Here is a 127,712-nt window from a genome sequence, read left to right as displayed (position 1 = left end):
TTTTTATATTATGTGTCTTGCCTAAGCTGCTGCTGCTGCTGCTAAGTCACTTCAGTCGTGTCTGACTCTGTGCGACCCCATAGACAGCAGTCCAACAGGCTCCCCCATCCCTGGGATTCTCCAGGCAAGAACACTGGAGTGGGTTGCCATTTCCCTCTCCAATGCATGAAAGTGAAAAGTGAAAGTGAAGTTGCTCAGTCATGTTTGACTCTTAGCGACTCCGTGGACTGCAACCCACCAGGCTCCTCCATCCATGAGATTTTCCAGGCAAGAGTACTGGAGTCGGGTGCCATTGAAATTAACCCAAATTCAGGGGCTTAAAACGACTTTTTTTTTTTTTTTTGAACTTTTGGTCATGCTGCATGGCTTGCAGGGTCTTAGTTCCCCTACCAGGGATCAAACCCATACCCTCAGCAGTGAAAGTGTAGAGTCCTAACCACTGAACTGCCAGGGAATTCCCAACAATAACCATTTATTATCACTCACAGTTTCTGTGGGTCAGAAGTTTGGAAGCAGGTTGACCAAATGGTTCTGGTTTGGGGGCTTTCATGAAAATGCAGTCACATGCTGACCAGGGCTGTGGTTGTCTGAAGGTGTGACTGGGACTGGAAGATCTACTTCTACCATGGCTCACTCACAAGGCTAGAAAGTTAGTCCTGGCTGTTGGTAAGAAGTCTCAGTTCCTCTCAATCTGGGCCTCTCCGAAGGGTTGATTGAGTGCTTTGGACATGTGACTGGCTTTCCCCAGAACAAGAGGTCCAAAATAGGAGCTAGGATAATACCTCTTATCCTAGACTTAGATGTAAAGGACTGTCATTTCAATCTATGCTGTTGATCATACAGAGAAGCCCTGATCCAGTGTGGGAGCAAAGGACACATGAGCGTGATCCTTACAAGTTGAGGATCATTGGCAGCCATCTTGGAGAATGGCCACCACCATGTCTAATGTCTAAGACAATGTCTAATTCACGCCCCAAACTGAATTCATGATCTACCAGCCATTCTCTAAATCTGCTCCTCCTTCCTTTTCCCCACCTCAGGCCAAGCACCTTGGTTTTATCCTTGACTTCTCTTTGTGTTTCACACCAACAGTTATTCTGTCAGTAAAACTCCTTGACTCTACCTTTAAGATACATCCAGAATTTAACTTCTTACTATCTCTTTCAGTGCTAGTCTGGTCCAAACCAACATCATCTCTCACTTGGATTATTCCTTCCTAACTGGTTTCCCTTCCTTCACTTGTGTCCGCTCCAGTCTGATAACCATGAGGAAGCCATAGCCATAATCATAGCTAGTGTTTAAAAATAAAACACTAAATCTTATAATTTGATTCCTCTGTTTAAAACCTTCAGTGTCTTGCAGTCTCACTCAGAATAAAAATTCAAAGTTCTTACCATGACCAACAAATGATCTGGCTTCTTACTACCCCTTTAATCTCTTCAACCATTATTTCCTTTTTGGTTCATCCCATTGCTTTCCTCCTTTCCTCAAACTGTCAGACCACTGCTTTCAGATCACTGCTCAGTCCTTTTAACTGCCCCATCACTCTCTTGCCCCTCACTTTGCTTTATTTCTTTATAGAATGTATCCGGCTATATGATATAGTTGTTTACTTGCCACCATTCTCCTGATGCTAAAACAGATCTCCAGGACAATGCATATTTTCTTCACTGAACCAAGGCCTATTACAGCGCTTTGCCTACAATAGGTTGTCAATCAATATTTCTTGGAAGAAAGTAAGGCCAAATCCAGGAACCAAAAGAGGCTAATATATGCAAAGTTGGTTGGCAGAGTACCTAGCACACAAGGAGTATGAGTTATTATTACTTGCTGTGTCCAAATCCCAAAGGGCTTCTTCAACCCAAGGAAGAGAGGGCAGTTGTCTTCCAATATCAGAGAGATAACCAGAGGGAATTAGAGTCTGATCAGTCTACTGTTGCTATTTCCTGCTTGAAAAAATAAAGTCACTATTATTGCAGTAATGCTTCCCATATTTTTCCTGGATGTTTTTCTAATCTGCAAGGAAGGATGGCAGACTGAGGCCCCTATGAAACTCTTGGAGAATAGCACGTGAACTAATTCTGGTCCACACATCCAGAGATGCCACTTTCAACCTTTCCTCCCTGTTGACATGGCTCTCTCCATGTGAAGCAACTTTTTAAAAAATTGAGATAATTGTAGTATCATAAGCAGTTGTAAGAAATAATGCAGAGAGAACTTTTGCACACTTGTCCTAATTGCCCTCGATGGTAACATTTGCAAAACTATGGTATATCATAATCAGGATATTGATATTGACACATTTTATATGTAATCATTTGTGCACATCTGTGTGTGTGTGTGTGCAAAATTCTTTACAGCATTATCATACCTGTAGTTCCCTGTACCCATCCTGGCAGTCAAGATACAGAGCAGTTCCAGCTCCACAAGGATCCCTCATGTTGCCTTTTTAAAACCACACTCATGGGACTCCCTTGGTGGCCCAGTGGCTAAGATGCTACACTCCCAATGCAGGGGACCTCGGATCAATCCCTGGTTGGGGAACTAGATCCCACATGCTGCAACTAAGACCCAGCACAGCCAAATAAATAAATAAAATTAAATATTAAAAAAATATTAAAATCACACCCATGGGGCTAATCTGGTAGTTCAATGGTTAAGAATCTGTCTACCAATGCAGGGGATATGGGTTTGATCCCTGGTTGGGGAATTTAGATCCCATACGTCACAGGCAACTAAGCCAGTGCCCCACAACTACTGAGCCTGCACACCCTAGAGCTTGTGTTCTGCAACAAGAGAAGCCATGGCAGTGGGAAGCCCACAGACCTCAGCTAGAGAGTTGCCTCCGCTCTCAGCCCGGATGCAGCAATGACAACCCAGTGCAGCCAAAAATTAATTCATTAATCTAAAAACTCATAGCCACTTTTCCTTCACACCCCCATCTCTGTCCTCTGTTATATAAATGGAACCACACAATATGTAACCTCTGGGGATTGGTTACATATTGTACTGCATTTTTTTCCTCATTCAGCATAATTCATCCAAATTGTCGCATGTATTAACAGTTCCTTCCTTGCTGGAGGGAAGCGTGGAGTCCCATTCCATGGTATGTTATATCATAGAGTTTAACCATTCACCTGTTTAAGGTCACCTGAACTGATTCTTGTTTGGGGCTATTATAAATAAAGCTGCTCTAAACATTTGAGTACAGGTTTTTCAGCGTAAACAGAAGTTTCCATTTCTCTGGGATAAATGCCCAGAAGTGTAATTGTTGGGTCATATGGCAGTTGCATGTTTAGTTTTTAGAGAAAATACCAAAGTGTTTTTCTAGGTAGCCATACCATTTTACATTATATCAGCAAAGTATGAATGATCCGGTTTCTCTGCATCCTTATTGGCATTCAGCATTGCCAGGTTTTTTTATATATATATATATATTAGCCAATCTTACAGGTATTTAGAGAGAAGCAACTTTCTAAAAAAAAAAAACAAAACAAAACCTTTTAACATAGTTCTCTTAGGAAAACAATCTACATTTCCATTACCAAGAGGCTATTCTGATTGACTGGCAATTTGGCTGCCCATTCACCTGGACTTTGTATAAGGAAGATTCGAAAGACTTTTATTAAAGCAACTTTTCTCTGAGCCAGATGGGCCGCTGCAGGGGACCTAAACTTAGGAGAGACTGACATTTTGATGGGTGTGCTGTTCAATTAGCTGATTATTTACAAATATACTGACATGAGAGGGTCTGTTAGTAAGCATGAGCTTCCTACTTTGAAATTCCACCAAAGTTTAATTTAACGGTTAGCGGCATGTAAAGGAAGTCTATTATCATTGTAAATGTCACAGAGAAAATTCAAAGATGACCCTCCACTTCTCTTATTGCCATCTGGGACATTCTCATAGGTTGGAGAATAAGGACCAATCCCCCTTCCCCAGCCTTCCTGCCCCAAAGTAGGCACAACACAGTCTGATTTTGCAAAGCCTGTCTATCCCTGACAACGCTTGTGCGAAATCACCCACTGACAGCTCTTCCTGGTAGAGAAAGAACACACAGTTGCCCTCAAGCCTAGGAAGAGAACTTGGTTAGAATAAGCATGTCCTTTCTTCTTGTAGTCACTCCCTTTTCAACGTCCCATGTTAATAATCTCTTTTTTCCTTTGATTTCTTGCTTTCTCCTCTGTGCAAATAAACTGAGAGAAAAGTCAATATTTGTTAAGTATTCATGTTAACATCCACCTTAACTAAGGAAAGAACATTTATTTGAAATCAGTTTCACTCTGTATTATCCAAGAGCAGTGCCTAAGATATGGTAATGGGTTCAATATGTATTTGCTGAATGAACCTCATATTTCAGTGTTTGCCAGTGAGGTGATTAAGTGAAGGTTACAGGTGTGGGCTTTGGAGTCTAACACACATGGTCAAGGCTGGGCCTCTTCACTCCAGCTTCATGACCTTTCTGGGATGCAATTTTCTTGACTATGAATATTGTTTACTATACAGAGGTACTCTGAGCCAGATAGGCAACAATACACTGAGATATTTAGCATGGGGCCAGCATAGGGTAAGTATTCAACAACCTTGGGTTTGGTTATTATTTCCAATGCCTGAATATCAGACCACCAGAATCTGAGCTCCCAAAAGGCAGTGAATGGATGCTGCTGCTGCTGCTGCTAAGTCACTTCAGTCCTGTCTGACTCTGTGCGACCCCATAGACGGCAGCCCACCAGGCTCTGCCGTCCCTGGGATTCTCCAGGCAAGAACACTGGAGTGAGTTGTCATTTCCTTCTCCAATGCACGAAAGTGAAAAGTGAAAGTGAAGTCGCTCAGTCGTGTCCGACTCTTCACAACCCCATGGACTGCAGCCTACCAGGCTCCTCCATCCATGGGATTTTCCAGGTAAGAGTACTGGAGTGGCTTGCCATTGCCTTCTCCAGTGAATGGATATAACTCTTCAAACTTATGTTTCTGCCCCAGCCCAGCACACAGAATCTGGTACCTTGCACAGCGCTTAATATAGGTTATGTTGAAATAGTACATATGTGTATGCACTGTCTTCAGGGTAGCCCAATAACTGAATGACTGAAATCAGTACCTCATTCATTCATGGACTTCAGATGAGTCAGTTCTATGCATACAACAAATAAAGTACAAGGAAAATTCTGGACCATGGCTACAGACCAAATCTGAACCAACTATCTAGGAAATGGAGTGAGCGAGGCTTGAGAGTAGGATTCATCGTATTGTATTCCACTTCTGGAAAAGCGACTCTTCCATAGGTGCCACTTTCTCAAGGTATGGTTTGGAGTTTCACATCTACATTCAAATACTGAGCTTATATATACCCATCGATGCTATCCTACTCAGTTTAGAGAAGTAATGACATCATAACTTGAAAAAATAGGGAAAAGGAAAAAACTATCCATGGTCCGCAAACCCAAATATGACTATCGTAATCATGTCTGTTTTACTCCCTGTAATAGTCTTGATTAAATGATGCCCTCGGCCACCAGAAAGCCAGTATCTCGGCACCCTCACCTCTGAAGTAAGGCTTGAAAATTTGTTCTATAAATATTACATTTGAAAAGTACTTTGAAATTCTGGCAGCAGAGTGATTTATTGTGAAAAAGGCATTTCCTATTCCATATCAATCATGCTATCAAGTTCTTGCCTAGCTGCAGGCCTAAGCAAATCACTTTTACATTTCTCTTTTTAAAATATCTATCATTTGTGGGTAGTACTTCATCTCTGCAGGGGAAAGAAGTGAAGGGAAAATGAGGATAAGGATAAAGCAAGAAGAGGAGGAGAGAGAGAAGAAAAGGCAACAGCTGAATGTGTCAAAGCTCTGGGCTTGCTGTTAGAAGATCCAGATGTTACTTCGTCTCTGTGGACTTGACTCAGCTGCAGAGCTGGGGAGGAGATAACAGTGAAGGAAGTTCACTAGGTAATTTCTAAGTGTGTTTCGCTTTTACTTTTACCTATTATTTCGCTATGTAAGGGGTCCGGGCTTCCCAGGTGCATGTGTGCGTGCTTCACTTGTGTCTGACTGTTTGCAATCCCATGGACTGTAGCCTGCCAGGGGATTTCCCAGGCAAAAATACTGAAATTTTGTGTGATTGTGATTTTCATCCTGTCTGCCCTCTGACAGATAAGGATAAAAACATCTACTTCTGCTTTATTGACTATGCCAAAGCCCTTGACTATGTGGATCACCACAAACTGGAAAATTCTTAAAAAGAGATGGGAATACCAGACCACCTTACCTGCCTCCTGAGAAATCTGTATGCAGGCAACAGTTAGAACTGGACATGGAACAACAGACTGGTTCCAAATTGGGAAAGGAGTACCTCAAGGCTGTATATTGTCATCCTGCTTATGTAATTTACATGCAGCGTACAACATGAGAAATGCAGGGCTGGATGAAGCACAAGCTGGAATCAAGACTGCCGGAAGAAGTATCAATAACCTCAGATATACAGATGACATCACCCTTATGGCAGAAAGCGAAGAACTAAAGAGCCTTTTGATGAAAGTCAAAGAGGAGAGTGAAAAAGTTGGCTTAAAACTCAACATTCAGAAAACTAAGATCATGGCATCCGGTCCCATCACTTCATGGCAAATAGATGGGGAAACAGTGAGAGATTTTATTTTTGTGGGCTCCAAAATCACTGCAGATGGTGACTGCAGCCATGAAATTAAAAGACACTTGCACCTTAGGAAAAAAGCTGTGACCAACATAGACAGCATATTAAAAAGCAGAGACATTACTTTGCCAACAAAGGTCTGTCTAGTCAAAGCTGTGGTTTTTCCAGAAGTCATGTATGGATGTGAGAATTGGACTATAAAGAAACCTGAGCACCAAAGAACTGAGGCTTTTGAACTGTGGTGTTAGAAAAGAGTCTTGAGAGTCCCTTGGACTGCGTGGAGATCCAACCAGTCTATCCTAAAGAAAGTCAGTCCTGAATATTCACTGGCAGGACTGATGATGAAGCTGAAACTCCGTTACTTTGGCCACCTGATGCGAAGAACTGACTCACTAGAAAAGACCCTGACGCTGGGAATGATTGAACGCAAGAGAAAGGGACCATAGAAGATGAGATGGTTGGATGGTATCACCTACTAGATGGACATGAGTTTGAGTAAGCTCCGGGAGTTGGTGATGGACAGGGAAGCCTGGCGTGCTGCCGACTATGGGGTGGCAAAGAGTCGGACACAACTGAGCGACTGAACTGAACTGAACTGAACTGAGCCTTTTACAGAAAAAATTTGCCTACACCTGCTACATATATATATATTACAGTCTGCCTGCTTATTTTGGGTTGACCCATCTCTTTTATATGAGGTGTATGCTCATCAGGTATTTTTCATAATGTTATGATTACAATGCATAATCTCATAAACTGTCTGGCTTTCTAGGAGGAAGGACTGTTTTGCTCACCACTGGAATCCCAGTGCCTTACACAGTGCTGGTGTATAGCAGGTGCTCAGTAATCGTTGTTGAATAAACATTCTAACACCCGTGCCAAGCCAGTCATTTCAAAACTCCAAAAGGGAATTTTTCATCTAGTACAAACCAATTTGCCAATTTCAGTGATTTCCATTTTTTAAATATTATTTTTAAAACTTTTTTGCTGACCAATACCTTCCCTGCACAAAATCCCCATCGAACTTTAGAGAAACAATGAAAAGAGAATTTAAAAAAAAATGGAATCCTTTTTCTCCCTTATAGAGAATATACTAAAAATACTGATAAAATTGAAATGGCTTCTGTCTTCTGCAACCGTTGCGCCACGTTTTTAAAATGACGATTATTGGAGTCCAAGGAAGGGTTGCCATAGCATTGTGCATAATTTAAGCACAGCAGCAAAAGATACCAGCATGCGTGCCGAGCAAAAAGAGCGTGTGAGGGAAAAAAAGTAAAATTTTGCGTTCTGTGCACAGTGTCGAACGCGAACGTATTGCACGTTATGTTGCAGATTTACTACAGCTGAGTCATTTCGGGACACTAGTGTGTGTTTCCAGGAAAAAAACGGGAGGAAGGAACCAGGCTGAGGGGCTCACCGGGTTCCCCCAGGCACTCCCAGCAGCAGACACCGGTATTCCGCGGCGGGCGGCGGCGTGGTTATTAAAAAAAAAAAAGTGCCGCGGCCCCTTTAAGAGCCACAGCACCTTCTCTAAGATACCATCTTGCACCAGGAGTTCACGTAAGCTCTCTACCTACCTTGCTAAATCCCTCCTCATTTACTGGGTACGACCGGCGGGCGGGGCGAACGAGCCTTTTCATTGGCTTTGCGCGCAGGCCCTCTCTTTCCTATTGGTTCCAGCGCTCGCCACTCGACGCTATCTCCCCCCTCTCCTGTGCCGACGGGCTAGGTTGAGCGAGGGCTCTTGGGTTAGTTCCTGTTAGGCCCCGGCCGGGGGAGTAGGTTGAAGTCCTCTAAGATGCCCGGTGGGCTGAGGCACCCAGAGCTGTGAAGAAGGCGTGAGGAGGCGGCGGGGGGCGACTCGCGGCAGGCCCGAACAAGAGCGGCGGCCCAGCCCGCCTTCCCTGCACCATGCTCATAGAGGATGTGGATGCCCTCAAGTCCTGGCTGGCCAAGTTACTGGAGCCGATGTGAGTGAGGCAGGCTGGGCCGGGGCTGGCGAACGTGGGCGTTGGGGGCCCGCGGGGGCGTGGGGGGAGGGGAAGCGGCGTGGGGGAGGGCGGAGCGGAGGGGCAGCGGTCGGGAGGTCCCGGCGACGTCTTCTCTGTAGTACTATCACCATTGTGGGGGGGTGGGGGGAGGAGAGCAAGGGACGTAGAGGCGGTGTGGCTCTGGGAACTGGGCGGGGGGGGGGAGGGCGGGGAGGACGGCGAAGGCTTTTGAAATACACATTTTGGGGTGCTCAAAAGGGTAGCGGGAAGTGAGGGAATTTAAAATACTGCTCTTTGAGAACTGAGAGAGTAATCGGGGCTCTTGAGGGATTTTAGAATTTGAATATCGGGATCTTGAAGGGAGTAGCAGGATATCCAAAGGTTTTACAAAGAATATTATTCCGGGACTAAACGATCTAGAAGCGGAGTATTGGGGACCTTTTGGAAGCATGAAGGAAGAAAAGGAGAGTAGGGACATTGAGGGCTTTAGAGCGATTACTGATGAGTTCTAAGGGTTCAAGAATATTGAATTAAAATACGGTAGTGGATAGGGATTTGTGGACACTGAAGTGTTTTGGGAATTATTAGGAATTTGATAAGCCTATTAAGGGATGCTATTATTGAGGAGTTGATAATGCCAAGAGCTGATGATTTTTAAATACCATTAGGGGTTGGGAAAAGTAAGGTTTTGTAAGTTTGGGGGTTGAAAGGACTCCTCGAGTATCTAATATTATTGGAGGACAGGCTGAAAGGGGTATACGGGCAGCACCAAGGGATTTTTAGATGCAGGTATTGAAATAATGAAACGGGTAGTGGAAAGAAAGAGTTTTGTAACTACTGAGGATTGCCGTGTAGGATTATTGGTGAGGGGCTTATTTCTGATATCTGGAGTAGTATGGTGGAAATATATGAACTTTTTGTTGGTTTTGTAACCGTTTTAAAGGGATGAGATGGTGAAGTGTTAATTTGGGACACTGGGGTATAGGTAGTCTCTGAAGGGTATCTCGGTGAGGGAAGAGGAAAAGCTGGAGGGAGGGTGGGAGGAGGTGATAACTAACTCTCTTGGGAAAGAAGGCATGGGAAGGGAAGGAATCATTTGCTGCCCCTTTGTCATTTCTACTTAATACTTTTCCTCCTATTGGAGGTGAGGGCTTTCTGGCTGAAAGAAAAGGAGTAGAAGAAGAGATGAGCAGGCTTTGATTCATTAGATCAGATAATTTTAGTGGAAAAATTGAGTTTTTGCAGAGGTGGAAGTAAAGGGTAATTCGGGGGGTGTGGTGAAGTTGGTTGTTAGGAGACTGCTGCTTCCCTGTTTGTCTCTTTCCTTGTGCTCCTGAGAAATCCTGTTAACTAACTTTTGATGTTTTGCTATTTCTGTTTCTTGGGGTGGGATGGTAACACCTAGGAAGACTCATTTGTAGTCCATTGTGTCAGCCTTGTGAAGATGGTGGGATGGTAAAGTGAGACAGCATTAAGGGAATTTTGATGTCTGAAGTGGTATTTGCTTTCTGAGGATATGTGTATGACTAGAGCACAGGTATGAATGAATGTACACTAAGGGCTTCTGAGTTTTACATTAGTGATGGTCTAAGTAATATGCAAATGACTTCTGGGCACACTTAAAAGTTTTATTGAAGAATATGGGCCTCTTGAGTGTGCATCATACTTTTCCTACATACAGTATCAAGATTGGAGCACAGAGGTGGAAATGGATTGTGATGAAGGTGGGAAATCATGAAGTAGAGTTAGTGAAATTGACCATATATGGAAGAGGCTAAGAATAGAAAAAGGTCTATTAAAATATAGAACAGGAGAACCTTTGTGTTTTTAGTTGGATGGTAGATACTTTTGAAAGTATTAAATGTTGGTAGTACTTCTGAAAGTATTAAATGTGTATTTTATGTCTTCAGAAGAAGGTGACAAGTTTTAATATTTTATAGTTAATTATTTTTTTAAAGCTCCCTAAAATGTTTTGGTCTGGGTAATATTTTTTTATTTTTTTCTTATTGTCAGAATTTAGTTTGGGTGGGAACTTAAGTCTCCCTAGGGTGCTTTCACCAGTTTTTTTGGACTATTTATACTGATTTTATTCATATATATTCTGTAATTTTTATGGGTAAAAGTTATCTTTCAAAATGATTAGTTTCCCCACTTGTTTTGAGTTATATCTTCAACATAAAGGTCACATCATGTCTCTTTTAAAGATTATTTTTGTTACTTTTTTAGTGTTAAGAAAGATCTAAAATCACTGCATAGACTTAATAATATAGATGATCTTCCTAGAACTACAAAATGACAAAATAAACTACAAAATAAATACTTATTTTTAACTCTTATAGGTAATGGATTTGGGTGAAAATGTTAATAATAAGTAGTAAAGGCACGTGGAAATGTCACATATATTCTCATTCTTAGTATGTTGTCATGGGAGAGTATTTTTTGTTTAGACATCCTAAAATGTAAGAAATGATATGCTGAAGTGGGTTGTATTTGTAAGTTTACTTTTTGCATATTCCAGATTCAAGAAAATTTTCATGGGAGATTGGCATGTTGCTACAACACAGCATTTCAGAGCAGTTGTCAGGCTTTCATATAATGTAGTTGCAGTGGATATGTTTTAATCAGACTGTAGTTATGTACATGATTTCCTGTTGCACTTTCTTATTTAGCTTAATTTAAAATTTTCTAAATTTAGGAAATTCCCTGGTGGTCCAGTGGTTAGGACTCTGTGCTTTCACTGTTGTGGACCTGGGTCAGTCTCCATTCTGGTAGCTAAGATCCTGCAAGCCACATGGATGCCCTCCCCCCACTCCAAAAAAAAGTAACTGAATTATAAAAGGTTTTGATTTTTAGGGATTTTTAAGTGTGGTCCACCTTGTCATTAGTGAAATGAAGTCAGGTAACAGAATATTATGAAACCAGTCTAGTTTGTATGCGTTTGTGCCCATAGACAAATTAGAAATCTCATACTGTTAGAGCTTATCTGTTTCCACTCCTTTTGTAGATGTGGGGCATATCTGTTACCTTATTAGAGGAGGGACAGGGGGAGGGAGACTAGAAGAAAGCACTCCTGAACTAGCTGCGAGCCACCTAGTACCATTTTCTTTGGCAGTGCAGTAAAAGGGAGAGAAACCATCTTAGTCCAGGAGTTTATCTCTCTTCCTACTGCTGCATGAACAGACTGAACACAGATCTTGTTTGGGTCCTCATCTTCCTTCAGTTTCAAAATCTTCTAGATATCCTAGTTATAGAGACTATGTAGGGATTATACATGAGTAGGACATGTCATGATTTCTTTTTATTACAAATAACTGCTCACTTGAACTATCTGGACTCCTTAAAGATAAGGTTCTAAGTAAATATAGAGGATAAATCAGCCAGTGGAGAAATTTCTACAAGTTTAGAAAACATTCAAGCAAGCATTTTAAAATAACAAACATGCATTTCTACCAAAAATGTTGTCTTTAATGAGGAATGTTTTAAGGCATTTTTATTATATATATATTGAATTTATATAAGTACATCTAATTCACTGCTGCTTATTAGGTTTATTGTAAAAATTTGTCTTGTGATAATAATTTTGTAATGTATAGAAATACCAAATCACAGCGTTGTACACCAGCAGCTAACATAAGTGTTTTAAGTCAATTTTACTTCAAAAACAAACAAATAAACTCATAGAAAAAGAGATCAGATTTGTGATTACCAGAGGTGGGGTTGTCTTTACCAGAGGAGGAGAGTTGGATGAAGATAGTAAGTAGGTACAAACTTCCAGGTACAAGATATATAGTACTAAGAATGTGAAGCATGATTAATATAGTTAACACTGCTGTGTGTTACATATGAAAGTTGAGATAAAATCCTGACTTCTCATGACAAGGAAAAAATGTGTTTTTTGGTTTTATTTTGTATCTATGTGAAATGAATGTTCACTAAATTTATCATGGTAACATTTCATATATGTAAGTAAAATCATTAATGCTGTACAATTTGGACATACATAGTTCTGTATGTCAATTATATCTCAAACTGAAAGAAAAAAAAAAGCTATGAATAACCAAAAAAAATTGCCTTGATACATGTTTTGAAGAGAGTGATAGGGTTTGTAATACTTTCTCAACAGTTGTATTCATCCGTTTATCTGTCATCTTTTGGTAGAGCATCATTGTGCGATGCAGGGCATTTAGTTTAGATCTATATTTGAGTCACTGACTTTGGAGAGTTTTCTTACCTTTCTGTGTTAAACAATTAATTATATTAACCTTTTACCTATCTTGCAATGATGCAGACTATAAAAAGTATTTTATGTACCAGAATCATTAAATATAAATGAATTTTATGGTTTTTGAAATGTGAAAATATATTAAACTCTTTTTGCAAAAATACTTATTAATACTAGTGTTAAGTCCTTCTGCCGCTTACAGAATAATCAGTCTAGTGCATGACAGATTCTCATTGCAGGCCCTAGACAAGAATTGGTAGAGAAACCCATCAACCTGATGTGCAGTTTCTGTGAGTTTAGGCCATATCAAGGTCTTTGTAAAAAAAAAAAAAAAGCTGTAAAACATTGACTTTGTGTCATTTCTGAGTATGATGGAAAAGACACAATAATGTTCATTGGGATGATTCTGTTGACCCAGTGGTCAGGGGGTGTGTATTTGGGTTGAACTCTAAAGTTTACATGCTGTTTGTACATTTGCAATCCTTACCAAATGAATTTTGACTAGAAATCTCTGCAGTTGCTCAAATGGGAAGAAAAATCACCATGTAGCAGCTTGTTAGATCTCACATCTTGATAAATGAACTGCAAGGATAAAATGAGTATTTTGTAGGTATGTTCTTAAGACTGAAAAGTACTGATAATTTTCTAAAGCATATGTAGTAGATTGAAAGAATTGATGTCCCTCTAAAGTTCTGTGGGACGTGTTTAAGAAGACCACTCACTATTTCATAGAAGACTTACTCTGGCCCAAAGACTTCTTGGCAAGTTTTAGTATACTAAGTTAGGAATGTATTTGTTCTTAATGTTCTTTGATGTGACTCCTAAATATTTCTGACTTCACTCTCCCTGGCCCATTTGCTGTAGGCTAGGAGCCATATATTGCCTTCATAGCCTCGTTTCCTACCAATGTCTTGTTCGTCCTCTCACAGTGTTGTTACTTCATTATTAATCTCTTTGTTTAGCCATTTGATATTTTGTACTATAATTATTATTTTTTCATTTCCTTGTGACTGAGGGGCAAGGTCTGTCTTGCTCAAAGTAATTCCATTACCCAGCAAGAAGGTTGGCATTTCCTTAACATTTAGTAAATGTCTAATCAATGTCCTTCTATGTGTATTTAGGTTGGTCACAATTAGAAAAGTATGATTTTTTTTTTAAAGTAGTCTCATTTTCTGAGTGTGCTTAGCTGGTGGCTACTGTGCCAGGGTATCACAATGGTGTCTGCAACTGAGTAACATCTATTTTTCCCCTCCAGATAAATCTTGGGGTATTTTCTTCCACATCGTCTTCATTCATGAAAGCCCCTAACTAATGATGGGGAATGTGAAAGCTTTCATTTGAAAAGACGTGGAAGTACCAATATTTTTGTTTCCTACACAATAGTAGTAGTGCAGTAGCCACCAGCTAAGCACGTTGAGAAAATCAGATTACTAAAAGTATCTGCAAGGCTGAGTTGATATCTGAGTTGAATTACTAAAAGTATCTGCAAGGCTCAGTGGATGTGTTAATACCTGCAATGGTGATTTCATTAAGAAGAAAAAAGACAGATTTGAGATTTTTACAGATAAGACATTCCTGGGCAATATTTCTATTAACTTCTCGTGATAAAAATTCATTCTAAGCAATTTTTATTCTTTTAAATAAAAATAGATAATGGAAACATGTTTGTAGAACATTATGCAAGATGTGAATTTTAAAGAATCCTCATTTGTAACTTCCATTAAACTTTAGGAAACTTCTTATGGTTCTTTATTTTAACTGAAAGGTGATTACCGATTGAGGCTTAGAATACATTAATTTGTTGTGCAGATAAACATTAGAAAAAATGTATATGCTGTGATAGATTTTACTTGCATGGAATTGAAACTGAGTTTTAGTTCCACAGGTAAGCTGTCTCCCTGGTTTTGAATGGATCACTTGATTTGTCTTTACATATTTACAAATTTAGGCATCTGTAAAATGAATAATAATTGATCATGGTGTTAAGGGGTTTCCCAGGTGGGGCTAGTGATAAAGAACCCATCTGCCAGTGCAAGAGACATAAGAGATGCGGGTTTGATACCTGGGTTGGGAAGATCCTCTGGAGGAAAGCATGGCAACTCACTCCAGTATTCTTGTGTGGAGCATCCCATGGACACAGGAGCTTCAGTTCATAAGATTGCAAAGAAACACAACTGAAGCGACTTAGCACATGCACACACATGCTATTAAGACCTTTTAAAGACTATAGAATAGTACTTTTTGGTGGATATTATTACCTTTCCTAATCTCTTTGTTATAATGGAAGCCCCTTTTTGTCTAGAAACATGTGTTTAACATAGCCATGGCCCCATAATTTTAAAACCTCTTTGCAAGATATACTTTGTCCCTATAGTTAGGCAGAAATGAATTTCCATAGCTTTGGTTATAAATGAGAGCTAAAAGGGATTTTTTTAAATAATTAGTTTGGCTGCACTGGGTCTTAACTGCAGCATATGGGATCTTTGATCTTTCATTGCAGCATGTGAACTCTTAGCTGCAGCATGTGGGATCTAGTTCCCTGAGCAGGGATTGAAACCCAGATCCCCTGCATTAGGAGAGTGGAGTCTTAGCCACTGGACCACCGCAGAAGTCCCAAGAGCGAAAAGATTTTAAATACTCTTTGGGTACTGTTTTTGTGTAAGAGAAGTAGGAAGTGGCCCTGCATTTGTCTTGTAAGCTATCAAGGGTCTTAGTCATGCTCATATTTTTGTGACATACTTCTGAAAGTCTTTTTGGTCTACTATTAATATTGGTATCATGTCCGTGTCAGTGAAAGTCTCTAAGTCATGTCCGACTCTGCAACCGCATGGACTATATAGTCCATGGAATTCTCCAGGCCAGAATACTGGAGTGGGTAGCCTTTTCCTTGTCCAGGAAAGTTGTTACCATAGCTACTATTACAGTATGGGTACTACCATAGCTACTATAGTAGCTATACTATAATAGTACCTATAATAGTATAGCTACTATAGTAGTAGCTATACTATAATAGTAGCTATAGCGATACTATAATAGTAGCTATAATATTATAGTTACTATAATAGTAGCTATACTATAATAGTATAGTATATACTATAGCTATACTATACTATATATAGTATATAATAGTAACTATACTATAATAGTACCTATAATAGTATAGCTACTATAGTCGTAGCTATACTATAATAGTAGCTATAATATTATAGCAGTTATAATAGTAGCTACTATAATAGTAGCTATAATAGTAGCTACTATTATAGTAGCTATTATAGCTACTATTGGTATCATAGCTACTATAATATTTTAATTGTCAGTTTTAAGAGTATATGGTAAGTGGTGATGAAAGAATAAATAAGAGCAATCATAAAGGTACAAAAAAAATCACAGCAAAAAACTTCCTAATGTATTTGTTTCACCATTCAATTGATGTGACTCATTATTTCAGACTGGTGATTTCCTTCATTCTTAGTGCACTTTATGGATACATAGTCAGTTCAGTTCAGTAGCTCAGTTGTGTCCGACTTTTTGCGACCCCATGAATCGCAGCACGCCAGGCCTCCCTACCAACTCCCAGAGTTCACTCAGATTCACATCCATCGAGTCAGTGATGCCATCCAGCCATCTCATCCTCAGTCATCCCCTTCTCCTCCTGCCCCCAATCCCTCCCAGCATCAGACTCTTTTCCAATGAGTCAACTCTTCGCATGAGGTGGCCAACGTACTGGAGTTTCAGCTTTAGCATCATTCCTTCCAAAGAAATCCCAGGGCTGATCTCCTTCAGAATGGACTGGTTGGATCTCCTTGCAGTCCAAGGGACTCTCAAGAGTCTTCTCCAACACCACAGTTCAAAAGCATCAATTCTTTGGCGCTCAGCCTTCTTCACAGTCCAACTCTCACAATCGTACATGACCACAGGAAAAACCATAGCCTTGACTAGACGGACGGACCTTTGTTGGCAAAGTAATTTCTCTGCTTTTGAATATGCTGTCTAGGTTGGTCATAACTTTCCTTCCAAGGAGTATGCGTCTTTTAATTTCATGGCTGCAGTCACCATCTGCAGTGATTTTGGAGCCCAGAAAAATAAAGGCTGACACTGTTTCCACTGTTTCCCCATCTATTTCCCATGAAGTGATGGGACCGGATGCCATGATCTTCGTTTTCTGAATGTTGAGCTTTAAGCTAACTTTTTCACTCTCCACTTTCACTTTCATCAAGAGGCTTTTTAGTTCCTCTTCACTTTCTGCCATAAGGGTGGTGTCATCTGCATATCTGAGGTTATTGATATTTCTCCCGGCAATCTTGATTCCAGCTTGTGTTTCTTCCAGTCCAGCGTTTCTCATGATGTACTCTGCATAGAAGTTAAATAAGCAGGGTGACAATATACAGCCTTGACGTACTCCTTTTCCTAATTGGATCCAGTCTGTTGTTCCATGTCCAGTTCTAACTGTTGCTTCCTGACCTGCGTACAGATTTCTCAAGAGGCAGGTCAGGTGGTCTGGTATTCCCATCTCTTGAAGAATTTTCCACAGTTTATTGTAATCCACACAGTCAAAGGCTTTGGCATAGTCAATAAAGCAGAAATAGATGTTTTTCTGGAACTCTCTTGATTTTTCCATGATCCAGCGGATGTTGGTGATTTGATCTCTGGTTCCTTTGCCTTTTCTAAAACCAGCTTGAACATCTGGAAGTTCATGGTTCACGTATTGCTGAAGCCTGGCTTGGAGAATTTTGAGCATTACTTTACTAGCGTGTGAGATGAGTGCAATTGTGCGGTAGTTTGAGCATTCTTTGGCATTGCCTTTCTTTGGGATTGGAATGAAAACTGACCTTTTGCAGTCCTGTGGCCACTGTTGAGTTTTCCAAATTTGCTGGCATATAGAGTGCAGCACTTTCACAGCATCATCTTTCAGGATTTGAAATAGCTCAACTGGAATTCCATCACCTCCACTAGCTTTGTTCGTAGTGATGCTTTCTAACACCCACTTGACTTCACATTCCAGGATGTCTGGCTCTAGGTCAGTGATCACACCATCGTGATTATCTTGGTTGTGAAGATCTTTTTTGTACAGTTCTTCTGTGTATTCTTGCTACCTCTTCTTAATATCTTCTGCTTCTGTTAGGTCCATACCATTCCTTTCCTTTATCGAGCCCATCTTTGCATGAAATGTTCCCTTGGCATCTCTGATTTTCTTGAAGAGATCTCTAGTCTTTCCCATTCTGTTGTTTTCCTCTGTTTCTTTGCATTGATCGCTAAGGAAGGCTTTCTTATCTCTTCTTGCTATTCTTTGGAACTCTGCATTCAGATGCTTATATCTTGCCTTTTCTCCTGTGCTTTTCACTTCTCTTCTTTTCACAGCTATTTGTAAGGCCTCCCCAGACAGCCATTTTGCATTTTTGCATTTCTTTTCCATGGGGATGGTCTTGATCCCTGTCTCCTGTACAATGTCACGAACCTCATTCCATAGTTCATCAGGCACTCTATCAATCAGATCTAGGCCCTTAAATCTATTTCTCACTTCCACTGTATAATCGTAAGGGATTTGATTTAGGTCATACCTGAATGGTGTAGTGGTTTTCCCTACTTTCTTCAATTTCAGTCTGAATTTGGCAGTAAGTAGTTCATGATCTGAGCCACAGTCAGCTCCTGGTTTGTTTTTGCTGACTGTATAGAGCTTCTCCATCTTTGGCTGCAAAGAATATAATCAGTCTGATTTTGGTGTTGACCATCTGGTGATGTCCATGTGTAGAGTCTTCTCTTGTGTTGTTGGAAGAGGGTGTTTGCTATGACCAGTGCATTTTCTTGGCAAAACTCTATTAGTCTTTGCCCTGCTTCATTCCATATTCCAAGGCCAAATTTGCCTGTTACTCCAGGTGTTTCTTGACTTCCTACTTTTGCATTCCAGTCCCCTATAATGAAAAGGACATCTTTTTTGGGTGTTAGTTTTAAAAGGTCTTGTAGGTCTTCATAGAACCGTTCAACTTCAGCTTCTTCAGCGTTACTGGTTGGGGCATAGACTTGGATTACTGTGATATTGAATGGTTTGCCTTGGAAACGAACAGAGATCATTCTGTCGTTTTTGAGATTGCATAGGAGCTGTTAAATTTAAATGGTCCCATTCCTTTGGCTGTAAAACATGCTTTTTGTATTTGGTGCAGAATTCTAACTATCATTTATTAACAATCACTTGTTCACTCACATTAAACAAATATTTAGAATCTATAATCTTTTCTTGATGTCTACTCTTACTTTCTTGTAACTATTCATCTTGAGTTTTATCAGTGTTACATCAAAATTATTTCATCAGAAACAACCTAATTCTGCATTTGTTTTTTAGAGTCTGAATACTAACTATATGTAGAAGATACTGGATTTGTTTAACTCACCTCATTTTCCAGTAATCTGAGTTTTGCCTGTTTCTCACTGGAAACCTCATATTCTTACCCAGTGTTATACCTGTTAGGTCCTGAGACTCCTTGAAGGTTCCCATAAGATCAGGGAAAATAACATTGCTTCTTTTCTGTTATTCTTAGTTATTTAAATAAAAAAATCCTTTCTCTCTGTGTTTAGACTATAAGTGGAGATGCTATATGTCCATTTTAGAATTTAGCAGTTGGATTTATTAAGGTAATCTGTTCATAATTCTCCAAAATACAATCGTTTTATTTAAGGATCCCAGCTTTCTTTTAATTAATACATAACTCATCATCTGTGTACTTAGACTCCTAGTGCACTCTGACATTTGCCCATCATTTTTTTTTTAATTAGTTTTGAGTTCTGTAAAATGGATAGAATTGAAATTTGCTCTCAGAATTTGGTGCATAAATGTTTTAAAAGTATACACTAGAAAGGAAGTAGGGGTGTTGGTGGTGTTTTTTACTTACTAATCTCATACGTTATTGGAAATGTAATTGATACCTTGAGCTGAAACTTTTTTAACTTTCTGATTTATAGTAGAGGCCCAAGGATCATAGAATAAGATTAGTGTTTTATAGGGATATAATCATTTTCTTGCATAATGATTTTACTTCCTGTCATTCTGAGTTTTTTCATTTTATCTTCACAACAGTGCTGTGAAGCCACAAAGGATATATGATACTTAAATGTACATTTATGGGGAAAATAGAATATAAATATATAAGTGTGTGTATGTATATTTTTTATAAGAAGAAAACTTTCTATTACTTGTAATATATATAAAATGTTAAGTCTGGCGGATTGTTGTACATTAGGAGTTGGCAACTCAAGGATCTTGTGCTGCCCTGGCATAAGAGATAACTTAGAATGTCAAAGTCAGGTTACTAACTGACTAGAAAAAAAAGTGACGTAAATAAAGGTTATCTCTGCTGCCCTTTCACCACTTCTCTTATCCTTCCTGTTCTAACTCCCCAATCTTTTCTTTCTTCCTAATAGCTGCTGAAGTGTTTGCCAATAAAATTTAAGGTGACATGCTTTTTGTGTTCTTACTTTTTGTCTTAAAATGATCCTTAAGATACTCACTGAGAAGATTAGAGGTAGAAATTGCCATTTTTAGATATTGGTGCTTGGCATTACAGAGAATGGAAAAGCTGTCCCATCACTTCCCCTGCTTCTTCATTGATCATTCAGAACAGAGAGTTCCTGAGCAGATCTACAGTGCTTCTACAGCCTGGGAGTCAAGCTGCACCTTAAGAGTCCATTGCCATCCTTTCCCTATTACCATTGAGAGCAAATAAATGTAGATTCAGTCCAAAGTTCTGAGTATAATTGGAACATTAAAAATAGGAGGCACATTATTTTATAAAAATAAGCAGGAAAAGAAAAACTTAACTGTAATATATATATAAACATGCTCTTTGTTAACGATAGTTGCCTGTGTTTGCAGTCATTTTTTAAAATAAAGTTTTTTATTGAAGCCTTCCAAAATAGGGGTGGTTTCGTTAATGACATCAGTATTTGAAAAAAATGTTTAAAAATACTTGTTTTCTCTTTGTCTAACTAGATGTGATGCTGACCCTTCAGCCTTAGCCAACTATGTTGTAGCACTGGTCAAGAAGGACAAACCTGAGAAAGAATTGAAAGCCTTTTGTGCTGATCAACTTGACGTATTTTTACAAAAAGGTAAATATTATAGGCCTTCAACCAAGTATTTAAATAGAGATTTTAAATTTAAAACTTCCTGATAAAATCTTAAAGATAAAGCTTGAAAGGAAAGAAATTGGTCAGAGTGCTTTAAATACTTGAACATACCTATTCATGCTTAATTATTTATTGTGTATTCGGCAAAACTTTTTTCCCTTTCCTACTCTGCTCCTCTCCGATATTGAGGCAGTTGTAATTCAAGTACTTTTTAAGTGAATGAATCCTTGGAGCTTGTGGTAGAGCCTAGTTAATGGTTAAAGAGTAACAATTTTAAAAATAATGAAGCTACTTATTCTTACTGTTTATTAAGACAATAAAGGTAACTGTTTTTCTCCTTCTTGACTGGGGCTTCTTGATATGCAAGAAGAAATGGGCATGCTCCTCTTCTCTGTATGTCTTTAACTTCTCATCTTCTTAGCAAAATCTTGTTCCTAGTTTGCGGAGCTTCCTGGGGGTCTCCCTGCTGCTTCTCTGACCTCATTTCCTACCACTCCCTGTCATTTGTTCCATTCTAGCCACATGAACCACCTTGCTGTTTTGTTCAGCATGGCAAACATGTTCCCAAATGAGGGCTTTTGAACACTGTTTTACCCTTGCTTGAAACACAATTTCTCATGGTTTCTGGCCTCTTCTCAAATGTCATCTTCTCAGAGTGGTTTCCCCTGAACATCCTACATACAGTATAGGTCACTCTCTCCTCTTCCCATTTTTGCTTTATTATTTTTTCATGGCATTTGTTACTCCCTGTCATGTTATATGTTAATCTGCCTGTTTATCTGTGTGTGTCTGTCTCCACCTCCCGTTTGTCTTTTCCTTTGTTAAAATTGGAGACTCGAAACCTACAGACTTGACATATAGAAGATACTCAATAAATATTGTTGAATGGACAAACAGGAATGTGGGTATTTTATATTTACTAGTTGAGATAGTTGTTAGTAATGAGAAAGGATCCTTTAGCTCAAGTATCTTCTGAAAAAGAAAAGATAGTCATATGGCTTCTCAGTCTGAAACAGGATTACATATTTTTTGTCCATTTTTAAGACTTTTTATACAAAATTAATATAGAATTATTTCAGTACAGATGAGTATTTTCTAAATATATTAATAAATATTGCTTAGTTTTAACTAAAGATACTCATGATATGTGTATCTTTTAAATTACAAAAGTAATACATGTTTTAAAAAGTGCTTTAGAAATACAGAGGCATGTAAAAACAGTCTTCTGATCATAAAGTCTTTCGAATGGTCTGATTAATTTGTCTTAAAGTTATGTGTAAGAAGAGCTTACCATTTTATAATCATGGAAATGCTTACTGCACAAATTAATAACCTAAAAAGTTTATGAAAAGATGCTTTTCTGAAGAAAAAATTTGACATTTTAGAAATAGTTACTTGTATAAAATGTCTAACAGTTGCTGTGTAAGCAGAATCTGTATTATACTTTTAATATCCTCTTTAGCTCTTCCTGAGGGGTAGGACCCTTGGAAGTGACTTAAATTTGGTTTAAATAACATAATATAAATATCTTGACATTTAATTTTTAATAACTTCCTCTGGTTCTCTCCATTAAAGAGTCTGAAAAAGTTACAAAATAGAGCAGCCTTTTTCATGTTTTACTTAAAACACAAAATGATATTTTCATACCACTCTCATGTCAAAATTTATTTTTCAACTAATTTAAAAATAAATATTTGAGTACGCAATTTAGTTAATCTAACAATATAAAGGTATATCATGAAAGTCTCTCTCACCTCATCTGATCCCTTCCCACCCCTAGTACATTACCTTGTCATTTTTGTGTCCTTTCAGAGTTTTCTTTAATGCAAATATATATGGATACAATATTTAATTTTATATCTTGGAGTGTTGATATTATCAGTACTTATTCTTTTTATAGCCGCTGTGTGTTATTGTTTGATTGTCATATGATTTAGTCTCTTATTCATGGAAATTTGGGTTGTAGCCAATCTTTTACATACGCAAACAGGCAATCTTGCATATAAATCATTTTGTACATGTGCAAGTATCTTTAAAGGGTTTTAAACCCCAGAAATGGTTTCTCCCCCATAAGGGTGAGACTCATTTTTAGTTCCACCAGCTTTGAATGAGATGTCCCACTTTCCTCAATTTTACCAATAGAGTGTGTTGTCAAACGTTTGGTTACCTACTAGTCATTCCTCATTTCCCTTTGTGTAACACTTACATATTATATTTTCTCCTTAGAAACTTCAGGTTTTGTGGATAAGCTATTTGAAAGTCTCTATACTAAGAACTACCTTCCTCCTTTGGAACCAGTTAAGCCTGAGCCAAAACCACCAGTCCAAGAAAAAGAAGAAATTAAAGAAGAGGTGATGTAAAGTTTTCTTTTGCTTGCAGGGACTTCTTAGCTCTTATTACCAGTATCATCCTCAGTTGGTAGTTGACCTCTGTAAAAGTTATTCTCTTTTAATTGGACATAGAGAACAGAGTGATGGGTTGCACAGGGGGAGAGGACTGGGGAAGGGGTGGAGTGGGAGTTTGAGATTAGCAGATGTAAACTTTTATATACAGAATGGATAAACAACATAGTCCTACTGTACAGCACAGGGAACTCTTTTCAATATCCTGTGATAATAAACCATAATGGAAAAGAATATAAAGTGTGTGTGTGTGTGTGTGTATGTAAATGAATCACTTTGCTGTACAGCAGTAATTAGCACAACATTGTAAATCAATTACACATCAGTTAAAAAAAAAGAATGGGCTCCCAGTATGTTTTTTCAGGTAATGGAAATACGAAGAAACTTTTCTTCTATATTGAATAATGTATAATTTTTGGTTTAAGTTATAGGTTAGGGAATTCTGGTGGTCCTTGTTAGTATAGTGGTGAGTATCCCCACCTGTCATGGGGGGCCTGGGGTTTATTTCCCTAATGGGAAGGCAACATGCCCTTGGGCTTCCCTGATGGCTCAGATAGTAAAGAATCTGCCTGCAATGTAGGAGACCCAGGTTTGATCTCTGGGTTGGAAAGATTCCCTTGAGAAGAGAATGGCAACCCACTCCAATATGCTTACCTGGAGAATTCCATGGATAGAGGAGCCTGGTGTGTTAAAGTCCATGGGGTCGCAAAGAGTCGGTCAGGACTGAGCGACTAATGCTTTCACTTTAGGGCTTCTCCAATGGCTCAGTGGGTAAAAAACCTGCCTACAATGCAGGAAACATGGAAGAAGATGCAGGTTCGATCCCTGGGTTGGGAAGAATCCCCTGGAGAAGGAAATTGCACCCCACTCCAGTATTCTTGCCTGGAAAATCCCATGGATAGAGGAGCCTGGTGGGCTCCAGACCAGGCTACAGTCCATGGGGTCGCAAAGAGTTGGACATGACTGAGCAGCTAAGCATGCAGCATGCAGCACTTAAGACTCTGTGCTTTCATTGCTGAGGGCATTGGTTTAATCCCTGGTCAGCGGAATTTTTTTTTAAAAGGTATAGGTTACATCTTTGTATAATAAGTTAAAATTTTTGCAACATGTGTCCTTTTTTAGAGTCACTGTAGGTCAGTGGATTCAAAGTGTCTGTTTGAAAGATAGCTCCTTTGAGTGAGGAAAATTACATTATCTTGAGTTTTGAAAGACCAGTTAAAGAAAAAAAACCAAATTGTTACACTATTTCATTTTGTATCTTTGCAGTGAATCCTAATTTTGAAAATTATGGAAAATGGATTTCAGCTTCTATGTATACTACCCCGAATGTCTGGCATTTTTTCCATTTTCTTAGCTTTTATATATAACTTAATTGTTATTACTGACAAATAATAGCTTGTAGAATAGTGTGTAAATATAATAGTTTATAGTAATTGTTAGATAACATTGAAGGGAGGAAGTTGTCTTTTTTGTACCTTCAGCCACTTGCCATCCTCATAAATATTTAGTAGGTATCTCTAAAAGGTTATATTTTTAAAGCCTCCAAATATTCTTGTATATAAAAGTAACAAAAACTCCTTAATATCAGATACCCAGTGTTTAAATTGCTTATTGTTCATAAATGTCCATTTTTGTCCCCATTTGTTTGAGTCAAGATCTAAATAATCAAGTTGGCTGAAGTGTCATTTTTTTTTTTAATTCCTTCTACATATTCCCTCTCACTTCCCTCACCCCAAGGTTACTGCTACTCTTATTTCTAATATAGTGTGAAGAAGTGAAGTCGCTCAGGCGTGTCTGACTCTTTGCGACCCCATGGACTGTAGCCCACCAGGCTCCTTGGTCCATGGGATTTTCCAGGCATGAATACTGGAGTGGGTTGCCATTTCCTTCTCTAGGGGATCTTCCCGATTTAGGGATCGAACCCAGGTCTCCTGCATTGTAGGCAGACACTTTGCTGTCTGAGCTACCAGGGATACAGTGTATTCTTGGTTTTTTCAGTTTATGTAATAAGAATCATACAGACTTTTTTAAAAATCTGTACAAATCAAGCATTTTATTTATATAGCAAGAAAGCACTCATTTATTCTCAACTTAAATATACTTGAGATTAAAAATCATGTTTGACAGTGTACTGCAGGATGCTGAATAAGACTTCACTCATTGCTTTGGATTTCTTGATCTTTGTATATTTTCCATACCCATGGGAATAATTAATTTAACTTTCTTAACATACTGGATTCTCCCTGGATGTAAAAGTCTTACATTCTTTTGTCTAACTTCCTTAGCTTATTTTTACATGAGATTCATTCGTATTGTGCATGCCCTTTTGACTTTTTTAAACAGCTTATTGGTATGTAATTCACCAACTTTACAATTCATCTATGTAAAATATACAAATGTGATAATTTTCATTGTATCCAGAATTGTATAACCATCTCCATAATCCATTTTACAACATTTTCAGCATCTAAAAAAGAAACTTCATGCTCATTAAGCCATTACTTCCAGGTCTTCCAGTCCTAGTCCCCACCCCAGGCAATATACTAAACTATTTTCAGTCTCATTAAATTTGCTTATTCTGGACATTTCATATAAATGGAAGTACGTGGTATGTAATCTTCTGTGGCTGGCTTCTTCTGCTTAGCATAACACTTAAAAGGTTCCTCCACATTGTAACATGTATCAGGACCTTTTTTATTTTTCATGGCTGGATAATATTCCATTTTATGAATATATCACATTTTCTTTATCCAGTCATCAGTTGATGGATATTTGTATTAATAGGCAAATAGTTAATACTTTTTATCTATCATAAATAATACTGCTATGAACATTCATGCACAGGTTTTTGTTTGGCTTTGTGTTTTTATTATTTTGGGTCCTTTAACTTTGAAAGAATAGGTTTTCCCATTAGAAAAACTAATTAGTAGTTTAGAAAATTACTTCCCTAAAATTAGGAACATTCAAAGAGGAAATTAATAGAAGTCCATTAAAAAAAACTTTAGAGAATATACAAAAGCAAAAAGAAGGATAAAGTTCTCCAAGTTGATATCTTTTAAGTCTCTTTATATCTTTTAACCCCCCGCTTCCTACTTACCGATATAACTCTCTTCTTTTCATCACCCCCTTTTTTCCCTTAAATTTTATTTTGTTGAAGAAACTGAGTCAGTTTCTTCATGACTGAAGAAACTCAGTCATTTGCTGAGCAAGTCATTTTTGCTCAGCAAAAAACTGAGTCATTTGTTCCAGACACTGGAGTTTTTGACTCTGGATTTTGCTGATTGCATCCTCTGTATTTCCTGTGAATTGGTAGAGAAAATGATTTTTAAATATAGTTTAATAATTGTAGAATGTTTTTGTCGGCAACATATGGTGGTCATATTGTGGCTGCCATTTTATGTTGCCTGGATTTTACTAAATTGTTATCTTCTGTTCCATTCACTCATTTCCTGATTTGTGTATTTTTAAACAAGCCTCTCATTAGATGGGCATTTGTTTAGCTCTTCCAAATGTCTTCATTTGTCTTAATTTCCCTCTAGTAAAGGCCATATATTTATTTTTTTACTTATTTATTTTTGGCTGTGCTGGGTCTCCGTTGATCATGTAAGCTTTGTCCAGTTGCAGGGGCTACTCTCTAGTTGTGGTATGTGGGTGTCTCATTGAGATGGCTTTTCTTGTTGTGGAACACAGGCTCTAGGTACCTGGGCTCAGTGGTTGTAGTGCATGGGCTTAGTTGCCCTGAGGCATGTGCGATCTTCCCAGACTAGAGACTGAACCCATGTCCCCTGCATTGGCAGGTGGATTCTTTACTACTGGACCACCAGGGACGTCCCATGTATGTGTTTTGAGATTAACTTGTGTTTAAAAACTTTTAATAGAATCACTAGTTCTGTATTTCTGGTCAATCTTGACTTTAAGTTTTAAAAGAAGCCTTAACATTTCCAATAATTCTGATAACCATTTTTCCATAATTCACATGAAATACTTAGTTTTATAGCAGTGGTTAACTTAACCATTTGTTCCTTAAACTTTGTGAAATAAATCTAAAGTTCTCCTCAAATGAATTATATTGTGACTATATTTTATAATTAGGAAAACACACAAACCATTTTACTATATGATACTTAGAAGTAGAGATTTGTTATTTTTACTGTTATATTTTAAAGAATGAATTTGTTTTCCTCCTACACTGCTATTAGGGTGATATTTAAAATTTAACATATTGCTGTTAAAGTAATTTCAACATCTTTTTTTACTTCTTCCTGTTGACCAACTTTGGGGGATGTGATTTGATTTTAGTATTTAAGTATATTTATGCCCTCTCTTGTGGCCAGAAAGATTTATCAGGTGGATGTATTTTATAATTGATGGAAGAACTGTTCTTGTTTCTAATGAATATTTTCTTGTAGGTATTTCAGGAGCCAGCAGAGGAAGAACGAGATGGCAGAAAAAAGAAATACCCTAGTCCCCAGAAGACTCGTTCAGAATCTAGTGAACGAAGGTTTGTGTTTATCTTTAATTAGGAAAACATTGATAACTCACTTTTCAGTTACCTTATAAGGACATTAGCAGGATTTTTGACATATGCTCTACTCCTCTCATTGTAAAATGATTAAAGAAGTAATTTTTTTTTCCATTCCCTGTGTTTTTTGTCTTTGTCATACTTTCTCTTCCTTTTATAAACAATAATCATTATGTGCTTTCCCCAGGAGCTCAGAGATGGGAGCAGTCTCCTTAGAGAATATTAATGAAATGTTCCATTTGGTTAGGGGTGCTCAGTATTAAAATTGTCCATAGCATTTTATATTACAAGTAGTGTAGTTTATATGTTGATTCATCAGCCTACCATCAAAAAATTAGTTTTTGTTTAGGAACTCTTTGTTTTGAACTTTTGTCTTTTCTAGTTTTAAACATGTTTTTCCTTTTACCCCTCCCCATGCTTTGGATTCACCTCTTTTTTTCATTTCTCCCCACCCAGTATACTTGAAGGGAATGTTTTTTCTTTTTATGTAATGGATTAGAGGAATTACGCAGTGGTTTTACGGCTCTCTGGAAAAGCTTAGAAGTTATGAATTTTGATGATTCACAGAGGATAATTCATATTCCAGATTTGTTTTCTGTCCTGGTTTCTGTAGTGTACCTATGGCTTTCATATCTGTATATTACAGGACACGGGAGAAGAAAAGAGAAGATGGCAAGTGGAGAGACTACGACCGGTACTATGAACGGAATGAACTGTACCGTGAGAAGTATGACTGGAGAAGAGGCAGGAGTAAGAGCCGGAGTAAGAGCCGAGGCCTGAGTCGAAGTCGGAGTCGAAGCCGGGGGCGCAGCAAAGACCGGGATCCAAATAGGAGTGTTGGTGAGTCCAAGTGGCTTCCCCCTAAAACTCCATAGTTGCTTGTCTTCTTGTATCACAGGGGTGTCAGAATCACTTTGATGAAAACATTGAAGGCAACAGGAGAAGGAGGCGGCAGAGGATGAAATGGTTAGATAGCATCACTGACTCGATGGATATGAATCTAAGCAAACTGTGGGATATAGTGAAGGACAGGCAAGCCTGGCGTGCTGCAGTCAGTCCGTGGGATCGCAAAGAGTCAGACATGACTTAGGGACTGAACACCAACAAGCAACCTTTAATACGTCTGAGCAATGTAAAATCTGGAATTGTGTCACAAAAACTTGATTTTTGTTACAAAGTCAGGGCTGTATTCTCAGGGTGGAGTCAAAGGAGTTTGTCTAAAAAGAAGCCATTTGTTCATGTATCATAGGACATGTCTAAATTTAAGTCATTTTGTATAATTGAAACATGTGTCCTTTAACCAACAAAACTATTACTGGTGGGAGAGGGTTGTCTCTTTCCGTACCCACACCCCCACCCCCTGCCTGAAAATAATTGATTTGCTTTAAGGTTGGCTGGAGTATTTAAAAAGAAAAAAATTGTGGTAGATCAGTTTGAAAGTCAATTCTTAGCATTCTTACTAAGTCAGTAGAGAAACTGATCTTTCTTCATTATGTATTGATGTTGATATATCAACATTGTTGTTATAAAAGATGATTTTATACAAGTTACTTGGTCAAGATCCATCACATTGTTGATGTTCCTGGTTTTAGACTATAGTAATAATGAGAGCACTTTAAAATATGGACAGCTCAGTAAATTTACTTCAGTATTCTCATCTTGCCTTTTCTGTGAGAAAATAAATACAGTTTAACAACATAGAAGTCTGGTCTTATTTGTTTCTTGTCTTTATTTTGTCTCCAAAGCAGAACATAGAGAAAGATCAAAGTTTAAGAGTGAAAGGAATGACTTGGAGAGCTCCTATGTGCCTGTGTCTGCACCAGCTCCGAACTCTTCTGAGCAGTATTCCTCGGGGGCACAGTCTATTCCCAGCACTGTTACTGTGATCGCACCTGCGCACCACTCTGAAAACACAACGGAGAGTTGGTCTAATTACTATAATAATCATAGCTCTTCCAATTCTTTTGGTCGAAACCCACCACCAAAGAGGCGATGCAGAGATTATGATGGTAAAAATTCTCTTTTATATTGTACCCCAGAGTACTAGTAAAGTAAATGTTGCTAGTAGTACATACCATTTCATTACAGTCTGGATGTTATTAAAAGGGATGAGTGAGGAGGAGAATCTCTTTGGCATATGCTTCTTTACTTGTTGGATGTAATAGTTTGGCTCTTGTTAACACAGTGTTCAGATTTGACCCTTTAATTTATGTTTTGTTTTCCTCTTTACTTCTGACACTGTAATTAAACTGCAGAATTTGGTAGACACTAGGAATGGTCATTTTTTTGTGTGCTGTTTGACCCTGGGGATTTGTTAATCATGTATAACCTACTTACAGTTTTAACTTGCTAACTTTCCATTTGAATGAATGTTCGGTGTTAATGAAATCGGTGTTAATGCGTGCGTTTATTTTAGATTTTTATTATGGGAATATTTTAAATATTTACAAAAATTCACAAGGTAATATAATTAATCCTAGTGTATCTGTGACATCATATCAACAGTTGTCAACTCATAGGCAGTCTTGTTTTCATGTATACTTTCACAGCTCCCAGGCTATTTATAGCAAATGACTAGACATAATAACATTTTCCTTTAAATATAGAATGTATATATTTTTGCTTTTTATTTAAGTAGAGAATAGAATCACGTGATTCAGGCATTAACTCACCCTCACCCTGGTCTCTCAGCCCCAAAGATCTTCTCAAAGCCAATTTTATGCTGTCAGTTTCTTGTGTATCTTTCCACTTAATCTATGCATGTGTACATAAAAACATATTCTCCCCCACTCTCTTTTTAACATAAATGTTATTGTACTTTATACTATTTATACTTCATTCATACTATGCATTTTGTTTTTCTTTCACTTAACATTATTTCCTGGCAGTCATCCTATTTAAATATAGTAACTATAAAGAGCTTCTTCAGTATTTTTTTTTTTAATACTTCTTTGTATGCTCTATGTACAAAAATGTGTTTAAACTTACGACACTTTGGGGATGTTTCAGATATTTTGCTGTTACAATTCTGCAGTGAATAACCTGGAACATAATACTCAGTTGAATAATTTAAAGTTTCAACTTATAGCAAAAATGGTTGCTTTAGAATAATATCATGAAAGTAGATAGTTGAAAGTAGGTCATCTAATTCACATTCCTTATCCTCTCTACCTTTGTTAAGTTATTTAAAATATCTGAATTTTTATTATGAAAACTCAATAGCAAATGGGTTAATCTGATAGTGGTTGGTAGCCTGCTTTTGACCTGATTATTTGCTGTCTCAGTAAAGCATAGTGCCACAGTATAGCAAGTAGAGAGTACACCTGTTCCTACCTCAGGAATATGCAATGGTAACAGAATAACACTAAGAAGCCTTTAAATTCCTTGCACAAAAAGCACTCCATAAATCAGATTGGTGGATGTTTCAGGGAATTGTTTGTTTGCTGAACTCTGTGTAGATCATAGTGAAATTTATCTTTGATTCTTACAGAAAGAGGATTCTGTGTACTTGGTGACCTTTGTCAGTTTGATCATGGAAATGATCCCTTGGTTGTTGATGAAGTTGCTCTACCAAGCATGATTCCTTTCCCTCCACCTCCTCCTGGGCTTCCTCCTCCACCACCTCCTGGAATGTTAATGCCTCCAATGCCAGGCCCTGGCCCAGGCCCTGGTCCAGGCCCGGGCCCAGGCCCAGGCCCAGGCCCAGGCCCTGGCCACAGCATGAGACTTCCTGTTCCCCAAGGACATGGCCAGCCTCCACCTTCTGTTGTGCTTCCCATACCACGTAAGTATATGTATAGTTTCTTTAGTGAAGAATATTTAGAGGAATCCATCCCTTTTATGTAACTTGATACTAGATTTTAAGAATTTGAAAAATAAATTATTAATAGAATTTGGAATATATTTCCATAATTAAGATGTTCTTCCCTTTTTTCTACCTAGTGTCATATTGCATTATTTATAGTACCTCCAAGTGTAAATTTTATTAGTAGTGCCCTAACCTATATTGACCTGGAGTCAAAATCTTGCTCGTTGATAGAAAGCCAGCATTTTGAAGAGGTCAGAAAAATAAGACTATGCCAGTAGTTTAGTGAAAGTTCCATCTTTAAAGGGGAGAAGGAAATGGCAACCCACTCCAGTATTCTTGCCTAGAGAATCCTGTGGACAGAGGAGCCAGGAGGGCTGCTGTCCTTAGGGTCACACAGAGTCAGACACAACTGAAGCCACTTAGCAGCAGCATCTTTAAAGTAAATCTCTTAGAGAATATTGAAATACTCTGTAAAACATTTTATTATGGGACTTTTCTTGGTTTTCTTCTTCCAGTTATATTAATCTATATACATACAGCACTGTATAGTTTAAGGTGTACAGCATACTGATTTGATTTGTATACATCATGAAGTGATTATCACGGTAAGTTTAGTGATCATCCATCATCTCATATAGGTATTAAAGAAATAGTAAAAAATTTTAGTTTTCTTATGATGAGAACTCTTAGGATTTACTCTGTTAACAACTTTCATATACAACATTGAGCAGTGTTAATTATATTTATCATGTTGTGCATTATATCCCTAGTACTTATTTATCTTATAATTGGAAGTTTGTGTCTTTTGACTGCCTTCATCCAATTTCTCTTCCCCTTTATGGAAATTTTTGAATACACACAGATGTAGAGTAATAATATACCATGTTTCATCATCTAAATTCAATGGTTAATATTCAGCTGTTTTTGTCTCATTTATTCTTCTTGCCTGCCCCACACAATTTTTTTTACTTTATTTCCCTGAAGTATTTTTCAGATATCAGAACATTTCACCAGTATGTACTTGGGTATGAATCTCTTTACTGATAAAAGACTTCAAAAAAAAAGGGGGTCAATATGCTGTTATCAAATTCACCAAAATTAGGAGAAATGTTTAAAAATGATCATTTCAAAAAAAACAGTTGCTAGTTGAGCTAAAACAGAAATAAGACTGAATTTTTAAAATATAACTGAGAAAATTCTGGAGCAGTCATTTTACGTGTGTCGGTTCAGTTCAGTCGCTCAGTCGTGTCCAACTCTGTGACCCCGTGGACTGCAGTACACCAGGCTTCCCTGTCCATCACCAACTCCGGAGTTTACTCAGACTCATGTCCATCGAGTCCATGATGCCATCCAACCATCTCATCCTCTGTCGTCCCCTTCTCCTCCCTTCTTCAATCTTTCCCAGCATCAGGGTCTTTTCACATGAGTCAGTTCTTCGCATCAGGTGGCCAAAGTATTGGAGTTTCAGCTTCAACATCTGTCCTTCCAATGAACACCCAGGACTGATCTTTAGGATGGACTGGTTGGATCTCCTTGCAGTCCAAGGGACTCTCAAGAGTCTTTTCCAACTCCACAGTTCAAAAGCATCAATTCTTCGGTGCTCAGCTTTCTTTATAGTCCAACTCTCACATCCATACATGACTACTGAAAAAACCATAGCTTTGATTAGACAGACCTTTGTTGGCAAAGTGATGTCTCTGCTTTTTAATATGCTGTCTACGTTGGTCATAACTTTCCTTCCAAGGAGCAAGTGTCTTTTAATTTCATGGCTGCAGTCACCATCTGCAGTGATTTTGGAGCCCAAAAATAGTCTGTCATTGTTTTCACTGTTTCCCCATCTATTTGCCATGAAGTGATTGGACGAGATCCCATGATCTTAGTTTTCTCAATGTTGAGCTTTAAACCAACTTTTTCACTCTCCTCTTTCACTTTCATCAAGAGGCTCTTTAGTTCTTCTTGGCTTTCTGTCATAAGGCTGGTGTCATCTGCATATCTGAGGTTATTGATATTTCTCCCGGCAATCTTGATTCCAGCTTTTGCTTCCTCCAGCCCAGCGTTTCTCATGATGTACTCAGCATATAAGTTAAATAATCAGGGTGACCGTATACAGCCTTGATGTGCTCCTTTTTCTATTTGGAACCAGTCTCTTTTTCCATGTCCAGTTCAAACTGTTGCTTCCTGACCTGCATACAGATTTCTCAGGAGGAGTGTAAGGTGGTCTGGTATTCCCATCTCTTTAAGAATTTCCCACAGTTTGTGGTGATCCACATACTCAAAGGCTTTGGCATAGTCAATAAAGCAGAAATAGATGTTTTTCTGGAACTCTTTTGCTTTTTCGATAATCCAGTGGAAGTTGGCAATTTGATCTCTGGTTCCTCTGCCTTTTCTAAAATCAGCTTGAACATCTGGAAGTTCACGGTTCACGTACTGTTGAAGCTTGGCTTGGAGAATTTTGAGCATTACTTTACTAGCGTATGAGATGAGTGCAATTGTGCGGTAGTTGGAGCTTTCTTTGGCATTGCCTTTCTTTGGGATTGGCATGAAAACTGACCTTTCCCAGTCCTGTGGCCACTGTTGAGTTTTTCAAATTTGCTGGCATGTTGAGTGAGGTACTTTCACAGCATCATCTTTCAGGATTTGAAATAGCTCAACTGGAATTCCATCACCTCCACTAGCTTTGTTTGTAGTGGTGCTTCCTAAGGCCCACTTGACTTCGCATTCCAGCATGTCTGTCTCTAGGTGAGTGATCATACCATCGTGATTATCTGGATCATGAAGATCTTTTTTTTACATGTCTACAGAGGTATAAGAAAAACCTACCTGAAGACGTTTAATGTTTTAAGAGTTGGCAAATTATTTGAAAAAAATGGTTACCATTCAGTTTATTTAAGTGGTACTTTTTCAATTCTTTTTAAAATTTTTAATTTTCAAAATTATTATAGGCTCACTGGAAGTTGCAAAAATAGTCTAACATGATACCATGTACCCATTGCATAGCTTTCCTGCAGTAACATTCTTTGTAGAACACATTTCATTAAAATTGATAAAGGTTTGTATACATTTAACGCATAGATTTGGTCAACAGCAATATGGTTCTTTTAACAGTGGGTTGTGAGTATTTAATATTGTCACATAAATCGTATAATTGTAAAGCTCAGGTTGAGATTTAATTTCTCAGATAAAAAGGCATCTTTGATGTACAGAAATTCTCACAATAAAAGATCCTACGTCATTTGGGGGAACATATCTGTGTAAAAGTGAAATCTAAGAGTGTTGTTTCCCCCTGAACACTTTGCCAAGAAAAATTTCAAGGAAACAAATAACATCTAGCTTCTACAATTAGCACTTTACTATCCCCTAAAGAAGGGAATGGCTACCTACTCCAGTATTCTTGACTGAAGAATTCCATAGACAGAGATGCCTGCTGAGCTACAGTGCATGGGGTCACCAAGAGTCAGACATGACTGAGTGATTCACACTTTCTTTTTCATGTTGTGTCATCATATATCTTTCCATCTCTCCATTTTTAGTTTTAATGCATTTCACAGTACATTCTAGACATAGATACACTCAAACATGTTTATCATTAATTTAAGAGTTTTATAGAACTTTATTATCATCCCAGAAAGTTTGTTCAAATCTCTTGGCCATTTTCTACTCCCAGCCTCCTGATGCAACCAGTTCTGCCCTTTTTCCACCCTAGATTAGTCTATTACAGAACTAAAATGTCATTTAAATTAATAATGCTCTGAGTGCTCAAGCCCGCTCATATCAAATTTCTTTATTCTGTTCTAAACCAAAGTAGGTATTTTATATGTGGATATCCTTATTGTACTTGGTGTAGTGAGTGTTTTTATTACGTAGCAAACATTACTGCTCTAGCTCTCACTTTTTGTTGTCTGTAGGACCACCCATAACACAGTCAAGCTTGATCAACAACCGTGACCAGCCTGGGACAAGTGCAGTGCCCAATCTTGCACCAGTAGGAGCAAGACTACCTCCTCCTTTACCCCAGAACCTCCTTTATACAGTGTCAGAACGTAAGTACACATTTGATTTATTGCCTGGAGAATCCCAGGGACAGGGGAGCTGCCGTCTACGGGGTCGCAAAGAGTCGGACATGACTAAAGCGACTTAGCAGCAGCAGGGCATAGAAAAGCCAGACGTTTTCTCAGAACACTTAAAAAAATACAGTTAATTTCTATTTTAAGGACTATCTATACAAAATTATACTTATGTTTACAGGGCAGTTCACTGTGTGGTTATGTTCTGTAACTGTATTTTAATTTTGTGTGATGATGGCAGAGAAGGACAAGGCCTTCTGTATTGGAGAAGTCTGCTCTGCTATAGTGTAGCAACATTTTTCTGCTAAAGGAATTATATTTTGAAGCTTCTGTTCAAGAATTGTTCTTCTGATTGAATTTCCAAAGCCTAAGACTTACCTCCTAAGAGCATACAAAAGATCACATAAAATACACCTAATTATTTAACTTGTAATGCTGAAACGAGCATAGCATCATTTAAACTATAGTATTTAGTGGTTAGACTGTCTTGTAACATTGATGCTTAATAATATGTTTTTCTTGAATCCTATCTTTTATTTTTCATAGTTTTGGTTACTGTTGTTTTTAGTTTACAGAGGCTTAAAAGAAAAATTTATTTCTTCAGAAACCTAAAAATAAAGTAGTTGGTTGTTAAAACTGTCAGACTGTGAGAATTTCTTTACAGAGCTAGGTAACTTTATAGATAAATTCACCTGTTTTGTAACTGTGTTTATCATAAACATTTCTTCATCTCTTTCATGACCTAGGGAGGCAACTCAAGAAAGTAATTAAGCTTAGATTCAAATTCTGGTTCCATCATTTATGTCACTGTGACCTTAGGCAAGTCGCTTAACCTCTTTGAATCCTAATTTCCTCTTTTGTAAAAAACAGAAATAATGGTAACATTACTCACCTCATTAAGGTTATTTTGGGGAAACATGTTATATGTTAATACATATAAAGCATCTAGAATAGTATCTGGCACCTTAAGCTATACATAAGGAATAGTTATTATAGTTTTGTAGTTATGATTGTCTCCATAAATTTCAGCCTCTCCGAAATCAAAACCTGTTATTTTCCTCTAAGTCTCTATTACCTCCACAATCCCTGTCTTTCTTTGCTAATGTAAATAACACCCACCTAATCACCTAGAATTGAAAACCCTATCATGACTGACTCATTGCTTTGCTTTTTTATTTCTAGTTAATTGAAAAATTCTTCCTCTTTTTCTTAGATGCATCTTTTTTTCTCTCTTCCTGCTATGGTTTCTGCCCTCATCCACACTTGAATCACTTCACGTTTTTGATGATTGCTGCAGTCTTTTTGACTCCAATATATTTTACTCCCACTTTCCCTCCACGTTCCACCATGTAATGCTGCTAAGCTAGTTGCCTGAGAGAACCAACCAGGACAGTCCTATGAGAATTCTTCAGTGCTGCTGTTTCCTCCTGTGTTCCGCTGTGCTTTCTCAGGACAGAAACCATATATGATAGTTAAATAACTAGCCATTTTGTTTTACTTTTAGTGTCTCACAGTCTTCTAATTACTATAGTATCTTGTTATAGTGCTTATTTTACTGCTCTCTTTTTTTAATTATGGGCAATTTCAGACATATATAAAAATAAAGAAGGTAGTATAAGAAACTCCCATGTTCCCATCACTCAGCTTCAACAGTTACCAATCTTGTTTCATCTTTCCCCTTCCTAAATCAGCTCTTAGCATTATTTCTTAGTGCTTTTGGACTTGTAAATATGAAAAATGGTTTATTTATCTGAAAGTCTTTTGCAGATAACACATTTTCATATTGTTAAATTTAGCATTTTGACTCATGATAAAAATTTAATTTTGTTTTTAATTTATAAAAATATGTGGCAATTATGATTTATTTTAATATTGTTAAATTTAATATTGTGATTCCATTTGGATTTTTCCTCCAACATTAGATTTTATTTTCTACTTCAGATAATTATGGGCAAATGTATATCTAATTTTGTGGCACAAAATCCAGCACTTTTTTTTTTTCAGCTTTTTAAAAAAAATTTCTGTTGGAGTATAGTTGATTAACAATGTAGTGTTCGTTTCAGATGTACAGCAAAGTGAATCAGTTACATTTATACATATATTCACTCTTTTTTTAGATCCTTTTCCTGTATAGGTCATTACAGAGAATTGACTAGAGTTCCTTGTGCTATATACTAGTTCCTTACTCGTTATCTATTTTATATATAGTAGTGTGTATATGGCAATTCCAGTCTCCCAGTTTATCCTCCCTGTCCCACACTTCTCTTTTTCCCCCAGATAGTCATAGGTTTGTTTTCTATATCTGTGAGTGTTTGTTTTGTAGATAAGTTCATTTGTACCATTGTTTTAGATTCCACGTATAAGCGATAGCACATGATACTTGTCTTTCTCCATCTCAGTTACTTGACTTAGTATGACAAAAGCTCCCTTTTGGTTTTAATGAAAAAATATTATAAAAAAATTGTAGTTAAAAAAAAATTATTATTAATATTCACAGCATAGAAAATGTGTATAAGTGAAGAACAGCATATCATATGATAGTTGTGAAAATTTAATCAATAGGGACCCAAATAAACATAGAAAAATGAAATCTGGTATTTTAGAGGTAGGAATAGGGTCTGTTCAATGCCTGGTACTGGGAATATGAGTGAGAGATGATTTTTCTCCTAAGAAGCTAAAAATCTAATAGTGGGAAAGAAATATGTCAAAAATTACAAACTCACAAAAAACCAATTACAGTGTATTTTGGTGTTAAAGCAACAGAGTGCCTCAGAAATACATATAACAAAAAAAAAAAAAAAAGAAATACATATAACAAAGGAACTAATTCTGCCCGAAATAAAACCTTCATCTAGTCTAATTATCATTCCGTTTTGAACAGCACAATTGAATGTTAAAAGAAGAAAAAGAATTTCCCCACTGTAAAGCTGTGTAGGGTATATGGGGCTCCTGGCAATGCTATTTAAAACTTAATGGCAGGTATGGTTATAATTTAGAAAAAAATTATGAAATTTGGTTTTTGTTGAATTAAAATGTCACAGATACTCTGAAAAGGATTTAAATAATGAAATGCAGTTGGAAGTGTATGGAAAAACACCTATTAAAAACAACTATTTCCTTTGACATACTTAAGCATTTTTACCCAAATTCAGAGTTGCCAGTTCAGTGTATGGTTTTAGGGTTTGAGGTTTTGTTTTACTTTGTTTTCACAGGACAGAACCATTTTAAAGTATATTCCTTTAAATTTGACTTGTTTCTTTTGCTTCTTTGAAGAAGATGTAATAGAAATATTTTGTACCTGCTAAGCTCCGTGTATTGAGTGTCTGAAAGATTAGTAGTAAAATATAACAGCCTAAAGATTGATTCTTAGGTTGAAGGCAGTTGTCAGTCTAAAGGTGAATTTACATAAATTACTTTTATCTTTCAGAGAATATATATTTCCTATTAGCTGTGTACGATTATTAAAACATCATATTCTTAAACTTGAGATGCCTCATTTAATTCTGTGAAGTACATACCATTTTTCTGTGCACAGTCACAGATTTTGATGTCTAGAAAAGTCAGTCTATGGAGTCGTATATTGTCTAAAATTTCTCTCCCCTCGTGTGTTACTTGGATTTGTTTTGCATTAGTTGTCATATTGCCCATTTCAAATAATGTCTGATGAATATCAAATAAAGGTATTCATCCTAAGAAACACTTAAATGTCATTGGGATGCAGTTAGTAAATAAACTTTCATCCATTCTGTTAAGTATTGAGTTCCTACTATGTGCTAGGCACCATTTAGGCCCTGGAACTTTAAAAGGTATGCCAGGGACCTTGGATTCTAATAGAGAAGACACATAACAAATATGGCCAGTAATTGGAAGGTATAGCTTTCTATTTTCTTCTGATTGAGCTTTCAGTTTAAAACTCATCTTAAGACTTTTTTTTCCCTTGTGAATACGCTTGAAGACAAAGTCAGGAGAATTACAAAGAGTAGCTAAAATTTTAGTTTGAGTAAAGACTATCTTCAAAAGACTAGAGTTAACATTGTGTGTGTGTGTGTGTGTGTGTGTGTGTGTTAGTTGCTCAGTCATATCTGAGTCTAAAGAATGAAAATATTGCTATCAATCAGACATATAAGATACATGAATGACTTACAATAGGAGCATGAACTTAGGCGACTTGCATTGTGAAATTATTCAGTCACTCTACACTGATAAAAACTAAATTGAATCAGAATCTGAAAAAGAATATATGCACACACCTATATTTATGTTTAACTGACTCAAATTGTTGTACATCTGAAATTGGTACAGCAGTGTAAATCAAATATATTCCAATAAAAGTTTGAGAAAAAACTAAAGTGAATGAATCTAAATTGTGACTGGCTTATCTTCACCATCATTATAACCAACTTGATTTTTTTAAACTTTTTATTATGGAAAATTTCAAATATACCTAAGAGAGTAAACACTGTAGTAATCTTCATTACTCAGTTGCTGGTTTCAACATTTATCAATGTATTGATTAACCTTGCTTTATCTGTAACTCACTCCTGACTTGATTATTTAAAAACAAGTTCCAAACATACCATTTCATCTATAAATCTCTGAAAGATAAGGGATAAATACACACACACAATTACTATACTTTATCACAGTCCCAAAATATAACAGGTATTATTGTCAAGTATCTAATCAGTGCTCATATTTCCCAGTTGTATCATAGACATTCCTTTATATCTGGTTCATTTGAAGCTGAATCCAAGCAAGGTTACACATTACATTTAGTTGATGTTTCTTAAGCCTTTGAATCCATAACAATTTCTCCTACCTCTTTTTTCCCCCTTGACACTTACTTGTTGAAGGAGCAGATAATTTGTCCTAAAGAATTTTGCCATAATCTAGACTTGGCGTATCTTGCATCTCCTGGTGACATTTAATGCATTCCTCTATCCCCTGTTTTTTCTGGAAATTGGAGATTTATCTAGATCTAGATTAATAGGGTCACATTTGGAGTTTTTTTCCTCCTTATTTTGCATGAATGTTGTACTGATGGGGTTTTATACTTCCTACTGCAGTATATACCTGGTGTACAATATCAAGTTGTCTCCTTTCTATGTTACAAATATTGATCATTGTGTACAGGTGTTTTCATCCTGATCCACCCTTTCAAAAAATTGCTCTTGGTTGTTTGTGATCCCTGCCCAGTTCTCTTTGCTTCATTGGGGGCTATAAAAGTGTGATACTCTAATTCTATGATTTCTTCTACATTTATTGGCTGACAGTCTACAAAGTAGAACTTGGCAGTGTTCACCATTTGGTTGACCTGAAATGTACTTTTTACAGGAATAACAGGATAAATGCTTCTGTCCTTTAATTTATCAGTTTTCAGAAAATGAGTTTGTTTCCAAGTATCTTCCAGAGGGACCACTGTACTTTTTCTAAGTATCATTATGAACTCATGGATTTCTAATGTTTGGTATATTTCACCCCATTGTGGCCTTTTTTGGTGTTCAGATTGGCTCTTATTTGACCATGGAAAGCCTCTTCATGTTGGCTTCTGCAGGTTGCTTTGTTGTATTTTTTACATGCTTGTGTTTGGTAGCCATCTTGCTTCTGGAGCATTACATGAAGGTGTACCAGACTCATCGTACAAATTTTCTATCCAGACCTAGAATCAACCTTTTATCTAAGGAACTCTTTATTTTTCACATAGTATTTAGAGACCTGAATAGATGTTAAAGAAAATCAGGCCTCATTTGAATAAACAGCCATCTTTCTGAAGTGTAGGAATGCATGTTCTTTGTCATTCATTTTAAAAAGGCATTGTACAAACTAGCCTTTTAGTTTCTCATTTACTTTGAGATAGTTAATTAAATACACACGCTATATGAAATGCTTTATCATAAATTTAAGCTAGTCATATGAACTGAGATTGTACTTCCCATTTTTCTCTTTAGCATATGACTTCATTCTGCAAGGAATTCTCTGCAGTATATCATGCTTCAGCTATTTTCAGATCATTGAGGATATGTTAGATTGCTTTTGCAATGTAATGATTGATCTTTTTTCATGTAAATTTTGAAAAGATTGGTGCTAAGCACCCAATTATGTGGTCCCCTTATACAGTATGATTTGCCACCTTTTCTCCATGTATTGGAAAGTATAGCATATCCATTTCTTCTCTACATTTACTGTGAAATCAAGTGGTTGCTTTTGACTTGTCTTATTAAAGTGTATTAAAAGTCTTCTGGAATTTTACAACTTTATAACGATATTTCATCATATTAAAAAAATCTAAATTTACTTTGTCTTGTGTCACATAGTGAATGTCTGACTTCAGATACAAAATATTGAGTAAATCTTAAAAATAGGTCTCATATGGAGTAGTAAATGAAAAAGATACTATTAAATAACCAACCAAAGAGAGGTTTTGCTCCTTGATACCTTGTCTTTTTTAATCTTGTTCTGTAAAATTTGGCTTCATTGTTTCTGCCATTTTTGCATCTATAAATTCTAAATGTGCTTTCTTTCCAAGAGTGATCTGTAATATCTGAGATACTTTATGTGTACAGAGGCTAGTCTGTTCCTGTGGGATTTTGTCCTCTTGTCTGTCTGTTGTCCACCTACTTACAGGATAGCAGATTTTCACTGTCTTTATGTTTTTCTTTTGAATGTTTCTTATTCTCCATGAGAGTATGCTTGTGGTGGGGTTTTTTTTTTTTTTAATTCCTTTATTACATTTGTTTTTTCTGCTCCCAGATAGGGGAATAGTTTGTGCATACCTGAAATTATATGAATTTGGGAGGAGTGTTTTTATCTTTTTTAAATGGGTATGACAGCTTTCATAACCACATCTCCCTGTATATTAAACTCTACATGAATAATAGCTCAGGGCTCCTTTGTCAATAACTTGATATAGTTGATCAGTTTCTGGTAAGATCAGCATGTAGTTATTCCATTTAAGATGATAAAAAATGGACATTATGCAGTCACACTACCTAATTCTTACTCTTTCTTTATACCTCAGTGCATCCTACCCAGTTGCATGTCTGTTTCTTGAGTTAGAAGGAATATTAATAGCATCTTTCTCAAGTACTATTCCCATTGGTGTACTTTCTCTGTTCTTGGCTCAAGTCTCAGGAAGTAGATCATTACTTAGAGAAGCTTGTGACTCTCAATCCCAGCTGCCCTCCTATTCTTTCCTCTGTAGGACAGCCCATGTACTCTCGTGAACATGGTGCTGCTGCATCTGAGCGACTTCAGTTGGGGACACCGCCTCCTCTGTTGGCAGCTCGTTTGGTGCCACCTCGAAACCTCATGGGATCCTCCATTGGGTACCATACCTCAGTCTCCAGCCCCACCCCTCTGGTCCCAGGTAAGCTTTGCTACAGATGGCCATCCACCTCTGATGTTTTGTACCATAAACTGGCCAACCTAAGAGGTGATCTGGTATCCTGATCTGCTCTCACAGATTCCCATTAAATCTCCCAGGTGGTTTTGTTTTCTGTTTCTGTGTTCCTTTGGTTTATCCCTAGTGCCCCTAGATGATTAGGCCTCCTGTGTGTCTGTCATCTCCGGTGTCCTTTGTATTTACTTTCTGTGCCTCAGTAACTAAGGTCATGCAGTTCCTTGAACTAGTTTTTAATCCAGCAGATAGGAACAGTATCTACTTGAATGTTTTCTAATCAGTTATATGTTACAAGAAAAGCTAGGTTAATTTTTCTCTAAAACAAAACAAAAACATGTGGTTTTTTGCTGATCATGGTATGGAATGACTGTGTATAATGATTTATTGAAAACTCTTCCCTCCTATTGATATTTTTGAAGATATGTGGAGTGCTTTGAGGGTGTCTCATGAGGTTTTTAACATTTTTCACTTTGCCTTTAGATCTCAGTTCATCATAATTAACTAAAGGACCTTCAGTTTTCTTGGGGTTCTGTGTGGTCCCAGGAATTATTAAAACAAGGCTATTTGATTATATAGCTTCTTTAAAACTTTTTGCAGCCTTAATGTAGGAGATTTTTCTGTCAGGAGTACCAAATTGTATTAATCACTGGAAACTTTTTAATCATAATTTGCTGATCTTATACTCTGAATTACAGAACTGATTGGCTAGTAATAAAAATGTAAAAGGTACCTTGTCTTGTAGCTAAAACCTAATATGAGCCACAAAGGAATTTTTCCGTTAAGAAAAAAAAGAGATGCAAGGATTTATAAATGTATTTGAGAGAATCATTGTCTTCATTCCATCTTAACCTTTCTTTGATTCTGTGTAGGATGCAGAGGATGTTTTGGAGATGAACACTTTCAGAATGTTTTTTCAATGCTTATAAAATATTTATTTAGCATTAGAATTTTAAAAATTAAATTTTTAGTAATTTCCCTGGTGGTCCATTGGTTCAGACTACATGCTTCCACTGCAGGAGCTTGGGGTCCATCCCTGGTTTGGAAATTAGGATCCCACATGCTGTGCAGAGAGTGGCCAAAAAAAAAACAATTAAATATTCAGTTGTAGAGAAAATATAGAGAAGATGATAAAAATGTGTTGATGAGGCAGGTGGTAGTAAGATAATGATTACATTTGTAAATATAAAATTTAGCTTATTTAGCTGTTTGAAATACAACATTTAAAATATATTTTACATATGAAATTGACTCTTTTCTCTAGTTTAAAGTGCAAATAGCCAGGGACTTCCCCGGCTGTCCACTGGTTAAGATTTCTGCACTTCTTATGCAGTGGGTATGGGTTTGATCCCAGTTGGGGAACTAAGAGTCCACATGCTGTGTAGTGTGGCCAAAAAAAAATGCAGATAACCAAGGTAATAGATTTATTGTTTCTCTTCTAATTAAAAGAATGCCTAGAAAGTGGTGAGACATGAGTACAGAGGAAACTCAGTCATTGGTGTATGGTGTTTGTATATGTGAACATTTCTGTTAAAAATGTGCAGTGAAGTTTTAATTATGTGATTATTATAGAGGACAAAAATGACATTAGGTAAATGAATCCAGAAGCATCCATAATTCAGAATGGATTTGCATGTCTGTATTTTGTGACTGGATTTACTCTTAATTCAAAGAGAAATACATGTGGGTTGATATAATTTTATTTGTTGAAGAAAATTCATTTTTGTGGTTATTTTATAATAAATTGTTTACTCTTGATTTTTACGTGTTCTGTTTTGTTTTCCCTCAGATACCTATGAACCTGATGGTTATAATCCAGAAGCTCCTAGTATTACCAGTTCTGGTAGATCTCAATATAGACAGTTTTTTTCAAGAACGCAGACACAGCGCCCAAACCTGATTGGCCTAACATCTGGAGATATGGATGCAAATCCAAGAGGTGATACTGCCTTTAACTTTTTGTCATACTAAATGTCATTTGGGCATGGCATTTCTGACCTCACTGAGGTCTAAAAATTCTTTATCTCTGAAGGGTGTTAAGTAATGATCTCTCATAAATGTTTTTGAATATCTATATCCAAATGTTACTTTAAAGCTTTAAGCAGAATATATTTATTTTTAAGTAAAAATAATACTAATGTTGACTAATTGCTCTTTTTGTAGGACTTTAGGCTATTCTAGGCACTGTGCTGGATGTTAGATATAGAAAGAGGACATGATCCCTCTTCCTCCAGGAATAAAATCATTTAATGGCCTACTTTGTATTTTAAGAGCTATGCTTCATACTAATAACACAGAACTTAAAACACTGTCATAAAATTATTCTTTGACTATTGTTAGTGTTCATGATTATAACCGTATGTTAGGACCTTTATAAAGTATAGCCACAAATCTTAAAAGATTAAATGCAAGTATTGCTTTTAATATGGATTAATATCTCCACTCAAAACAAATTTGGTTAAAGAGTTTGATGAGATTCCGGTTTCTTACTTATTATAGTCAGATTTCTGGTATTTAATTTCAATTTGAATGATTGGCCATGGGCCATCCTGATAATATTTTCCAGATTTAATTATCTGGTAGAGATTTTTCTGTTCTTACCTACTTATCCTGATTCTGTTTACTATTCTTTACTTCCATTAATAGTACTATTGCCACTACAGGTTAACTCTACAAGACTAAACCAAATGCTTTTTAATGCATTATTATCTCTCATATTTCTTACCACCAACTCTTAAATGAGGTACTATTAATATTTTTACTCTCTTTTTACAGTTAAAGACACTCAGGCCAACTAAGAGAGGCTAGATTAATTAGCTCATTAATCTAATTCCAAAGAATAGGCTCTTTCTTTCTGTGCTATAAGGCATATATTGTTACCAAATTAGTGGGAGGATCATGGTTTCAGCCCCACAGTTGTTATTCTTTGCTATTAATTTTACTTTTGGTGGAGTTGCTAAAAGTCATGAAGAATACTCAGAATGTAACATGTGTAGTTTTGCGTTGGTATTTGCTTTTTTTGTTCAGCATACCTCTTTCCACTGACAACCTGTTGTAAGGTCAGTGTGTTGATACAGTGTTGGGTTGGCGAAAGTTTGTATGGGATTTTCCATAATATCTTATGGAAAAACCCAAACGAACTTTATGACCAACCCAATATTTTATTAGTCCTAACTATCGTGAATGAAATGTGTTAATTTATAATATTAGCTTTGAATTTTCCTTTCAGCTTTTAAGTTTGAATAATTTTGAAGCTACAAATCAGAAGTGCGATAAGCACCTAGATACTTTGACTTAGATTCACCAGTTGTTAACGTTTTATCAGCTTTGGGCATGAATGCTCACTTGTGTGCACTCCTCTCTCCTTCCTCCCCTCTCCCTTTACATTTTTCTTCTGGAATCACTTGAAAGTAAATTTTGGAGATTAGTCTACATCTGAGAAAAAGACACAGTACTATATAATCACAATATTGCCACATATAAGAAAATCGTAATTTCATAGTAATATCCTATCCATGTGAACCTCTTATTGAATCATATAAGAAGATAAATATTCCACTCTGTTTATGGTCTAATAAATTTGATCACTTACCTAGAGCAGTAATTGTTTAGCTTTCTGTTGTAAAGTAAATAATTTGTAGAGTGGTACTTTGGCATCAGGTTAAGTATCTCATTCTCCAACACTGTTATACTGATTTTTTTTTCCCTTTCCATTTATGATCCTAGCTTGACTCAGTCATTAGAGTGGCTAGGACTTTTTAAACATATATATTGTATCTTTAAAAAAGGAGGAAAGGGAGGCAATTGATAATTTATTCTTACTGTTAAACATTTCTGAAAAGGAAGTGGTAGTATTAGGTACTATTCACAGTGATTTTTAACTTTTGGACTAAATATTTTAATCATTTGAAATTCCCCAAATATAATGCATTGCCAGTAATGTTAATTTTTGTTTTCAACAGCTGCCAACATTGTTATCCAGACTGAACCACCGGTTCCTGTTTCAATTAATAGTAACATAACCCGAGTAGTTCTTGAACCTGATAGCCGGAAAAGAGCTATGAGTGGTTTGGAAGGGCCACTCACAAAGAAACCTTGGTTGGGAAAGTAAGAGAATTTGCTTATTAGTAACATCTAATTGATGTTTTTGGCTTTTTGCTTGCATTAGTAAATTTGTAGAATTAAGAGTTGTCATTAATATTAATTTTCATTCTATGTGTATCAAAGCTAAGGTTCCCAGAGGCATCATTAGTATGTCTTATATATTAAAAAGTCAACAGAATATTGATAACAGATATTAATAATTTCTAGGCCTAGCCCAGTTTTATAATTATTGAGACATCAGTCTTTTTTTGCACCTGTTCTCTTTGTATGTAATAAGGATAATGTGAAAGTTACCTACTAATATCTGAAGGATGTTAAGTGCTTATAGAAGACAGTTGAATAAATATAAACTTATATTCTTTGCTGATTATCTCTTGCCTAGGGCATAATGTAGGAGATTATTAAGATCTATTAATATTCCTTTCAGACAAGGGAATAACAATCAGAGTAAACCAGGATTCTTGAGAAAGAATCAGTATACAAACACCAAATTAGAAGTCAAGAAAATCCCTCAGGAATTGAACAACATTACCAAGCTCAATGAACACTTCAGCAAATTTGGAACTATTGTTAATATCCAGGTAGGTGTGGCTATGTTGGTGACAGAATCCATATATATAATGTATTTTTTTAAGGATTTATTTCTTTTTGGCTGCACTGGGTCTTCATTGCTGTGTGGGGGCTTTCTCTTGCTGCTGTAGGTCTCTTTGTTGCGGTGTGCAGGTTTCTCATTGTGGTGGCTTCTCTTGTTGTGAAGCACAGGCTCTAGGTACATGGGCTTCAATAGTTGTGGCACCTGGGCTTAATAGTTATGGTGCATGGGGTTAGTTGCTCTGTGGCATATGGGATCTTACTGGACCAGGAATCAAACTTGTGTTACCTGCATTGACAGGCAGATTCTTAACCACTAGACCATAATGTATCTTTCGAAACAGCTCACTTTTGCTTAAACAAATCAGTGATTAGTTTGATCATCTCTGCTATGTGTTTTAAATCCCACCATGTATTTGTATGCCCAACTTTACGTTGAAATTGTGCTGAATTTGTCCTCTGAATTCATTTGGTTTCTTTCTGAAACTCTTCCTGAAAGACATTGGGCTGATTATTGTATCTTTGTTCATAGTTTTATGTCTGGACAAATGACTTTTTTTTACCTGCTTTAGTATTCTAACTAGGTAGTGAGATTTTTGGTGGTTTCTAAGATTGTATTTTTGTCTACTGAACTGGCCTTTGTGAAATATTCATTGATTAAGCATGGTTCTAATTGTGAGAATTTTAGATACTAAAATTTAACATCAGGTAAATCATAGCTTTTATATTTTGCTATGTGCTTGCGAATTTTTTGAATTTATCAATTTGGTGGTTGAGTGTTTTGCTGTAATTGAGGGTAATAAATAGAAGATGTGTTTAAATTGGTATTTCAGTCAGTTTACTTAGTGTTGCCATCAAATCAAAATATAGTTTACCTATCTCTAACTACCTTTTTTCTCTTAAATTGTTCTAGGTCATTATTCTGTATGGCATTTAGAAAAAAATAGGTAGCTTAATGTAGATGAGTATATTAGTCTGCTTCGGTTGCTATAATAAATACCATAGCCTGGAACCCAAGATACTGGCCTATATGGATCTTGGCTTGCAGATGGCACCTTCTTGCTGTGTGCTTACGTGTTGGAAGGAGAGGGAGGGTAGGAGACAGAGAGATCTTTTCCTGTAAGTTCACTTGTCCTGTCTGATTAGGGTCCTGTCCCTTCGATATCATTTAACCTTGTTTACCTCCTAAAAGCCCTGTGTCCAGATGCAGTCACACTGGGGTTAGGGCTTCAATGTATGAGTTTAGTGAGGGCATAATTCAGTCCATAGCAGTAGGCCATAATTTATATAAACACTATTCTCTGGGGAAATTTACTTTTTTTTTTTTTTTTAATAGAAACAATGCTATGGTAAGGCTCATTTTGGATAAACTTTTTTTTTTTTTTATGACACATTGCTGAAATTAAGGAAATTTTAAAACTTTTTATTTGAACAGCCAAATTGATACTCCCAAATGCAATTTATGAGGCCTCATCAAAACTATAATACGGATCCATTAAAAATTTTTAGACCAGTTTCATAAGTGAAAAATCGTACTTGAATTTGCTTTGTTTTTTATTCCTACGTAGACTCTAATTTATATACACCATTTGCAATACTTTTGCATTTACCTATCCACTGTCTTTGCTCATTTTTTTAAGTGAAGGCAGTGTAATAATGCTTTTCCAAACCTTTGCTTGTCATATATATTAAAATTACTTTTTCATTTTGTCATTTGTTTTGTTTTTGGCTTGTTTGGACTGACAGTGGTTTAAGATTTTATTTGGTCAAATCTGCTGTTTGTCTTTATGGTCCTGCATTTATAGATGTGTTGTAAAAAGGCTTTCCAGACCTTCAGAGTATACAGATGTTCATTTCTTCTCCCTGGGTTTTTGTGGGTTGTTTTGTTTGTTTATTGTAAAACATTTTCTGTCTCTGGAGTTTATTTGGATGTAAGATATCAGGAAGGAATTCTTATATCTTTTCGCAAGTGGTTATGTAACATCACTAGGATTATTTATTAAATAATCTAGTATTCGTTCATATATAATATTGAAATACATATGTTACCTTATAAGAGATAACTATCTTTATTTACATATACTTCACAATGGATTTCAGCAGGCTGTTTTCTGCTTTTGAATTCTTTATCAGTAATTTATTTGTTTACTTGCCTATAATCACTCATTTCCGTGTTTTGTTGTTGCTATTGTTTTTTCTTACAGGTTGCTTTTAAAGGAGATCCAGAAGCAGCCCTCATCCAATATCTTACTAATGAAGAGGCCAGAAAAGCCATTTCTAGTACTGAAGCAGTTCTAAACAACCGGTTCATTCGAGTCCTGTGGCACAGGGAAAATAATGAGCAACCGGCACTACAGTCTCCAACACAGCTACTCCTGCAGCAACAACAGACACTGAGTCATCTGTCACAGCAGCACCATCACCTGCCACAGCACCTTCACCAGCAGCAGGTGCTGGTGGCCCAGTCTCCTCCCTCATCAGTACATGGAGGGATTCAGAAGGTAATCTGGGGTTCACAGGGAATTAAAGGTCCTTTAGGCCTATCCTCTAGATCATTGTTTCTCAATTTGTTGTCTTTGGTCTTCTACATCAGAGCCAGCCAGTTTGGTTTGTAGGCCAGCAGCATCTGATCTCCTAGGAGCTTATTAGACATGTAATTTTGGGCTTCACCTCAACTTACTGCATGGGTAGGGCTCAGTAATCTGTTTTAATAGGCTGTCCATATGATTTTTAGGTACCTTGAAGTTTGAGAAGCACTGTGCTAGAATCACGTACCTGGGTGCACATTTTTGGGTCTTACCTTCTCAGATCTACAGAGTCAGTCTCTAGATACAAGGCCCATAAATCTTCATGTTTAAGAAATACCTTCTTTTCAACACTCAGTTACGATAACCATCCACCACTGAACAACCCTGAATCTAGAACAACTTCTTTGTTTTGTGTTAGAATCAATCACTCATACCCACCCTCTTGTCCTATTTTTTCTCATATAGAAATATTCTGTTTCTTTGAAAACTGAAATGGGAGCCCAGGAGACTGGGATTTTGTCTATTTTATTTGTTCTATCCCTGGTGCCTAAAACAAGGCCTGGCACATAGTGCTCTAAACATATTTGAATGAATAGATGAACGAAGGAAAGAGCAAATCACCCTGCAGTAGAACTATTCAGACATTGATGATATTGATAATCTCCTAGGCATTCTTTTGTTTAAATTAAATATACTCAGATAGAATAAGAAGCATGTTCCTTAACAGGACCTAGTATTAACTCCATTCACTATCCTGTTTATTTGCAGTTAAGTTTTCGTTTCTTTTGTCTCTGTCCCATTTCATGTTAGGTCCTGAAGGTAAAGGCTTTCCCTAGGTGTTGGCTAAATGGTGTATAAAAGTAATACAGTCACCTCTGTGATCCATTAGACCCCGTGCTGTTAATGCAGCCTGAGATTGATAGGGTGGTCCTGTCACAGTTACTCCTATTAAACTGTCAAAACCCATAAGTCTTTCAGCATTACATAATTGAAGGGATCATTGAAAAATTGCTAATTTTATTTGTGAGTACATACACATATATTTGCATTATGTTGTGATATATTTCAGACATCCAAAAGAGTATGGATAATAACAGTCATTTGTATGTCTCCCTCTTCACTTAAAAAAAAACCTTATAAATAATAGAAGCACTCTACCTTCACATTCCCGTGTCTTCCTCCCCAGGGTAATCAGTCCTAAATTTGTATCATTCCTAGGCATTTAAAAAACTTCTGCCACAAATGTATTTATTTTGTATATGCAGATGATGAGCAAACCGCAGACATCAGGGGCATATGTTCTTAATAAGGTTCCTGTGAAACATCGTCTTGGACATGCCAGTGGTAACCAGAGTGATGCAGCACACTTGTTGAATCAGTCAGGTGGTGCTGGAGATGACTGCCAGGTATATATTTCTGTGAACCTTTAAATATATTCAGAATTGGAGTTGTTCAGTGACACAAAGAAATTAACAAATTGTTTATCACCCAGATTTGTAATGTCTTCGTTCCTCAATCAAGATAGTTGTGACATCTAATTTTAAATTTGGCTGGTCAACTTCCCTAAATTTCAGTGATTCAGCCAGAAATTTGCTAGTTAAAATTTCTTTCCCTATTCAAAGCTAAGTGGGAATTTGAGAATTTTAGCCATTTATTAATAGATGTCTTTATTAATCCATTTCTTTAATCATTTGTCATGTTTAATTAACATCATGAAGGGGATTCAGTCATAATCAATTGAAAAGTCAAATTTTGAAATACGTTTTTAACTAGTTTCCTTTGCTTTTGAAAATATATCTATATGGCTACTCTCTAGAATGGTGATTGTTTTTTCCCAAGAGAGCTAGGAAAACTAAAAAAGAACAAGTGGGGATAGCTTTCCTAGATATTAAAAACACTGTGAAGTCTGTACAACCCAAACAATTTGATACTGGCACATGAGAGAGCACTAAAACAAAATCTGAGACTGAGATTTATATACTTAAGAATAGGGATATATAACCTCCAATTAAAATAAATAAATTTATATTTAAAAAAAAGAATAGGGATATATTATATGCTAACACATTATCTGAGATCAGCGGGGAATGTATGGGCTTTTGGTGAATGGTATTAGGATGACTGGATAGCCTGATTGGAAAAAAAAATTAGATCCATTTTTAAAATTACCTAATAAACCAGGGTAATTTCTACAAGGATCTGAAATTTATATGCTGACAGAGATGCTAAATGGTACAACCCCCTTGAAATTTGGCATTGTCTATGTATTATGCTGTAAAATTATGTATGCATTTACTCTAAACCAGTAATCCTCCTCTAAGAATCTATGCCAAAGATGTACTTGTCAAACTATGGAAAGACGTACGAGCAAGACTAGGAAACATAGACTCTTTTCAATAGTGAGAGACTGCAAACAGTCCAAATATCAATCAGTAGGCAATAGGTTACTAAAAATGTAGTACATCCACCCAAACGCATATGTGTACTTTGCAGAGGAATGAGGAGTATCTTTATATATACCATGAGGTGATTATCAGGATACATTAAGTAAAAGAAATAAAATGGAACAAAAAATGTAGTCAGCCATTGTTAGAAAGTAGGGGCAGTGAACACATATAAGTATTTGTTTATAATAGAAAAAAGAACAAAAAGTAATCCATGTAATTTAAATCTTGGTGGTTACGGCAAGGATAGAGGAAACTAGACAACTTTAAAAACCTCCAGAACATCTCTCAATTCTGTCCACTAAAAAGGTCTGGAAACAATAACCCAGCCTGATGGTAATGACCCTGACACTCCTGTCCCCAGCATTGAAAGGAACCAGGGATCCTTGAAGAAATGTTTGTTCCCAAATCTGGGGCTGACAGTGTTCCAGATGAGCCCTAGAATATTTTGTCAAACCAGAAAGCAAAGAATTTGTCAAAGATCACTAGCATCCTTTTAGAGAGTGAAAAAGTGTCATTAAGACTCTAGAACTCTTTACCAATTTAAAGGAAATTCAGAGGTCAGAGGAACATGTTAAAGGATACCATAGAATCCTGTGGTGAATACAATAGGATGAGTGACCTGGTCTCTTCAACAAGTGATTTACAATGATATGGAGGGACTTCCCTGGTGGTCTAGTGGCTAAGACGTCACACTTCCAGTGCAGGGGGCCCGGGTTTGATCAAAGGTCAAGGAACTAGATTCCACGTGCTGCAACTAAGACCCAGTGGAGCCAAATAAATGTTTTTCTTTATTAAGCAAAAATATGGAGAGGGAAACAGAATTAGAGGAGACTTTAAAGAAATATAACCAATTATACTATATGGACTTTGAGTTCAGTTCAGTTCAGTTCAGTTGCTCAGTCGTGTCTGACACTTGGCGACCCCATGAACCACAGCACGCCAGGCTTCCCTGTCCATCGCCAACTCCCGGAGTTCACTCAGACTCATGTCCATCAAGTCGGTGATGCCATCCAACCATCTCATCCTCTGTTGTCCCCTTCTCCTCCTGGACTTTGCTAAGTCACTTCAGTCGTGTCCGACTCTGTGTGACCCCGTAGACGGCAGCCCACCAGGCTTCCCCGTCCCTGGGATTCTCCAGGCAAGAACACTGGAGTGGGTTGCCATTTCCTTCTCCAATGCATGAAAGTGAAAAGTGAAAGTGAAGTCACTCAGTCATATCCGACTCCAGCGACCCCATGGACTGCAGCCTACACCGTCCATGGGATTCTCCAGGCAAAAGTACTGGAGTGGGGTGGGGGTGCTATTGCCTTCTCCGTCCTGGACTTTAGTACCTCCTAATTCAAATATGGGAAAATGTTTTGAAAATTATAATGTAATCTTGAGTTGTAAATATTTAATGATTTTAAAGAATTGTTACCATTTTAGTGTGATGATCGTATTGTGATTTTATGTAAAAAAGAAAGGAGTCCTTCTCTTTTAGAGATAAAACTGAAATACAAGGACTTCCCTGGCAGTTCAGTGGTTAAGACTCCACGTGTCAAATGCAGGGGGCATGAGTTTGACCCCCCCTTCAGGGAACTAAGATCCCATGTACCTCATGGTAAAGCCAAAAAAAAACCACAGATAAAATAATATGTGGTGTTTTTTATGAGGATATAGTTGGGGATTTAAATATAACAATGTTATTTTACATAAAATAATGTAAATTGATCATTGCTGCTTGGTGATGGATGCATCATTTTATATATATATATATGATTTTGTACTTCTGTTTATTTAAAAAAAAATCATCAATACTAAAAGATGGAAAAACAAAAACAGTCACAGTTTTTGAAGTCACACAGTGCTGACTGACTCTTAATAGCTGTGTTAGATAATTGACAAGCATTGGTTTCCCTTTCAATAAACTCAGTTGCTGTGGGGGTTAAAAAATTTTGTGTTGGTAAAACACAAAAGAATATAATAAGTGCTTAGTAAATTATAGCTATTGGTATTTTTATTTTGATAAATAATAATGACATGAACATTATCTGTACAGATTTCTACAGTATTTGTTTCCTATGTATTTAAAATAGTTTAATTTTTAGAGCAATTAAATGTTTGATTCAGAGAAGTTTTGTATTTGTATACATGTATACATGTATGCATGTATACATGTATGCATGTATACATGATTGAATGTTCTACAAATTTCTTAGTATTATATTAAGTGTTTATAATTTCTTAGTATTATATACATTTATCTGTGTCCCTTATATGATATATTCAAAGTTAATTTAAAAATAAGAGTGGAGTATGTTAGGGAAAACTTGACCAGAGAGATTATAGTATAGTATGTTGCTCTGCTATGCCTTAAAGAGGGGAAGATTGTCTGGAGTCATCTGTTCATAAAGGAATCTAAATAGCAAGATAAGCAGAGTAAAGGCGGACACCATTTTGCTTATAGCATTAGATATGTGAGCTGGCTACTTGTCTTATGGTTGGTTGTAATATTTGCAAAGAACCTTACTTCTTAGGAGGGTTTGCAATTATTAGAAACATGGGTTTTTATTTGATACTTGTGGAAGATAGCTTAATGACATTAGCCACCCAACCCCCACCAAAGACCTCCACAAACACATCTTTAGTTGAGCAAGTTGAATTTATTATTCAGTGAGGAAGTATACACAGTGAAACCATGGGACCTGTCACTTAGAGGGTGTTAGCATGGGTTGCCAACTATGGGGTCACACAGAGTCGGACACGACTGAAGCAACTTAGCAGCAGCAGCATGGGCTTATTTTAGCATTGGCTGTATTAGGTAATTTGGGGGAAGGTTAAAAGAAAGAGTAGTAATGCTATGATCAGATTTCCTAAGAAGTTTACCTAGAAGGAGGGAAGACCAGAATTAGGCCAAAACTGTATTTGGTAAAGAAGCTGTAGTCATTCATATTAGCCAGGGTAGAGTTTAGTCATTTTATGGTTTGGGTAGTATTTACAGGTTTTTTTGTGTTTAGTCATGGAATGATTTTATTTTTGCCTTGATCCACCATGATCCACAAGAGTGGCCTTGTCTGAAGTCAATATACTATGAAATTGTTCATGTTTAACAAGGGAACACTGAGGCCTAGCTCTGAGTGGCAGTCTGGCTCCTAGATGTCAGAAGTAGTTGTTCTTTTTCTCCCAATTAAAAAAATACAAAGAAAAGAAAATTTTCTTTATATTCAGTAATGCAACATTATTGCTAAAAAGGTTTTGTATTTGGATAATTGAGTTTATATATAAAGAACTTGTTTCATAAATGGAGTTTTTAAATGTAAAAATAGCCAAAACTTTACTCCTTAAAAAAATTTATGCAGTCTTTTTAAAAAATTATTTTAAGGCATTGCTAAGATTTAATCATATTTGTGTTTCCTAGATATTTTCAACTCCAGGCCATCCAAAAATGATTTATAGCTCCACAAACTTAAAGACACCTTCAAAACTTTGTTCAGGATCAAAATCTCATGATGTCCAAGAAGTTCTTAAAAAGAAGCAGGTAACAATCTTGATTTTTCCTCTCTTCAAAAGGAAAGGATCTATTGAATTCTTAAGTGATTGTATTAATAACTTGAACAATTCAATGTTGTTATGGAACTACTATAATGTTTATTTAACTGCTGCTTGATGCATTGTATACTTGAAAAATGTTTTGCAGTTAGTTGCCTTAGTACCTACATCAAGCACAAGGAAAGAATTTTTTTTCCTATATAAAAATTAAAGACACTGAGTGAGTTGACCTTTTTTTTCTTTTTTTCCTGCAAGGGAGAGAAAAGGGCGAGAAACAGATATTTTTGTTTCATTATTTTCTCTTAATTTCTGTCTGGCTTTGTACACTAGATAAAGTTTCACATGAAGTATAACAATTATCATTTTAGATTTAAACTCACATAGTTTTTCAAACAAAATAGATGTTTATATATATATTATCTAAGTATAATTAGAGATTAATTAACAGAGGGGTCAGAGACATTTTCCACACAGATTTTGCTATAATTTCTAACGTAGAGCTGCATCTCACATTTTTAGACTTTAAACTTCAAAAATAAGGATTTGACTTATTACATGGGGAGGTGAAAACAGCTCTTGTTTTTCTTTATGTATGCGTTCAGGTCTTTTAAGTGAATAAACCTCATAGATACAGCTAATTTGTGTTCAGTACTTGAAATGTTAAAGTACAATTATAAATGTAAAGTCTTTTATATTGGAAGTGTTGGGAAAATAAGTTTAAAGGTTTCATATCTGGTCAGCTATTTTTTGATTAGGAGGAAGAGCTGTCTTGTGTAAGGGATGACTCATGGGAGATGAGTTGAGATTATAGTAGCCTTATGTATCATTGGCAAACTTCTAAGGAAAAAGTTAGTAATGAGAAACTTAACTGTCCATACAGGAAGCAATGAAGCTACAACAAGATATGAGGAAAAAGAGGCAAGAAATGTTAGAGAAACAAATAGAATGCCAAAAGGTAAGACAAGCATTCATTATTTGCTTGCTGGAATTGATGTACAGAATGGATTTTCCAAAGATATTCCCCCCAAAATCTTCAAGGTTATTTGTATTAGAATTTACTAAGCATAGTTTTACTTTTTTTTGTTTATTTTATAGATGTTAATATCCAAGCTAGAAAAAAACAAAAACATGAAACCAGAAGAGAGAGCAAATATAATGAAGACTTTGAAAGAGCTTGGAGAAAAGATCTCACAATTGAAAGATGAGTTAAAAACATCTTCTGCAGTCTCCACACCATCTAAAGTAAAGACAAAAACAGAGGTAATTGCATTTTTCTTTCAGTATAGGCTTATTGAACATTTGTGGTGTGCTTGGCACTTTGAAAGTACAGTGGAACCTTAAGTGACTAGTTTGAGACACTAGCAACAATTTTTTTTTTTAGTATTTCTGTAAATGCTATGTACTCCCTTTGAAAGAAATGATACTACCCAGTTTGAACAAAGATATATTTTTAACTGAAATGTTTTTGTTCTTCATGCTGAGGATGTAACTGCTAGAGTGATGACAAGCAAAGAGACATTTCCTCTTTTCATGAATTCTTTCCATAATTCTTCAATTACATTGTAATACAGCCATCTTTTTTAATAGTCAGAAGACAGCATTGACTTTAGTATGGATAAAAATATGGCTTTTTATTGAAAACAATAGTCAAAAGTTCTAGATCTATTTAAGTCTAATTTTGTTAATTTCTATTTGTTTCCTTACTGTAGGAGAATGTTTGCTTTTACACTGAGGTTCTATCATTATTCTACAGGTCTGTAGTAGGATTTTAGATAAATCTGCAGCCCTTGGAGAACTAGAGGGCTTCCCTGGTGGCTCAGATGGTAAAGTGTCTGCCTGCAATGCGGGAGATCTGGGTTCAATCCCTGGGTCAGGAAGATCCCTTGGAGAAGGAAATGGCAACCCACTCTAATACTCTTGCCTGGAAAATTCCATGGACTGAGGAGCCTGGTAGGCTACAGTCCATGGAGTCGCAAAAAGTTGGACATGACTGAGCAACTTCACTTGAGAACTGGAAATAAATTTGTCACATATATAGAATGTAAATTTTTATATGCAGCATTATATTGCATTTGAAATTGTAGTTTTCTTTTTTTTTTTTTTTTGCTTTTCTGTTAGTAAAAGAATGTGAAGTGTTTAAGATTATATTTTACACATTGTCAATCAACTATATAATCCAATAAAATTTTGTTTAAAATATTAACTTATGATTAAAAAAAGACTGCTTTTGCTTTTAAAATATGTAATAAAAATGTTATTTTTAATTGAAGCTTCCCCAATTATGGAAAGAACATTTAATTATAGAAATTTAAGAGAATATGGGGGAAGAAAATCTCTCAAAGTCACACCAGCTAAAGACTGATAATTTGTTCCTTTAAAAAAGAAAAAGAGTGGCAATAGTTATAGGGTTCAGATCTGAAAGCAATGATTATAACTGTTATATTTGTATTATTAGTGAATTTTTACCATATAATTTATTTTATACCATTGTGTTTCAGTTATGATGCTTTATTATGTGATAATCATTCTCAACTCCCTCATCTCAGATGACTGTTTCCAGTGTCTGATTTTTAGGCCATCTTAAGCATATTGTAATACTACTTGCTTATTAAGCAGTAATACTTTTATTGTTATTACTGATAACATTATACTCTACATGTTTTCAATATTATATCTGTCAAGTTACTTTCCTTAAAACACCCAGAAGAGATTTCATGCTTTCACATTTACCCAGAAGAGATCTCTGTCATTCTAAAAGTTTAATATTCTGAACAAGATTTTGTAAGTTGTCTAAAAAATACATTTTTACTCTTAATTTTTCCACAGGCCCAAAAAGAACTATTAGATACTGAACTGGACCTTCACAAGAGGCTATCCTCAGGAGAAGACACAACAGAGTTACGGAAAAAACTCAATCAGTTACAGGTTGAGGTGAGATTAAGAGGAGTTACGTATTACAGTTAACATCTCAAAAAATAGTTTCCCTGTTTTCCAAGGTTTAGTCTGACATTGTATATTATATTCTGTCTTTTGTTATTCAGGCTGCACGATTAGGTATTTTACCTGTGGGTCGAGGAAAGACCATGTCCTCTCAAGGTCGAGGGAGAGGCCGAGGCCGTGGAGGGAGAGGAAGGGGTTCACTAAATCACATGGTGGTGGACCACCGCCCCAAAGCACTCACAGTTGGGGGCTTCATGGAGGAGGAGAAAGATGACTTACTTCAGCATTTTTCAGTAAGTTTTTAAAGTACTAAGTGCTAACTATAAAATCATTGTATTCAGCATTTCCTTGCTGCCTTCTGTATAAATGTCAAATGTTTTATAGATTAGAAAATTAAATTGTAAAGTCATGGATATTAGCACATTCCTGTTAATATATTTGAAGGTCAAGAAGTAGCTCATGCTATATTCTGTAATATTTCACATAAATGCATTTGTAGTGACAAAAGTTGCTCCAAAGGTATATTTGATTTTTGCTTGAGGGTTTATTACATCTTTTACCAGGTGTTTACATGGCTTACCAGGTACCAATCAATGAAAATAGTCTGGGATGGAGATGAAATCCAAAGGAAAAATTTGTTAGGAGAAGTGTCATGCTTAGTTAAATTCTGTATACAGTGATGACCATTTACTTTTAGACAAACATTTGAATAAATATTTGCCACAGGTAAATGTTTCTATTATTTTGCATATTTTCTCTTTCTAACCATTCATTAATTCATTCAGTAAATATTTTCTGAGTGTTATTTGTGCTAGAGCATTTTCATATTTCATGCATGAAATAAAGTATGTATAAAATCCCATGTGTAAAGATGGGAAAAGTGAAGCTTAAAAAAGTCAACTGAGATCATACAGGACCAAGGTGATAATACACAGTTTACTGTTAACATCCAAAATCCCTATTCCTCAAACAACTTTTTTGAGAGAAAGCATTTTCAGCCCTAACAGTGGTAAAGGAAATCTTACACAGCAAGACTTCACAGTATAGTTTCATTAGTTTGATGCCCATTAACCTTGTTTTGCCCTGGCCATTGGAGAATGCTAGCTTCTTATAAAATGTCCAGATTTGAGAGCCATCTTGGCTGTAGCCTGTTTACACTCGAGCCAGTTCTTTCACTAGTCTGACCGTTATTTTTTTTGTAAAGTGGAAGATTGTCTTTAAGAGACTTCTTTTAGGAGTAAAGAAGGTAACAGATGGAGGAGCACTGTACGTGTGCAGGGTGTTCTTCTGGAGCCCAGGTGAACGTTGATTTTTGTCCTTCAGTGTCGATTATATAACATTTGAATCTCCTTGCCAAATAGTTGGACATTTAGATCCATGGCCAGCTCTGCTGAGGTGACATTAGATAATATAAAGCAGAATTTTCATAAATTTGGCTCTGCAGAAAGTTTTCGTTAAAAAAGGAAGTTATCTTGTGAGGTAGGAAGCTGCTTTGCTCTATCCTGAGGGTTACTGGAGATGTATATGTAAATGTTAAGTTTTAACCCAGAAGTCATGCTCAATTGGCTCTCTGCCCTTATCATAAGTCGAGTCATTACAGAGTATTTATAATAACCAACTTTTACATACATACATTTTTTAAGTCTGAAATATAACACTCTGTGCATTATGGGACATGTCCAGACGTTTGGGGAAGGAGCAAAGAAAGCCAAGGCACAGGAGGCAACTTAAAGAACGAGACACTACTGTTAGTTTTGATGGTGTTTTGTAGTTTGTTTTTTGTTTTGACAGGGTGCTATCAGACAGTCTTGAGTGCTAGAAAAAACTCTGATAAGAGGTACTTGGGCAGTATAGTGTGCTTTCTTTGGGGGAAAAAAAAAAAAAATACAGAAATACATATGCCTGAGACGTTATTGAAAGTAGATTTGACAAACTTACAGGGCAGCTCTTCTTTGATATTTCATATCTCACAAAGGCTAAAGTGAAATGTATGTTTTCAGTATCCTTTCAGTCCTTAATGACTGTGAAAAGCTCATTGAGCGGCTATATCTGAAGAGATGGTTGATGGGTTTTAGTGAAGCTGTGTTGAACTGTGTCTATTTGGTTTTTTTCCTAACATTATATTTCTGAGATTTATTCATGTTATTACATGTAACAGTAGTTGGCTATTTTTATTTCTGTATAGTTTTCAGTTGTATAAATATACCACAATTTACTTTTCCGTTCTCCTATTGATAAGTATTTGGATTATTTCCATTTCATTTTTATGAACAGTGTTGCAATGAACATTATTTTAGATGTCTTTTAATATATGTATGCATTTCTGTTGATGTAGATGAAACTGTTGAGTAAACTGCATCAATTTTATTAGTTTAGATTCTCATCAGTGTTGTATGAGAGTTCCTGACTTGAACTTAAAGATGTTAAAATACATCTTTATTCTATTTATTAATCTTATTTGTTGCAAGTTAAGTAGTGGGAGTTTTATATTCTTAGTTCCTGGCTACATGCAAATTAAATTTCTCCTCTTCCTTCAGTAATATTAATAGAAATATAATACATTTAATGCCTTAAATTCCTTCTGGAGGATAGAACTACTGCCTTCTTTGGAAAGCAACCCAGTTAATACAGATTAAAATTTTTATATTGCCTTTTCTTGCTAGTAAAAGTAACGTATCTTTATTTTAAAATGGAAATAACAAAGTCTAAGAACTTAATAGTGAAAGGTGACCTCAATTGATTAGACTGTATTATATAATTGAACTTTGCTAAGAGATTAGAACTTAAATGTTCTAGCCCCCTCCTTCAACTGCCTCCCTAAAGGCTAAATCTGTGAGATACGAATGTGTTGATCAAAGGAGGAAGGGTATCTTTTCCCAGTGTTTCAAATCGTCACATTGTACACTTTAAATATCTTACAGTTTTGTCAGTTATACTTCAGTAAAACTGGAAAGAATTTAAATAATATAGGAATGAACAGAATACTGATAAAGTCTCTATAATTGGTCATATTATATGTTAAAGGATAGAGTAAGGGATGTCTATTACACAAATTAGGAGCTGCCCTGGTGGTTTGGTGGTAAAGAATTCACCTGCCTGCCAATGCAGGAGACGCGGGTTCGATCCCTGGGTCGGGAAGATCTGGATCATTCTGGAAACAGAAATGGAAACCCACTCCATTCCATGGACAGTGGAGACTGGCTGTCTGCAGTCCATGGAGTTGCAAAAGAGTCAGACATGACTTAGTGACTGAACAATAACAACAACAAATCCACAAATTATACAGGTTGCCTTTTTTTCAAGATTTATTAAGATATAATTGACATGTAACACTGTATTATTTTCAGATGTACAACATAATGATTTGATATACATATATGATTACTAAAATTAGTTAGCATCTGTCGTCGCCTCACATGAGAAAAAATTTTTTCCCAGTGATAAGAACTTTTAATATCTACTCACTTAGTAACTACCTAATTTTGAAAAGATGGTAAATGTAAACATTTTGACTCATGGGACATACTAAAATGAGTAATTCTGATATTCATTTTAATATGTGCCACGGGTTTTTTGTTGTCTCTTATTGAAATTTGATGGGGAGAGAAAAAAATGTTTAGATGGTAGTAACAAGAAATACATTTGAAACTGAGTTATTTTACCCTGAGGTAGGTAGGATAGTGTTTGACATTCCAGGTGGCTCAGTGGTAAAGAATCTGCCTACCAGTGCAGGAGACAACAGATCTGGGTTTGATCCCTGGTCAGGAAGATCCCCTACTCCAGTATTCTTGCCTGGAAAATTCCATGGACAGAGAAGCCTGGCTGGCTACAGTCCATGAGACTGCAGAGTTGGACACAATTGAGCACGCTTGCAGAAGCAAACAAAAGCAAAACCGCAGGATCGTGTTTAGCATTTGTGGGATGCACAGATGTGCCATGGAGTGTTTGTCGTCGTATAACATTTCAGGAGAGGAAGTGGAAACAGTTTATCAGATATGGATTGGGATAGAAGGGATATCATGAGATGAATAGATGATTTTTAAATTACTTACATTTGTAGGATTTTACTCTAAATTTATAATTATCAATGTGAAAGGTCAGTAATCATATTAAGGCAGTATTTGTTGTCCTCATCGTGATTTTTCTAAGTAGAATGACTGTATATAATTTATCTTCCAAACCAAGACAAATCTTAAAATTTATGTGGCATCAGCATTAATCATGGATTATCCTGGGAAAGCCAGACATGTTTTTCTAATTAAAAAGAACATCACTTTTTCTAGCTCTCATTGGAGATTATTTGTAGATCCATTTTAACAGATTTTTTCCCTTCAAATAATCATTAAACTTTTAATAGCACACAATTTGAAGAAATCATTAGTAAATGTGAGAACAAACTCTTGTGTTCTAAAATCTATTTTAGCCTGCAAACCAAGGGTCAAAATTCAAAGACCGTCGGCTACAAATATCATGGCACAAGGCCAAGGTGCCTTCTGTATCCACTGAGACTGAGGAAGAAGAAGTCAAGGAGGAGGTAAATTTAACAACTGAAAATAAAAGAGTTGAATTAGATTGTTTTCCAGTTATATGCTTTTCTTGACATTAAAGTAAATAATATAAATTTTAAAATACATAATGAGTTTTTTCATGCATGTGATTAACACTAGTCTAGAAGTTTATTAAAGAATCAGGACAGGTGCAGAAATGAAAAAGCTCTTTTGGGGATTATTTTCTTTTGTAGGAGAAACTATTCTTTTTTTAAAATTTGCATTTATTTCGGCTTTATTGGGGCTCTGGACATTTTTATTTTGGTAAATAAAGATGTGGATTAAGGGAACAGTTAAATTGTATCTGGTTGTTTTAGTTTTCACTTATTCAAGTTCCCTAAGTAATAGATTTGAGTTTCTTATTTTCTATGTATAGTTCATTAAAGTGAGAGTGTAAAGAAGTTGGACATAAGAGGAAAGAATAGCAAAACCATGGACTTAAATATATAAATATTAAATAAATACATAAATATTAAACAGCTTCTTAAAACAATGGGGATAATATTGCTTTTTTACTCCTATATTTCTAGTTAGTTTCTTAAAGTAGACACTTTAGGGAGCATTGCTTGCAAGTTGTTCCTCTTTCATTGTAATTTTGATTTTAAAAGATAGCAAGCATTTATGGCTGATCAAGAGTTTTCCTGACCAAATGGGTAATTTTACCTACAGCAGAAAATTTTACAAAAGCAGAAACTTTTCCTTTGTTAAGAACAGAAAAATCTTGGTATTTTGGGAATGTCTGTAGATACTTTGTAATGTTTGTAAGATTTTAGATTTTTATGGTAGATTTAGAATATCAGTGTCATAGGAAAGTTATATTCTTCCCTCACAAATAATTGGCTCTTAGAGGAAAAACTCTGGAGAAGGTGATGGCACCCCACTCCAGTACTCTTGCCAGGAAAATCCCATGGATGGAGGAGCCTGGTGGGCTGCAGTCCACAGGGTCGCACAGAGTCGGACACGATTGAGCGACTTCACTTTCACTTTTCACTTTCCTGTACTGGAGGAGGAAATGTCAACCCACTCCAGTGTTCTTGCCTGGAGAATCCCAGGGACAGGGGAGCCTGGTGGGCTGCCGTCTGTGGGGTCGCACAGAGTCAGACACGACTGAAGCGACTTTGCAGCAGCAGCAGCAGAGGAAAAATTCAGAAGTTCAAGTGGTTATTTATTTTTCTCACTTTTAAGATAATAGAATAAAATTAATCAAAAATGTGTCATAGATACCCCCCACTCAACATTTGTATGTTTTTTAATTTTCCTGATGATATTAGAATGGAAGTCTTCTCCTATTAAACTAACAAAATTAACAAGGGAGACAAATATATATATATATATATATATATATATTTTTTTTTTTTTTTTTAAATAACATTTTTAGTTTTTCTTGCCCCTAAAAGATACTTGGGCTTCCCTGGTGGCTCAGACGGTAAAGCATCTGCCTGCAATGTGGAAGACCCAGGTTCAATCCCTGGGTTGGGAAGGTCCCCTGGAGAAGGAAATGGCAGCCCACTCCAGTACTCTTGCCTGGAAAATCCCACGAACAGAGGAGCCTGGTAGGCTACTGTCCATGGGGTCACAAAGAGTCAGACACACTGAATGACTTTACTTACTTACTTACTAAAGATACTCTATGAGTTTATCACTTGTAAATCCAGTCTGGGCATTGTATACTAGTCTGTTTGTTCTTTGGCCTAAAAAGTATTCTACTTAGTTTTCTTGTGCCACTGAGCAGATTTTACCCTCTTTTTTTCAGGAAACAGAAACCTCGGATTTGTTTTTGCATGATGATGACGACGAAGACGAAGATGAATATGAGTCTCGTTCGTGGCGAAGATGAAATCTGATGCGACTTGTATAATTTTTAGGAATATTGTTTAGAAGAACAACTTTTTAAAATTATTTAAAGAAGTCAATGAGCCAAAAAAATTTTTTTTTAATTTTTCTTTTCAACACAGTAGGTGTAAGGACAGCAAGTTTGCTATTTAAATACATCTCATAACTGTTCATGATATTAAAGCACCAAAGGCCTAGTGACTTTTACACAGTTGTGAAGATCCACAGGAATGACACGGATAATCTCTAGAGCCTTATTTTCCACACCACCTGTTTTTGTTTCTATTGGTGTTGGATTATGATGTAAATGACAGGGTGTTCAGAAATTTTATTTTGGATTATAATCTGCTGATAAAATTTCATTAAATGTCAAATCGCCTGGAATCTCTTAACTCTCAGCTATTATGGATGGGTCGTCAGACAGTAGGAGATACTTGTAATTAAAATACCCTTTGGCTTTCAAGAGTTGTCTTGGAAGAAATGTAAATTTACTTTTTTTTATTGAGGCGGAGCCCAACTTATATTCAGTCTAAATTTGGGGGGGATTTAATATGCAGCAGTGAGTACTATTTTAGTGTTAATCATAACTGTTCTTCATGCTAGGCAGGCTCTGTGGTATTTCCATTCTGTCATCACATTAACTCTTCTGAACTTCTGCTACTGAGTTTTTAGTTTGCTTTGAAATTATCAAGCATTGGTTCAGTTGTGTTTTTTTTTTGTTTTTTTTTTGTTTTTATGTTTTCAGACTATAAAAAAGGCTTTTATCTGTTGCCCCTTTCTCATCCCCATATCCCCATTTTCTTTCTCCTGTCTTTTTATTAATAGCCTGACTTACCCATTACTGAGATAAGTGATTCTTTGGGGCCACCAAAAGTCAGTCCCCAATAAAAAGTTTAAACCAGCACCTTGATAAATAAGTGATATTTTGATGAGAATGATGGAAGGATTTGTGGGGAGAGTCACCAGCTTTTTTTTTAAGCTTCACTTCAGTTAATATTTATGCAGAAGGGTTTAAAAGTGTCTGAAATGCTTTTCCTAAATTTAAACCATGATGGTGAGGTGACTGGGGGTAGGTTGGGGGTGGGATGGGGTAGGGGGATGGGTATGCTAGAAATAAATGGGAGTCATAACTTGACTTTGATCAGATGACCTTATATTTTCATAATTTTGTAGCTTGTTGCTATCCATGAACATAAGCATCTTTCAGTAGACAGTTTCCTTCACTGTGTGCATTTTTACTGTACACTGTATAGAGTAGAGTATCTGTTAAGTAAAATATATCTGTAAATTTATGTCCTTGTGTTCTGAATGTTAGATGGAAAAGCAGAGGAGCAACACTACACTGTATTGACCCCTGGGGAAATAAAATGATTAATGTAAATAGGATATCACTTTTTCAAGGATATACACATCTATGTTTTTATAATATGTGTGGTGTGAAAATTTGAAACCTTCTGTTGGCTTCAGAAGGTTCTTGGTGATCACCATGTCAAGGATTTTGTTTCCTGAGATAAAAGACTGTTTCTCACAGTAGAAACTATTCACTAAGAAATTTAAAACCATCAGGACTCTAGATTTTTTTGGCTATGAGAAGTTAAATCCCACATGCTGATTATCTTTCCTCTTCTGTATATTTTCCTGGAATGATGTGTCAAACCAGGATCATTTTTAAGTTTTTATGTAATTTTCCCTTCATAATGGACTTCCTCTTTCTAGGTTATTACTATATTTCTGATAACACAAAGCTTATAAGAGAAGGAAAACATCACAATGGGGTACTAGAATAAGCAATCTTGCTCCTTCTTCCTCCATCATCTCTAATGAAATTTTCTTGATGTCTGTGGCTCAGTCAGTATATATTTTGAAAGATTCATTGTGGTGAATATTTTGAGTCCTGACAGTTTAAACGTGATAGAGGGAACAAAGGATTTATATATTTTTTGTACAAAGTTTTTTCTTAAACTGTATAATTTTGTAAATAATTTGTTTGGTTTTTTTTGTGTACTAAAACTACCAGCGTATAGATTTCAATAAGAATTGTTGTATTTTTGTATTTGGAAACTGAAAATTACAGTAAATTAATGGAGCTGTAAGAAAATTTTCAGTAGACTGACAGTTCAGCAGAATGAGATTCCTTTTCATATGATTTTTTTTTTAACCTAAAATTGACATCTTATTACACTCTCAGTACAGACAGAGTTAAGGATTTGTTTGATTTTTTAGTTCTTGGGGGAGATGGAGTGAAAGAGAAGGATGTTAAAGTGAAGAATAAATAGACACTTTTTCCAGTAAGTTTTTAGGCCCTTTAAAACTTAGTTTTTGTTACACCTTAAATAGGACTAAAACGCTTTCAAAATGTCGTTTCTAATGTTTGACTCTCAAAAATAATTCAAAATATGCATTGAATATTGGAAAATTTAAGGTTAGCATAAACTAGTTGAATGTATGTATTTTTTCCTTTAGGGCTGAGATCCCAAACCATTAGAATTTCTCTTAAAAGCGAGTAAACACGATTTGTTTTCTTGGCATCTTCACTTACAGAAATAACACATACCATCTGAGGCAAATTCTGTTCTTTTGAATGTATATGACATCTTTCTAAGTAGCTATTAAGCAGTAACAACCACCAACCTGGCTTGGTCAGCTTGGTTTTACTAGTGGCTTACTGCCCAGGCTTAAAAAGGTAACCCCGGGGAATGTATAATTTCCCTCAATTTCTTCATGTTGTAACATTGAGAAAACATTGTCACTAGCTAAGGTGATAAATTGGAAAACGTCTTGTTAGGGTGGAAAAGAAAGGTCCATGGTATGGATCATTATTTAAAAAAAAAAAGAAAAAAATCATGTGAAAAGGAATAGTGGTTCCTCTTGATGTATAGTATGCCTGTATTATAGTTTTTACAAAATTGTGAACTTGTGTAATAGTATAATAGGAGATATTGTTGAATTTCTAACTGTTTATACATTTAAATTCATATATGTAATGTTTGTTTTATCAATTACAATCTGAATTTCTAAGAAGCATGTTGACTTTTGCAATAAAGATGCAATATGGAATGGTTCACAATTGGGAAAAAAGAAAGAAAAAAAGATAAAAGTTACAAATTTAAAAGAATTTGCAAAATTTATGAACCATTCCAAAAATTATAACAATCACCAAAAGAGCTGTAATTCTGGCTTGTTCTGGAAAGAAAGAAAATGTGTGTGTATGCTTGCTTGAGTGAGAATGAATGAGTGATGGATATGTATGTGTGTTTTATGTTGAGTTCATGTACATGGGAGAATGTCACTCAATCTGAATTTGGGTACCAAAATCACTGGCTATTAAATATTCAGTAGAATAACTCCTTTGATAGGTAGAGTGGTCTTGGAAACAAAAGGGAAGGGCATTAAAGTGTTACAAGTAAACTTGATAGCATAGTTCTCTTTTCATGAATGGGTCTTGGTATCCCAGATAAAAGCACAAACTATTTTATAAAAGCAGTTATTTTAGTATTATCTTGAGGATATTCAAGATGCCAGCAAACAGTAGGAAGGATATTTCCCATAAGCACAATAGAGAGAAAAGAAAGAACACCTTGAATTTACAGTATAGTAATTGTGATGGCTGTTTAGTGAGGAATAACGAGAGAAGGAGTGGTCTTAATCAAGGGGACTGGGTGGTGATGGGAAAAGGAAGTATATCGCTTGGGCTCCCATTTTTTTGTTTTAAAAACTGCTTTTTGTATACAGTTCCCTCCAAATGTTTGTCCAAGAAGAGTCGTTCTTCAAATCTCAGTTTATACAGGAAAATACTAAAGAATAGGAGTAAATTTCATTTTCCTTCTTTTCAAATAAACAGTTTTATCCATATTTTATGAATTAAGTAGCAAATAAGCTGTGTTGCCATTTGTTTTGAATAGATTATAATTTATCCAGTATATGTTTGTAGTAAACATTAGTCTGAGGCTTTTGGGAGAGGGCAAGCATAATTCTGAACATAGTTATATTTGTTTAATAGTAACAAGTCAAACATTTTACTAAAATGGAGCTCTCATTAAATTACTGGCTTTATGTGAAGTTTTTACTAATTTCGATGTAAATTATTCTAAAGCCAAGGATACATTTTGAATTGCAAACCCCATTGTAGTATCTAGGCTGGGTCTAGTTATGTACCAATAAAGATGAGTGTGTATGTCAGCCCATGGGATCATTTTAAGATGCGCCAGGTTTGCTTTAAACGAACCAAAGTTTTGCAAGTCAGACCTGTCCATTTTGTATCACTTTTAGCCTCGAAGATCTATTTGAGGAGCCAACCAACACTGATTAAAAAAAAAAAAAACAACACAAAACTGTGCTTCTAATCAGTGTGTTATGAATCACCTTCATTTATGCTAAATTGATTTACTGCCAAGTGATCTCCTTTCTACAGGATCATCTACCATTTACCTGGTTCTGTAATCAACCTTAGGTTTACTAAACCATCCCATGCACTCTGAGATGGGTGACCTGATATAGGTGAAATTAAGGTCAGAATAGTGTTTGATGATTGTTTGCAGGATATTTGTGGTTTTAGTCTCCTCTTAGGCTTCTGCAAAAAATCTGCAAAGATTTTTTTTTTTTTTTTTTTTTCAAATTTTTATTTTGGGTTGTGGTAGTCAGGAGAAGGCAATGGCACCCCACTCCAGTACTCTTGCCTGGAGAATCCCAGGGACAGGGGAGCCTGGTGGGCTGCCGTCTGTGGGGTTGCAGAGTCGGACACGACTGAAGCGACTTAGCAGCAGCAGCAATCAGGAAGCATGATAAACATTGTTACTTTTTCTTTGTATTTATATTTTTCCTTTTATGAAAGAGGAGCAAAGGAAGAATGCCCTAGCCTAATAGCCTATTAGTTTGTTCTCAATAGAAGCCTGTATTACCTACAGCACTTCAGTTTTCTAATCACTTCATAGAGTTCTATTACTTTGATATGTGACCCCTTAGTTCTTAAAACAGTTGAGGTAATGGTTAGTACTTGATTGTTCAAATTTTTTGCTCTTCACTCAAACCTTTTTTGGGGAGTAGGATTATGGGAATAAGCCTTTTAGTTGCCTGGCTGCATTTCTGTTAATTTGAGTTTTCAACACTGCTTTGTGAAAACCTCATAAAAGTGAATGTCTTGTTAACAAGACTAAAGTCCTTGTGATTCTGTCTCTTCTTAGTTTGCCCCCAAACAGCTGCTTTTGTGAGATACTGATTATTTCTCTTAATTTTAAATTAAACAAGAAGGGCTAAGGTTGACCTTGCCAAGTTAATATGGTTTTTTGAGGCTGGTATAACTTCAAGGTTGAGGCTGTGCACATGTTTAATTTCAGTTCTTAGACCAAAGGCTGCTGATTTATCTGTATAAGCGACTGTTCCTGTAAACAGTCAAGTTCTAGTTCCTGAACACCCTCCATCAAAAGGCTTACTGTATTTATTTACTGTAAAACTCAAGATTTTAACATTTAAAGCCTGTAGGGGGCTCCAGAAGGCAAAATTTAGTGGGCCTTAGAGCAGTAACATAGCAATTCAAGAGTGGAAAACATTCTGCACTGCAACCCAATGTATACGTACATACATGCCAATCAAAAAGTTTACCAGGCAGTGCTTGCCCTTACGACTTTATATGCACCTGATATTTTTTTCTATTGTCAGGACCCACTATTTTGCTTTCAGAATTGCAGTTTGGAAAACACTAGCCTATTAAGTTGCAGGGTGAATTGCATTTTTAAATCCCTCTTCCTGTGACATTGTCAATACGATTTTGAGTATAAATGATAAAATATTACCTTGTGTGCTTTGTTTGGAAAAGTAGTCTGGGGTCTGAAGTTGACCTTTAGTCTAAAAATTAAAAGGAACTTCCCTGGCAGTCCAGTGGTTCTGACTCCACACTTCCACAGCAGGGGGTATGGATTGGATCCTTGTTGGGAAATAAGACCCTGCATGCCTCAAGGTGCAGCCAAAAATAAATTTTACAAAATGAAGGTGAAAATAATGTATACGTCAGTCTCTTAATTGATTACTTGGTGCTCTTGAGCATGGAATTACTTCATAGTTTTTAATTTTTGTAATAGACAACTATGAGTGACTTTTAAATTTTTCCTGTAGTTTTATATTTTTGTCATTGTTTACCCTGGGAACGAAGTAGAATACTAGAATATTGGTGCTACTTTTTTTGAAATTTAAAGCAATTTTCAAGAATTATGTTAAAAAAAAAAACACAACTGCCCATGAAGTCCATATTACTACAAATACTTAGTGTCTGTGAATCAAGAAAAGATTATTTGGCTTTGAATTTAATTTTGCACTGAGAGTTCGCCTTAGCTAAAAATCATTAAAAACAAACCAGGTTTGATAGCTCTGTGAGAAAACTGTACATATTCCAAAATTGAATTTTGGAATTGAATTTCACCCTTTTAAAACATATTCTCCTGTAGGTTCATAAGAAATAGGAAATATTGATAAACCCCTATATAAGAAAGAAGTGGGGCTTCCTTTGTGGCTCAGCAGTGAAGTTGCCTGCCACTGCAGGAAATGCAAGAGACCAGTCCTTGGGTAGGGAAGATCCCCTGGAGAAGAAAATGGCAAGCTACTCCGCTGTTGTTGCCCGGGAAGTCCCATGGACAGGGGCAGGGCAAGTAGGACACGACTTAGCGACTAAACAACAGCAACAACAAATGTCTGAGCCTTCCTAAAGCATAAAGGGAAAGATGGAGAACATGTCAGTGAGAAGTTTGCCATATTTTCAGAAATCCATAGAAGAAAACCATTATCTGCAAAGTAATGAAATCAACACAGATCATGGAAAATACCTTATTGGTACATTTCAGTATTTTTACCCTCTTGTCCCTGTGCAATCCTTTTTGGATTCCTTAAGCAATAAAACTTGACTTTCTCTGAGAAGTGGTGCCAAGTAACTATTTTCTATTAAACTGGCTGATAAACTATTCACTTTGGTGAATTCAATTCAGTAGATGTGTTGAAGGCAGACTGAACCGGATCATAGTTCAGTAGTTTGCCTGCACTCGGCTTGAAGCAGCCCTTTGAAAAAGGTGCTCCCTTGTTCCCTTGGGCCTTGAAAACTGAGTTTATAAGAGATTAAGTGGCTTCCCCGAGGTCACACAGCCTGTAGTGGTGGGACCAGGATTTGAACATGGGTCTGACTCCCATGTGCATGTGTTTAACCTCTCTGCTCTGCTGCTTCTAATAAAATGGGATATTGCAAGTCTGTGGAATGTCACTGGTCTTTTTTATTAGTGTCTGTCAAATACTGCCATTCTGGCTCCATCTAGCTCATCTGCCTTGAATTGGAACCAGGCTCCCTTGGGGAGCAATGCTGTTTTTAGGTAGTATATTGGAAACCACAGAGCATAGTGTTTATAGATGCTAATTTGTGGGGAAGCATTTTAAAGTAATAATTTTCTGTGACCTCCATAATGTACAGCCAGCCAATTTGATACATTTGACAATAATTTGGCTATATCATAACCTATGTTTATTTTATTTTCAATTTTATCTTAAATATTTTCCCTGTGGCAAACAGAATTATGATAATCTTGGAGTGTTTCTACCTTGCTTCTTTGTGTTTTTCAATATTTCTGGTGCCTTCTTGCTTTTAACCTTAGCATTAAAAAAATCATGGTGTACATAAATAAGTTTATATGCTTTAATTTAATGATGTTTTCATATAGTATACTGAACCTTCTAGACAGAAAGTGCTGAGAATAGCAGTGTTTGTTCATAGTTATGTTTATGCCATAGATTTTTTAAAAAGTATATTCTCAGTGAATAAAACTGATGTTCATGTCACTGTTCTATTGTTATTTTTTTTACATGTTCAGATTTCTTGTTTTAGTAATGTCATTCTGAATCCTGTGGATTTCTAATTTTAGCTATGTTGGCAACCATCAGGTGTTTGTTGGCTACTAATGATATGGTAGTAATTGTCATCGGCAAAAAGGAAAAGATGTTAGCACCCCTGGGAGAAAGGGAGTTTTTCATTTTTCAACAGCCCATGAGAAAAGTAGACATGTTCTAATAGATTCAACAGAAAAAACTTTTTATTCTTGACAAACTTAGCAGCTATTAGGAATATTTCCTGTATGGGAACTGTATCTGGGAAATTGCTAAGACAAAAAAAGAATGATTATAACATTCTGCAGGTTAACAGTTTTTTACAAAGGCATTTCCTCTAAATTTTGGATTAAGCCATTTAAAAAAAACATCAAATGCTAAAAAAGCATACATGTTCTTTTTAAAGCATTATGAACACATTTTGCTTTGAAATATCAAAGATGAGGAAGAATTTTATACATAGAACTTAATTTCTTAGAATTATTTATTTTCTTATTTGAAAAATTTCTACCAATTATGTTAAGGCACTTCTCTCCCTGTGATTTATTTAAATCTTAATAAATTATACATTTCTGCACTTTAGCCATTCATGTGAAAATTATTTGGAGTCATCGCAATAGAATGGTGCTGTGTTGCCTCCTGAGACCACAGTACGTCAAAGACGTTTCAGCCATTCTTAGTTTCATATCTTCCAGTGACTGTTACTGATAAATCAGATAAAGCTGGACAAAAGTCTTTAAAGATTGAAGTCAATGATTAAAATCTATGTAGCAGTTAAGGTTTTAAGTAAGGATTCTTTTTATGGCTAGCTTTTGTACTGAGCTCATAGTATTTTTGGAAAGCTATTTAAGAGTTGTAGGCACCTATCACTTTCTCAGAAAAGGCTGTGTCTAGGAAAAAGAAACTGAAGAACTCTACTAGTACACTCAAACATGTCCAGAGAGCTTTGAACATTGTCTGTAAAACAGTACACAGTGTATTTTGTCTCTCCTGCTGTATGATCCAGGAGGACTGCCTTTTTATTCATTTCAAGGTTTCTGTGATCATCACATAACTTGATACTTCATAGACTCAGAGCATAAGAACAGGTTACAGTAGAGAGTGTCACTTGTTTTCCTTCCTTTGTAACCTTCATGAGTCAGAATCCAAAGAAAATTTGTACACTTAGAAGAAAATGACAATGACTTTTGATAGTGTTCAACATTTTAGTACGGTAATCCTTGACCACCCAGCCTTGCCCAGAAACCTAATGGGTTTTTTTTCTTATTTCATAAATAAGAAATTTTTAAAAATTTGACAAGGTAAAATAGCCTGCAAGTACAAGTTCTTTTAATAACTGTTGCATAAATGACTTGAAGAACTAGGGAAGTCTCATAAAGAACAACCCTTTTCTGCCTTTTAGTTAGTGTATTTTTGTTTCATTTCACCACAGTTTAAATTATACCGAAAAGAAATTATTGTAAACTTGAAACTGAAGGCTATTTTTATTCAGTGATGTACTTCCTATAAGTCCGTTTCTTTTCAATTTCAGTCTTGGTTTCTTTAAGCATAGTACCATTTTTTGTGTTGTACTTTTATTCCACTATTCCCATTCAGAGAGGGATGGCGAGCAGAATGTTGAAGACCCACAGGTATTCCTTAGCCTCTCAGGGGTCGAGAGAGCCCCAGGCGCGGTGTCAGACTCGATTGGACACCACATCAGTGCTCATCATGTGACTCTGTGTTGTGTGTTTTCAAACATTCTCATTTACTCTACGAGGTATACTGTGATTTTCCCCTTTCCATCCAAGGGATAGCTGAGGCACAGACCGGTCATCGTCTCAAAACAAAGCCAAGATTTGAAGCCACAATACAATCTGACTTCAAGGCGCAGCTTAAAAAAAAAAAAAATATTTTGCCTGTGCTGGGTCTTTATGATTGCACAGGGGCTGTCCCTAGTTGCGGAGAGCAGGGGCTACTCTCTGGTTGTGGTTCGTGGGCTTCTCTTTGCGGTGGCTTCGTGTGGAGCAGTGGCTCAGTAGTTATGACGCCTGGGCTTAGTTGCTCCGTGGCATGTGGTGAGATGTTCCCAGAGGGATCAAACCCGTGTCCCCTGCATTGGCAGGCATATTCTTAACCATTAGACCACCAGGAAAGCCTCCAAAGCACCGCTTTTAATACTGCTTCCTTCTGTGTTAACGTCCTAGTAGTTGCGTGTGTGCATGCGTGCGTGCGTGTGTGCGTGCATGCGTACGGTGCGTGCTAAGTCCCTTCAGTCGTGTCCAGCTCTTTGAGACTCTATGGAATGTAGCCCGCCAGGCTTCTCTGTCCATGGAATTCTCCAGGCAAGAAGTGAGTCGCCATGATCTCTTCCAGGGGATCTTTCCAACCCCAGGGATCCGACCTGTGCATCTCACGTCTCCTGCATTGGCCGGTGGGTTGTTTACCTCTAGCGCCACCTGAGAAGGCCAATAGCTGTGTGAGCTGAGGTTAATTAATCTTTTGAATGCTCAGTTTACTCATAAAATGTGCTTTGTAATATCAGAACCCATTTATTGCTTGCAGGATTGCAATAAGCATTAAATGAGATAATACCTCTAAAAGTACCTCGTGAAATGCAAACTTTTATTAGCAGATTTTCAAAGCTTCATCAGATTGTCCTGGAGCTGTTCGGAGCTGAATGGAGCTGTTTTCAACTACAGTTGAATTTCCTACTTTGGTTGTTAAATCTTGTGAAATCACCTAAATATGCTTAGCAATGTTGGAGAAAAGAGAGGTGAATACTTTATATCTGAGATTGCACCTTTATATTTCTTTAACATGTCACATTAATCAAGGAGATAAAGACCACCAGACACTTATGATCTTTTGTAATCCTTACCAATTGTTAGTGAATATTATATATAGCCATGAAGTGATCAAATATAGTATGTTCTGACCATCTTCCAAGCTTCAAACTGCAATTGGGTGAAGGGGCTTGGTTTCTTGTCTAGTGTTCCACAGAAGAATGTAAGTATTTTATATGCTTATGTAATGTACCACAGAAAAGCCTACGTATTCCCCCAAAGTCTCAAGCCCTTTGAACTGACGGGAATTTGCTTAACAGTCACACTTCAGAACCACCTTTACTGGCTGTCCTGTTGTTTGCCGTTATGATCTGCCCCCACCAGAACTGTGAACCTCTTCAACAAAATGAGATTTTTCCTTGGTTGAGCAATTCCGTGAAGTGTATGTACATCATAGTCAGTAAATTATGCTTTAAGTTGTGGCCAAAGGAAAAGATTTAAAATGGAAAAATTAATGAAACTATTTTCCATACCAAATATATTTGGAGGATACTGGAATTAGCTCTTGAATAGATATATCATTAGTACAAATTATGTGAAATACCTGTACCAATTGTTCATGGCTTTTGTGTTTCAGCATAGAAGGCAGAAAATATTTAAAAGCAAGCTGTCATTTTCTCCATCTCTTTGTAAAATTATCAGTGAGGTGATAGACACTGTGAAAAGGATCAGGTTAAAACTCTTACACACTTCTTTTCTGGTTTCTATTGTAATTATTTAAACAAACATGTTGATTTATTGAACATTCTGGAAATAAAAGTGTTTTAAATACTCAGATTGAAAATAGATACATATTTTGCTCTGGAGAAGATGGGACCTTGTCTCTGCTTGCTTCCCCTCCTTACTTCAGACTTAACCACACCATTAAAGTGACCAGATGGAGGTATTCTCCTTTGAGACTCTTCACATTTCTTTTTTTTTAATTTATTTTTTGTTTTATATTGGAGAGTAGTTGATTAACAGTGTTGTGTTTCAGGTGTACAACAAATAATTCAAGTTATACATGTATCAATACATGTATCTATTCTTTTTCAAATTCTTTTCCTATTGAGGTTATTACATAACATTGAGCAGAGTTCCTTGTGCTATACAGGAAGTCCTTGTTGGTTATCCATTTTAAATACAGCAGTGTGTACATATCCATCCCAACCCAATCCTTACCCTTAGTAACCATCAGTTTGTTTTCTAGGTCTGTGAGTCTCTTTCTGTTTTATTTTACACTTCCTCAGGATATCACCTCTCTATTCAAAAAACTGCAGGAATTTGTTTTCTTTAAAAAAAAAAAAACCCATTCCCTGCAGCAAAGGATTCCCTTTTAGGAAGAAAGGAGGTTATAGCAATATGCTTCTCTCAGGGATTGCTGGGGGCACCATGCTTAATTCACTGGGAGTCCCTCTGTTTTCTGCCTTATTCTTATTGTTGGAGTGACTAACCTAGTGTGTATACCCAGAACCCAGGGGCAGAGTTGCACTTCAACTGTAAAATCAAAACAGGGGGCTAGCAGCTGTGAACTTTTTGGTACCAGTTCTATCTGCACTCGGAGAAGGCAATGGCACCCCACTCCAGTACTCTTGCCTGGAAAATCCCATGGATGGAGGAGCCTGGAAGGCTGTAGTCCATGGGGTCGCTGAGGGTCGGACATGACTGAGCGACTTCACTTTCACTTTTCACTTTCATGCATTGGAGAAGGAAATGGCAACCCACTCCTGTTCTTGCCTGGAGAATCCCAGGGACGGCGGGGCCTGGTGCGCTGCCGTCTATGGGGTCGCACAGAGTCGGACACAACTGAAGCAACTTAGCAGCAGCAGCAGCAGCTATCTGCACTAGATCTTGGACACTGGGTGAAGGGGGCTTTCCCACTGGTAATGAATATCACTTGTGGGTTCCATTCTAGTACTACGCTGTAACCCCAAAGGAAAAACAGTGCAGAATAAAAATGAGCCTCTCTTATAGCTCACACATAGTTTTTTTCAGGCAACAAGCCTAAGAATTAATGATATCATTCAAACCTTTACAATGTTATACTACTTTCCACTCTACAATAATAGATTATGAAAGAAGCTGAGGCTTCATGGAGGAAAAGATCATTTCCTATTGTCACTCTGTGCATTGGTGGTTAGTACTGAAAACAAACTTACAGAATTTTTGAAGAACTTAGTCACCCACTGCGTCAGAAACAAATGAGTGTCATTTGCCCATTTGTTTAAGGAGTATATTAATTTATAAAATAAACACAGAGGGAATATTCTTTCCACTCATACAAGCTAATTTTTGCATAACCTTAATAGCTCAGATTTTTATAAGAGTTACCTGCTTCTTTCAAGCAATTAGAGGCTGGCAACACCAGGAAGAGAAATTCTGGAATAGCTCTTTAATTTTCTTCCTTTCTCCCACTAGCTGGTTTAATTGTTATTGACATACATCCTGCAGATATGTTAGTAATGGGTGTAATTCTGGATGTTGCTTTTTAAAGTTGGTAGTATGTGTCCTAGAAAGTAAAAATGCTGAGTAGAAGCTTGTGCAAATCACTGGAGTGGAAGAGAGGTTGGAAATTGTCATGCTGAATAGCTTCATAGGTAAATTAGAAAAGTTTGCTTCAGTGTGGCACAAAACATATGAGGATTGCCAGTTTTGGTAATTAGCAATGTATTTCTCTTTTCACTCTTTCTACCTTATTTCATTTTTATGGTTTATAAAGTGTTTGTGTCAGATGTGTTCCATTGGACTCAGAGTTTATGTGTTTTTACAGCTCACATGGCAAATAAGCACAGCCTTCAGGTTAGAAGGTGGCTCAGATGGTAAGGAATCTGCCTGCAGTGCAGGAGATGCAGGTTCCATCCCTGGGTGGGAAGGGAATGGCAACCCACTCCTGTATTCTTGCCTGGAGAATTCCATGGATAGAGGAGCCTGGTGGGTTACAGTCTATGGGGTTGTAAAGAGTTGGACATGACTGAGCGACTAACACTTTCGCTTTTTCAGGTTAGAACTTAGTGGAGAGAGAAATGGAAATGTGACCAGCGTGGGTCAAAAGACTTAAGTGTACTGTTGCCGTACACCTGAGTGGCTCTTCAGATGTAGCTGGTGTGTGTACAGAAAGCAGTGCCAGTTGCACAGCCTGACAGGTCATGTTGTTTAATAAAACATAGAAGTGACACAGAAAGTTTTGTTGGCACGTGGGTTTGATTTTGTTAGTACAGCTAATGGCACATTGGCTTTTTCCAATCCCTGCATATTGTCCCCGTGCATGTGTGCTCAATCGCTTTAGTAAAGTTCCACTCTTTGCAACCCCATGGACTGTAGCCCACGAGGCTCCTCTGTCCATGCAATTCTCCAGGCAAGAGTACTGGAGTGGATTGCCATTTCCTCCTCCAGGGGATCTTCCCGACTCAGGGAATGAACCTGCAGCCCCTGTGGCTCCTGTAATGGCAAGTGGATTCTTTACCTGAGCCTCCCGCATATTCCCCACATTTGGATAAATGAGCTAATGTGCTACTTCCAGAGAGCTTGGTTTTAGGTGATAAGCTCTCCTCTCTTTGTGGTTCAGTTCAGTTTAGTTCAGTTGCTCAGTCATGTCCGACTCATTGTGATCCCATGGACTGCACAGCATGCCAGGCTTCCCTGTCCATCACCAGCTCATATCCATCAAGTCGGTAATGCCATCCAACCATCTCATCCTCTGTCATCCCCTTTTCTTCCTGCCTTCAATCTTTCCCATCATCAGGGTCTTTTCCAAGGAGTCAGATCAGGTGGCTGAAGTACTGGAGCTTCAGCTTCAGCATCAGTCCTTCCAGTGAATATTCAGGACTTATTTCCTTTAGGATTGACTGGTTTGATCTCCTTGCAGTCCAAGGGACTTTCAAGAGTCTTCTCCAACACCACAGTTCAAAAGCATCAATTCTTTGGCGCTCAGCTTTCTTTATAGGCCAACTCTCACATCCATACATGACTACTGGAAAAGCCATAGCTTTGACTAGACAGATCTTTGTTGGCAAAGTAATGTCTCTGCTTTTTATTATGCTGTCTATGCTGGTCATAGCTTTCCTTCCAAGGAGCAAGTGTCTTTTAATTTCATGACTGCAGTCACCATCTGCAGTGATTTTGGAGCCCCCCAAAATAAAGTCTGTCACTGTTTCCCCATCTATTTGCTATGAAGTGATGTTCCATAACCTGATGACTGGTCCAGGGTTCACAGTTGCTAAAGGAGTAGGTGCACGGGATGGTGGGAAGCAGTGGAAGGATAGATACTACAGGACTCTGTCATTCTTGTCTTGTTTCCTGTCTGTTTCCTCGACAGTCTTGTGTGGGTCCTTGACTGAAGCCGTCTCAGCTGAGTCGGCACAGAGGGGAAAACATATTAAGGAGAGGTTGATTATGGAGGCAGGGCGGACTCTCGCCATTGAGAGAGGTTCTTGTGTGAAAGGAGAGAGAGTCATTCTGGCCACAGGAGAAGATGCTATTTGGTCAGCTGCAGGAGAGGGCAGCGTCTGCCCTGCCCCACGTGGTGGGTAATGCATAGTCACCTGAGTAGCAGGCACTCTTGAGTGTATTGTAAGAGCGATTGAAAATAGCAGCCCACCCCTATTTTTTCTGGTAAGCAAAGCAATATTTCAACCACATTGGCTAAGGGCCCATCAACGGCACTCGCTCATTCGAGACTCCTGCGAAGATGGGACAGGATACTGGCTTATGCACCAGCTATATAACTCCCTCTTCTCTCCAAGCAACAAAACATTAGAAACCATGAGTGAGGGAGAGTGACTTCATTATGGGGGGGTGGGTAACCTCACATCCACCCTAATTTATGACGTTTCATAAACGTGGACACTCTTTAAATCACAGCAAATGATGCGAGACATGCAACTATGCTGTGACACAGGATGTTGAGAATCTCTGCCTTTGAGTTTGAGTAGTAGCTCCAACATCTGAATGCACACCAGAAGGTTCTGGGGAACTTTAAAATATGCAGGTTACTGGGCTCCAGCTACAAAGATTCTGTTTCCACAGTCCTAGAGAGGAACTTGCGTATATACACACACACATTCAATATAAATATATTTTTAAATCTCAATTTTAGGACTTCCCTGATGGTTCAATGGTAAAGAATCCACCTGCCAATGCAGAAGACATGGGTTTGATGCCTCATCTGGGGAGACCCCCACATGCCACACTGAGCAACTAAGCCCGTGCCCCACAGCTATTGAACCTGTGCTGTAGAGCCTGGGAGCTATGACTACAGAACCCATGTGCTGCAAATACTGAAGCCCAAGTGCCCTGGAGCCCATGTTCCATAACAAGAGGAGCCACTGAAGTGAGAAGCCTAGGCATCACAGCTAGAGAGTAGCCCCGCTTGCTATGACTAAAGAAAAGCTCTCGCAGCCATGAAGACCCAACACAGCCAAAAATAAATAAATAAAATTATTTAAAAATTTTTTAAAATTTTAATTTTGTTAACTTCTCCAAGTGATTCTAGCAGGCAGCGTGAGATCACTCCCTGTATTGACGGCATGTAATTCCACAAGCAGGATATCTCAAAGAGGAGTCATTCCCTGTGACTCTTTTTTTAAAGAAAAACTTACTTATTTATTTGGTTGTGTCAGGATCTTCACTGTGGCATGAGAGATCTTCTGTTCCTGTGCGTGGGCTTCTCTCTAGCTGTGGTCTGTGAGCTTAGCTGCTCCTGGGCATGTGGGGTCTTAGTTCCCTGACCAGGGATCAAACCTGCACCCCCTGCATTGGCAAGAGGATTCTTAACCACCAGACCACCAGGGAAGCCCCCCTGTGATTCTTTGGATACAAGCTCTGAGTGCTACCAATGTCTGAAAAGTTCTAATCTTTAGTCTCCAGGGTGGGCCAGAATAGGAACAGTGGAAAAAGGACATGGATAGCAGACCCATCTGCTATCAGCTCCCATTTTGGTCATATGTTGATACATCCATCTTGCAAACCTTCTGTGGAACATGTGAGGAACTGTGTTCTACTGGAAGAATGATGAGAAACATCAGCATGACTGAGACTACGAGTTAGGAGGCAAGGTGGAGCCAGTCACTATTCATTCATCGTGGAAGCTGTGCCCAGATAGAATGTGAATTCCATGTTTTCCATAGGATGTCACAGAAAAACCCAAAAGAACCTTTTGGCCAACATAATAGAAGACCCAGTCTTGTACCACCATATATTGGGCTGCCCTGAGAATTCATTTTATAACCTTTTGAGGTGGGTCATCTTATTATTCCATTTTGCCAAGGAGGAAATCGAGGTACTCAGAGGCCATCTTGCCTGATTGCAAAGCTATTTAGGTGGAAGAGCCAGGATTTAAATCCAGATATCCTAGTTCTCAGAAAAGGCCCCACTCCAACTGTGGCTCTGGGACTGTGGCTCATGGAGTCATAGGAACTGCTTCTCAACATTTTCAACTCAAAAGAGGAACCAGTAGATTTTTGTATGAAGGCAAAAAAACGAAGGCTTTGATTTCAGAATTTACAACCTTACTACTTACATAACCTTCACGAAAGAGGCTGCTTTTTGAATGTTTTCTGGCAACTGGATAGTTTTCTAAATGCTGTTTTCAAGAGTAACAGGCTCATTCTTTTCATTCTCCAGTATTAGTGTAGCCCCCTACATTCAACTCCTATTATTATTGCTTAATATAATCCTTAAATGTTGGAAAACGTGAACAGAACTCACTCTGATAGTTTTATTGTGCCTTGCAGTTTGAACACACATTGTCTCGGGGACAGTGATACATTCGCTGTTCTTGTTTCCTGTCATATATGTATTTTTTTTTTCTATTTGTGCTTCTTTTATACTCATCCTATTCTTCAAGATGTCTCTATGAAGATACATCTGTTCAGCTTTGGTGATTAGCAGAACATTAGCAGACCTACTGTTTCAGAGCATAAATAATAAATGGCTGCTCCTCATTAATTTCTTCTGAAACCGACTCTTGTTAGACTACAGTTAGATATATTTCTTGAATTAAGGGCAGATCTAAAGAACAGGGGTTCTCTGCCTATTTTGAAAACAGGCCATTTATTTTTGCAGGGAAATTATGACATGTGAGTCCATCCATGGCAAGAGAAAACAAAACAAAACCTCTTTTAATGAGATGCTAAGCATCTTCTGTTTGCTAAGGGCCTTCCATCACATGGTGTCTGTTTTGTGATCTGTTCCCTCATTTCCATGCAGATCTGCTTTTAAAAAAAATTTAATGCAAATAGTAACTATGTATTGTATTGAAATAGTTATACAATATTACAACAAACTTGCCTTTTCATCAAACCAACACAAAACCCAAAGGTCCTCTCTGTCTCTGCACTGATCCTCTTCCTTCTTTACTGTGAATCAACCACAAGTCATTACCTGCTGGGGGCTCCCTCTCGGTGAATAAACAGGTAGAACCTCAGCCCAGTTTCACCTTTATTTCCCTCCCTTGCTATTTATTCATGTACATGCACTTTAAATAATCTGTTCAAATTAGTTGGCAGATAGTAAAAATATAGGTTCTGAGGCAAATAGCCCAGTGAAAATACTTGTGAAATACTTCCCTGAGCACTTTAGCCTAATTAATAGTTAGATTTCCTCCTATGCAAAAAAAAAAATCTAATGCACATCAGGGTTTGCCTGGTTCTGACACCCAAAGTAGGTAAAGGTCCTCCTACCCCAATATCAACAAAGTACCCAGGATCTTAAGAAATTATTCAGCCCAGCTCTAAACTGGCTGAAACTAGCTCTAAACTAGCTATACTTCACCCAACCAAGGCAAACTGTGGTTGATTTAAAAACAATAAAGCTAGTAGAATAATATGGAAGTAAGTACCTCCAATGTACTGATAAAGTGTCTCTCCTGTAGGGCTGTGCTAAAATTCTAAGTAATGGCAACCACTGCAGGCAAGAAAAGCTGTGTTTGTTAGATGTTTTCTTAGCCATGTGGCCTCTGAAGATGTATCCCAAAGTAACAGTGCCAGGTACTGATGAGAAAGGTTGGTGTCAACCCGAAAGACCAGCATTATTGGTAGTTTAATTAAATAAATTATAGTTTGGCAATACAGCTTAATAGACCCCATCCATTATAAATAATGTTATCATAATAAAAACAGCTAACTTTTTGAGCACATTAAACAAGCACTAAGTGTTAAATAATAGCTTTAAAGATGTTTATAAAATATCTCATTTAGTTTTACAATCATCCTGAAGGTGCATGTTATTAGCCTCACTTTACAAATGAGAAACTAAAGTACAGAGAGATTAAGTAATTTGCCTAGGGTCACACAGTGAAGAAATGGCAGAGCTGGCCTAAGAGTCCAGGTAAGATGAAATAAAATTGTCCAAATGGATTGTTAAAGGAGAAAAAGACATCATGGAACTGATTATCTAGTAAGCTCCCATTTTAACTTTTTTTTTTAGACAGTTTTTATTTTCTTCTTTTACTATTTATCACTTTTGTAAAAAGTGCAAAAAATAGCTTTGACATTTGAGATAAACTGTGTTGGGTTATATTTCACATAAAGCATGTTGGCTCTTTATAGGACTACACTCTGTTGTTGCTGTTTAGTTGCTAAGTTGTGTCCAACTCTTTTTTGACTCGGACTGCAGCCAACCAGGATCCTCTGTCCGTGGGATTTCCCAGGCAAGAATACTGGAGTGGGTTGCCATTTCCTACTGCAGGGGATCTCTCTGACCCAGGGATTGAACCTGAGTCTCCTGCATTGGCAGGCAGGTTCTTTACCACTGAGCCACCAGGGAAGCCCTAGGACTGCACTACAGTATCTATTTAGTGTCCAAAATCACTGCAGATGGTGACTGCAGCCATGAAATTAAAAGACGCTTACTCCTTGGAAGGAAAGTTATGACCAACCTAGATAGCATATTGAAAAGCAGAGACATTACTTTGCCAACAAAGGTCCGTCTAGTCAAGGCTATGGTTTTTCCTGTGGTCATATATGGATGTGAGAGTTGGACTGTGAAGAAGGCTGAGCGCCGAAGAATTAATGCTTTTGAACTGTGGTGTTGGAGAAGACTCTTGAGAGTCCCTTGGACTGCAAGGAGATCCAACCAGTCCATTCTGAAGGAGATCAGCCCTGGGATTTCTTTGGAAGGAATGATGCTAAAGCTGAAACTCCAGTACTTTGGCCACCTCATGCGAAGAGTTGACTCATTGGAAAAGACTCTGATGCTGGGAGGGATTGGGGGCAAGAGGAGAAGGGGATGACAGAGGATGAGATGGCTGGATGGCATCACTGACTCAATGGACATGAGTCTGGGTGAACTCCGGGAGTTGGTGATGGACAGGGAGGCGTGGCGTGCTGTGATTCATGGGGTTGCGAAGAGTCAGACACAACTGAGTGACTGAACTGAACTGAATGATGTTGAGATGGCATTCCTTTTTTTTTGAGCTTGCTGTCTAAATTCAGAAAAGAGTAGGCAACTTGTTGAAAAATTCTGGGGAAAACTATAAAGATAGTTTTCTGTGAAATTTGTTTCCACTGTAATTTAGAATTGGTTCATCGTTCAGGCAACAACTCTCAGCTGTCTAACCAATTGCCATGTAGCCAGCAGGCTGTGGCTGAGAGTCCGTGTGGCAAGAGTTAGGTGAAGGTGCACGACAGGAGAAGTGCACACCAGCGCTCTCACAACTCCATTGCAATATTGGTTTCTATAATAAATGGTGCCATAAAGTTGTATTGAAGTGAATATACATTATTAGCATCGCTTACCATGTTTACGATCCACTCCACATCAAAATGACATAAAAAGCAGAGTTAGTACCAATTAATATCCAATTGCTCATCAAACTTTAATTTGTGTTTGCTTTCCCTTGATGGATACATCTTTTATAACTGAAAGGCTCCATCTCTTTATAACATATGCTATCATTCAAGGCCACTTGTTTTAATCACTCTGCAAACCAGCGTGAAATTGTCTAATAATCCACCCAGATTTTGTTGCAAGTGCTTGAAGTTACAGCCGTCTTATAGAGGAAGCAGCGGTCTTCCTCAGGACATTTGGAATTATTAAAACAGCAGGTCAGATCCATGGCTAGGAAGCAATCTTGTCCAACTGATTGATGAATAAAATGCTGATTTTTTTCAGAGGCGTGAAGTTTATTTCCTTTTGTCACCCAGAGGTTTGGAGGTTGGTAGCACAGCCGCAAAATAGAATCAATAGCTGCGAGGCTGTCAGAGTAGGTTGGGGGGGGAAGGTTGCAGTTGAGAGGTGTCACTTGTCAGCTTAGTCCTGCAACAGCAATTTTTAATAGCTGCTCATCTACACCCAGTGTTGATTTGGACTGAACATATGGTAAAAACAAACAAACAAGGAAACAAAACCAGGCATCTTCCACGGTACCTTCTATCAGGCCTTCTACAGACAGTGAGTACAGAAGCATGCAGAGGCTTCTTTTTGTCTGGTAGTTGCAACATCTTGAGGGTTCTTCCGAGCACCGGAGGGGATTGCCAGCATACAGGCGAGTGACCTATAAGACCCTGGCCTTCCACTTCCCCCAGGGCTAAGCAAGGCTTCTCAGCATTGAAGCACTGCCCTGTTTTTAAGGGCCCTACTGTATTAGAAAGTAAAAGAAGTACCAAATGAGAATATGAAGTCAGAATATTTTAAATCATCACATTAAATAATATAAATGCTTTAGCATTTAGAGAAGAGGAAGAAGAGTAGGAAGAAAGGACAGGAAGAGGGAAAAGAAAACCTGCCATAACTCTCAGTGTAAGCTTATTTGGAGAAAAATTGTGAATATCTAAAGGTCCCCTTCCCCCAAAGGATCCTCTTGGCCTGCCACGGAGTAGATGCTGAGCCTTAGTGTCAGGGGACAGACACTGGGCACAGGCCTGTGTTTGGTGGCATGGGAGCGGGTGTGGACATTATCTGGTGAAAGTGAAAAGTGAAAGTGAAGTCGCTCATGTCCAATTCTTTGCAACCCCATAGACTGTACAGCCTATAGGCTTCTCCATCCATGGGATTTTCTAGCCAAAAGTACCGGAGTGGGTTGCCATTTCCTTCTCCAGGGGATATTCCCAATCCAGGGATCGAACCCAGGTCTCCCGCATCATAGGCAGACACTTTACCTTCTGAGCCACCAGGGAATCACTTTGAACCTTTTGATTATGTATCAATAGATCAAACCAGCTTATTGTTAGAGTGAAGAAGGGCTTGAGCAGAGTTACCATCCCATGGCTACTTTAATCCTTCCTTCCTACCCGTGGCATCTGAGTGAGAGTCTCTTGAGAGGGGAAAAGCCGATGGCCTCTCCCAACTGTGGAGAAATACAGGATAGTGGTGACAAAACGAATCCTGGGATCAAAAAGGCCGGTTTTCTTTTATTTATCTATATAATTTATTTATCTTATTTATTTGGCTGTGCCAAGTCTTAGCTGTGGCACAGAGGATCTTTGATCTTCATTGAGAATGCTGAATCTTCATTGTGGATGTGGAATCAGTACTTGTGGCATGCACACTCTTAGCTGCAGCATGTGGGATCTAGTCCCATGACCAGAGATCAAATCTGGGCTCCCTGCCTTGGGAGCTCAGAGTCTTAGCCCCTGCGGGGTGTATGTGTGTTTGCTCAGTCGCTCAGTCGTGTCCGACTGTGCAACCCTATGCACTGTAGCCCACCAGGCTCCTCTGTCCTTGCTATTTCCCAGGTAAGAATACTGAAGTGGGTTGCCACTTCCTCCTCTAGCGGATATTCCTGACCCAGGGCTCAAATCTGAGTCTCTTGAGTCTCTCTGCCTTGGAAATCGGATTCTTTACCACTAGTGCTACTTGGGAGAAAGAAATGGCAACCCACTCCAGTGTTCTTGCCTGGAGAATCCCAGGGACGGGGAAGCCTGGTGGGCTGCTGTCTATGGGGTCGCACAGAGTTGAACACGACTGAAGCGACTTAGCAGCAGCAGCAGCACCGCTGCTACTTGGAAAGCCCCTTGGCCACTGGACCACCAGGGAAGTGCCTAGACAGGCCTGCTTTCAAATACTGGCTCCATATCTGCCCACATGTCACATGTTGTTCAAGTCACCAACCTTCCAGGCTATACACACAGGATAATAATGACACCCCTGAAGCCATAGTATTGTTATGAGGACTAAATGAGATCAGCCTCTCCCATCACTTGGCACAGTGCCTGGTACCGCATCCTCATTCAGTAAACACAACTAGGTGTTATTATAAAACTATGAGTTGCTGGGCTCAAGCCTCCAGAGTCAGGAGAGTGGGTGAGTGGACGGCTGCATTCTGCTGTCTACCAGGACAGCCCCATGTTACTGCCAGCAGCATTATATGTCAGGAGAACCCACAATACAGCACTCACTTTATTCTTCTTAAACCATGAAATATTTCTGACTTCCTCCAAAGTTGAGAGAAGAATCCAGCAAACACCAGAGGTACCCATCACTCAGCTTAAGAAATAAAACATGATGAACAATCAAGTGCCCCATAGCTATTAAAATGAATGAACTTGAGAGATGTGAATAAATCTCCAAAACAGAATGTTGATCCACAAGAGCAAGTGGCAGTGGGATGCATACAATATGATGCCATTTATAGGGAGTTTGTAGACTGGCACAGCGATGCTGCGGATGAGCTGTCTAGTGAGGCAGATGTAGGTGGTAAGCGTGTCAAAAGGTACAAGGGAATGAGAACCGATGCCGGCTTAGGAAAGCTTTGAAGGACGTGAGCCCTTTCATTCTCAGGTGTCCCGGCTTTGTTCTCAGCAGGGTCAAGGCCCGGAGCTGCCCTGCCTGCTGTCTTACACAGATGTCAGCCCCTGTGGAGGCAGAACTCTAGGCAAACAATGTTAAATACACTGAAAGCAAAATTCTTCCTTTGAATGTACTCGGCTCCCATTAAAGTCCAGGGGCGCTCTCTCTGCAGGGCCCCTGCACACCGTGGCATGACATATCCAGCCTGAATTCTGAAGTTTGCATGTAACATAAAAGCAGCCAACCAACAGCATAAATGTATATGAAATGAAATCAATAAAAAGTGTATTTTTTTTTTTTTTTTTGGCTCTTGAAGATGGTCCTGGGAGGGTACATCACAGAAGCTGGGACAATGCTAGGGATATGCACACAGGAAGGAGGGAGGGAGGCAGGCTGTGGGGGCAGAGGCAGGGGAGCTAAAGGGAGGAGGTTGCTTCATGTTAATATTCATTGTATGAATCAAGGTTTAGTGAGCACTGTGCTCCCTTTTCTCTCATCACCAAAAAAAAAAAAATCAATTATCAATGCTTATATGATGAAAGAGGGATTTCTGGCTTGTTCATTCTGCTTTAGCCTAAGAACTCATCATAATAAAGAATTATTTCCAAGATCAGATTGATATTGCAAAAAGTTGATATCAGATTATGAGTTTAAGGGGGAAACTGATATCAGGCAGAGAGAAAGAAGTGCTTTTATTCATAACTACATTTTTTCTGCTATAATAATAGTAAAATTTTTATATCTCATAAAAATAAAACACCAGGGCATAGCCACATGGAAAACAATGTGGAGGTTACTCAGAAAACTAAAAATAGAGTTACCATATGATCCAGCAATACCTTTCCCCTTGCATAACTGTTCTTTCCTCCCATAGCCCTGGGCTTCTGAGTCTTTCTTTTCTGTGACATAACTTTGTTCTCCTATGACCGCAGGTGATTGAACCATAGGTGGACACCTGACCCAGAGAAAAGCAGTCACTGGATTCTGCTGGCAGAATTGGCCAGACTGTCTTTTTGGGATTTGGACAAAGACAGAGAAGGATGAGGAATAATGAAATCTCCTTTCTAGACCTTGGTGTTGTCATTTAGAAATGCTTGGAGTCATCAGCTTTATCATTCCATCCTAACAACCAGCTCTTTTGATTCTCAGCCTAGAGCAGTTCGTAGGTTATGTCATCCCATCTTTGCTTCTTTTATCCCCCTCTCTCATTCAGAGCTCTTGACTTGGTGGGGTCACAAAACTTTTGCTGCTCTGTCATCATTGCTTTGGGTTATGTTTTCCAGGATTTCAATTTATTTTGCATTACTTGTAAATCAGAATATTTTTCTTTTTAGAGCAGATGGTGCTGGTGGACTATGCTTAATTTCAAAAGTGTACTATTTTCAGAGCACTGTATTATATATATACTTGTGTGTGTGTGTGTGTATATTTGTATTTATTTTATATAATTATAAAATAATAGATATTTTGTGACCACTTGTCACCAGACTCCAGGCATACATTTATCATTATCCCGTATCATCTCATGACTTTGAAGGACTCAGAAGACTGGATGTGAAAGTGGTCCATGAAAAGGGGGCTTTGTATCTCTTTGGTTCCTTGGTTGTGAGCAATAGAAACTAAATCTGGTTAACTGAAACAAAAAAAGAATTACTAGAAATATAGAGTAGCATACAGAATTGAAGGAAAGCCTGAAAATCTCGAGGAGTGGGAGACTAGGCAGTTCTGAGGTAACTGGAAGGAAAAGCCCCAACTTTGGGGTGTTGCAGCTGTTGTGAGTGAGCTCCTTAGCCCTTATCAATCCATTCAGTGTCCATGTAGAGAACACACATGCCCAGCCCTCCTGGAGTCCTGTACCAAACCATCAGCCAGAAGAGGGCAGGACTCCTGACTGACAGTCCCACCAAGATTGTATCTACTCAGGAAAGGTGAGTTCCCCAAAGCAAAGCTGAAGTGTAAAGCAACCGAAGCGGTGATGGAAGATGATCAGGTTCATAAGAGTTGGCTCTTTCTGTTCTTTCCACATTTCACTGTCTCCCTTCCCCAGCAGTCCCCTCCCAAGAGGAGTCACCATATATAGTCTTGTTATCATCTATAGTCGTAGTCATGGATCCCTGCTCTTAGCACTTAGTGTTACTTGGCACAGTAGGCTTGTACCTGGTGCACATGGATGCATGTGATGGGCCATGAGACCCCTCCAGACTTACATGGGACAGTGTGGTACTGGGGGTCGGACTGATGACTGCTGCTAATAAGGAGAGAGAATCGGCTCTATGATTGAGACTAAATTCTGCATCATCGGCAGGGAAGGAGACTCTGATCTATAAGGATATTTGGAGACAGAGTTTTCTAAGTGGTGAAACAAAAGTCAATAACTATTCCTAATCAGGTCCCTGAATATGTCTACTTTGAGTCAGGAAATGCCTTCTCCCTTTGATTTACTTGTATCTTTCCAATGAAAACAGATATTTCATATTACTCAGTTTTGGATTGTGTCCATATACATAATATGAAAGCTTCCCGGTTTATTTGCTATTTAGGTTCACAAAGATCATTGTCCTCTAAAATATTCATCACTTACTTTAAAGTAATTTTTAGTGCTCAAGTAATTTATGTGTGTTGTAGAAAAATCAGAAAATAGAGATTGGCCAAAAGGAAGAAAGTGAATATTCACAGACAACCACTTGATAATTGTGTGCATGTGCCTCTAGAGTTTTGCTCTCTGTGTTTCATGTATTTACATATATGGATGCTCGAAATTTTAAAACATAGAAATCATGCGGATCATGCCGCTTTCATCATCTTTTTCTTTCAGTAATAAGTTATCTTTCCATAATTATAAAGAGTATTTTTTCTACATTGTTTGCATACATCTAATGAGCTTCTTATTTTAATATCATTTTGCTTACTGGTTCATTGTGGCACAAAGAAAATTTGCCACATATTGTATTTTTCTTTATATATATGTGGATATATGTGTGTATGTGTATGTGTATATATATATATATAGGGTTTAAGAAAATATATTTACTTATTTATTTCGCTGCACCAATTCTTAGGTGCAGCATGTGGATCTGGTTACCTGGCCAGGGATCAAACCTGAGCCCCCTACATTGGAAGTGTGGAGTCTCAGTCACTGGACCACCAGGGAAGTTCCATACATACCTTATTTTCCATCAGTGCCTTCATTTTGACTTGCCCTCTTTATGTGACCATGAAACCTAGATTCTTTTTAAAGTGACACAACAGAAACTCTGACACAATAGTGTTTTTGAAAAATTAATTAATTGCCCTGGGCACCCAAGTTTCTTTTCTGGATGCCCACTTGTGTTAAAAGTCTTTAAACACTTGTGTGTTTTATTTCTGTGGGAGAGGCTAGCATCTCTGTCTCTATTTTACCACTAAGGAAAAGGAGACCGACAGTATTGAGACTCGGGGAGAAGTCACCAGCAGAGCCCCAAAGAGGACATGAAGTTCTAATGGCCCAGCCCTCTCATCAAACCGCAAAGCCACACTGCTTCCCCTTCCGCTGCTTCAGGGCTGGGCTGGGAAAAGAAAGTGCCTCCCGCGGAGGGCTGAATGGTGATTTACCATTCACAGTCCAGGTCACTCAGTCAAGAGAAGCACAGACGCCCCCGCTCTCAATTGCGGGTGAAAGCTTGTTATCATGTGCTGGACCCATTGATCTGTTTCAGCAATGACTCCTGAATTATATGGCCCCTAAATGTTTGCTGCCAGAGAGATCTATATTGTGGATGCGATGATGGGTACTTACTGGAAACTATTGTCTGATAGATGACTTTGGCTGTTTTGTCTCAATGAAATATCTCTGTGCACTTGGAGATCTCTCTCCTCCCAACTCTCCCTCAACTCTAATATAATGTGCTGTGCTAGAAAATAGTGCAATACAAGAAGGTTCAAAGGTCTGAACACTTAAAGCCATACTGGTTGTGTGTGGGAGTACAGAGGGACAGAAGCTTTTCAGAAGATGATTTGTCAATTCATTAAAAAAAATGATTAAAAATTGTGTGTACCCATTTACCCTGCACAGAGAAGGCAATGGCACCCCACTCCAGTACTCTTGCCAGGAAAATCCCATGGACGGAGGAGCCAGGTAGGCTGCGGTCCATGGGGTCGCTAAGAGTTGGAGATGACTGAGCAACTTCACTTTCACTTTTCACTTTCATGCATTGGAGAAGGAAATGGCAACCCACTCCAGTGTTCTTGCCTGGAGAATCCCAGGGACAGGGGAGCCTGGTGGGCTGCCGTCTATGGGGTCGCACAGAGTCGGACACGACTGAAGTGACTTAGCATTTACCCTGCAATTGTGCTTTGAGTAACTTATTCAAAGTGAATAATGGTGGAGGAGTGTGAAGAATGAATTACAAGAATCTTTTCTGTAGTGTCATTTACAGGGGTAAAAAAATTGAAGTCATTTCAGAGCTCAACAATAGGAGATGGGTTGAATGAATTATGAGTTGATTGTATAATGCTATTCTATCCGTCATTAAAAACAAGTTGTATTAGTGTTTATAATAACAAGGAAAGTTGTTTATCATATAAAACTAAATTTTAAAAAACAAGCTACAAAACAATTTGAGTTTGATACTCATTTTGTAAAAATACGACATGCGTGTGCACCCCCTGACACACACCAGTGCACGTCACACAGGGCTGTGCTCCTGTCTGTCTCTCTTACTACATTTCCTACTCTTCTTCCACTACCCCAGGCCTAATGCCCAAGAAATCTTCCTTCTCCCTTAGCTACACATCCTTCAGATCTTGGCTCAAATATCACCTCTCCCACAAATAGGGATCAGATCCCCATTCTATGTTCTCAGAGTCACCACAGATGAAAAGGACATTTTCTGCATAGTGTGATGAGGGTCATGAGTGCTGCTGACCAAATACAAGGTATTCAGAAATCTGGAGGCAAGAAAATATAAATCTCTTACAAATGATGATATCAGTAAACTGTTCATTATGATTCTTCAGTGTTTTCAGACTTTGCAGACACCCTGTACTTCTGCTCTCCCTCACCTAGGGACAAGTTTGGATCACACATCTCTTGCCTCCGTGGAATTAAATGTGACCATGTGACTTGTTTTGGCCCAAGAAATGGGAGCAGAAACATGCACCAGTTCCCTTTAAAAGCCTTTAAAAAGCAGTCTGGTTTGCTCTAAGCTCTCTTCCTTCCCATGGGCTTGGAACTGTCCAATAGTAAAGACTCAGTCAGCCTTTATTGCTGAGTGAGGTGACCCGGACAGAGACCACCTCCCATCCCCATTGGAGTAGGATGGACAGAATGTGGGAGAGAAACAATTCTTTGTTATTTGAGATGACTGAGAGGTGAGAGTTATTTGTTATTGCAGCATAACCATGCTTATCCTGACTAGTACATGCACTTATTGTAAGTGTAGTTTTACATTTGCTTGCATAGTTTTTAGTCTCATCTATGTGTATATCTCTTATTTGACAGACATAAGAACTGCCCTAGAACATAGAACCTCAGCAGTGAACGAGGTACACAAAGTCCCCTGCTCTCATGGAGTTTCATTCTGATGGGAAAGACAGATCATGAGAAAATAAAGCAGAGATCTGCATGAAAACAAGTCAAGTACACTTGTTTGAGAGCGGAGGGCTCCAGACAGATGGATGAGTGAATTTGGGGGAGAGGAGGGAGGTCCTGCTATTCCTGATGCTGGGGTGCAGGAAGCAGGGTTGAGAGTGGGAAGGGGTGGAGATGAAGATTGTAGGGGCGGTGGGGGAAGGGAGAAGATCATATAGGTTCTGTAGGTCCCTGGATAAGTCTTGGGATTTTATTCTGAGTGTGATGGAAAGATTTTGAGCAAAGGTATGATATGATGATGCTATTTTTTCTCCAGGGAACTTTCCAACCTAGGGATCAAACCCAGGTCTCCCGCATTGCAGGTGGATTCTTTACCATCTGAGCCACCAGGGAAGCCGAAGAATACTGGAGTGAGTAGCCTATCCCTTCTCCAGGATTAAAAGGATCACTCTGGTTATTGTTTGGAGAATTAACTAGAAAGACAGGGAGATAAAGGCAGAAGTCAGCAGGTCAGTTAGAAGGCAAGGGTAGGTGGTGGTCTAGACATAATGACCTTGGAAGTAGATGTGTTTAGAAAGTGGGAAATGAGATTGATCCATGGATTGAACACCCCATGGAGGTGGGGTGTTCAAGAGAGGAATCAAACGTCATTCCAAGATATTGTTCTGAGCAACTAGACAGATGATGGTACTATTTTGGGCACAGGCAGAATTGAGTGAGAGGAGAACTTAGGGGAAAGGTGGTAGAAATGAACTGTTGTATGAATGAACATGACTGTCTAGAAGATAAAAAAGGGCAGGATGACATATACTAAAATGTTAAAAAGAGTATTTGTGGGTTGTGAATTGCTTTTATTGCCTCTGCTTCTCTATATTGTTAATGGTTCTATAATGTGCACACAACGAGAAAACATTTTTTTAGAGATAAGTTACATTTTTTTCCATCTATAACTAGGGGATTGTGGAAGTCCAGCAAAGTTCTCTGATAGCCCTCACCAATTCTGTAACATTTTAAAATTTGTAATTTTCTCATTCAGCAGTACTCACTCACTGTGAAATATTCCCAGGTCAGTGATCACTATGGCATGAGAAGGAAGAAATTGAAGGGAGCAAGTATTATTTATAGAAATAATATTTTCCATAGTAAAAATGAATTTTTAACTACAAAACCGCATAAGCCTAGCACATGCTTGAGCCCGCCAGTTATGCATGAATTTATCTCTGCCTGTTCTTAATGGCTTTCCTCATTGCTGGATGCAGTATCCTCAGGAGGGCAGCTTCTGAAGTCACTCAGCCCAGGTTCAAGTCCAGGTTCTGACACTTCCTCTCTCCATTACCATAGTTACTTAACAATATGTGCCTCTATTTTCACTCTGGCAAGTGAGGAGAGAAATAATACCAGCTGCCTAGGCTTGCTGTAGGGATCAAATTCAATAGTGCCGTAAATGCTGAGCATGATGCCTGCCCTTTATAAATGCTAGTAAATGCTGGCTACCCTTACAGTTGCTGTTGTTATCCCATGTGAGTTTTGGGAGGGACTTGGCCACCTGATGCAAAGAGCTGACTCATCTGAAAAGACCCTGATGCTGGGAAAGATTGAGGGCAGGAGGAGAAGGGGACGACAGAGGATGAGATGGTTGGATGGCATCACTAACTCAGTGGACGTAAGTTTGAGTGAACTCCGGGAGTTGGTGATGGACAAGGAGGCCTGGCGTGCTGTGGTTCACGGGGTCGCAAAGAGTTGGACACAACTGAGCAACTGAACTGAACTGAACAGATAGATCAAAGGGCTTCCCTGGTGGCTCAGCAAAAAAGAATCCACCTGGCAATGCAGGAGATGTGGGTTCGATCCCTGAGTCAGGAAGATCCCCTGGAAAAGGAAATGGCAACCCACTCCAGTATTCTTGCCTGGGAATCCCAAGGGCAGGGGAGCCTGGCGGGCTACAGTCCATGGGGTCACCAAGTGTTGGACATGACTTAGCGACTGGACAACAAGAACAACAAGGGAAGATAGCTTTCTCATACGGGGACTTGCTTATTTTTTGGTACTTGTAATGAGCACTCACACTGACCCTGGAAGGTAGGTACTAATAGTATCCTTATTTTACAAATGAGGAAACTAAAGCCCAGAGTGATTAATTAACTTGTCCCAGGTCACACGGCTGAGAAGAGGCAAAACGAGGAGTCCAGCTCCTGTCCCTCTGTCTGTAACGCTGGTGTTCTTAAGCCATTATTGCACACAGACTCCTGGCTGATCTAATGCACACTGTCTTTTGCTTGCATCTTCTGGGTCCCTGTTTAGGAAAGTGCATTCCTTGTTACCTGCTGCCATTCTGATTGTTGCAAACATGTGCTGATGGAACACTTCCCAACCTCAGATCATGGCCAGAGCCTGACTCGCTGTCTTAACTGCACCTCACCTTTCCAGCACTGGCCATTACTGTGGGCTAAGCAGGGGCAGATTCAGGAGTGTTTCATCCAAACATTTTGTTTTCCAAGTCTGTGGATTTAAAGACTTTTTGGAGGTTACTATCATGCCACAAGTTCTTAATGGGAATTGGATACATCAATTCTCTCTCATCCAGTTCTGTTGTATGGGACAGACTCAAGGCACTTGTTCTACTGCTACCACGCATGGCTGCCACTTCACAACACAGAGGGAGCTAAACCACTCTCACTGCTTCCCCACTGGGGATCGAATCCATACCTCATGCAGTGGAAGGAAGTACAGAGTCAACCACTGGACCACCAGGGAAGTCCAAAAAGTGTATGTGATGTATTTTTTCCATTTTAATCATTTGAAAATCTTTTAATTAATGAATTTTTGTCTGCGCTGGGTCTTTGTTCTGTTCTAGGGCTTCCTCTAGTTGCAGCGAGCAGGGGCCACTTGTCACAGTGGAGGAACTCTAGGGCGGGGCCTCAGTGATTGTGGAGCAGGGGCTTAGTTGCTCCTGGCATGCGTGATCCTGCTGGACCACATGGAACCGGTGCCCTCAGGGTTGGCAGGTGGCTTCTTAACCACTGGACCATCAAGGAATATTTTAAATACGTGTGTTTACACATTTAAAATACATAAGACACTTTATAGCACAAATATAGATCAATATCTTGTGATAAACCATGATGGAAAATAATGTGAAAAAGAACATATATGTATGTGTGTGTATGTATGTATATACTTGTTCGCATGTGAATGTGGGATTCTTAGGCAGTGCACTTGCCCATTGCAGTGTAATAGAAGGAGACACTGTCTGGAACATCATGCTTATGTAACTGCTGGGCTGAAATTCGTACTCAGATTCTTAATGACATTTAACTAGATGAAATAACCTGAATGTTTGCAATCTGAATACTGTTAAACATCACAAAGAATAAACACATGGAATTTTCTTGAAATAGAGGGGTGCCATCTAGATACCTCTAAAATGTATGTGCTAGGTCTCTCTAGAATGCTTAATTAGTAGTGATATGGGAAAATTAATTTGTCTATTATTTAAAGATCAGCTAGGTGAGACTTTCTTCAACAACTCTAATATAGCACTTATCTACAAATGTGTGTTTAATAAGGACTTTCAATATCTAATTAGTAGCAGGGACAAGTAATTGAAAGTAACAGTACTATATTCTGAATGCAGATGAATTACTCTCGACAAGTAATCAGTTCAGTTCAGTCACTCAGTCGTGTCCGACTCTTTGCGACCCCATGAATCGCAGCACGCCACGCCTCCTTGTCCATCACCAACTCCTGGAGTTCACTCAGACTCACGTCCATCGAGTCAGTGATGCCATCCAGCCATCTCATCCTCTGTCATCCCCTTCTCCTCTTGCCCCCAATCCCTCCCAGCATCAGAGTCTTTTCCAATGAGTCAACTCTTCGCATGAGGTGGCCAAAGTACTGGAGTTTCAGCTTGAGCATTATTCCTTCCAAAGAAATCCCAGGGCTGATCTCCTTCAGAATGGACTGGTTGGATCTCTTTGCAGTCCAAGGGACTCTAAACAGTCTTCTTCAACACCACAGTTCAAAACCATCAATTCTTCGGCGCTCAGCTTTCTTCACAGTCCAACTCTCACATCCATACATGACCACAGGAAAAACCATAGCCTTGACTAGACGGACCTTTGTTGGCAAAGTAATTTCTCTGCTTTTGAATATGCTATCTAGGTTGGTCATAGCTTTCCTTCCAAGGAGTAAGCATCTTTTAATTTCATGGCTGCAGTCACCATCTGCAGTGATTTTGGAGCCCCCAAAAATAAAGTCTGACACTGTTTCCCCATCTATTTCCCATGAAGTGGTGGGACCGGATGCCGTGATCTTCGTTTTCTGAATGTTGAGCTTTAAGCCAACTTTTTCACTCTCCTCTTTCACTTTCATCAAGAGGCTTTTTAGTCCCTCTTCACTTTCTGCCATTGGGTGGTGTCATCTACATATCTGAGGTGATTGATATTTCTCCCAGCAATCTTGATTCCAGCTTGTGTTTCTTCCAGTCCAGCGTTTCTCATGATGTACTCTGCATGTAAGTTAAATAAGCAGGGTGACAATATACAGCCCTGATGTACTCCTTTTCCTATTTGGAACCAGTCTGTTGTTCCATGTCCAGTTCTAACTGTTGCTTCCTGACCTGCATACAGGTTTCTCAAGAGGCAGATCAGGTGGTCTGGTATTCCCATCTCTTTCAGAATTTTCCAGTTTATTGTGATCCACACAGTCAAAGGCTTTGGCATAGTCAATAAAGCAGAAATAGATGTTTTTCTGGAACTCTCTTGCTTTTTCCATGATCCAGCGGATGTTGGCAATTTGATCTCTGGTTCCTTTGCCTTTTCTAAAACCAGCTTGAACATCAGGAAGTTCACGGTTCACGTATTGCTGAAGCCTGGCTTAGAGAATTTTGAGCATTACTTTACTAGCGTGTGAGATGAGTGCAATTGTGCGGTAGTTTGAGCATTCTTTGGCATTGCCTTTCTTTGGGATTGGAATGAAAACTGACCTTTTCCAGTCCTGTGGCCACTGCTGAGTTTTCCAAATTTGCTGGCATACTTAGTGCAGCACTTTCACAGCATCATCTTTCAGGATTTGAAATAGCTCAACTGGAATTCCATCACCTCCACTAGCTTTGTTCGTAGCGATGCTTTCTAACACCCACTTGACTTCACATTCCAGGATGTCTGGCTCTAGATGAGTGATCACACCATTGTAGTTATCTGGGTCATTAAGATCATTTTTGTACAGTTCTTCTGTGTATTCTTGCCACCTCTTCTTAATATCTTCTGCTTCTGTTAGGTCCATACCATTTCCGTCCTTTATCGAGCCCATCTTTGCATGAAATGTCCCCTTGGTATCTCTAATTTTCTTCAAGAGATCTCTAGTCTTTCCCATTCTGTTGTTTTCCTCTATTTCTTTGCATTGATCGCTGAAGAAGGCTTTCTTATCTCTTCTTGCTATTCTTTGGAACTCTGAATTCAGATGTTTATATCTTTCCTTTTCTCCTTTGCTTTTCACTTCTCTTCTTTTCACAGCTATTTGTAAGGCCTCCCCAGACAGCCATTTTGCTTTTTTGCATTTCTTTTCCATGGGGATGGTCTTGATCCCTGTCTCCTGTACAATGTCACGAACCTCATTCCATAGTTCATCAGGCACTCTATCTATCAGATCTAGGCCCTTAAATCTATTTCTCACTTCCACTGTATAATCATAAGGGATTTGAGGCCAGGGTCGGTGGCCAGGAGGAGCAACCCCACTTCCAAGGAGCGGTGGCTGCGTGGGTGCAGGAGGGCCTAGAGAAGCTATCCTTCGCTGAAGGTCAGGAAGGGTGGTGGTGAGGAGATACCCCTCGTCCAAGGTAAGGAGCAGTGGCTGTGCTTTTCTGGAGCAGCCGTGAAGAGATACCCCACGCCCAAGGTAAGAGAAACCCAAGTAAATGGTAGGTGTTGCAAGAGGGCATCAGAGGGCAGACACACTAAAACCATACTCACAGAAAACTAGTCAATCTAATCACACTAGGACCACAGCCTTGTCTAACTCAATGAAACTAAGCCATGCCTGTGGGGCCACCCAAGACGGGTGGGTCATGGTGGAGAGGTTTGAGAGAATGTGGTCCACTGGAGAAGGGAATGGCAAACCACTTCAGTATTCTTTCCTTGAGAACCCAATGAACAGTATGAAAAGGCAAAATGATAGGATGCTGAAAGAGGAACTCCCCAGGTCAGTAGGTGCCCAGTATGCTACTGGAGATCCGTGGAGAAATAACTCCAGAAAGAATGAAGGGATGGAGCCAAAGCAAAAAGAAGACCCAGCTGTGGATGTGACTGGCGATAGAAGCAAGGTGCGATGCTGTAAAGAGCAATATTGCATAGGAAGCTGGAATGTCAGGTCCATTAATCAAGGTAAATTGGAAGTGGTCAAAGAAGAGATGGCAAGAGTGAATGTCAACATTCTAGGAATTAGCAAACTAAAATGGACTGGAATGGGTAAATTTAACTCAGATGACCATTATATCTATTACTGTGGGCAGGAATCCCTCAGAAGAAATGGAGTAGCCATCATGGTCAACAAAAGAGTCCGAAATGCAGTACTTGGATGCAATCTCAAAAACGACAGAATGATCTCTGTTCATTTCCAAGGCAAACCATTCAATATCACAGTAATCTAAGTCTATGACCCAACCAGTAACGCTGAAGAAGCTGAAATTGAATGGTTCTATGAAGATCTACAAGACCTGTTAGAACTAACACCCAAAAAAGATGTCCTTTTCATTATAGGGGACTGGAATGCAAAAGTAGGAAGTCAAGAAACACCTGGAGTAACAGGCAAATTTGGCCTTGGAATATGGAATGAAGCAGGGCAAAGACTAATAGAGTTTTGCCAAGAAAATGCACTGGTCATAGCAAACACCCTCTTCCAACAACACAAGAGAAGACTCTATACATGGACATCACCAGATGGTCAACACCGAAATCAAATTGATTATATTCTTTGCAGCCAAAGATGGAGAAGCTCTATACAGTCAACAAAAACAAGACCAGGAGCTCTGACTGTGGCTCAGATCATGAACTCCTTATTGCCAAATTCAGACAAATTGAAGAAAGTAGGGAAAACCACTAGACCATTCAGGTATGACCTGCAAGTAGTAATCTTCAAAAATGTTTTTGTTACTAACTATAAGAAGTTCACCCACTCCAGTACTCTTGCCTGGAGAACCCCATGATGGAGGAGCCTGGTAGGCTGCAGTCCATGGGGTCGCTAAGAGTTGGACACGACTGAGTGACTTCACTTTCACTTTTCACTTTCATGTATTGGAGAAGGAAATGGAAACCCACTCCAGTATTCTTGCCTGGAGAATCCCAGGGACGGAGAAACCTGGTGGGCTGCCGTCTGTGGGGTCACACAGAGTCAGACACAACTGAAGCGACTTAGCAGCAGCAGCAGCAGCAGCATAAGAAGTTCAGAAAATACAGAAATTGAGAAGATACAGATGAATAAATCAATCACAAAACATTCTTAGAATGGAATACTATACAGTCATGAAAAGGACTAAGACAGAGCTTTATGTACTGAAGTGCGAAGACAGACATGATAACCACCATCACCACCATAACAAGGGCTCCAGGTGTTGATGTTAATGAGGACCTACATGTTTTAGACCATGAGCACTTTGTACACGTGGATTGATTTTTCCTCTTAAAACAACCTTATGATTGTTATATTGATAAATACCATATTCTGAATGCAGATAAATTACTCTCTGTAGCTTTCCTACCCAAGGGTAGGATTTTCTAGCTCCTAAGCTTGAGCTGGATTTGAGACTGAATAGCTGAGTGCCATCTGGCCATGCTCCCCACCCATAAGTCCCTGTAACCACTTGGTGAGCAAAATAGACACAATTTAAGATGTGAAGTTTCCACAAGATATTTTGAAATCAGTGAATAGGATGGGGCTGTCAATTCAACAAACTTCACCCCATGTTCTATGACAGAGTAATTCCTCTTGGTGGTCTAGACAGGCCCAAGCATTTGCACTATATATAGATTTTAGCTAGTTCTTAAGAAGCATATGATGGGAACTTCTTAAAATTAATGTTATTTACCTGCTAGGATGTAAATGCTAAAAGGATGTGGTCTACATTATGGACAAGGGCTCTGTAAAACATGATATTAGAAAATGGAAATTTTACGAGTTCTGGGAACAGAAACAGGTGATGTGAGTGAAATGGGAGAAAATTCTAATTTTTGCTGCCTTGCTAGAACTTAATCCAAAGTACTTTATTAAAAAATCATGAATACTAGAACTACAACATCCCTGGGTTAATTGTGCTCACCTTGACTTGCTCAAGTTGCCTATTCCTGAGAAATAACCCTTCTGCTTAAAGTGATGGTCCTTTCCACAGGTGTTCCTGGGTTTAGAATCACAGAAATCCCAGTTTAATGAGGCACTCGGGGCTGTTAGTCCATCTTCTAGCCTGGGGTATGAACTCCTGTTTGTTGGGGGTTATGTCATCTGCCTTGGAGACTTCCAGAACAGGTGGCAATAGAATGCAGTGAGTGAGACCTCAACAGATTTTGCTTTCAGATGGCGCTCGCTAACATTGTTGTGATGGGTGTTACTTAGCCTTCTAAGATTTTGTTCAACTCTTTTCTAAAATGAGAGTGCTTTTAAGACTTCCTTGGTGGTCCCGTGCTTAAGAATCCACCTTGCAATGCAGGGGATACAGGTCTGATTTCTGGTCAGGGAACTAAGACCGCACATCTGTGGAGCAGCTAAGTCCACAAGCCACAACTACTGAGCCCCAGTACCACAGCTAGGGATAAGCCTGCGTGCCAAAACTATGACCTGACACAGCCACATAAGTAAATAAATAAATAAAATGAGAATACTTCATGGAACAATTGGAAGGAAGTTTGTGCTTAAGTGCCTGACACAGCATCACTTGCTATCTTTATCCTTCTCCTCATTATCATCACCAGCATCATGAAAAGGAGTAACCATGAGAGAGTGGTCATGATGTGGGGGTTCAGACACCTGTTGCTGAAAGGCCTTAGGGTGTGTTTGATCATAAACCAACTCCCTTGTCTTGAACTAGGGACCAGTCTCCAGGAGCATGGTCCTTGTAAGAACTTTATTCCCTCCTTGTAAGGAATTCTGTGGTTCAGTTCAGTTCAGTCACTCAGTCATGTCCAACTCTTTGCAACCCCATGGACTACAGGACGACAGGCCTCCCTGTCCATAACCAACTCCCTGAGTTTGCTCAAATTCATAGTCTTAGAGTCGGTGATGCCATCCAACCCATGTCATCCTCTGTCATCCCCTTCTCTTCCTGCCTTCAGTCTTTGCCAGCATCAGGGTCTTTTCCAATGAGTCAGTTCTTCACATCAGGTGGCCAAAGTATTGGAGCTTCATCTTCAGCATCAGCCTTTCCAATGAATATTCAGGACTGATTTCCTTTAGGATCGACTGGTTTGATCTCCTTGCAGTCCAAGCGACTCTCAAGAGTTTCCTCCAACAGCACAATTCAAAAGCATCAATTCTTTGGTGCTCAGCTTTCTTTATGGTTCAATTCTCACATCCATACATGACTACTGGAAAAATCATAGCTTTGACTATACAGACCTTTGTCAGCAAAGTAATATCTCTGCTTTTTAATATGCTGTCTAGGTTCGGCATAGTTTTTCTTTCAAGGAGCAAATGTCTTTTAATTTCATGGCTGCAGTCACCATCTGCAGTGATTTTGGAGCCCCCCAAAATAAAATCCATCACTGTTTCCATTGTTTCCCCATCTGTTTGCCATGAAGTGATATGACCGGATGCCATGAACTTTGTTTTCTGAATGTTGAGCTTTAAGCCAACTTTTTCACTCTCCTCTTTCACCTTCATCAAGAGGCTCTTTAGTTCCTCTTTGCTTTCTGCCATAAGGGAGGGGTCATCTGCATATCTGAGGTTAGTGATATTTCTCTCAGCAATCTTTTCTAGCTTGTGCTTCATCCAGCCTGGCATTTCCCATGATGTACTCTGCGTATAAGTTAAATAAGCAGGGTGACAATGTACAGCCTTCATGTACTCCTTTCCCAATTTGGAACTAGTCCATTGTTCCATGTCCAGTTCTAACTGTTGCTTCTTGACCTGCATACAGATTTCTCAGGAGGCAGGTCAGGTGGTCTGATATCCCCATCTCTTTAAGAATTTTCCAGAGTTTGTTTTGATCCACACAGTCAAAGGCTTTGGCATAGTCAATAAAGCAGAAGTAGATGTTCTTCTGGAACTCTCTTGCTTTATCAATGATCCAGCAGATGTTGGCAATTCGATCTCTGGTTCCTCTGCCTTTTCTAAATCCAGCTTGAACATCTGGAAGTTCAACGTGCTGTTGAAGCCTCACTTGCAAAATTTTGAGAATTACTCTGCTGGCATGTGGGATGAGTGCAATTGTGTGGTAGTTTGAACATTCTTTGACATTGCCTTTCTTTGGGATTGGAATGAAAACTGACATTTTCCAGTCCTGTGGCCACTGCTGAGTTTTCCAAATTTGCTGGCATCTTGAGTGCAGCGTTTTCATGGCATCATCTTTTAGGATTTGAAATAGCTCAGCTGGAATTCCATAGCCTCCACTAGTTTTGTAGTGATGCTTCCTAAGGCCCACCTGACTTTGGACTCCAGGATGTCTGGCTGTAGATGAGTGATCACACCATTGTAGTTATCTGGGTCATTAAGATCATTTTTGTACAGTTCTTCTGTGTACTCTTGCCACGTCTTCTTAATATCTTCTGCTTCTGTTAGGTCCATACCATTTCTGTCCTTTATTGTGCCCATCTTTGCATGAAATGTCCCCTTGGTATCTCTAATTTTCTTGAAGAGATCTCTAGTCTTTCCCATTCTATGGTTTTCCTCTATTTCTTTGCATTGATCACTGAGGAAGGTTTTCTAATCTCTCCTTGCTATTCTTTGGAACTCTGCATTCAAATGGGTATATCTTTCCATGTCTCCTTTGCCTTTTGCTTCTCTTCTTTTCTCAGCTATTTGTAAGGCCTCCTCAGACAACCATTTTGCCTTTTTGCATTTGTTTTCCTTGGGGATGGTCTTGATCACTGCCTCCTGTACAATGTCACGAACATCTGTCCATAGTTCTTCAGGTACTCTGTCAGATCTAATCTCTTGAATTTGTTTGTGACTTCCACTGTATAATCGTAAGGGATTTGATTTAGGCCATACCTGAAGGATCTAGTGGTTTTCCCTACTTTCTTCAATTTAGGTCTGAATTTGGCAACAAGGAGTTCATGATCTGAGCCACAGTCAGCTCCTGATCTTGTTTTTGCTGACTCTATAGAGCTTCTCCTTCTTTGGCTGCAAAGAATATGATCAGTCTGATTTTGGTGTTGACCATCTGGTGATGTCCATGTCTGTTGTGTTTTTGAAAGAGGGTGTTTTCTATGATCAGTGTGTTCTTTTGGCAAAACTGTTAGTCTTTGCCCTGCTTCATTTTGTACTCCAAGGCCAAACTTGCCTGTTACTCCAGGTATTTCTTGACTTCCTACTTTTACATTCTGCTACTGCTAAGTCACTTCAGTCGTGTCCGACTCTGTGCGACCCCATAGACGGCAGCCCACCAGGCTCCCCCGTCCCTGGGATTCTCCAGGCAAGAACACTGGAGTGGGTTGCCATTTCCTTCTCCAATGCATGAAAGTGAAAAGTGAAAGTGAAATCACTCAGTCGTGTCCAACCCTCAGCGACCCATGGACTGCAGCCTTCCAGGCTCCTCCATCCATGGGATTTTCCAGGCAAGAGTACTGGAGTGGGGTGCCATTGCCTTCTCCATTTACATTCTAGTCCCCTACAATGAAATGGACCTTTTTTTTTGGTGTTAGTTCTAGAAGGTATTGTAGGTCTTCATAGAACCGTTCAACTTCAACTTCTTTGGCATTAGTGGTTGTGGCATAGACTTGGATTACAATTGTTTGCCTTGGAAACGGAAAGAGACCATTTTAGCATTTTTGAGATTGCACCCAAGTACTGCATTTCAGACTCTTTTGTTGACTATGAGGGCTATTCCATTTCTTCTAAGGGATTCTTGCCCACAGTAGTAGATAAAATGGTCATCTGAATTCTCTGGTGCTCTTCTTCTACTTTGAAGGTTACTTGACATCAAAAAGACCAGCCTATTGCAAGGGCTTTCCTTAGTATGGACAGAACAGAAAACCAAAATTAAATCTATAAAAATAGGAAATATTCTGCCTGCTTCCCTTCTATCCTCCCCAATTAAAGCCTAATTATTTGTGTACAGTATTAACCTACAATGTAATTATAAATATATGGTGATAAATACTTTCTCATTTTTTTTTTTCATTCAATTCCTACTAGCAAACCTGAGAGGAAGGTAGAGCAGAGCATACATCACCATCCTATTCAGTGGTCCCCAATCTTTTTGGCACCAGGGACTGGTCTCATGGATGACAATTTTTCCATGGACCACAGAGGAGGGGGATGGTTTCCAGATGATTCAAGCACATTACATCTATTATGCATTTTATTTCTGTTATTATTACATCAGCTCAGATTATCTGGCATTAGATCCTGCAAGTTGGGGACCCCTGCTATAGATAATCTATAGTTCTATAGATTAGGAGAACAGAGAGAAAGCAACTAACTTGCCTAAGATACACAGTTGTTTTTAGAAATAAAATCAGAGTTTCTACCTAGAGTCTTCTAGTGCTTTTTCACTGTGAAAATGTGCACCAGAGAAGCAAACATGTGCAGCTGCTGTCTCACTTGTCACTTGTCACAGACGTCACTAATCAACCATCAGATTCTCTCCAACCAGCTGAGTGTGTGCTCAGAGTCATTCTCATCACAGTGCTCCAGACAAGCATCACCAGCTGAGTATAAATGACACAGGAATATAGCAAACTTATTGGCCATTCCTGGGACAGACTATCTGGCTTTCATCGTTCATCTCATTAGCTAATTCACTTGGCATATCGAAACTGGAAGGAAGATCTTTCCTTAGAAATCTTAGGCCAGGACTTATTTCCAGTGGGTATGTGGTCAACATTGATCGTGTGCTCTTCTGGGCCAAAATCCTGAGCATTTTCATATCCCATAACCTGAAATGGAACCTGACGCAGATAAACATTGAGCCATGCTTTGATGGATGGACAGATGGATTTAACAATTGAGTAGGCCCATAGAAACAGGTCCAGGGTGGGAAAGAGCCTCTACTGCTGATGGTTTTATAGACTTTTACTTCGGATGATGGCTTGATGCCTTTGTGTCTCCTAGGATTGGGCTGTCAATCTGGAAAGCACTGTCCACCTTCCAAACACTATTTATCTCCATTTATCAGAGGTTATTATTAGACACTGTGATGCTGAGGTAGCAAATTAGTTAGGGCTTTTAGTTCTGGGTCCGTGATGAGGATTTGGGGGAAATGCGCTCGGCCAGGGGAGGGCAGAACCGCGGTCTCTCTATCACTCTGGCCTGATGACACAGCTGCAGCACCCTGCTGAGTGATCGGTGACCGGCCGCAGCCCAGTTACTCCTCCATGGCTACTTTAAGGACTGTCACAGACACCCACCTCGGACTCAGAAGGCAATGTTCTGATCAAGGAAGTTCATTGTTCCTCCTATTCCAGCATTGACCTCGGTCTCAGAGCCCAGAGATGTGTGCAAGTTGAGGGGTCCCTTCCAAGGGGTACCCCTGAAAGCCGTTTACAATGGGAGTGAGGTTGGGCCATTCCCATGCACTTAGTCATTGATCAGGGTGCTGTCCTCTGGCGCCTTGGCTCTGCTATTGTTGATGAGAACTTGAGGTTCCAGTTACTTCTGCCTTCCCTGGATTGCTTTCCTTTCTAGTTGCCTCCTTCCCAAATAAAGATAAAGGAAATTCTCAGGAGGTCCAGACAGTCACCAAAGAATCTTAGTTTACAAGAACAGTTGCTTTTCCAAGGACTGGTTTTCTAAAACTTGCCTTTCTTTTCTTTACTTACATTGTGTTTTATATAGAGGATCTCTGGGAAGAACTTATAGGACCCAGGAAATTTTTTGACCTAATAACCATTTTTATGGGCTTAGAGTTTATTTACTCTGTAATATGTGCTAGAATTGATATCACATATGTATTTCCATTTCCTGTACTCTCTTGGAGAATAGACGTTACCATCTCCTCTGTGGTAATGAGAACTAATAAAAAATACTTTGTGCAGACTTCAGTTAACTTTATGTTTTTAAACTGAAATAGTTCAAAAATATGAAAAGGCATAGAGAATAAAATTAACCCATGTATCTATCTTAGAAATAAAATATCATAAATACACTTAGAAATAAAATATCATAAATACACTTCAATCTCCCCAGTGATAGTCTTTACTCCAACCTTCACCCCTCTCCCCAAGGGATTCACTACACTGATTCCGGTGTTTTTCATTCCCATGCATGCCATTATGCTATATGTTTGTATCAATAGACAATAATATTTTGTATGCTTTATAAATGGCATCAAACCAAATGTTTCTTTCTGGGAATGGATTTACTGAACTTGTCAACATATATGTGAGACTTTTTTCCCCCATTCGTACACAAAATTAAAGTTAATTTTTGACGTAAAGGGATGGATTTTTTAGGACTGATTTGAAAGTCAAGGAAGACTTCTCTAATCCCCAGACCAGAGCAGCTCTCCCTGTTATAGACTCTCATCACACTGCTTTTCTCTGTAATGTTTCATTGCAATGCCTTTCATTTTTTTTAAATTTTATTTTATTTTTAAACTTTACATAATTGTATTAGTTTTGCCAAATATCAAAATGAATCCACCACAGGTATACATGTGTTCCCCATCCTGAACCCTCCTCCCTCCTCCCTCCCCATTCCATCCCTCTGGGTCGTCCCAGTGCACCAGCCCCAAGCATCCAGTATCGTGCATCGAACCTGGGCTGGCAACTCGTTTCATACATGATATTATACATGTTTCAATGCCATTCTCCCAAATCTTCCCACCCTCTCCCTCTCCCACAGAGTCCATAGGACTGTTCTATACATCAGTGTCTCTTTTGCTGTCTCGTACACAGGGTTATTGTTACCATCTTTCTAAATTCCATATATATGCATTAGTATACTGTATTGGTGTTTTTCTTTCTGGCTTACTTCACTCTGTATAATAGGCTCCAGTTTCATCCTCCTCATTAGAACTGATTCAAATGTATTCTTTTTAATGGCTGAGTAATACTCCATTGTGTATATGTACCATAGCTTTCTTATCCATTCATCTGCTGATGGACATCTAGGTTGCTTCCATGTCCTGGCTATTATAAACAGTGCTGCGATGAACATTGGGGTACACGTGTCTCTTTCCCTTCTGGTTTTCTCAGTGTGTATGCCCAGCAGTGGGATTGCTGGATCATAAGGCAGTTCTATTTCCAGTTTTTTAAGGAATCTCCACACTGTTCTCTATAGTGGCTGTACTAGTTTGCATTCCCACCAACAGTGTAAGAGGGTTCCCTTTTCTCCACACCCTCTCCAGCATTTATTACTTGTAGACTTTTGGATCGCAGCCATTCTGACTGGTGTGAAATGGTACCTCATAGTGGTTTTGATTTGCATTTCTCTGATAATGAGTGATGTTGATTATTTTTGTTTAATGATTAAACATAAGTCGTTATGGACTGCTGTCATGTCTGTCTTCCCTGCTAGAAGGTAAGCTCCCTGAGGTTAGGGACCATGTATCTCTTGCTCACAGCCACACCCAATGAGTGAATGAAACGGCCACATTGGTTGGTTCAGAATGAACCTCAGCCATCAAACTCTTGTAACAGCTCCACTTTGCATGAAAAATTCACATCAACCCAAATCAGGGCCTTCTCAGGTGCTCACAGCTGTGAGAAGAAAGGAATTCCATTGAACCTTGTGACCAAGTGATACTCACATGCAGAGGGAAAGTGGTTTGCCCTGTTGTGGAGTCTGTTTGCGTGCCTTCACGCAAACACTTAGCATCAGGCCTGGAAGGGCCCACTCCATTGTCACTGCTTCTCATTAACATTTCCACAGCATTAAAGGTAGTTATTTCCAAAGGAGTGATCAGTATGAGCCAGGCAAGTCTCCCTTAATCCTCATTTGGCCCCCATTATTACCTCTGAGAAAATGGAGGCTCCTTGAGACCTTACAGCTGATAAAGGTGAAGTCTGGCCTCACCAGAGTCTGTCTCACTCTGAAGCCTGAGCAACCTGCAACCCAGGGCCCGCTTCACGGGTGTGTAACCTGAGCGGTTGTCCAAGGCCCTTGTTTGGAAAGGCCCTGTGCTTGGTTTAATGCTCTGCAATGGCCATCTTGAAATTATTCATATTTTTAGAACAAGAGGATCCACATTTTTGGTTTACACTGGTCCCCAAAAATTATGTAATTGGTCCTGTCTACACCACATGAGGCCCTGGAACAATGCAGTGGATAGGGGGAGCATCCTAATTTTTTGATAATCCTACGTCAACCCCTATATGAGCTAAAGCCAGAATCACAAGCTCCTTTCCTTACAATCCTGGTATTCAAATCTGATTTTGTTTTTCTTCTGCACTGTGCAGCTTTCCCAATCAGGGATTGAACCCAGGCCCTCAGCAGTGGGAGCCTGGCATCCTAACCACTGGACTGCCAGGGAATTCCCCATAAGTCCTTTTTTAATTTTTCTTTCTGATTACAAAAGTTACACAGAAAGATACTGGAAGTAGCAGTTGAGAGGATTATATTTTTATCTATAGTAGAACAACTTTTTATAGGGAGAAAGTTAATTATGTTGCATGTATAAAGCCATGATCTCTATATAAACTTTTGTATCCTCTTTATACATTTCCCTGTCCTTAACAATGATTTTTAGACCCAGTCTCGTATGGATGCCTGAAGAGGAAAAAATCCAAGACTTTGTAGCACCCAGGGGATTTTTTTAAAATTATGCTCATAGTCTATTCTTGCTCAATTATATTTGAAATAAGCATCTTTGACTTTTAACTAAAATATTAACAATGTGTATTGTGAAATATTCTTACTCTTCCTGGTAAATATCACTCTCATTTGGAAAAAGGTAACTTTGCTTCATCTTTAAAAACTTTTTTTTAATTGAAATATAGTTGATTTACAATATCGTGTTAGTTTCAGATGTACAGCAAAGTGTTTCAATTATACATATATATATATTCTTCTTAAATAGTCTCTTCCATTATAGACTATTACAAAATTATGAGTATAGTTCCCTGTGCTATACAGTAGGTCCTTGATGCTTATCTATTTTATATATAGTAGTGTGTATACTTTAATTCCCAAACTCCTAATTTATCCTTCCCTCCCTTTCCCCTTCGGTAGCTGTAGGTTTGTTTTCTATGTCTGTGAGTCTATTTATGTTTTCTCAGCCGTAACAAAGAATGAAATAATACCATTTGCAGCAACATGGATGGACCTAGAGATTATCATACTAAGTGAAGTTAGCCAGACAGAGAAAGTCAAATATGATATGATATAGCTTACATGTGGAATCTAAAAAAATGATGCAAATGAACTTAGCTTCTGTCTTGTACATTGTTTCTGCTGTCTCTAAATCCAGCCCATCTACCCTCAGCCCCCATCCTGTTTCTGAAGCTGAAACTAGTCCCAGTGGCGTTTACCACTTGATCTCTTGTTCTGGTGATCCCTGGGCACTTTCTTGCCATGAAAAGACTCATATTGTGGAGGTTGCAGTGTTGTGAGCTGGTCAGGTAACTTCTGTTACTTAGCAACTTTCTCCTGCTTTGTTAAGTTGGGCTGTTCAATCTCCTTAATGAATAAGAGCATCAGGCCAGGTAATTGATGCCTGGACGTTTAGCTCATGAATAATTGACTGTCTGGGTAATCCTAGATACATTTCCTCGATCAGATTGTACAATGGAACAGTCATGTCATAGCCAGTGTTGAGTTTTTTTGTTTTTTTGTCCTAATCGGTTTTATGATGTCAGAAATCTGCTTTCTTGACCCAAAGGCTCAGGTGAACAATGGAAGCAGTGATCCTCCCAAGGCTGGGACCTGCTTCCTCCTTCCTGGGCAAGAGCCCGGCATTTCCCCTGGAGTTTGGGCTGAGAATAGTTTCAGGTCCTCTTGTTTATCTTTTCAGGTATCTTTTCCCACATACATTGGGGAGGCAATGTGGTCTAAAGGGGAGGAGGGAATGGGAATTGGATTTCCTAGGCAATGCCAATCACTTACTCCTCACCTCTAGGCCAAGCCTAGCTTGTTTGACTTATTTATTCATTTATGTACTCATCCAACACACATTTTGAGCACCTCCCATGCGTCAGGCACTGGACAGTCCATGAAAAACAAAGCTGACCTTGTCTGCTTTCACTAAGCTTACATTGCAGTAAAAGTACATGAGTGATAAACAGGTAAACAAATAAGAGAGCGAGTCATTTTCAGATAATTGGAGAGCTAGGTTGAAAAGTACAAATGTAAAGGCATAAAAACGTGACCAGTAAAGGGAAGAAGATAGAGGGAAATAATTGTGATTGGGTGGTCAGGGAAAATCAGGGAAGTTCTCTCTGAGGAGGGGACATCTGAGCTAAGAACTGAATGACAAGGAGGAACTAGCCAAGTAAAGAAATGGGGAAAGAGGGGCTTCCCTGTTGGCTCATTGGTAAAAAAAAAAAAGAAAACCCGCCTGCCAATGTAGGAGACGCAGATTTAATCCCTGATCCGGGAAGATTCCACATGCCATGGAGCAACTAAGCCCATGCACCAAAACTATTGAGCCTGTGCCCTAGAACCCGTGATCGGCGACAAGGGAAGCCACTGCAGTGAGAAGCTTGTGCACTGTGCCTATTAATAGAGAGCAGCCCCTACTCTCCGCAACTAGAGAAAAGCCTGTGCGGCATCAAAGACCCAACACAGCCAAAAATAAGTAAATAATTATATTTAAAAAAGAAAGAAATGGGGGAAGATAATTCTAGATAGAGGATCATGAAGGCAGAGGTTTAGAGATGGGAATGGGTTTAGCATGTCTGAGGGACACAAAGAAAGGCTATGGGGCTAGAGCAGAATGGTGGAGAGCAAAGTATAAGGTGAGGTTGATGCCCCCCACCTTTGATATCTTTCAAGATCACAAAAAACTGTGTGGCCTTCCCTTAGATATGAGAGCCTGAATGAGGGATATGGATGAAGCTAACTTTTTCAAAATACATACCTTACTGGTGGTGCAGATTGAGTCATCTTCATCTATATAATCAGGTGCCATCAAAACTCACGTCAGGTTAATTCATTTATTCTGCATATATCCACTGAGCATGTGTTTGTGACACTAGGTGTAGAGAAGGGACTAAAGCCACATCCCTGCCCTCATCAAGCATATTCTACTTGAAAAATTGACAATAAAATAATAAGAAGTAATTTCATATCTTATGTAAAATATAGAGGATAATGAACTCTATGTGCTGTGTTGTGCTGTGCTTAGTCGCTCAGTTGCATCCGACTCTTCGCAACCCCGCAGACTGTAACCCACCAGGTTCCTCTGTCCATGGGGATTCTCCAGGCAAGAATACTGGCATGGGTTGCCATGCCCTCCTCCAGAGGATCTTCCCAACCCAGGGACTGAACCCAGGTCACCCACATTGCAGGTGGATTCTTTACCATCTGAGCCACCAGGGAAGCCCAAGAATACTAGAGTGGGTAGCCTATCCCTTCTCCAGAGGAACTTCCTGACCCAGAAATTGAACAGGGGTCTCCTGCATTGCAGGTGGATTCTTTACCAGCTGAGCTACCCGATGAGTGCTACGGAGGGAAGCCTGATGAGTGCTACGGAGACAAATAAAGCCAGGAGGGGCAGAGGAAATGAGGGGGGAACAAGATGGTCAAAATGTTAAGTAGATACATCAGGGAAGGCTTCACTGAGTAGAGGACAGTTGAGCTGCCTCCTGAAGGGAGTGTGAGCCTTGTGACTGTCCAAAGAGGAGCATGCCAGACAGAGGAGGCAGCAAGAGTACCCCCCCTTTTTCTGGACAACCTCCCTGCCTCCAGCCTCCCTCTACCCTGGGTTGTGTCCCCTTTTATAAGACATTTATCAATATGTATCACTCTCCTCCTTCAAACCTTCCACTGTACTTGGAGAAAAGCACACATTTCTAAGCACGGTTTACAACATCCTATTTAACCCCTTTACTTATCCAAACTCCTCTCCCTTTCCTCCCTCTCATTCATTGGCTCCGGCCACAGTAGCCTCCTTCCTGGTCTTTGGACGTGCACACTCGTCCCCAGCTTACTGCTCTCTCTGCCTAGAAACTCTCCCCAGCGCTTTTCATATGACTGGTTCCTTCTTTTCATTAAGGTCTTAGCAACTCAGAAAAGGCTTCCATGACTCCCCAAATCCTCTGCCCATTCCCTATCACACGGCCACTTCCCACTCATAGTCGTTATCAAAGTCTCAACTATCCGGAAGACCTACCGCTTATTCACAAAGGATGTAGTCATTTCCTACTGCACTGAATCTGGCCAATTATGTATAATATGCTCTTTGGAGAATAAGCAGGTTATAAATGTGAAATGAAATGTAACAGAGGACCCACCTACTCTATCGTGAGACTTACAGCCCTTTAGAATATGACATTCACTTTCAGATCCTTCTATTTACCACCAGACCTGCTTTTAAATTTTAAAAGACTCCATTTGCATGCAAAAATCTCTACGCTGCTCAGGAAGTAGGACACAAGAGCAGAAGAAATGGATGAACTGCCATTTTCAGAGGGAAAAAAAACCTCTGAAAAAAACAGTAGAAAAGAGCTTCCAGGTTACCTGTATTTCTTTGTGTGTGTGTGTGTGTGTGTGTGTGTGTGTGTGTGTGTGTGCACGCATGCCCAGTCATGTCCTACTCTTTGCAACCCCATGGGCTGTAGCCCATCAGCCTCCTCTGTGCATGGAATTTTCCAGGCAAGAATAATGGAGTGAGTTGCCTTTTCCTACTCCAGGGGATCTTCCGAACCCAGGGACTGAACCCTTAACTCTGGCATCTCTTGCGTCTACTGCAGCTCCTGCAGCTCCTGCATTGCAGGCAGATTCTTTACCCGCTGACCCACCAGTGATATTTCTAACCTACTAGAACTTGGATGTTAAACCGATTCATAAGGTCAGACCTTCATTGTTTTATTATATTGAAAAACTAAGAAATACAATGTTATAGATAAATATATACAGGAAGAAGTGGAAGGGGATAGTATTTGCTTATAGTGTTTTGTATTGTTTGTAAAATGATGCATTTTAGCAAAGAGAAAGCAGCCATCTGTAAAACCCTTCTGGACTAATATATTAAAATATGTCAATGGCAAGATCAAATTATGTTGAAAGCTGAGATAACCTTTGACCCCAGTTCAGAAGACATGGGCCTTGGAAGACAAGGTCTCCACCACCACCACCACCTCTAGCATCAACATCACTCCCCTTCTAAATCTCATAGGTGAATCTACTTGGTGAAGATACTCTCGATGCCCTAGGATGGCAACCCTTTCAATTGTGCTGTGTTTAGAACCACAGGGCAAGCAAAAAAAAAAAAAAAAATTCACAGACACATATTTATCCTCCAGCTTAAATTTAATGGTGGAGTAAATAGATGGCTGTGTGAGTTTCTTTTAAGTCCACCTTTGGGGGGTACATTATCAGAGCATGGGACATTAGAGAGATTTCAAAAGGGAGTCAGACAGTTTCTCCTCAGTAAAGAAGGCCACCCTTGGTCTCACAAGGAAAAGAAAAGAGTGTGTTAGATGGAGAAGGTTCTATCTGTCCCACCTTTGGACAGAAAGCTGTTCAACATGGCGCTACTGGAAGGAACCCAAATGGAGGAAGAGGGCACAGGGGCTGTTCTTGGTTCCCCAGGCTGTCCACTCTCAGCCGCTAGGTAAGCACGCCTTCCCCAGTCCTGAAGATTCAACCTTGAGTGAGTCATCACTGTTGTTTCCACTTTGGTGGATTTTTCTTTTCGAATTCAGGAGATCCATCAATTATTTAGGGCTCCAGGCTAAACTAGGGTGGTGACACCCCTGTACGTTTTGTATGGCGTTTCTGAAGGGAAACCATCTGGCTCTCCTTAACTTGTTCATCCCTGGGCTTCTCTCCCGGCTTGTAAGGTGTGGCAGCCACAGAGAGAGCCAAAACCATCAATATTTCAGGGCCTTAATTAAAGTAAGTCGAGAGCCTCGGGCCTCTTGCAACTGGCTTCCTTTTCCAAAACAAGTGCCTGGTGTCCTTGAGCTGGGGGGCACACACAGGGAAATGGGAGTCTGGCTAAAGCTGGGGATGGGGAGCGAGGGACCCCAAGATTTCATTCGCCAGGACCTTCCGGACTTATAAGCCCTCCAGAGAGGTGCATTCTATCCTCTGGTGCTGGCCCCAGGGCAGGAAAGAGGGAAGGGGGCTGAACCTTTGAGCTCTTTTTGGACAGTCCTGAAAAGAGATTAGACATCAGGTGGCCAGGAACTGTAGCCCAACTTGAGGTTGTATTTGCCAGTCTAAAATGAAATAGCTCCTGGTCCCAGTGAAGGTCTCTGAAAACAGGGGGTGTGGCCGGGGGCTGTTATTTGGAGCACGTCTCTTTACAGTTGCCTCCTTGCCCCCTCCCACTCAGTCCCCAAGTGCCAAGGCCTGAGTCGCCATCCAGCCCTGAAGGCAGGAGAGCGGGGAGCCCTGCGATTTATACATCTATTAATTACCTCCAGCATGGAAGAACTGCCTATAAATACAGTGGCACTTTAGATAAAACTTTCATGCAGCTATTTAGATCCTTTAAAATATAAATGATTTCCTCTAAATTTTTTATCATAAATCAGGGCATGGAGCTAGGCGACAAGACGCCGATTTCCCCCCTGATGAGAGCAAAGCCTTCACTTATTTTCCCTCTTTTTCTTTTCTACCTTTCTTTTCCTTCTCTCTTTTTTTTTTTCTTTTTTAATTTACAGAGGCTGGTTAATGGCTCCATTTCTCTTTGCTGTATCCAGGGCTTAAAGTGAACAAGTGACAGAAAGTGTCAACCCATTTTCTTGGAGAGTCTAGTGTGCGCAGGAAAGCTTGTGGTTTCTGGGCAGCAGACCTGAGTTCAAATCCTATTCCTGTCCTGCCACTTATTTCTGTGTGACCTCGAGGAACACACTTAACTTCTCTGACTGAGCCTCAGGGTTCCCCTCTGAGAAAGAGAGGTAAAATTAGTACCTGCTTCTTAAAGAGGGTGGCTGTGGGGACTAAGTGACATAATGCACAGAACCAGGCTGAGTAAGAAACACTGAGCTGTGCACTGATAGACAAGTTACTTCATCTCTCTGAGCCAGTTTCCCTACAGAGAAAGAAAAGGGAGAGGGATGATGCTCTTTTCTAGGGAGTATTTTGAAGACTGAGTAAGATAACAGCAGATGCCAAGCTACTTGAAGCAGTGACTGTGTATCCCTTGTTTTTCATCATATCTCCAGGCCTGGCACGTGCTAGGCACAGCTGGTAGGTGCTCAGCAAGCATGTGGTGGATACAGAAAGCAATGGAGGCCCCTGCTTTGCTTACAGAGCACGTGGAGAACCATCAGAATGTGGTTTCTATTCATGGCGATGGATTTAGCCTCTACATTTTCTCCAAGATCTACACTTACAATCTTGACACATCTACACTGAAAAGGCCTAACTTTTCAGCCCCAGTACTCTTGCCTAGAAAATTCCATGGATGGAGGAGCCTGGTGGGTTACAGTCCATGGGGTCACAAAGAGTTGGACATGACTGAGCAACTTCACTTGATCACTTGTTTCAGCCCTGACTCTCTTGTAGTGAGAAGGCCCAGAGTCCTAGAGTGACTTGTCCAGGGTCATGCAGCAGGTTAGTTATATATTCACGTTTGAATACACATCTCCTGTACCCTGTCCACCACCCCTTGCTGCCTCTTCACAGCCAAGCTGGTTGGGTAAGAGAAATGGCCTAATCCTTTGGCACTGGAAGAGATGACAACCAACCAGGCCATGGGGAAATTGACTTTATGACTTTGAATTCTGAGTTACCTATGAACTGGAAAAGAGGAAGGCAGATCCAGTCCTCATGTGCAAGGACCATGTGTTTACTTTTTATTTATATATTTTTTGCTGTGCTAGGTCTTCATTGCTGCATGTAGACGTTCTCTAGTTGCAGTGAGCCGGGGCCACTCTCTAGTTGTGGTGTGTGGGCTTCTCACTGTAGTGGCTTCTTTTGTTGCAAAGCACAGGCTTTAGGTGTGTGGGCTTCAGTCGTTGTGGCACACAGACTTAGTTGCCCCATGGCATGTGGGGTCTTCCTGGACCAGGGTTGAACCTGTGTCCTCTGCACTGGCAGGCACTTAACCACTGGACCACCAGGAAAGTCCCCATGTGTTTACTGAGTCCAGGTTCCTAAGGACAAACAGAGCTGGCCATGCTGCTCACAACGCATGTGACAGTGTCTGGAGCTCAAAAAAGAAGACAAAGGGAAACTACACTGGGTATGGGGTGGGGGGGAGTGGTAGAGATTTCCCTAGGGAATGGCACCTCAGATGCAAACCATTGACCCAGATTCCCCATAAAGCCACGGATTAAACCTAGAAAACTTGGGGTCTCTTTCCTCCACTCTGGATCACTGCACCCAATTCCTAAACAACCAGAAGTAGACCTCAAATCCTATCACTGTCCTGCTTCAATGCTCGGGTGGCTCCCCACTCTCCCTGGAGCAAAACCCAACCTCGCTGCAAAATCCAGCAGCTGCTCTTTGTTTCTGCCATCCTCCATGTCCCTCCTCAGTTTTCCACCCCACCCCCCACCAGCCTTCCTGCTCTTCCCTGAATGCCCCAAACTTGCTCCCACTTCAGGACCTTCACATATGCTGTTCCCTATTATCTTCTATTTTCTCCTTCAGGTCTTGATTCAAAGGCTACTCCTCCCCTTTCTGTCCTTGTGTTTTCTGTTCCATCACCCTGGTTTATTTTCTCTGTAGCAGCTCTCACTACTGGAGGCTTTCTTTATTTATTGCTCATCTTCTGCTGAAGCATCAGCTGGTGGCGGGTAGGAGTGGTAGGGGTCGTAAGTGAAAGCTGGGGACTGTTTCCTTTGCAGCTGAATTCTTGTCTCCTAACGTAGTGGCTGCCACATAGTAGGCACTCAATAAATGTATCCAATGAAAGAATGCATGATGGAGAAGGGCTCTTGGGGATCCCTTGGCTTGGTCCACTCATTTTTCAGATAAGGAAACTGAGGCCCTGCCTGGAGTCTAACAGCCAGCGCTTTGGCTGCAGCGCGGACCCCAGGGGCAAGGGAGGGCTCCAGGCGCGTGCCGGTCCCTCAAGGAGGGGATGCTTGGCCCCAGGCTCCTGAGTCCCTCTGGGCATCTCGGATCATCCGAGTCCGCGCAGACAATGCGAGGCGAGCGGCCGACAGGCGAGTCGCAGCAGCTGCGCAGGCGGTGGGTACATGTGAGAACTTTGTGAAAGGAGATGAGAGAAAGAGAGAGGCAGGCGAGGCCGGCGGCTGCGAACACCTGGCCAGGCAGCCCCGCCAGCTGCCTCCCAGCGACGGCATCTTGAGTTCGGGCCACCCTCTCGGGGCGTCTCCCATTCCATCCCTTTTGTCTCTCCCCAACTCTGGAGGGTAGAGCTTGGCCAGAGATGGAGGTGGGAGCGGGTAGCTGCTGTCTTTTCTCTTCTGCCTCAGCGGAAGCATGCCTGGAGCAGGGCCAGACTCTGAGCCTCTGGAAGCAAGGCCTTCTGAGAAAGAAGTGAAGGCCAGCTCACCCCACTCCCTCAACCCCTGGGCTGGGGTGGTGCCCGCCCAGTATGTTAGTCAACTTTCAGCGTGGGCTTGGGAGTCAGACACCTGAGTTCCTGTCCCTACTCTGCCATGCTTAACTGGCTTTAGGCAACTCAGTCGCTCTGAGCTTCAGTTTTCTCATCTGTAATATAGAGATAATGACATCAGCCTCACAGGCTTGATGTGGGGATTCAGTGTACAATACTTCTAAAGCACTTAGCCAACAGTCTGGCACACAAGGAACCTCTTGTGTGGTTCCTCTTGTCACCATCATAACAGGCCAGAGGCCTAGAGAGGATGTTATCCATGCATTCATTCATTCAACACAAATCATTATATTAAGATCCTGCATGGTGCCTGTACCTGTAAACACAGTGACAAATAAGACTTATCTTCAAAGAAGTCCCAGGGTCCTTCAAGAAGCAGAGACCATAAAACATCAGGTTCTTCCCAAGATATAATAGAAGAAGATGCAAAAGACTGAAAGAAGGAACACTCTCTGTTGGAGTCGTGGTGAAACTTAATTATGTCAGGACTTTAACACCATCCTCATCAGATAACAAGTGTCCAGAGCAAGTTTTTTGAGTTGACGGTCCCAGAACATCTGTATGCAAATCATGAATGTCTATTAAAAAGCACCTTAGTCCTTGTAGTCAAATCTCTGTGTGTGGTCTTAGGATGCTGTATTTTAAGAGGTCGCAGATGATTCCTACTCACAGTAAAGCTGAAAACAAGTGACCAGCAGGGAAAATGCCTCCCTTGCCCTTCCCAGCATTCCTCTCACGCTAGTCCTTCCAGAGAACATAGTGCTTTGTGTCCTGACTTAGAGTTACATGTAGCAGTTCTACTGCCCCACTGACTCTAAGCCCCCCAGCAGTGCGCTCTATACCTGCAAAACCTATCACAAGGCCCAGCTGTCAGCAGATATTATTATTATTTTTAACTTTATTATTGGCATATAATTGCTTTACAGTGTTGTGTTAGTTTCTGCCATATAACAATGTGATTCAGCTATTAATATATGTATACATATATTCCCTTCCTCTTGAGCCTCCCTTCCCCACACTGAGTTGAGTTCCCTGTGCTATTTAGCAGCTTCCCACTATCTATGCATTTACACATGGCTGTGTATATATGTCATTGCTACTCTCCCCATTCATCCCACCTTCCCCATCCTTGGCCCTCGCCCCCACTGTGTCCACGTGTCCCTTCTCTACATCTGCATCTCTATTCCTGCCTTGTAAATAGGTTCATCTGTACCCTTTTTCTAGATTCAATATGTATTCAGCAAGTATTTGGAAATGATTGTACAATGAAGGAATGCCCCCATTTATGCCCCCCATTTGTGTAAATGGCCATGTGGTCCTTCCTTGGCCCTCAGACAGGTTTTGTTTAGTCCATACATGATGTTTGCATGTGTGAGTACTTTAATTGTAATTTAACACCATGAGGGTGAGGGTGGGGACATGTGCTCCCCAGTTTACCATAGTCCCAATCCTCCCTTTTATACACTCAGCTAATAAATTTTATCAGACTTGCCCCTGACAATTTAAGTTTGCAAATTCTGTACAGTATAGATGATGTTATTGACTGTGTTCTGGGGCTCTCCTTCCAGTTGCTTTCTAAATGGTCTCTTCCTTCTTCTTGAGTCTGTTGTCTCCAGAGCCTTCTCAGTAAGACTGGTCCCTGAGGATGGGTGTCATCTTACTGCTGGCCGCCTAGAGCTGCTGGTAGACCCTCCTGAAGAGCAGAGTGGGAAAAACCCAGGGAACACAGGTTGCCTGATGCAAGCGTGGCTTTTGATTTGTGATTCTAATGCCTCAGGATGTTGGAGTGGGGGTTGGTGAGCCAAAGATCTGCACTGGAGGCCTAAGAGGGCTAGTTAGCTTTACTCTTTCTCTGACCTCTGCTTGACCTCGACCCTGGCCAGCATGTCCCAGGCCCTTGGGAAACAAAACAGGGAAGAATGGATGTAGATGGGCTTTTCCCTCCATTTCTGGGGGGGGGGGGGGGGTTCCGCTTCACAGACAGCTAGGGTCTCAGGGCACCATGCTGCTGCTGCTGCTAAGTTGCTTCAGTCGTGTCTGACTCTGTGCGACCCCATAGACGGCAGCCCACCAGGCTCCGCCGTCCCTGGGATTCTCCAGGCAAGAATACTGGAGTGGGTTGCCATTTCCTTCTCCATAAGGCCAGGCAAATTATATATTCTTTTCCCTGGAGGATCCAGTATCCCCAGGTTCCCACTCCCCTTTTCCTTTTGGCTTCTAGTATTGTGCAGAAAACAAGAACAAGTGGTCCTAAATGCTGGTGAGTGATCAAATAATGCTACATTTAGCTACTAAGGAGTTGAGAATTCCTGGAGAGAAGCTCCTGACTTGCTCACAATGTGTTGCATTTAAATTAACCAGAACAGTAGTCTTTTGCTTCAGCTAGAAGAGCTTAGCAATGGTCTGGTCCAGCCCTCTCTCCTGGGTAAACTGAGGCCCAGCCAGGGTCACATCCATCCAGTGTTTGAATACTATCCTACGCCTGGTCTTCCCGAGGCCCATGGTTTTTATGTGTACTCTATACTTCAAGAATCCCATCAGCCTTGCTCTCTGTGGCTGAGACAGTCAATTTCTTGTGCATGAGACAGACTATTTCCTGAAGTGGATTTTAGACTGGTGCTTTTGTGAGGGCAGAGATGGTGTCTGATTCGCATCTGTGTCCCAGCCCTCACTATGGAGTGTGGTGCAAAGCAGATGAACAGAGGACAGCAAGGAACCAGTTTGCTCCTGCAGACAAACCATTTTCCACAGAGAACCTAGGCCACTCCTGCTCCCAACAGATTTCTAAGTTGAGGGAGAAAGAAGAAAGGAACAAGCATTCAGTCCATGATTTCAGTGTGCCAAGCATGGTACCAAATGCTTATCTGTGCATTCTCCACAACTATCAGAGGAGGAGAGTAACAGATAATAGTGCCATATGCAGACTCGAAGGTGGCTCTTGGACTCTCCGTCAGCAAGATCCGAGGTTAGAGCCTGCGCCCCAAAGCATCAGGCTGTCAGGAAGTTGACTGAGTGCTTTACGTTCTACTCCAGGTGGAAGCGTCTTCACCAGAACCCAGGAAGGCAAACAAACAGCAGGGCAACTCCCATTTTAGAGCTCGGCAAACGGAGGCCCAGAAAGGGTTAGTAAAAGGGCGGCACGTGGCTTCTGGGGTTGGAGGACGGGATCCAGGCCAGGAGACAGGCTCCGATTCGGAGATGGCGGATTGGCAGGACCGGAGGTGGGGGAGGCCGGACCTGGCAGCGTTTCCTCTTAGGCTTGGGGGTGGCCCCTTCACCCCACCGCCACCCCCACCCCCACTCCGTTAACCTTCTGGGAACCCCGACTCACACCCTCAGGCGCGGCTGCCAGCATCACTGAAACCCGAAGGCCGCCCCGCGGTGGAGGCGGCGGCGAGGTGGGCTCAGCTGGGCCCACAGGGCTTCTCTCCCAACCCGGAGGGCGGCGCGGGCGGCCGCGGACCTAGGATTCCCCATGCATTATTCACGCTGTTTACTAGCGCGGGGAAAGGCGAGGAGAGACGGGGAGAAACTAGGGAAGAAGCCGGGAGCAGAGGGGAGGGGGCGGGGCCACACTAACCCCGGGGCGCAGGGGAAGGAAACTTCGGTAAGGAAGACGAAGTACCAAGCGGTTAGGAGCCTGGGACGTCAGACGTGGCGCCTGGCACATAGGACGCTGTCAGTAAATACATGTGGAAAACGGATAACGAGCACGGAACGAGTGAGTGAATGGCTCAGCTCCCAACCAGTTGTGTTGCCTTGGGCACAAACCCCACCGACACGCGTGTTCCTCGTCTGTAAAATGGCATCACAGCCCAGCCCAGCAGGGTGTGAAGACACCAGGGGCTAACACACTAAACTGCCCAGCACATAGTAGGAGCTTAAAAGTGAAAGCTACTGTTTGGGGAATAGGGCTTATAAGCGTCATCGGCCCAAGAAAAGTCTGTTCACCCACTCCCAAGGCCGGTGGGCAGTCCTGAACGGTGACCACTCTAAAAAATACAGCTGTCCTTAGGTCGGCTGGTTGGGGAGACGGAGCTGGGGGGGCAAATTGTCCTTTCAAGCGAAGGCAAGAAAGCTAAGTGCGGGGAGGAGACCTCAGGCCTCCTGGCCTGGGCAGGCAGTTACATTCCCCACATCCACCGGCGCGGCCGACTGGGAGGTGGAGGTCGAGGTCACTGGGGGCTCCTCCTGGTTGTTTCTCATCCTCCCCGGAGCCCGTCTGGGCGCTTGGAGGCGCCTCTTCGCTGCGCGGCTGGGCCGGACTCTAGTGTACCGCTCGGGCGTGTGGCCAGGAGCGCCCTGGAAATGGGCAGTTTGGCGGCAGCCGGGCCGACAAAGTGAGTGAGTGTGTCTGTGTGTGTGCGCGCGCCCGTGCGCGCGGTGGGTTGGGGTAGGGTCAGCTTCCTGGCCCACGGCTGCCCTTCTGTCTGGCTTGTGCGAGTTGGGACAGGATGGAAAGGTTGGGACTTTGGGGAGAAGAAGTCCGCAAAGAAGTAAGATTCCGGAAGGTCTGCTGGCTGGAGCCGGGCGGGGCGGGGCGGACGCGGGGAGGCCCGGCCAGGCAGGGGTATAAATGCTGGGGCGGGGGCGGCGGGGGCCCGTGCCGAGAGGCGCGCGGAGAGCTGCCGCCTGGCCTCGCCTCCCGGGCCGCCCCTGCGAGTCTCGGGCGCGTGAGCACGCCTGCGCGCGCCCGGGCCCTTCCTGGCAGGCTGCTTGTAAGATGAGTGAAGAAGCAGGTGGGGGAGAGGGGAGGCAGCGAGCGAGAGGGCGAGGGGAGCGCGGGCGCTGAGCGGCGCTCACTTGGAGCGCGGCGAGCCAGCGAGAAGAGCCTGATCCATGTCCCTCGCTGCCTCCCTGCCCGGCGCGCGAAGATGATGGCCATGAACGCCAAACAACCTTTCGGCATGCACCCGGTGCTTCAAGAACCCAAATTCTCCAGCCTGCACTCCGGCTCCGAGGCCATGCGCCGAGTCTGTCTCCCAGCCCCGCAGGTACGTAGTGGAGCATAATTACCGCTCTAAGGCACATTTTTTGACAGGCACTTGCTTCATGTTTTTTTCATGTCGCCCAGAACAATCGCCGCTGTCTGAACCCCTCTCCTTGTCTCCCCCGCGCTCTCTCCTGGCGCGCTCTCTCTCTCATTCATGTCTCTGATCCACACGTCTGTTCCAGCAGAGCCTCTGTCTCCGTATTAATTTTTATGACCTGGGCTTTGAGGAGAGGCATCTCGGTTGCTTGAAAATGTGTTTTAATCCTGAGTTGACAGTATTCCCCACTGACCGTGCTGTGCGCCTTCTCGCTTGCAGCTGCAGGGTAATATATTTGGAAGCTTTGATGAGAGCCTGCTGGCACGCGCCGAAGCTCTGGCGGCGGTGGATATCGTCTCCCACGGCAAGAACCATCCGTTCAAGCCCGACGCCACCTACCATACCATGAGCAGCGTGCCCTGCACGTCCACTTCGTCCACCGTGCCCATCTCCCACCCAGCCGCGCTCACCTCGCACCCGCACCACGCCGTGCACCAGGGCCTCGAGGGCGACTTACTAGAGCACATCTCGCCCACGCTGAGCGTGAGCGGCTTGGGCGCCCCCGAGCACTCGGTTATGCCGGCCCAGATCCACCCGCACCACCTGGGCGCCATGGGCCACCTGCATCAGGCCATGGGCATGAGCCACCCACATGCCGTGGCGCCTCATAGCGCTATGCCTGCCTGCCTCAGCGACGTGGAGTCGGACCCGCGAGAGCTCGAGGCCTTCGCTGAGCGCTTCAAGCAGCGGCGCATCAAGCTAGGGGTGACCCAGGCGGACGTGGGTGCGGCCCTGGCCAACCTCAAGATCCCCGGCGTCGGCTCGCTCAGCCAGAGCACCATCTGCAGGTTCGAGTCTCTCACTCTCTCGCACAACAACATGATTGCGCTCAAGCCGGTACTCCAGGCCTGGCTGGAGGAAGCCGAGGCCGCCTATCGAGAGAAAAATAGCAAGCCGGAGCTTTTCAATGGCAGTGAGCGGAAGCGCAAACGCACGTCCATCGCGGCGCCGGAGAAGCGCTCGCTGGAGGCCTACTTTGCGATCCAGCCGCGGCCCTCATCCGAAAAGATCGCGGCCATCGCCGAGAAACTGGACCTTAAAAAGAACGTGGTGAGGGTCTGGTTCTGCAACCAGAGACAGAAACAGAAACGAATGAAGTACTCGGCTGTCCACTGACTGCGACGGGGCACGGCGTCCGGGGCCGGGAGAGCTGAGTGTATGTCCCCCTGGAGTTGGGGGGAACGGTTATGGGGGCTCCAAGACGTTTCCTGGCAGGTCAGGCTCTCACCCCCGAAGTCACAGACTTTCCCCTTTATCCTAATTAATTGCCTCCCGGCATTCCCTTTCCCTTCCTTCCTTTCTGTTCCCACCAGAAAACTTTGGGCGCTAAGAAAAAAATTCAGGAAAGCCAGGCCTGGAGGGACTTGTGCTCTCCGTGGTGCTGAAAATCTCCTTCGCGCCCAGGACTGCGCGACCTCAGGGCAGGAGCCCAAAAGTAAGGGATAGTCAATTAGCCCGACTGCAAGACTCTGGCTTGAAGGCATCAGTTTGCTTAGCGTGATTAGACAAGGGGTGAAGGGATGGGAAGGAAGTGATAAGTAATAATACAAAGTCTAAGTGGGGTACAAACATGTACTGGAGATTTATTTAGAGTATATAAAATACACGTATGTTTCCAAAGGATAGCCTTATATTCCCTTCTCCACCTAAATTCTATCCATCTCATCCTTTGGTTTGCTGTACGTTCTCTAAGGTAGCATGAATTAGGTTCAGGGAAAATGTGCAGAGAGTTGCCTGCTCCGAGCTGTTCTCCGCCATAGGGTGGGCTCCGGAAAAAGTGGGCCCTTTTGAGCGACTGAAAATGCTGGAATCCTGTAGCTGGGTTGCAAGCAGCCGCCAGCCCCTGCTGTGGCCCATCTTCCACGATCTGCTGGCCGTTCGAGGGGTAAAGACTGCCTGAAGGAAGGCGGGGGATTGGTAGCTTTCCGGTCGGACTGAGGACTCTCTGACCCTTGCTCACTGTTCCAGCCAGACTCTCAGAGCATCGTAGAGGTGGCTGCCCGAACGAAAAGTAACTGTAACTCTCCGGAGCATATGCAAGTCCTTCTAACAAGGCTCACCTCGTTACGCTTTTATTACTGTTCGCATCATTGTTTACTATTATTTATTTACCGCCACTTTTTTCCATCCCCCAACCTCTTGGTGGAGGTTCACTCATAGTTTTGAGCTGATTGTGGGGCCAAACCACTGGCCTG

General features: G+C 39.7%; 2 protein-coding genes across 3 annotated transcripts in view; both read left to right on the top strand.

The window, feature by feature from the left end:
• Nucleotides 1-8,375: 8,375 nt before the first annotated feature.
• Nucleotides 8,376-68,850, top strand: RBM27 (RNA binding motif protein 27). Of its 2 annotated transcripts, none has more exons than XM_006069380.4 (21): nucleotides 8,376-8,617; nucleotides 20,842-20,960; nucleotides 23,205-23,329; nucleotides 27,790-27,881; nucleotides 28,549-28,742; nucleotides 29,651-29,911; nucleotides 31,393-31,686; nucleotides 35,616-35,750; nucleotides 42,976-43,140; nucleotides 44,960-45,109; nucleotides 47,133-47,277; nucleotides 47,702-47,855; nucleotides 50,070-50,366; nucleotides 51,659-51,799; nucleotides 56,238-56,357; nucleotides 57,249-57,323; nucleotides 57,464-57,628; nucleotides 59,195-59,299; nucleotides 59,410-59,601; nucleotides 63,732-63,842; nucleotides 65,609-68,850. In XM_006069380.4, the coding sequence occupies exons 1-21, from the start codon at nucleotides 8,559-8,561 to the stop codon at nucleotides 65,690-65,692; spliced, it is 3,183 nt and encodes a 1,060-aa protein (XP_006069442.3). In that variant the 5' UTR covers nucleotides 8,376-8,558; the 3' UTR covers nucleotides 65,693-68,850. The 2 variants fall into 2 exon arrangements, with proteins under 2 accessions (XP_006069442.3, XP_006069441.3); XM_006069379.4 differs by having other exon boundaries at nucleotides 29,648-29,911.
• Nucleotides 68,851-125,040: 56,190 nt separating this feature from the next.
• POU4F3 (POU class 4 homeobox 3) overlaps nucleotides 125,041-127,712 on the top strand; it is a 2,849-nt gene continuing 177 nt past the window's right edge. Inside the window, exons 1-2 of the mRNA XM_006069381.4 lie at nucleotides 125,041-125,421; nucleotides 125,737-127,712. The exon at nucleotides 125,737-127,712 is cut by the window's right edge and continues 177 nt beyond it. Of these exons, the coding sequence (XP_006069443.3) occupies nucleotides 125,302-125,421; nucleotides 125,737-126,633 (1,017 nt within the window). The 5' untranslated portion in view covers nucleotides 125,041-125,301 and the 3' untranslated portion in view covers nucleotides 126,634-127,712. The remainder of the gene's footprint in view (nucleotides 125,422-125,736) is intronic.

Source organism: Bubalus bubalis, chromosome 9, assembly GCF_019923935.1.
Source record: "Bubalus bubalis isolate 160015118507 breed Murrah chromosome 9, NDDB_SH_1, whole genome shotgun sequence".
Lineage (NCBI taxonomy): Eukaryota > Metazoa > Chordata > Mammalia > Artiodactyla > Bovidae > Bubalus > Bubalus bubalis.
The sequence above is the reverse complement of the archived record's forward strand: the minus strand, read 5'-3'. Positions and strand labels throughout refer to the sequence as shown.

Coding starts and splice junctions, on each gene's coding strand:
- RBM27 (XM_006069379.4), top strand. CDS start 8,559: ATGCTCATAGAGGATGTGGATGCCCTCAAGTCCTGGCTGGCCAAGTTA. Junction 31,687..35,615: donor TGTTGTGCTTCCCATACCAC/GTAAGTATATGT, acceptor TGTTGTCTGTAG/GACCACCCATAACACAGTCA. Junction 59,602..63,731: donor ACTTACTTCAGCATTTTTCA/GTAAGTTTTTAA, acceptor AATCTATTTTAG/CCTGCAAACCAAGGGTCAAA.